Consider the following 144,179-nt stretch of genomic DNA (forward strand, 5'->3'; position numbering starts at 1 on the left):
ACAGTTCTCAAAATTTTTAATGTATTTGGTTGACATGGAAATCAGGATTAATCCCAGTAGGGAAGAGTTAGCATTTCACAGAAAGAATCTCTGTTTCAGGGCCTGGAATATTAGTAAGATCACAGGATCTCAAAGGGGTCATTGTATCGAGCAAGTCTGGATAGATAGTTACAAATTTATCATTAAAAACTGGCCAAAAATTTGGGCAAAATCATTGCATGTAGAGAACATCTGGTTATGCTCCAATTGTCTTAGCTGATTAATTCTCTTTCTTCTTTCACCCTGCGTTATGTCCTGGGAAGCTCACTCCTAGGGAGTGTCTCATCCAGTGTCTCTCCCTTGCTACTGCTTTCTGGTTGATTTAGATCAATGGGAAGCACCAGTAGATCAGAGTTTGGAAAGAGACTGTGTTGGGGTATTGCTTCTTGGCTCCCTGTCTTCTTGGTGGGTCTTTGACAGGGACTGTAGCCTCTAGTAGGTAACTGAGTTCAAGTAGTACTATTTCCCCTTTTGCCCTTCAGACCTAAGGACGGTATGATCTTCTCTGGGTGCCTCCACATCTCTTGTTTATTTGTTTAGCTTGTCCATACCTCTGTAAGTAGTCACTTATTAAACTGTCATCACTAGAAACTTCTGAGATGATTTCTGTTTCTTACCAGGATCCTGACTAATGTGTACAGCTACAAAAGAAATTTTATAAAGCCCATAAAGACCCTGGTATAGACTGTAAAATATTTTTCACATGAAAAGCAAAATATCCCTCAGCTTTGGAATCAACCTCTCCACAAGCTGTCCCTGAAATGTTTGAATTTCATTTCTTTGACTCTAGAAACACTCACACAGGGACATTAAAATCTTCTGATGAAACCATTTTTTAAGCTGAGAATTCATTGCAAGAATATCTCAGAAGGGGTGAGAAACCCCAGAGAATATTTTGCACATTGTCTTTTTCCTTGACGTGGTTGATGACGTGCATTTTAAGTCAGAAGAAAGGGAAACATTCAGTAATTCTGGCTTTTCTTAGGCAATAATGGGTTTTGCAGGTCTGGAGAGATGATTCTATCTAAGAAGTTAGAGTGTGGATGGATAGATGCTCTGAGCAACATGCAGAGAAAACAATGAATGCAATGAGGTGTCCACAATCTACAGTCTGGAGGATGCTTATTTGATCCAGAGTTGACCTTTTGTGACTCACTTTACCTCCCCTCTGTGCTATTAACAAACATATGACCAAGCGGGGAGCGGTAAATGAGTGCATTTCCTGCAAATAAGATTTTAATGAGACTCTCTAGCTGGTCACATACCAATGTATGATGATAAAATGTTGATTGTTGATCCCCTCCCTCCCAGGTCAATGTGCTGAAAACAAACCAAATTTAATTTTAGTTTACAAAATCATAACGAAACAGAAAATTAGGTCAAAATAAGTAAGTCTGTCTCTGGTGGCAGTAACAGGGACTTTTGCATAAAACCAAATGACCTCACAGTAGAAGCCATTCTTGCCTGACCTGGTGTTGTGGCAAACACAGCATTTTCTAACCAGCATGCTTCACTGGGTGTGATTTGGCTAACTAACTCTTCTTGGGCTTAAAAATGGGGCACTGAGCTAGGTTAGAGAAAGGGAAAGTTACGTTCCAACTCTCTCTCCAAGGGTATTGGGAGGTTTACATGGAAAAAAGATTTGTTTCCTCCCCATGATATGTTGCTGTTTTGTTTTTTGGTTTCTTTTTTTTTTTTTTTTTTAGTTTTATTTTTTGAGCGTGCCACACAGCATGTGGGATGTTAGCTCTCTGACTAGGGACCAAAACTCTGTCCCCTGCATTGGAAGCACAGAGTTTTAACTGCTGGACTGCCAAGGAAGTCCTTGTTCTTTATTTTTGACTATTAAGGGATAAGAGGGACACAAAGGGCACAGACATGATCAGGAGCTGATGCAGGGAGAAGAGATGGGAAAACAAGTATTTTTCCCCATTGTATCATCTATCATTCTCCAGGCAAATAATCCAAATTCTTATAGCCTTAACTATTAGGGACAACTTTAAAATTCCAAGTGATCCCACTTATTTGGAATTTATCCTGCTGCTTGCAATATCTCTTATTGCTCTCAAGGTTGAAGAAAATGGAAAAGGATGAAAAGAAATATGAAAAAGAAAAGATTGAACAATAATATTAGCTAATCTACTTTTAAAAATTTCTTATTTATTTTTTGACTGTGCTGGGTCTTTGTGGGCTACAGGGCTTTTCTCTAGTTGTGGCAAGTGGCGGCTACTCTCTAGTTGGGTGTGTAGGCTTCTCATTGTTGTGGCTTCTCTTGTTGCAGAGCATGGGTTCTAGAGCATTCAGGCTTCAGTAGTTGTAGTTCCCAGGTTCTAAAGCACAGGCTAGGTAGTCGTGGCACACGGGCTTACTTGCTCTGTGGTATGTGGTATCTTCCCAGAGCAGTGATTGAACTCGCATCTCCTGCATTGGCAGATGGATTCTTTACCACTGAGATGCCAGGGAAGCCCCTCATCTATTTTTTTGATGTTAAATTATTTGTTGATTTATTTATTCAACAAATGTGTACTAGACACTATTTTGAGCCTGTAGTAAGGCTGTGGATCCAAGCATGACATAATGTTAAACCCGTATCTTCCAATGCCTACTTCTGAGGGAAGCAAACAGTAGACTAAAAGACAAAATGATACATAATATAATATCTGATATCATAAATGCCAACATATGGGAGGCTCTGTACCAAGAAGCTACTTACCCCAAGAGCTCCTCCACTCCTCACAACAACTCATGGGGTAGATTTTGGGTCCCTATTTTATTCTGAGAAGACAGATTCAGAGTAGAAGGGACCTTGTCTCATGTAGTCCTAGGTGGGACTGAGCCCAAATCTGCCTGGTCTCATGATCAGCAGACAATTGGATACATTTGTTTGGCCTCCTCCTGGGTCTATCTATATACGCTGAAAGATGTTTTCCCAAGCTGGTCCTCTCTGAGGTCTCAGAGCACTTCCTGCTTATGCAATTCTCTTGGCCATTAACCATGGACAGCCTCATAAGAGCTACCATCTCTAGCATTTAGATCTGTTATTGAAATATTTTATTTCCATTTAGCTTAATTAAAAGCTTGATCATGGTTAAATTGTCCTCAGCCTTGCTGCAAACTCCCTGAGGGTCAGAAACAGTAAATGATTTTTACTCTTTATGGCCCTCGAAAACCACATCATGCCTCACACACATGAATTCATGCATGCTGAGTTGTCTCAGTTGTGTGCGACTCTTTGCAACCCTACCACTGGTAGCCTACCAGCCTCCTCTGTCCATGGGATTCTCCAGGCAAAAATACTGGAGTGACTTGTCATGCCCTTCTCCAGGGGATCTTCCCAACCCAGGGATCAAACCTGTGTCTCTTATCTCTCCTGTATTGGCAGGCGGGTTCTTTACCAGTAGTGCCACCTGGGAATGCCTCATACCCATGGACATTTAGTAAGGAGATTATTTAATTGAGTCTCTAGAAAACGTGGTCTTAGGAATTCACTAAAGTTAATGCATTGTTATCTCAGTTCATAGAGGAGATTCTTGTTCTTGATTCCTCAGGGCATCTCGGTAGAACATTTCTTCCTTTAAATGTGTAGACTGCCTTATAATACCTCTTTGGAAGGCAAAATAAACTGGTCCAAAATATTTAGTATAACTAGTACAGGAAGTGGAGAAGGCAATGGCACCCACTCCAGTACCCTTGCCTGGAAAACCCCATGGACGGAGGAGCCTGGTGGGCTGCAGTCCTTGGGGTCGCTAAGAGTCGGACACGACCGAGCGACTTCACTTTCACTTTTCACTTTCATGCATTGGAGAAGGAAATGGCACCCACTCCAGTGTTCTTGCCTGGAGAATCCAAGGGACAGGGGAGCCTGGTGGGCTGCCGTCTCTGGTGTTGCACAGAGTCGGACACGACTGAAGCGATTTAGCAGCAGCAGTGTAGTAAGGGTAAGGTACTCTGGACCCTTACACATCCACACTTATGGAGAATAGAATTGTTAAATTTATTCTCAGTTAAGCTGAGAATTAAAAAATAAAACATGCAAAACAAAACCGGACATAGGAATAAATGATTTGCCTTGACAAAATCTTGCTATGGGGGAAACACCCCTGCAAATATTAGATTCAGATAGTGTTTACTGCAAAGTTTTCTAACCAACATCCAGAGCAGCAGGTCATCCTGAGTCTATTTGCATCAGGTCAAGGCTGCTCTTTTACAAGAGGGTTCACCCTGCAGCCTCACTCATGTAAAATAACATTCCATTTCAACATAACGTTTCTTAAGCAAGAATGCAGTCAGGCAGCAAGTAAATATCTATTAAAAAAAAAAAAGGATAGCCTTTATGGATGTGTAAATACTCTGTCCAGCTCTTCCTTATTCAAAATTCACTGGGGCCCAGGAGATTTGAGCAGAGTGATTCTGAAAGGAAATGTTTTCAAAGTACAAACATTTCTTATTCAATAAATGTGATCTTTCTGAATTGTTATATATGGAGATATCTCATAATTGAGACTTTATTACTTTCTCCCTTGTATTTCCATTGTATTAGATAAATGTGAATGTATAATTGTATAAAATTTATACAGAGAGACATAAAGGAGTTTAATTGGAGTAATTACTTCAGGAAGTGGGGTAGCTCTCAACTCACTTCCCACACTTTTTGACATTTTACAAGGTCATTTACAATGACCTCCTCTCTTATTTTGATCACTTGAGAACAGGCAGTTGGAAGAGGTTGTTCTTAGGAGCAGTTTCAACCTCCTTAACATTGAGGTGGTAGCTTGGCTCTAGAAAAGACCCATGTTTACCATGCTTTTGCTATTTGTACTTCCTGGGCTGGGCATGTTGCCATGATGAGAAACCACAGCACCAAACTTCTCTGTGTATATCCAGTGTGGGAGGAGTGGTCCAGATATGGCTAATGTCTGCATGACATCTCTGAAGACTAAATAAATTTGACAGTGTTGAAGACTTACGTGCAAAACCAAGACACTTGTTCAAAGTAGTAGAATTAAGATGGTAGAAGATTAATAAAAATAAAAAAATAAGAGAGCCAATGATTGGATGCTCATGATAAAATTTCAGAGTCAGGAAATTCCTTCACTCATTCATTCAACAAACTTTTTTATATATGCCAGGCACTTTGCTAGTTTCATGGAATGATGAACAGCAATCCCTTCTAAGAGTGTTCACATCGGGCTTCCCTGATGGCTCACTGGTAAAGAATCTTCCTGCCAATTCAGGAAGCATGTGTTTGATCCCTGATCTGGGAAGATATCACATCCCACAGAGCAACTAAGCCCGTGCGCCACAGCTATTACGCCTGTGCCCTGGAGACTGGGAGCCACAATTACTGAGCCCACACGCCACAACCTCTTACATCCGCCTGCCCTAGGGCCTGTGCTCCACAAGAGAAGCCATGTCAATGAGAAACCACACACTGCAACTAGAGAGTAACTTCCACTCACCACAGCTAAAGAAAAGACCATGCAGCAACAAAGACCCAGTACAGTCAAAAATTTTTAAAAAAATTATATTTTTAAAAAAGTATTCATGGTAGAGAAGTAGAGGCAGATAAGCAACAATTTTTAGGAGCATATATTAGTTTCCAAGGGCTATAAGAGAAATACCATAAATTGGATGGCTTAAACAACAGAAATTTATTTTTCACAGTTCTAGAGACTGGGAACCCAAGATCAAGGTGTCTGCAGGTTTGGTTTCTCCGGAGGACCCTCTCCTTGGCTTGTGGTCGGTGTCTTCTTGCTGTGTCTTCACGTGGCCCTACTGTGTGCATGCATCCCTGATGTCTCTCCTCTTCTTATAAGGACACCAGTGATGCTGGAAGTGCCTCACCTTAATGGCTTCATTTTAAATTTATCACCTCTTTATAGACCTTATCCTTAAATATGGTTACATTGTGAGATACTGGAGGTAGGAACTTCATCATATAAATTTGGAGGGTAACACAACTTATCCCATAACAGTCTATTAAAAACTACGGTAAAGCCTGCCCAGGATGCTGGGGAAGCCCCAAGGAGGGTGACAGTCAAAGAGGCCTCATAGAGCATGTGAGAAATAACCAGGCCTTATAAGATACAGAGCAAATAGCCTGAATGCAAACAGTGGACTCTTTGAAACTGAGTATGAATTAAGAACTCCTGAATAAATGGTGATGTTATGTACTTTGAGAACCACATCTTATATTCAGTCTAAAAATTCAGCAATGGTGTATGTTCTTACAAAACAAAAACACAAAATAGGGATGTGTATAGATAGTAAAGATATCTAAAGGCATTTAAAGGGTGTTGGAATGGGATAGAAGCAGAGCATGGCCAATGCGAGGATAGATTGTTCACTGAACAGTGAAGAGACAGAGGTCAGGAGAGGCCCTACCCATCAACCATTTGACAGCTGCCCACTCTTGGGCACTCTGTGAGGGCTTCTTGGCCAGCAGCAATTCTATATTACAGGCTCTTCTTTTAGGTTCCTGCCACCAGGGACCCCTCCCTGAGGCTCAGACCAATGGGCTCCACACTCTTCTGTCTGATCTTTATTGTTTAGCAAATAGACATTTTTTCCTTAAAGAGGCATTTAGAAGCCAAAAGTTTCTGGATATGCGCAGTCTGTGGAACCATGCTGAATTGTCATTGAATTAACAAAGTGGCAGATTGTGGTAGAAAATCAAGGAAACGGGAACTTTCCTGGCTCGTGTTTGGGTACTGTCTCTGTGATGCATCGCAAAATGTCATCCTCCGTTTTCCCACCTCGGAAACAGTGACAGTAATAATGACCAGAATTTAAAGCTAAAATAGGATAATTTGGAGGCTTACAGAATATAAGGAAATTATGGATTGAATCAAACAGTTTATATTCCTCTGAGGAAGATTCAGGTGGATAAAACAATTCATTTGAGTTTGGTTTTGAGGATTAAAAGGGGAAATTCTTTTTTCAGAAACATTGAAAAATGTCAGCAGTGTGTAATTCAAAGATGTCCACCATATGGATTCTAATGGATCAGCTTTCAGAGAGCAGTGACATCAGAGAGAGTTTCTCAACTTCTGAAGCCCTGTGAGCCCAGGAAGCAGGGGAAGATTAAAATGCCCTGAAATTAATTTTCCTGCTTTTATGATTTTTTCCAGTGTTTTCTTTTTAATATTGATACCCAGTAGTTTCTCAAAGGACCTTTGGAAAAAAGCATCAAATAAGCAAATGACACTGTTCATTTTCTTGAATAGCTAGAATACAAATTTCAGTTATTGCAAAATTGTGTCAAGTTCAAATGACGAGGATCAAATTTACATATATTCAAGTCAATGAGGGTCTTTACCCAAAAGTATTATAACTTTGAAATGTTTGTTCAAATAAGCTATGAGGAAACAGTAGTAAAAACTAGAATTAAAAATATGTGCATATTTTACTTTTTGCCAATTTTGCCTCTGAATTTCTCTGAGCTTTTTGATAATTCTGATTTAGTTATCCTTTTGTAGCTATTATTATTATATTCATTAGCTTTTTCCACATTCAGTATAATACCACAAAAGTGCAAAGTTCAATTAACTTTTATTTATATGTGAGTTTCAATAACAGTCCCAACAGGAAATTATACATTATATAGTCCATTTAAGTTAGTTGACAAGAGGAAACCTCAGGCATGAAAAGGGAAGACGCATTTCCCAATGAAACAAAGTGACAGAGCAGCAGAGATGAGCCTCAATTATGACTCCTGGGCCCTACATTCTAGTACCTCCTCCCTCCCTGCTCTTTTCCCAGAAGATTAGTCCCTCTAGATATCTGGAACCTTCTCCTGGGCCCTGAGCAACTGAACAGAGGCTGACTTAAGGATGAATGGAAAAGAATCATGAGCAGCATTGAGGTGTGGAAGTCACCACAAACCAAAGCCAAATTCAGATGAGTTTTGTTTCAATTTTAAATTGTTTCTTAATTAATTGCATTTCCTTTCTAGTCATTAAAACAGATAATGAACAGTAAAACCTATCTTCCATCTAGATTTTCATACTAGGCTATGGGACAAGGACTATCTTCATTGCTTTCCATCATGTTTACAGATATTATGGGCTTTTGCTTGGTCAAAGTGCTATGAGAAAAAGGCTTTTCATGGCCAGAGGAAGGCAAGTTTCTTCACTTAAAAAAATCATTATCATCTCCAATTACCTGCATAAATAATACTGGATATTGTGAAGATACAAAGTTGTATGGTATGGTCTCTGCCCTCATAAAGCTTATGGTAGTAAAAATTTTAAGATTAAAAAAACACATAACTTTTCCACTTATAAAAACATTCCTAGACTGCCAGTTAGTGATAGTTGTGTGTTCTTCTTTTTGTATTTACTGGAAGGAGAAATCTTAATAGTTTAGTGGGAAAAGGCATCATTGGGGTTTTCCGCTGGCATTCTAGAAGGAAGCACGTACTATTTCAGACAATAACGTTCTTCCAGCAAAAAGGAACTAGTCCAGAGCCTAAAAGTGGTTCAAGGCAAAAGTTCCTGAGAGAAAGTAATCTTGGCGAGCCTTTCATGAAATCCTAAGGGACCAGCCTTCCTCGTTGTTTCATAATGCTAGTAAACAAGAGAAAAACAACAAAAGCTTTCTGCTTCCCGCTCTTTTCTGGACTTCCATTGTGGAGAGCCTATGACTGACAGCTGAAGGCAGCATTAACTCCAAGGCTCTACCCAGGCTTCTCTCTCTCTTTTTTTAGATTTTATTGAAGTATAGTTGATTTACAATGTTGTGTTAGTTTCTTCTATAGAGCAAAGTGGTTCAGTTATATTCTTTTTTTCATGTTCTTTTCCATTATGGTTTGTCAAAGGATATTGAATATAGTTCCATGTGCTGTACAGTAGAACCCACAAATGCCTGCCCACATTAGTTGCTGGGGAATCCAACCTACCCCCAGTCTCTGCTTCCCATCCCTCCATGGCATCCCCTCCAGCCCCTCTCCCCACTTTCCTCTGGGACACTGGAGGCTTTGGTGTCTCTCAACCAGATCATGCCAATGGAAACCCATCTCCTTCAGGGTTTAACAACCACCAGTCTCACCCTCACAGATGGCAATGGCACTCCACTCCAGTACTCTTGCCTGTAAAATCCCATGGACGGAGGAGCCTGGTAGGCGGCAGTCCATGAGGTCACTGAGAGTCAGACACGATTGAGTGACTTCACTTTCACTTTTCACTTTCATGCATTGGAGAAGGAAATGGCAACCCACTCCAGTGTTCTTGCCTGGAGAATCCCAGGAATGGGGGAGCCTTGTGGGCTGCCATCTATGGGATCACACAGAATTGGACATGACTATAGTGACTTAGCAATAGCAGTAGCAATCTCACCTTGGCTGAACAGAAACTTGATTTTCAGTCAGCTCAGCCTATTATAAAGGAATAGGAGCAATGAGTGAGAGACCTCTAGAGGTCTATGAGATTCCCTGTTCTATTTATTAACAGAAACAAGCTCAGGAAAATAAAGACAAAATTGAGGACATTCAAGAGTAGAGTGGCTTTAAAGAGGGCTTCAGTATGTCAATTTATTTGTTAAGCTTTGTGGCAGCTCTGTACAGAGTTGGTTATTTGTAACCCTGGAGTTTTAGCTTGATAATGGATAACTGCAGTTATTTTTAAATGAAAGAATTTGTTGGAATGCTTTGGTTACCTCCTCAAGATGATTTAGCATCTTTGTCTCTTTTAGAAAGAAAAGTTTAGATGTGTGCCTCTAACAAAGCCTTTATTTCACACACATAAAATATAAATAGAACCACTTCACTACAAGCTATCTGAGATCCAGTCTTACAGGGTTTTCTGAGTTTGAAGAAACTGCTTTTGCTTTGTACATATCTCATAATGAGTGAAGAGGGGAATTTCCTGGAAGCTACATTGTCAAGAGCTGACCCAATGCTGGCCTTCCCCACTCAGAGCATCCCCATCGCCCTGCCAGTAGGGCAACAGGAAGTACTGTCCACTCAAAACAGTGGCTTAAGTCCTGCCTGGAGAAACCATCCTGAGGGTTACAGTCGGTGGAGTCAGAGGCAGACTTGTGCGTGTCTTTCCTTTCCTTTGCAGGGTTGATCCCTCATGTTTAAAGTAAGAGACTCTCAAAGTCAGGAAACAAGTCAGACGTCTGAACTCCGTGGTGACGCGGAGGCCCCTGTGAACCGGAAACAGACATGGACAGTATTCCCTTCAAACTCAGTTGGTTCCAAAAGCCTATCTCTGCTGCAAAGGGGGACTGGGCGGTTGAACCAAAGTCTAACTTGGGCAGAGTCAACCTACAGTTCACCAAGGTCACCTTTAGTTTTCATTTTTACTGTTTAAAGAGAGAGTTGGGTGTGTAATGCTGGCACTTTTCCAAGCGGCTGGTAAAGGGAGAAGAAAGAGGAAAAAGTAAGACTGTTTTTAATTCATCAAACTGCTGCTGATTTCGGAATAATAAACACAAGGCTGTTTCCTTGATTATTTTATAAATAGCAAATATTTGGGTAAAGGAATTTGATAAGTGCGCAGACTATAGGAATTGTTTACCAAAATGATGCGTCAGTTAAAGAAAACAAACAACAATCCCCCAAAAAAACCCTTGAGTATGTCTGTGAGATTCTTCAGTCTGGTTCCCAAGGTCCTTAGTCATCCTTTCCCTCATCTTTTGAACTTGATCAAAGCAACACGGGGGCCTCTGAGGGGAAAGATTGGTTTCATTATGCAAAAAGCAATAAGGTAGTGCCCTTCCCAGCAGTTAATAGACAGGAATGTTGTAAAATACCGTGTGGTTTTCAAATACCAAGGCGGAAGTCTTCGGGTTTATAACCTTCCTAGTCATCTTGCCTGGCCTCCTGGCTTTCTCGTGTATTGCGACTAATTCCATGCTAATCCAGACTGGTTAGGCCAGACCTGCTGCCCCAAGTAGGCCAAACCTCTGCCTGGCACTAACTAGCATGGCCCCTGGGACCACCAATCCTGGGCTTTTCCTCCAGACCCCAGCCAAAGTTCTGGAATTTCCACTGTGCTAAATTACTGTAAGAGCTTCCCAACTTAAGTCACTGACCCAAACATACAGCAAATTGCATTTAAATGAGCAACCCAGGCCTTGAGGAAAATAGGAGGGAAAATATAAACTGTGGTCACTGCATTCTTCTGATATTTAAAAATTAAAATGGAAATATTTTGTCCATTTGGATTTCTGGGAACTTTAGGATGGGAAAATTCTTCTGAAGTTCTTGTAAGTGGGGTATCCACTTTTTAAAATGAATAATTACCAAGGAAAAAGTAATGAAATGATGTTTTATTTGTTTGTTGGTTGGTTCCACAAATATTTTTTTGAGCATCTATCATAGTCAAGGCTGAGACAGATGTTGAACAGGAAGATGAACAGGAAGTCTCTGGTTCAGTGGGCTTATCAAGAATGGAAAATATCCACCATTGGATCATGGTTCTTTCAAGGTGAAAATCCTTCTCACTGAGGAAAGGAGAGGAACACACAAAGGAGTCATCCACCTCCAAGCAGTATTATGAGACTCCCATTTTGAAGGTTAGTTCTTCAACCTTGAACCTCCAAAAGTTAGAGGTCATCAAAACCCACCCTTCAATCATGTGTGGGTTTTTTTTTTTTTTTTTTTTCTGGTGCTTCCAAAGTCCTTGCATCTCCAGGGACCAGTGCAGCATCGTTTGTAGATGGGAGGGGAGATTTTCCCTTCTTCTGAGACATAACATTCCTTATGAGGAAAGACGACTCCAGTCGAGGAGTAGGGATCCCATAGCCCTTCCAGACAGGATTAGATGGTTTTGGTGTGGTCAGCTTTCTCAGAATGTCTCCTTAATCAAGCTTGTGAAGTTTGTCCCCAATCCTAAATCAAAAAAATATCTGCTGTTAACCACATTTGTCTCAAGGTCTTTGAGTTACTTGATACCTCCTTAATCCAAATCATAGGTTGTTCTAGGAGACTCAAGGACTCAAACAGCTTAAATGTGGCCCTGGAAGGCAAAAGACTATCTGTCCGGTTAATCACCAGCCCAAGAGAATCAGGAGTTGCAGGCAGCCCAGAAGAGGACAGGTAATGACAGATGGGATATAAACAGAATGGAAGAGGCTCCCAGGCAATAGTTTTGTTTTCATAATGGAGTCTTTTAACATGATAGGGTCATGTTAAACACAAACTTAATTCATTCGCCCAAGAAAATAGATTGGATTTAGAAAATATTTTTCTTTTGAGTAGCTCAAAAAAACACACTACAGCATCTAGGAGTGCTTATATTGGAGATTCTTTATGTGAGCCTGACATCATGCTAACTATTTAAGTGGAGGTTAGGACAGATTTCAATCTTTGTAAAACCATGTGATACTTATACTATTCCTTTCATTTGAGCATTTGTTCTCCCAGGATTTCTGCAAGGGTGTAGATAATTTATGGCTTCTTTTATGAGTAGAGAAACTGAAATGACTAACCATTAACAGGTTGTATTTTCTCAAAGTTACCCTGTAGGGTAATGAATAGATTTAAGAAAACAATCCAAGACTGCAAATTCTTAGTTTCTTGGCCTTTCCCCTTAGACGTTTATACTTTAGATGATCCTAAATGCAATGCATCAAGAATATAAGAAGTCCTGTGTTAAGGATTCCAATGGACTATTACCTCATTACCATCATAGGACATTTTAAAGGGGAATGTGACAGTTACCAGGGCCTTCCCAGGTGGCTCTAGTGGTAAAGAACCTTACTCCCAGGGCAGGAGAGGTAAGAGACGAGGGTTCAATCCCTGGGTCAGGATGATCCCCTGGAGGAGGGCATGGCAACTGTCTAGTATCATTACAATGAGAATCCATTGACAGGGAAGCCTGGCGAGCTATAGTACATAGGGTCGCAAAGAGTCAGAAACGACTGAAATGACTTAGCACGCACGTGACAGTTACTGTGTTTGCATGCGTGCCAATTCTCTAGGCAAGGATACTGGAGTGAGTCGCCACGCCATCATCCAGAGGATCTTCCCAACCCAAGGATCAAACTCGTATCTCTTATGTCTCCTGCATCAGCAGGCGAGTTTTTTACCACTAGTGCCACCTGGGAAGCCCCTACTGTGTATTTCATTCATTCTAATTTAGTACTGCTCTTAAGGTGAGGCAAGAGGGACTCTTACCCTGATCTCTTGGCTTTAGAGGACACCACATGTCACAAACACTCATTTATAAACCAACACATGGGTGCTTAGTGCTATAACCAGCATAACCCAGCCATACCCCCAAACATCTGCCCTGATGATGAACCCTGCTCAGGTCCCAGGGAAACATGGTTACACTCCTCTTGCTCTGTGTCCTCAGGTCAAAAGGACTGTGACCAAATGCTATGAAGGCTTGTAGGCTGTGCCACCACTCATGTCAGAAATGGGCCTTGCTTTGGTAAGTAGAGAGTATTTGGTAGCAGGAGCTCTTGCTACCTGTGTGCATGCGAAGTTGCTTCAGTCATGTCCAAATCTTTGTAACCCTATGGACTGTAGCCTGCGAGGCAGCTCTGTCCATGGGATTCTCCAGGCAAGAATACTGGAGTGGGATGCCCTTCTCCAGGAGATCTTCCCAATCCAGGGATTGAACCCACATCTGTAGGTCTCCTGCATTGGCAGGAGGGTTCTTTACCACTAGTGCCACCTGGGAAATCCCAGGTTCTAGAGATATTCAGTACTAATACTCACCACAGTTGCAGATGGTGGCTGAGGAATATGTTGCAATACTGGAAGCTTTGTATTATTCTGAAACTCATGTGTCAGTAGGGCTAAATGTACCATCAGTGAATCATGATGCTGGTTTTATACTTGAACATAAATATTAAAGCATATATTATCCAGATCTCAATTAATATAGTATACTCTATGTGGACCTGTTTGAAGGTTATTATTACCTTATTGGGAGGTCTTGGACAGGTCATAACTTTTCAGGGTATCTATTTCCCCTTCTGGAAAATAAAGGTGTAGGACTAGATACCCACTAAAGTTTCCTTCAGCTCTAAAAATTTATTTTTAACTTCTACTTATTTATAAATACATATGCTTCTTATAAAACCTAATATAACTTTATGTAAAACCTACTATAAACTTCATATAACCTGCTAAAACCCTTACACCTTATATAAAAATGTGAACCCTTCTTGTCTTCATTTTACCTCTCCATCCCCATTCATTCATCAGGCATTTAGACGGTACTGGATATATGATAGACTTGATGCTCTACATGGAGTAAGAACAACGCAGCAATGACTAAGTCACAGTTTGTGTGCCCAAGCACCTCACGGGCCAGAAAACACATGATTAGATGAACAGACTACAATAAGGTCAGTGCAACGAGAGCTGGACCTGCAGAGCTCTGGGCCCTTTATCTGCCTTGAGGGATGACGGGCTAGAGAAGGATCTCGGGAGAAGGTAGTGTGTGAGTTGAATCTTAAAGGACAAGCAGTACTCAACCAGCCAAGAGATGGGGAAAACATTTTGGGTGGAGAGGGCAGCACAGCAGAGGCACAGGGGTGAGAGGAGCGTGGAACACAAGGACCGCAAATGTGTTAGCTGAGGACACAGGCTTAGACAGACAGGGCTGAGTCTGCAGCAGCAGGCAGGCACCGAGACTCTTGGATGGACTTCAGGTGATGGAAAACTCCAAAAGATGATAAATAAGAGGATGGCATAATAGATTTACATGGTAGTTGGATCATAACTTGACAATAGTCTGGAAGGATAAAGTAGTGGAGATCAGCTTAGAATCAGAGGAACAAGTTGGAAACTAGAGATGTAATCCCTGTGAGAGATCCTGAAGGCCCGGGGTGGGACAATGATAGGACTGATGGAGAAGAGGGGTGGGATTGGGGTCCTATTTTGAAGAATGACTTGGATCCATTTAGGTAACAACCAAATTCAGAGTATCCATTCCTGTATTGGTCCATTTGATTCTCCCCATATGAACCACAAGATGAAAATGTTACCTGCTCCGTGTTTACACATTTGCATCTTTGAGATCATACTTGCCACTTATTTTACAGGATGATGTGCATGTCGAAAGAGGGACACTGATGCCCCTCGTTCCAGGAGGCTCATTGACTGATGCTCATCAGCTTTGGAAGCTGTGAGCAAACCATTTCCAGTCTCACTCTGTCATCCCTTATGCATCTAAAAGTACTTTGTGGAGAGGAAGTATGCACCACTCCACAGGACTTGTGCCATCCTCCCTATAGATTTTCAGTTTTCAATAGAGAGAGTCTCTTCACAGTCAAGGACAGTAAGCAATCACTTCAGTTCAGGCATCTGCAAACTCTTGTGAAAATGAGGCAGAACCAGAGAGTTAGTTTTTCCTTAAAGGCAAAGGCCTTCCAAATTCAGGGGGCAAGTCCATGGCACAGCAAGTTGGGTGAGATTGCCCTAAACTCTCCAGAACTGAAGACAGTTGATAAGATGTTGCTAGCCAGCATGCAAGGGGTCCTCCAGGGAACTAGCAATTGCCCTAGGAAGCTCCAGGGAGGAATGAGGCTGCTATCCCAGCTAGATCTCTGAGATCCAAATGGCATTTCCAGGGGTCTGTGATTTATAGATTTATATAAAATGGAAAGCACTTTATGAAATCTGTTCCTGCAATTACATTTCCTAAGAATTATTAGGGATTAGAATGTCACTAGCCTCAGACACTTTGGCACATAGTTTTCTGTAAACAGTTTATACAGAAATAAAGGAGAGAGAATGATCTGTTGCCAGTTTGTGTTAGCTTTTTCACGGAGGCTCACTATGGCCGGTTCCTTCTGATTTATGTACCAATTGCCTGTAGTCAGCTACACAACAGTTATCCTGACTCCTTAGCACTTTTAAGGTGTTTTTAAAATCAGCCCTAATAAAAGGCTTCCTTTCTGTTATCCATGTCCTTCAGGATGATGAAAATTCCTCACAGAAATTGTACACATTTCTCAAAATCCGTAAATCCTTGTGTGACATTTTAATGTCCCAAAGTCAGTGCATAATTAATGTCTCTTGTTATAAGTTAAGGCCTTTCTGGAATGTGTTGACTTTTGAAGTCTCATCAGTGATAGATTTTCTCTCTTACTCAAGAACAGCTTATTATTGGTTTCAATTCCTATTAACCCCAAAATTATGATTAAAATTCTGAAATATTTGGCTTTTTTATAGCCTGAGATGATGCTCAAATTTAGTGATGCGAATCCCCTTTCCCCCCAATACTGAGGAATTAAAAACCAAATACCACATTTGAGGAAGAAGGTATATTATAGGGTGAATATGTTAGAGAATTTGTAATGGGCATAAGAGTTAAATAAACAAACATTATTTAATATTGTTACTTGACCATATCAGCCTATATATACATGCAGGAATGTTTTCTTTTATTTATTAAAATATTTCCCTAAGAATCTTACTAAAATTCATTATTTTACTAATTTTACTAATTACTAGGAATCTACTTCTGCTATCAAAGTTGGGTTTTCTCCCCCAGAAAGCCTTTGTATATTTCATGGATTGCTAGAAGCAAGGGAGAATTTCAGCACAGCCAAAGTCTGTGTGCCTCTTTGGCTTCCTTATTTCCTGTCCAGACAGCATGTGCTCCCCTGCCCACCTTAGAACATCAAATGGTTCCCAGATCCAGGAACAGATCAAGTCTCTCTGCAGGCTGACACCAAAAGAGGAAAGCCCTCTTCCATGGACATCCAGACCTTGAGTCCGTAGAAGAAAATTTCCTCTGGGTCTGTTGAGCATCTAGGACTGAGACAGATTTTGTTCCAGAGGTTTTCTGACTGGAATGGAATATACTCAGAGCTTCTGAGATGGATGCCAAGCAAAGTCCAAATAGCTGTGAGCCATACAGATGTGGTTGCCACTCTCCTGGAGTCCGCTTTTGTGTTTTCAGCTTTGGTCCAACTGAGACACTCTTGTACTAAATTTTAAAATGAAGATACAGAACTATCCAGTGCAATTCCATCTGTATGAAAAATCTCTCTATAAAAGTGAGTAAGTACTTGTGTGCATACACTTGTATATGCTTTAAAACATTTCAAGGACCAGAGTTAAAATACTGGAGGAGGAGGTGAGAAGGAAAACATTTTTATTTTCAGTATATTTCTCTCTGTATTCTTTGCTTTAATTCTGCATATAACTTACAATTTTAAAGAAATCTAGTCTTAAAAACCAAACAAAGAATTAAGGTTTATCTTTATAAGTAAATGTGGAAAAGTATATTATTGAAAGGCAGTTTATATATTTATCAAGGGAGATTCCATTCTTGTAAAAAAATACAGAAAAATAGATGATAGATAGACAGACATAGATAGATAGATAGATAATAGTGTATCAGTGGGGGAAAAATTGAAGATACAAAGCAAATTGCTATAAAAAATTACCTCTGGGGATGTACTGGAAGAGAAGCCCTCTCATTTTCTATGTTACACATTTCTCTAATATTTGAGTATTTTGCCAGTGAGAATGAATTGATAATCAGAAAAAAATTTTAACAAGAAAAACGTGATATGCTTTATGCCAAACAATTCAGCAAATTCTTCCTCATTTAAGTGATAAAATAACTTAGAGAATTTTTTCCCTTTCTGGTTAAGGTCCATAAGCATAATATTCACCCAGTACTAGTTCTCCCAAATCCCTTTTTTCCCTTCAAAGCCCTAAATCAGAGAGGATTCCCTAGAACTCTCCTCATTCAGTTTGAAGCCTGTTCCTCTGTGGGATCCAGATGTGGTCCAACAGGGGACATTTAGATCCTGTATGGGTTGCTTGACCTTGCTCAGGGTCACTTTCCCACAGCCAGGCCACTGGGAAAGGGTATTTAGTTAGTCTGAGAGGCCAACGCCTTTCTGTCCTTAACTTTTAGCTTGACCTTGTACCCCAAAACCTTTGCTTCTTATGGGCCTCATTGAGAGGTAGCAAGCAGATTCAGTTTTTGTTTTACTTTCGGAGCACTCATTTGAAGGTTTTCATTTTGAATTGGCATGAATCTGGGTCTCAGACCCACACACAGCCAGTGGCAAGTTGTTGCATGGTAGAGAAGGCCTAGGCAAGCTCGTCTGTACTTTCACTTCCCACCCGGATTCCTAAGCACAAACCAATGGGAGATTGCGTCAGATTCACCCAGGCAGACCAATTAGACAATCCTGAAATCCCCTGGATGACACAGCATGCATGAAACCCTGTTTGTACCATCTCACATGGCTAAATTTAGCTGTAGTCTGGCTATTTTATGGAAAAAAAAAAAAAACTCTTGAAAAGAGGCAAAGAGATCAATCTAAGGATACAAAAAACCTGCCTGGGCTGGTTAGTCTTCACTTATTTTGTAATGCAGACAGAGAAGGAGTTGATTCCAAGCTCAGCCAGTTGCAACAAGAGTCCTTGTTTCCATGAAGTTACTCTGGAGAAGAAAGCGCCTTCTAGGTACTAGGGTGCTGATGTCTGCCAAGCCCACACAAGAAGTAAGCTGGGAAGGGTAATTGGTATCCTGAAAAATAAGTCAGTTATCCAATACCGAGTTACTGGCAATGTCCTGTGAGTGTCTGTAAGAGGGCAAATAACAGGCATGTGAATAAAATCAAATATCTGCCAAAGGTACATGAATCAATAGCCAAAGCATTAATAATACCAAGGATATCATTCATGTTATGAACAAAGTCTTTGGAACACATGCATCAGATAGACCTTTTAATTCATATGAAAAAATTAGACATTTAGGGCATGTTGTGGTCTATAAACCATGGAGTTTTTAATATTTTTAGTAGTTGATACCAACAAAAGTAATATTACCCATTTATGATAAATACCACTAAATATCCATTAAATACCCCTTGGTATTTTGAAGGGTGTTATAGAATCTCTTTTTCATATAAAGATGCAACAAACTATCTGGATATTTTAACCATGCTTTTCTTTTAGAAGGAGTAATCTTCTCCGGGGTGTTTCCAAAGATTTTAATTTACAGAATAGTTTTTCCACACTTTCTGAAGATGAGTCTGGAGAGCTACAATCAAAAATGTACTTAAAACTTTTCACATGTTGTCACCTCACAGGGCTCCACCTGCTGAGAAGTTGATAGATAAAGTCTCAAAAGGGTGGAGAGAAGCATAGATAAGTATTAGGATACATGTGGCAGAATGTCACAGAATGAAGTCCAAAAAGCTTTGGAATACATGGAAATCCAAATTTCCCTGAGAGAAGATTGGTGAACAGAAATGTATACAAGGGGAAAAAAAAAAGCCCAGCAACAGAAAAATACCCCAGTGCTGTGCTAAGGATGTCAGTTACTGAGGTCCTCTTTCCCAGCTGTCAGTCAAGAAGGTGCTGGCCCCAACTGAATACATGTGCACTGAAAGAGAGGGTCTTACATTCTAGAACCCATAAAGTCATCTCTAATTTAATTGCAAACAAAGCACTGAAGAGAAAAACTTAAACAAGAAGAAAATGGTTACATAAACAAGAAGAAAATGAAGCCCAAAGAGAAGAAAAAGAAATGAGTTAAATAGGAAGTAAAAAACAGTCACACAGAGAATTATCATGATAAACTGGACATAATTGTACAGCTATGTGTGTACATTGTTTTATGTTAATAATAGTAGTATTTGATGTTGGTAACACATAGCACTTTTGTCAACATCTCATTCTTTAGTATACAACTCTAGTAAAGATCAGTTTATCATGAAGTACAGATTTTCAGAAATATACCTTTTGTGTCATTCTGATTTGTCTTCTATGCCCCAAAGTTTTAACAATCAATGCTTTAGGTTCCATTTGTAATTCAATTGCTTCAGCCATGTCTCTCACATAAGAAGAAATAGATGGAAACAATTTGAAAATGAATTTGCCAGTTTAAAAAATGCCATAATTCAAAATATGAGGTGACTCAAAGGGAGGTATTGCTCAGAAAGAAAAAAGACATACACACACCCTGAAAAGAAAACTATATCATTAGGCAAGTTCGTTCACTTTCCAACAACAAATGACTCATTCATCGGTTTGTATGCCACATGTGTTACGTGCCTTGAATACAAAATGGTATTTACCTTTCAACAAGAAAAGCCCCTAAGGTCTCACATTACTTCAGTTTTCTCCTAAGTTTCCCAGTGTGCTAGACCAGTCTATTACCCTTCAGAGTAGGTGATCTGCAGAACTTGCATAGACAAGGAAAAACAACCAATTATTTTTCTACCTTTTACAAATAACAGCTACTCCTCTTGCCCAAGGCACTTTCTCCTTTCCTTTCACTGGGAGCTAATACATGGATGGATGGATAAATTGATAGATAAACAACTTTAATGAAATAAAATTGTTTGAGCTTGTAGAGCTGAGTATGAACCAAGTGTTGCCTGAAATTTTAGAAGAAAGATTCTAGAAATATGGGGCAAATAATGACTCAACAGTTGCCTCAGAAAAAGACCAGCAGCATTATCTTTGGGGTCTGCTGGTTGTGTCTAATTAGGGGAGAGATTTGTTGATAACTTAAGCATTTTTCTGTCAGAGCTTTTTCCGCAGGAGTGGGGGAAGGGTTTTGTGTCTCCAAATGGTCTGTGTGACCTCACTCTCCCCAGCTTCTAGGCCAAACACCCTGGATTTTATGGTAAAATGAATAAATAAATTTTTTAACTTTTAAAACAAAGACAAATCAGTAAAAGAAGCTTCATGTTTATACAGAAATATATATTCACGAATCAATGAAATGAATATCCTGTGAATCAGTGAAATAAATATCCTAATGATTTTTACTAAGGAAATGCTTGCCATAAGCATTCCGTTTCAGAACCAAGGAGTCATTTGTTTGTTTGTTTTATAAAGTGTCTGCCGAATATTTACTGTTTGAGATTAGGAAATGTTAAAGTCTATTCAAAAGTACATAAAGAACATGGTATAGGAGGATTAAAACCTCAAATGAAAACTATCTACATGAGAAAAGAAATCTGGGTTTTTAGTTTAAGTTCCGCTGCGATTTAGCATTTGACCTCGGCAAATGTCAGCTTCATCTGGGTCTCAGTTTCCTTATTTAAAAGTGGAGATGATAAGACCTTTTGAAGTAAGCCCGTCGCATTTTGTGAGGGACGGATGTGTGAAACTGCTTTCAAAGAACAAAGCACTGTTTGAATGTTAGCTTCATGACAAAATATAGTACCTTCTTCTGATTTCCTTTCCTCACAACTGCCACTAATAAAATTATGGTTAGGGTGAAACTAGCATTACAATAACATTCCTGATCTGCTTCAACTGTGTTTTAAGTAAGGGGTGGTTAATGTCCACAATGCATATTCTACCTAATTTGAACACTTTTGAATTGAAAGTTGCCCTAACTACATTCCACTGTGTTCCCTTTGACTTATGACAAACTCATACTCATGTCTGGTTAATCAGTTGTTCAGTGAGCATCTCAATCACAGATGTAGTAGAGTACCCTAGTTCTCAGTTGAGTACAGCAGTCAGTTAAAACATCCTGGGAAAATAGTCAATTTAGCCTGTGATTCATGTTGGAATCATGCATTGCTTTCTAGTAAGAGATTCCTTGGAGTTGTGTGTACAGTTTAAAAGCAGACAACTTTTACAAGAACATGTTGCTGAACAAAAATTCCCTTCTTAACTTTCAGAAATTGAATTTGCCCAAGAGTGCTTGAATAGCATAGACATTACTGAAGAGTGGCCAAATCCAAGGCAGTCATCTCACATAATTTTTCAACTCTTCAAAGCTGAGATTGGAGATTCCACTACTCTCAAATGTGGTTTTTTGTTCTATGATGATTTATTTTCCTCCCTGCAGTTTATCACATTTTACATCCTGGGACTAGAATCACTGACCTCCCCTAAGAGAACATTTTTAATGTTCCTGAGATGCTTGATGTGTCATAAGTAAGCAACAGACTTGAAAACATAGGCACTACAGAGAGTCCCAGACCTTCCCTTAAGCTGTTACGAAAGTTTAGGCAAATCATCTGCTGTACTCACGCCTCAGTGTTCTCATCTGTAAAACAGGAAAACAGTAATGATCTGTAGCACAGGGCTGTCCTCTAACCTAAGAGGGGGAAAGCTTACCAATAGAAAGTACTACTAGATAATTCACTGAAATATTTGGTTTTGTGGGGTCAGTCCTAGCATTCTGGCACTTTCATTTAGGAGAAGAGTAGTTTTTAAAAAAAAAATTTATTGGAGTATAGTTGCTTTACAGTGTATAATATTGTGTTAGTTTCTACCGTACAGCAAAGTGCGTCAACTGTTCGTAAACATATATCCCCTCTTCTTTTCGATTTCCTTCCCGTTTAGGCCACCACACAGCACTGAATAGGGTTCCCTGTGCTATCCAGCCAGTTCTCATCAGTTATCTATTTTATACACAGTATCAATAGTGTATATGGGTCAACCCCAATCTCCCAATTCATGCCATCCCCACTTTCCTTGGTATCCATACCAAGGAAAGTTAGTTCTCTACGTCTGTGTCTATTTCTGCTTTGTAAATAAGATTGTCTGTACGGATTTTTTTCAGATTTTTCACAGATTCTACATATCTGTGTTATTATACAATATTTGTTTTTCTCAGAAAAGGAGTCTAAAATGGGAAAACATGTAATTTAAAAACTCATAGAGAAGAAAAGCAAGCCTTTTGGTTGTGTTGAGGTGACCAATAACTGTCAGGATTAGAAATCAGTCTGCCCATAGGAAATGGCTAACTTTAGGGAGCTGTCCTCTAACTGTTGTCCTTCACATCACTAATGCCAGCTCCATAGCACACAGATACTTTTGGTGATGTTCAGCACCTAAACAAAGTTAATGCATGTGGAGGTTTGGGGTTTTGCCTTAGTAGATGGTAAAACACGTAGGAAATAGAACCAGGACCGTATTCTGTTTTCCAGTGTCACAGACTTATACGGGTATTTCCTATCAGGTCTCCAAAAGGCAACTTCTGTAAACCTTAGGGGGGGAAAAAGTGTGAATATTTCCTTAGACATACATTATATGGACCAGCTCCATCATGTCACAAAATCACCACCTAAGGTGGTTAAATTTGTGATATACGACAAGGGATCATTGTATTTTACATAAAATTTTAACACACTAGTAAATGATCACTGTATAAAAGACAGGCAAAGCATGTGTAAGAGGAGCTCTAACAGGAGCGATAAGGCATGGACTCCTCCTGCCTCCCTTCATAAGGCTGGGTTAAGGAGCCTTTCCTCTGTGTGCCAGCATCCCCTATACCTTCCGCCACCATCTGTACTTACTGCATTGTTTGATAGTTTTACTTCCTTTCCTAAACTGGCAGACTCACCGTAAAGCCAGCACACAGTGGAGAGGCAAAGCTAGGTCTCCTTTTTCTTCTTTGCTCTTCTCTTTTATCCATTTAGTAATTTATGCTGTTATCCAAGAGATATTTTTCAGCACGTCCTATGTGCCAGTCACATGAATGGATTATCAGATTTAATCTTTACAACTTCACCATCACTTCCACTTCCACTCTGAAGATAAAGAAATTAGAAGTTAGGTCACTTGCCCAGTTCAGAGAGGGGAAAAAAAAAAAAAAGGAGGAAACCAGGATTTAAAATTAGATCTCTCTGGCATCAAAGTCAATGCTTTTTTTTTCTTCTCCATCATGCTATTTCCCAGGCTTACGTTGTTAGACCAGAAAAAAAAAAAACAAAAAACAAAAAACAATGGAAATGGAAATAATGTTTAAAGAAAGTATGTATGGGCTCTTTATCTGAAAAGAGTGGGATGGTAATCCGGAGATACTGTAGAAAGAAGGCTTTGGAACTTAAGGTGACCACTAAACACTAAATGACATATGACGTGGCACATTGTACAGTATCTTCCAAACCCTTAGATAACCAGGTTAGCAGGTCTGTTCTGTAAAATGAATAAATACAAAACAAGGCCTTCAAGGATGCAGAGCCTGGGGAGGGGGCACCTGTCAGGTCTAGAAACCAGGACACATTTTTGGGGAAAAGATTTCTGAGTTAAAAAAAAAAAAAAAGTACCCTTAAGGCTGATCTCTATAGCTGGGAAAGGAGAAGTCAAGACTTACAGGAACAGGTACCAATTAACATTTGGCAGGAAAGCAAAAAAAGCCTCAGGAAAATGCCAAGGATTTCATCAGAATAAACTCGTACAAGAATGTTAAGTTCCAGAGCACCAGATGGCATGTTCCAAGGTACTCAGTATTATAAACAGAGATGTCTGATATGGGCATTTCCTCAGAAACAAAGTCATCACAGATTTTTATTTTAGGGTGATAAGTAGGACCAACGGAAGCTCCACATGTGTGCCCATGCTTTGTGGAGACAAGGAGGGGTAAATCAGCCAAGGAGACCCACTCCTTTCCTTTGCCTGGACCTGTTTTCTTCGCTCTCCTAGAGGCTTACTGGTTAATAGCCAAGCTCAAAAGCATAAGTTTTGGTAACTCTTTTAGGAAACACCCTTTTCATGTTTCTTCCCGGAAACCATCCCTTTATGAGACTGGAAACTGCCTTCATTTTGTCTGTCAGAGAACAGAGGGTTAAGATTTTCTCTTGGCTAATGGATGGCATCTGTAGAAAGCTTTGGAAGCCTTTGGAGCCTTTTGGAAGAAAACATTAGAGAAATATACTTTCATTCTTGTTAGTAAATAGGCAACATTTTTCAAGATACTAAAAACAAGGCATTTGTTTCTCTCCTTTACACACACAAGTCTCCTGTATCCTTGTCCCTCCCCCAACCCGTTTCCTTTGCCTCTGCCTTTCCACCCACCCCTCAGCCTGTGCAAGCCAGGAACATCTTCCTATATTTTCTTTGTTCCCTTCCTTACTTCCACCCCTCGTATTCTTCCATATGGCTCCATATGCTTCAAATAAAAGCCAATTGTCCATCTGACAAGTCACTTAGCTCTGTCTTTCATATTCCTCCTATGAGTCACATCCCCTGGAAGTCCATCTTCCTTTCAGAGTGTCTTTCTTTCTGAAACACTTCAGATCCTGAAATGATGAAGGGAATCACAACAATACCCTGTTTTCCCAACTTCTTTGTTACGTAAACACTCTCAGAAAACTTCCTCCCGGAGATTTTCCATCCTTTTCCTTTCATGATGTCTTTGGAGGGACTGTTATACGTCTGAAAGAAAGAGATGCTTTGTGATTTTGCTTTGTGCATTTCCTAGCATGCTTGTTGGATTCTTTTCATGTCACTGAGGATATGATTGTGGCAACCATGATAGAAAAAAGTGAGAATATAATTTATGGGCAAAGGCACATTTATTTTTAAAAAGGCATTGAAAAGTTCAAGGGGAGACCATCAAATTTTAGAAAACACATGCAATGAGAAAAATCTAGACCAAGCTGTCTTCCACAAAGCAGACACAGACCCTGCTGTAGACTGGACCATTTTCCTCTGGCCATGGGGATTGGAATGGAGGAGACAGAAATAAGGCCAATCTAGGTTTGAAGCCCAGCTTCACCACTTACTAACAAGTTAACCTCTTAAACCCTCAGACTCCTGTTAAATGGAAATAACAATCTAACTCATGGCCTTGCTGTGAGGTTTAAGTGAGAGAGTGCATGTGAGTGATTCTGCATGCTGACTGCTATAATGTACATGTTCCATAAGTGAGAGCTGTGATTAGTAGATGCCAAGAGGGACATCTAGAGAGTATATGGATGTTTAGGGAGACAGACAGCAGCACACCATCCAATATAAATATAAAGTAGCAGTCATTAAAAACAGATAAAGATGTTTCTCCATTCTCTGGGAGGATAACCACCCAGCCGAGAGGAACTTGGGGAACAGCAGGTTACTGGGCGTGACCTGGGCTCTGAACCCAAGTCAGGGATCTGCAAGTGGCGACCTGGTCTTACAAAGCAGAAGCTCATATACCAGAACCCAGAGTTGAGATCTTGGCAGGACAAACCTTGAGGATGCTTCCAGGCTGAGTTCTCTGTCGAGCTCCTTAGGCCCCTCCTGCCTTAGACCAGGATTAATTTCAAGACCAGGGAGCCCAGGGGTCCATTAAACAGCACCTTTTCTTAAGAAGTCTGATGAAACACTCCACTTCTTTTCCTCAAATGGTAAATACGCAAACATAGAATTATCGTAAAATGAATCACTGAAAGAGGGCAGTTTGAATTTTTTCCAAGACAGCTGTGTTCGGAAAGCCTCTGTCCACGGAAGAAAGTTCTCAGGTTTCAATATTGCTTTCTACCCAAGTTCCAGAATGTTCTTTCCTTTATCTTTTTTGCCTGAGCTATCATTCTGCAAGTCCTCCCATGGGATCTGTGTGCTGGTATTAGCCCTGGCCCAAAAGAGTTTTAGGCTGCTGCCTTACATTATCTTTAGATTTAATTCATCAACATTATTCAAACAAATATAATTTGTTCCCTCAAGTATAGTTATGTTTATTAATGTGACAGAGAAACATAACATTTTAAAAATACATATATCTAGTATACCAAGCTTTTAAGAGCTTAGATTTGGTTAAAATGAACACTAAGTCTTAGTTATTTATTAATCTTTTTATGTTGATATGTGTATAGGTAAATCAAAACAACATTTTTTGAACTATTACACCCTGGAATATACACTGATTTGTATATTTTGAGTTAATACACTAATATGAAGTGTTGTAAGGATTTCTTTTGTCATATAGATGCTGTATTTGATGAGTATGTTCTGAAACCTACACAGACTCTTTCCATGAAGGTTCTGAATCCTACAGCAGGCACTCAATCTGTTGGCCCTTGTTACCATTGTTTTATTATCCCCAAAGACTATTTCCTACCAGGCCCTTCCTACACACGCTAGTCACTCAATAAATACTGTGGACAGATTGACAAAACCTGAATTGTATGTCCACAATGATTTACTTTTTATTTTGTGTGTCCTTACTGGCAATATTTGGGGGAACTGTCAAGGTGATTTTTCCCTCTTAAGGAGAAATAGCTGTTACTTGTAAACCCTGAAAAATGCAAGAAAAAGGCAGATGGTAGGTTAGGACAGGGAAGGAGTGAGGGATGATGTTGGGCAAAGAGGATTAGGTGTCTCTCCACAAGGATGAGCATTGATTGGAGTGGAGGAGTGGTCCTGGCACTCCACAGCTGTCCTTTGGAACATAAAGTAGAAGGTTTGTTTTCAGGAAGTGGCTAGTGGAATTTCCCAACTGCAGACAGATAATCTATTAGGTGGGGCAAGTAGAGAGTTACTAATTGCCTCTGGGTTATGACAGAGAGTATCCATAAATCAGGCCATTATTCTGAAGGGGGCAGGCCATCATGGAAGATTCATGTTCCTGAATAAGGCTGAAGAAGTCCAAAAAGAAACTTTAATCCTTAAAAACCCACAGCCTGTAGGGCTGGAATAAATGGAGAAAGAAATGATTCAAAGAGTACAATTCAAAAACAGGTCAATAGCATCTGTAATAATGGAAAGAAGAGAAAGTTCCCTCTAGCATGTCTTTCAGTTCAGTTCAGTCACTCAGTCATGTCCGACTCTTTGCGACCCCATAAATCACAGCACGCCAGGCTTCCCTGTCCATCACCCACTCCAGGAGCTCACTCAGACTCACATTCTTTGAGTCAGTGATGCCATCCAGCCATCTCATCCTCCGTCGTCCCCTTCTCCCCCTGCCCTCAATCCCTCCCAGCATCAGAGTCTTTTCCAATGAGTCAACTCTTTGCATGAGGTGGCCAAAGTAATAGAGTTTCAGCTTTAGCATCATTCCTTCCAAAGAAATCCCAGGGCTGATCTCCTTCAGAATGGACTGGTTGGATCTCCTTGCAGTCCAAGGGACTCTCAAGAGTCTTCTCCAACACCACAGTTCAAAAGCATCAATTCTTCGGCACTCAGCCTTCTTCACAGTCCAACTCTCACATCCATACATGACCACAGGAAAAACCATAGCCTTGACTAGACGGACCTTAGTCAGCAAAGCAGTGTCTCTATGCTATCTAGGTTGGTCATAACTTTCCTTCCAAGGAGTAAGCGTCTTTTAATTTCATGGCTGTAATCACCATCTGCAGTGATTTTGGAGCCCCCCCCCAAATGAAGTCTGACACTGTTTCCACTGTTTCCCCATCTATTTCCCATGAAGTGATGGGACCAGATGCCATGATCTTCGTTTTCTGAATGTTGAGCTTTAAGCCAACTTTTTCACTCTCCTCTTTCACTTTCATCAAGAGGCTTTTTAGTTCCTCTTCACTTTCTGCCATAAGGGTGGTGTCATCTTCATATCTGAGGTGACTGATATTTCTCCCGGCAATCTTCATTCCAGCTTGTGTTTCTTCCAGTCCAGTGTTCCTCATGATGTACTCTGCACATAAGTTAAATAAACAGTGTGACAATATACAGCCTTGACATACTCCTTTTCCTATTTGGAACCAGTCTGTTGTTCCATGTCCAGTTCTAACTGCTGCTTCCTGACCTGCATACAGATTTCTCAAGAGGCAGGTCAAGTGGTCTGGTATTCCCATCTCTTGAAGAATTTTCCACAGTTTATTGTGATCCACACAGCATGTCTTTACCACCGTCTATTTCTTATGTCTCTTCATGCTTGGTAGTGAAGGTGAGCAAATCTTAAACTCTTGTGTTAACAAACAAAATTCAGTTGAGTAAATTCGGAGATCTAATTGGCTTTATTAAATGATTCATGAATGGGACAGCAACCCGTCTAGCAAAGAGAAAGGTGCTCAGAGGACCTCAACAAAATGGAAGATTTTTAAGACAGAGGATGAAACATGGGAATTAAAAAAAAGAGAGATTTTTTTCAGGCAAAGCTACCTTTCTTTGTCAGAAAGGGAAGGGTCTATCATGTATTTTACCTCACCAGTGTTGATTAGGAAAGTCCAGATTGATTGGTTTAAAATTCCACTCCTGGGAGAGGCTGAAAGTACAGTTAGGTTAGTTAGTAGTACTTTGGTTTGCTGCCCTGGGACTTAGCACAAGTGACTCCATTTTGAACCTGTTGTTTCTATTTTTGCCCCTTGGTACACTCTATTCATTGAGTGGGAAGTGAAATAGGCTCTAAGTTTTATTTTATTAATAATTCCACATACTTGAAGAAGGGACTGCCTTTGGAGAACTTGCTGATGGTGCTCCAGGGCCCCAGATATCTATGGTACCAGCAGCTGGGGCTCTCCATGGCTTCTGCATGTAGTGCCAACACCAGGAACCCCAGTGTGCCTCGAGAAAACCTGTGGGAGACCCTCTCATTGGAAGAAAGTCCTCCCACTGGGGATAGACTTGGAGGGGTGTTTAAAATACCAAAATGCTGAAGTAGACATGATCAAATGATGCACTTTCTGAAAGAGAGAAGAAAATAAAATATAAAGGAAAATTTATTCTTCTCCAAATAAAGCCACAATAAAACCTGTTTTGGAGGCATCAGACTTTCATGCCACTGTCCTTTTCCTCAATCTGTTTTGTTTGTACAAGTCAAGGGGGAACAAGTCCATCCATAGAAGAAGCTTCACAGGGTAAAAAGATGTGTAATAAATTCCCTACAGTCACCTAAACCTGCTTTTGGAATCTAAATGACATGGAATGCAGAGATCTTTGAACACTGATCTCTAGTTCCTAAGTATATCAGCTTCTCCAGAATTTCCTCCCAGGTTATTCTTAGTGGACCCTATTCTGTGTGTGGCACTGAATTTTCACCTGATCCTTTCCTTTTCTCTCTGTGGAGATGAGAGGAATTTCCATCAAAGGAGGAATTATTTTACTCAAGAGCAAAGACCTAAAATAAGACTTTCTGGGGAACCCATTTGCAGATAGGAAGCCTCCTAGAATCCTGACCTTGCTCTCTCTGGCTCTAAAGCTTCCCTCTTCGCATCTTCTAGGAGGGCTTCCTGACTGTTCTTTTGACCCCAGTGAGATCAGGCCAGCATGTGTCTGAGAGAAATCTTGTACTTTCCATACCAAGGAACCCAACATAGTTTACTATTTTATGTTTTGCTCCTGAGTTTGCCTCATGTCTTCTTTCTTCTCTCTTCCATTATCTCCAGTCCCTTAACCTGTATTCTTGATACCCCAGGTTTCACATCTCTACCCTAAACACCCTCTCTCCATTCCATGCCATCAATAGAACTCTGTGTATAAATGTAACTCAGTAGCCAGTGATAATGAACCACTTTAGTCTTCTCCCCTCATTTTCCCCATGAGACAACTGAACTGATGAACACTGTGGGCTTTGCTTTATAAGAACCAGGAATCCCAAACTACCTCCTTAAAAAATGTTAATACTAGATTGAACTAAAGAATAAGAAAAAGGATCACTCTGTCTAGCTGAGACAAGTTATTCCCCTCAACACGCCCATTGAGGAGATTAAATATATCTGCTTTTTAAAAATCTGAAGCCATCTGACTACATGGCACACTCATATTTTACAAGGTATGTGAGAAACCCTATGTCCTCAAGGTTTATATCCTCAGTGTCTACCAAGCTAAAACAAAGAATCAAGTTTACTCAGTTTGCATCTGCTAGTCTCATGTGTTCAATCAAGTTCATCTGTGTGCTGTTATATATACTGAGTGAGGGGCTTTATTGCATCTCCCCTCTATTTAGTGATACATTCTATTTCCTATGAACATAACACTTTTGTTTCAATTATGACCCTTAATTTCAAACTTTCTACTTCCTGAATAGGATGGAAAAAATAACTGGGCAAATCTTGGCCAGTCTTATAAAAATCCACAGCTGCTTCTTTGAATAAAACAGTTCATAATAGTTTAAAAGAGGCTTTTCACTCTTAACTTTTATCTAACAGATGAGGTGGGTGGTGGGGGAGGGAGGAAGTGGATCAATGGCTACAATCAAATTTTGATCCCAGCTCTACCCCATGCTCCACCCACAAACACCATCTAAAGCAGGACCATTTGTCAGCACTTCAATCATGAGCACTGTAATTAAGATTCCACAGTTCACTTCTGGTATCAAACATTGGTTTCAATGGGAATAATTCATAGGGCATCTCCTCTGGGAAGAACGAAGAGGGTCCGTTTGGACTCTAGACGCTGTTCCGTGCTGCGGAGTGGAAAGCTTGCAGCAGCCCCCACTGAGAGGGACGGTACAGATGTCACCCAGAACCCAGTGCAGCGAAGAACTTGGGCAAGTTAAGAAAGAAAGTGAAGAGGAATGTTTTCCCTTCTGACGTTTCTCCAACAACTGTGTCTAACCTGAAAATGTGGCTCCAATCCTTTTCAGAACTATTATTTTCTTTACAGCAAAGTTCTAAAACCTTGGTTTCTTTTGATTTCTGCCCCCCTGGCAGGAAAATGACACATTTGGGGCCAAGGCATTAAAGCATGGTCTCTTGGGAGAAGGGGGAGGACTATTGCTTTCCAGCCCACAAACAGTTGCAGGTGCAAAAAATGTGCACACGAAAAGGGAGGTCTGCTCGAGGCCCCTTTTAAACTTCAGCCTTTTAAGTTCAATAAATCTCTTTGCTCTTCTCTTTGTGGGCCGGGTGCTCAAATGCACATCCCAGTCCTCAATGTGGCCTCCAGAAGGAATCTTCATGTTTGTTGTGAAGCTTTCCGTAATTACATAATCGGTGAAGTCTGTGAGTTTGTGTTGAGGTGGCTGAAAAATGCAAGGCTGGGGATTACGGTAACATAATTAGATGGCTTCCTGTAAGAGCCAAGTGATTTTTCCCTGCGCTAGACTCTGATTGGCTGCCTCAGAGGCCTTCCTGTTGATCAGTGATCACAGTTCAATGGACACTTCTGCTGGCCAACACCCTAAGGTGCTTCACGGTGCTTGGTGATATTGTGGATGAAGTCTGTGTACACACTGCTTCGATCTGATTAAGAAGGCAGGGGCCATGAAACCAGAAGGCTGTGGTTTTTTGCATGCCTTTGTGTCTGTGTGTGACAGAGCCAGTGCTTAGCTTGTCTGGGCCGTGGTACCTTGACTCATTCGGCGGTGTCTAGAAGCCTGGATTCCTTGCCTCTTGGGGTTTTAGGGGCAGGAAGAAAGAGAATTTTGAAAAGAAAGATCACAGCTGAGTTTTAGGTGTGTAATAGAATTTGGTACCTGATATGCATCATTTTTTGTGAATTTTTTCCAAGTCAGCTGGACGCTGACGATTACATGTTAAAAACCAAACAGAACCAGAAATAGACTTTTATTTATCCACAGTGTTAGTCTCTTAAATCCCCTTTCCAAAACCTAGCAGTCCTCTGAAATGATTATTCATGTGCTCTCTAAACCCTACCCTCTCTCTCTCTGGTGTTCAGTTCTTCTGTATATATGCCGTTTTAGTTTTGTTCTGGCAGATGCAGAGACTCTAGGAATTGTTTAAAAGCCCAAGCCAAGATGTGATAGAGGCTGTATTTTCTAAAGGAAACTTTTACATTGCTACCTTGTTATTTAGCTAGTATCCATGGAAACATCAACTATCAGTGGTCTCAAACCAAGGGATTAACTATGAAATAAGAAAAGATGACGATGATAGGAATCTCTCCCTTTATTTTGGTCTTTAATAAAGAACTAGACAATCAAATTCCATAATTGATGCCAGAATTTAACAGTTGATTTTTTAAAAAGACGAATGGAAAGACAGGTAAGTCTCAGGTGGAAAGTGTATACATTTAATTTCCAGGGGTGTCAGGACTGGTTCAATCACCAATAACTATATTCATCAGGCACAAAATTCTTCTCTGGGTGGACGATAGATCAGAATTTAGATCCTCAAGTGAAAATTTTCCTGAGGTCCCTTTTCAACCTATTGCTCTGAGAGATTCTCTGGCTCTGCTCTCCTGAACTTTCATTTCTGCTTATATCCTAGTACTCATTCTTTCTGCCCAGTTTGCTCTCAGAGTTATTCTAACTTCATAAATTTATACAGGGAAGCATAATCTCTCTTTTGCTATGTTCCCCAAGAGAAGAAATAGTATAAATCTATTTCTTAAATGTTTGAAACAGTCTCTCTGGAAGCAAACTAAGCCCTGTGGCTTTTTGAGAACTAACTCATAACACATCCTACTTTTTCAATACATGTGCTTCTTGATTTTGTCTTTGCCAAATTTGAACTCCAAAGAATAAAATCATTATGATGTCTTACATAAATACTTGCTCCTCTGCCTTGGAAAATGAAAGGTAAAAATGAGATTGATTTGGAATTCTTCAAATTTTAGTGATTACAAAATGATTGCAGTAGTCCTTATATTAGTCAAACATATGATAAAAGAAAAAGATGACGAATCAAACACAAAATCTAGCAATCCTGGGTTATGTTTAAGTAAAATGTGTTCTTGTAAATAAGATCCAAGTTTAAAAGAGATATACTTGTGGTCATGCACTGACTTGTATAGTGACTGTCAATAGAATAATGAGAGAAAGAATACTTTTTTCTAGAAGTTTAAATGTCCTCATCAACTGGTGATATTTATAATATACTTTATGAGTTAAATTAACAATTTGTCAGTGTTCTCACTGTTCATGATATACCCTTACTCTCAGGATAATCAGCGACCAAATTCCTATAAAACTGATTATGTATAAAGACTCAATAGGAGAGAAAAATCACCTTTCTAATATTGTTGTATAATATTATATAACATAAATATATATAATTATGTAATTTTTATTATAAAAATTAACCAAGGTAATTTAATCTTATTTTATCTACCTGTTACACAGTAATGTATGGCTATGTGACAAGTTACCCCCAAACTTCGTAACTTAAAACAAGAAACTTTTTATCACATAGCTTCTTTGTTTTCCAAAGCTTAGCATGGCTTTACTGAGTATCTCTGGCTCAAGGCCTCTCATAGGGCTGTAGTCAAGGTATTGCCTGGAGTCCCCAACTGGGAGATAATCTCCTCTGAGCTCACTCATTGGCCAAATTCAGCTTTTTGTGGACTGTTGGACTTGCTGGCTCTTGGCCAGAGACATCACTTCCTTCCTATGTGGGCCTCTCTAATGGGCAGCATACAACATAGCAGTTGGCTTCCCTATGCATGAGCCAGTGAGAGAGTGAGAGAGGCAAGTAAAATGTAAGCCTTGTGCTTTTGTATCCTAATCCTGGAAATAATTTTGCATCTATTTTGTCATAATTTATTACTTAGGGCTTCCCCTGTAGCTCAATTGGTAAGGAATCTGCCTGAATTTCAGGAGACCTGGGTTTGATTCCTGGGTCAGGATGATCCCCTGGAGAAGGAAATGGCAACCCACTCCAGTATTCTTGCCTGGAAAATTCTGTGGAGTAGTGGGCTACAGTCCATGGGGTTGCAGAGTTGGCCATGACTGAGAACAAGGGAGAACTATTAGAAGCAGCTCACTAGATACCGTCTGTGCTCAATGAGAAAAAAAAAGTACATAATAACATGAATATCAGGAATCAGGGATCATTCAGTTCAGTTCAGTCACTCAGTCGTGTCCGACTCTTTGCGACCCCATGAATCGCAACACGCCAGGCCTCTCTGTCCATCACCAACTCCCGGAGTTCACTCAGACTCATGTCCATCGAGTCTGTGATGCCATCCAGCCATCTCATCCTTGGTCGTCCCCTTCTCCTCCTGCCCCCAATCCCTCCCAGCATCAGAGTCTTTTCCAATGAGTCAACTCTTCGCATGAGGTGCTGGAGGTTCAGCTTTAGCATCATTCCTTCCAAAGAAATCCCAAGGCTGATCTCCTTCAGAATGGACTGGTTGGACCTCCTTGCAGTCCAAGGGACTCTCCAGAGTCTTCTCCAACACCACCGTTCAAAAGCATCAATTCTTCGGCACTCAGCCTTCTTCACAGTCCAACTCTCACATCCATACGTGACCACAGGAAAAACCATAGCCTTGACTAGCCGGACCTTAGTCGGCAAAGTAATGTCTGTGCTTTTGAATGTGCTATCTAGGTTGGTCATAACTTTTCTTCCAAGGAGTAAGCGTCATTTAATTTCATGGCTGCGGTCACTATCTGCAGTGATTTTGGAGCCCCCCAAAATTAAGTCTGACACTGTTTCCACTGTTTCCCCATCTATTTCCCATGAAGTGATGGGACCAGATGCCATGATCTTCGGTGGCCATCTTAAAGGTCAACTACCATACTTATCCACAGGGATTCCTTCTTCTTCCTTATAATTACCTAAAGATCCTAGCAATAAACAGAAATTGAGTCTTCTACATACAGATGGCTAATAAACACATGAAAAGTTGCTCAACATCACTCATTATTAGAGAAACACAAATCAAAACCACAATGAGGTTCCATCTCATGCCAGTCAAAATGGTTGCCATCAAAAAGTCTACAAACAATAAATGCTGGAGAGGGTATGGAGAAAAGGGAACCCTCTTACACTGTTGGTGGGAATGCAAACTACTACAGCCACTATAGAGAACAGTGTGGAGATTCCTTAAAAAACTGGAAACAGAACTGCCATACGATCCAACAATCCCACTCCTGGGCATACACACTGGGGAAACCAGAATTGAAAGAGACACATGTACTCCAGTGTTCATCACAGCACTGTTTATAATAGCCAGGATATGGAAGCAACCTAGATGTCCATCGACAGATGAATGGAAAAGGAAGCTGTGGTACATATACATAATGGAATATTACTCAGCTATTAAAAAAAAAGAATGCATTTGAGTCAGTTCTAATGAGGTGGATGAAACTGGAGCCTATTATCCAGAGTGAAGTAAGTCAGAAAGAGAAATACCAATACTGTGTATTAACGCATATATGTGGAATTTAGAAAGATGGTAACGACGACCCTATATGCGAGACAGCAAAAGAGACACATATGTAAAGAGACACATATGTTGGATTATGGGAGAAGGCGAGGGTGGGATGATTTGAGAGAATAGCATAGAAACATGTATGTTACCATATGAGAAATAGATCACCAGTCCAAGTTTGATGCGTGAAGCAGGGCATTCAAAGCCAGTGCTCCAGGACAACCCAGAGGTGGGAGGGGGGTTCAGGGTGAGGGGACACATGTGCACCCATGCTGATTCATGTTGATATATGGCAAAAACTGCCACAATATTTGTAAAGCAATTAGCCTCCAATTAAAATAAATTAATTAATTTTTAAAAATTCAAAAAATGAAAAAAGAAAATAAACCAAGTCTTCTAGAAGAAATAATACAAAATCTCAGTAAAGGGCAGTACTTTAGCTTTTTGCTGGTTCAGGAGTCTGAATTGTTAGTAGACAATCCTGTCCAGTGGTATTTCTAAAACCATTGCCCTTAACAATAATTACCTGATATGGGATTAATCTTACAGACACTGGCAAAGATAAGTCATCTGTGTCCAAATTAAATGCAAAGGCCATTTGATATTAGTTATCATTGTACTCATTGTCTGTCTTCATACTAGTTACCTATCACTATAAAAACACATTGCCCCAAACTTAATGACTTATATAAAACATTTATTTCCTTTTGCACAGAGTTCTGTGGACTAAGAATTTGGGAGTGGTTTGGCTAGGTTTGGCTAGCGGGCTAAGAATTTGGAAGTGGTTCTGACCGGTGTCTCTCAGGAGGTTGCGATCAAGATGTCAGACAAGGCTGTAATTGCCTAAAAGTTTGACTAGAGGATCCATTTCCAAGGTGGCCATTTCTATGACTGGCAAGTTAATGAATGACAGCTGTTGGCAGGAGGTCCCAGTTCCTCACCTCATGGGCCTCCACAGGGCTGCGTGAGTATCTCCATGATGTGAAGCTGACTCCTGAGAGAGAGAAGTCCAGATTGATTATGGGACATATGAAATATGTTTCAAATTTGAGTAATGGTCCTTGTCTTAGTGTTTTTCCTTGTTGCAGGAGAAATATATAGATGATCCCCAGAGTATTATAGTCTATTACACAGAACCTACCTTTTCAAAAGGCTCAAAAAATGTTCATCTCCCCAAAAAGGACCAGAATCCCTGTTAGTTATAGAGGTCAAAAAAATTCCCATGATACTGTGATATTTGATCACCAACTGCCAAAGCACGGTGAAAATTGGTTGGACCTATGCCCATCTCCTGCTCTCTTTCAGGTCCCCTTCACTGCCTCCAGCTTTAAAAAAAAAAAAATTGTCATAGAGAATGTGGAGAGGAGAGAGTGACAGTTCTAGGGGTCCAGAAAGTATCTGGACTCAGATCCTGTCTGCAAGGCACAATTCCAAAGAAATGGACAACTTTCAAAGAGGAATAGATACAAGGTACATTTAGTGCAATGGTAAACATTTTAAGTCCCCCATCAATGTGTGATACCTTCTTGGCCTTTGGGACAAGGTGGCTGAGGATACTAGAAAGATGGAAACACGGGGCTTGGAATCAGAAATTAAGGTGCTGTAATCCATAGAGAGGAGAAGGTATGCATGTAAATTCCCGCATACCCAGCTGTGTGAGAAGAGCATATTCTCTATGTACTGCTGCTGCTGCTGCTGCTGCTAAGCCACTTCAGTCATGTCCGACTCTGTGCGACCCCAGAGACGGCAGCCCACCGCCCACCGGGCTCCCCCGTCCCTGGGATTCTCCAGGCAAGAACATGGAGTGGGTTGCCATTTCCTTCTCCAATGCATAAAAGTGAAAAGTCAAAGTGAAGTCACTCAGTCATGTCGACCCTCAGCGACCCCATGGACTGCAGCCTTCCAGGCTCCTCCATCCATGGGATTTTCCAGGCAAGAGTACTGGAGTGGGGTGCCATTGCCTTCTCCGATGCCTCCTGTATTATGGTACAAATTCTTTGTAAATGCAAATAATTTATTGCTTTTTTTTTTTTTTTTTTTACAAAATTTAAATATTTACAGCAACCCTGCAAGGACCAATTCTATTGGTGCCATTTTTCCAAGAGTATTCGGTCACTTCCTATCTCTGTATCACATTTTGATAATTCTCACAATATTTCAAACATTTTCATCATTAGTAATACTTGTTCTAGCAATCTGTGATCATGATCTTTGATATTACTACCACGACTTGCTGAAGGCTCAAATGATGGTTAGCATTTTTTAGTAATGGGTGTTTTTCAATTAAGACATGTGCATTATCAATAGACTAAAGATAACTTTTATATGCACTGAGAAACCAAACATTCATGTGACTTGTTTTATTGCAATATTTACTTTATTGTAGTGTTCTGGAACCAAATCTACAATATCTCTGGGGTTTGTCTGTATATCTTATGTGTTTGTTTAGTTGATTGTTAGTTACATAAATTTGGCAAAATGATTGCCTATCACATCCTAGAAGGGGAAAAGAGTTCATGTCTCATTATATTACAGGTGAGTGTATTATATAATTTTGGATCCTAGGTCTGTCACTAAATTAGCTGTGTAACTTTGAGAAAATTATTTCATTTTTTTAAAGTCTAAGGTGCATCATATATTTGTAAAAAAATATCCACCTTGTTGGGGTGATGTGACGATAAACTGAGATAGTATCTATGAAGTGTTGAGCAAAGGACCTGCAATGATGGCTATCATATATTAAAGTACAGACATGTTTTAGGACTGAAGAAACTCAATATTCATGTAGACCTGTTATAATATTCAGATTTTGTGAACAATAAACAAGATCCTTTTCCTTCTGTATATGTATTTCTCTTTCAAAAATAATATTTTAGGAAAATTCAGCAATATTTATTATAGAAATGGAAAAAAGTAATTCCTCAATTTAAAAATTCTCAATAAAAAATATAGAATAGGAATAAAGTTATGCACCAGAGACTTTTGAACATTGAAAAAGTGTAGATAAGATGAAAACACAAATAAATTATTTGACACTGCATATTTTAATTAAGGATTGAACTAAGTTGTATATACTCATACATTATATACCCATGCCAGAAAAAGGAGTCTTTTTTTTTTTCCTAGGTGAATTTACAACCAATATGTCAATGAAATCTAACTTTTTGCTGATAGATGGAAAGTCATACATAATGATGAGGAATGTGTTAAAATCAAGAGCAGTAAATGGCAATCTCCCAATTTACTGTATGTGTCCACTGGGAAGAGTGATTATTTCTCACAAGTAGAGGTGAAGCCAGGAACTATTATCATCCATATTTAAGTGGTTTTGCTGTTTTCTTCCACAGCCACCAACTTGATTAAATAATGATTTGGCTCACAAGAGACTTGAGCTTGGTGGCTCCAAGTTCATTCCAATCAAGTCTGTAAATGTCCCTGGTGTTCAGCATAGAAGCGCAGAGATAAGGAAAGGCTCCACGAAGTCCACACCAGAGAGAGATGTGGGGCAGGCATCAGCCTCAAGGAGAGGCAGCAAGTCGCCAGACAGAGGAAGAGTCAGAATGCCTGAACGACAACTACAAGCCAGCCTTCCCCAACATATTGCATAGCTGCAGGAAAATTCTAGGCTGTAGAGGAGGAGGAAGGGGCTATAGAAGCCACCCCTGGCTTCTAAGGAAGAATGCTTTGAACTCTCTGACTGCTCAAGGAAAATCTAGGGCTTGCTGGAAGATCCCAGCTGTTTTACGTGATAATCAAGGGCAGCAGTTCTCTGGTAGGGGCGGAGTTTAGATCTTCAGTGCGAGCCAGGTAAAAAGTATTAAGATCACAAATGGGTTCCAGCATTTCAATGAATACCAGTGGGTTAGTCTCTCAGTGGGTGTGATCTCAATGGGTGTTTTAATTGATATTGCTGCTGCTGCTGCTGCTGCTAAGTCACTTCAGTCGCATCTGACTCTGTGTGACCCCATAGACGGCAAATTGATACTACTAGTGGGCAGGATATAGACAGCTTTTTACCAGGAGCAGAAATTCTCGTCGTAGCCTAATATTAAAGAACTCAGAAAAGGTATGTGATAATGTGATTTAAAAGAAATATGTGTATTTGATCTTCGTCCATGGTTCTTGGCTCTCAGCTCCCCAAACCCCTGGAATTTCCTGAGTGATAAGAGAAACGGGAGCATCTTTTATTGTAACATTTGGTTTTGACATCAGTTCCTGAAAATGCTCCAGAGATACAGAGGTGAAATGGGTGTCTTGTTATTTACAACAAGCCCCTTTCCACTACATTTGGATGTATGTTACTTTTGGAAATGCCCTAAGGATGAAGACTGGTTGCCAGAAGAACCAACCACAAATGGAGGGTTGGAACTTTCAGAACCACCCTCTGATTTCCGGGTGGAGGATGAATCAATTACCAATGGCCTATGAGTTAATCAGTCTTGCCTAAGTAATGAAGCCTCCATTAAACCCCAAAGAGGTGATTGTTCAGAGAACGGCTGGGCTGGTGAACACGGGGAGTACAAGGAGAGTGGCGTGACATGCCTGGAGAGGGCATGGAAGCTCTGCACCCTTTCCCCATGTGCGTCTCTTCCATCTGGCTGGTCCTGAGTCACATCCTTTTACAGTAAACCAGGGATCCAGTAAGTAGAATGTTTTCCCGAGTTTTATGAGCCACTCTTGCAAATTAATTGAACCCAAAGAGTGGGTTGTGGGAACCTCTGATTTATAGCCAGTGGGTCAAGAAGCACAGGTGACAACCTGGTTTTGCTATTTGGCATTTGAAGTGGAAGAAGAGGGTGGACAGTCTTGTGGGATTAAACTCTTAACCTATGGAATCTGATGCCATCTCTGAGTAGTGTTGCAATTGAGTTGAATCGTAAACACCCAGCTGGTATCAGAGAATTGCTTCATTGTGTGTGGGAACCCCTCCCCCAACACACAGAAATGTTGGATAAATGTCTTCTTAATTTTTGGTTTTTAATTTAGCACTGTAAGTCACCGTTACTGAACTTCTGTATTCAGAAGAATGCACTCACAATGTTTAATGTCAGGTATTTGTTCAGCATTGTAACCTAATCTCCTCTTGTTTCTAAATCAATCTCTGGTATATTTGCTATGAGCATTTTCTTTTCTGAGAAACAGCTCTGTGTCAATCACTAAAGTAATTCTTATTTTTAATGTGTTGGCTCATGAAATCACTGTGAAGGAGCCATGTGGTGGGCATGTGCCCCATTTTCAGATGAAGAAACTGAAACTCAGAATTTGTCCAAATTCCATAGCCTAGTAAATTAAAGAGAAGAAATTTATAGCAGATCTCTCTAATTCCCATAAATCCTACTCATATCTCCACAATTGCTGCCTGTCTTAGAATAAAAGAAACAAAAGCCTTTGTGTTGAAGAAAATCTATGTTCTCATTTAGAAAAACATTTTGGAGTCACTTCTCATTTTGCCTACTTTTACTTACATCTTGATTAATAAGTAAAAACAGAAATCTCTCCCCTATCATTAACATACTATGGTTTAACAACACAATGATTTAGGTGCTTCATTTACAACCCATGCCAGTGCCCATGCCATGCTATAAATATTTAAAAAGTGAATTCTTAAGTTAACCTTAGAACTAATTTCTTAGAAAATAGTTACTCATGGAGAGTTAGTCTCTCACCAGCTTTTCCTATTCGTTTCAATTTCGTTTCAACCTAAAATACACTTAGGAAAGAATACAGCTTTCCTTTGTTAGTTGGCATTCTGATGCACTGAGAAGAGGAGAGAAGGTATCTGAAGCAGCTGAGGCACTGCAAAATATATTTTTTAAAATGTACCATTCATCTGTTGATGGATGCTGAGTTTGCCTCCATATCATAGTCATTTTTTAATAACTTTGGAGTTATTACAGTCATAACCTATAAACATTTAGAAATACTATGTTTACATCTAAAGCTAATATAATAGTGTAAGTCAACCATACTTCAATTAAAAAATGTACCATGTTTGTTTAGAACATTTCTAAACGTTTGACTCATGTGTGAGTACAAATTATTTTTCTATCTAAAATTTGTTTGACACACATTATTAAGTGTAATCTATAGCTGATATTCAGCATCTCTAACCTGGTACCAAATAAAATTTTGAAGACAGTCTTGGGTGAAGTAGAAAAGAATAAGTTTATTGCTTTGTGGGGCAAATAGCGTCACAGAACACTAATGCCCTCAAAACTGTGTGTCCCAAACTGGAAAGCTGTGAGGAGTTTTAGTATAATGGTTCAGAAAGGGAGGCCATGATTGACTCATGGACGATCTTCTGATTGACTGCTGGTGAGGTAATTGGGAATCAGAATCATCAACCTTCTGATTCCAACAGGTCTGGGGTCTACATGCTTACAGGTATCATACAGTTCATTTCTACCACCTGTTGGGGATTTCAGTACCTGTATCTGCAAAGCAGGTCAAAGATACTGTTAAGTAGTCCTTGAGAAGGAACCAAGACCCTCCCCAAGCATACACTATTGGTTTCTTGGTTTTGTAACTGCTCCCCCCTCTATACATGGACATCACGAGATGGTCAATACTGAAATCAGATTGATTTTATTCTCTGCAGCCAAAGATGGAGAAGTGCTATACAGTCAGCAAAAGCAAGACCAGGAGCTGACTGTGGCTCAGACTATGAACTCCTTATTGGCAAATTCAGACTTAAATTGAAGAAAGTAGGGAAAACCACCAGACCATTCAGATATGACCTAAATCAAATTCCTTATGATTCTACAGTGGATGCGACAAACAGATTCAAGGGATTAGATATGATAGACAGAGTGCCTGGTGAACTATGGATGGAGATTCGTAACATTGTACAGGAGGCAGAGATCAAGACCATCCCCAAGGAAGAGAAATGCAAAAAGGCAAAATGGTTGTCTGAGGAGGCCTTACAAATAGCTGTGAATAGAAGAGATGTGAAAGGCAAAGGAGAAAAGGAAAGATACACCCATTTGAATGTAGAGTTCCAAAGAATAGCAAGGAGAGAAAAGAAAGCCTTCCTCAGTGATCAATGCAAAGAAATAGAGGAAAACAATAGAATGGGAAAGACTAGAGATCACTTCAAGAAAATTAGAGATAGCAAGGGAACGTTTTAAGCAAAGATGGGCACAATAAAAGATAGAAATGGTATGGACCTAACAGAAGCAGTTCAGTTCCATTCAGTCGCTCAGTCATGTCTGACTGTTTGCGACTTCATGAACTGCAGCATGCCAGGCCTCCCTGTCCATCACCAACACCCGGAGTTAATCCAAACTCATGTCCATTGAGTTGGTAATGCCATCCAACCATCTCATCCTCTGTCATCCCCTTCTCCTCCTGCCCTTAATCTTTCCCACCATCAGGGTCTCTTCCAATGAAACAGAAGCAGAAGATATTAAGAAAAGGAGCCAAGAATACACAGAAGACCTATACAGAAAAGATCTTTACAACTCAGATAATCACGATTGTAATCACTCACCTAGAGCCAGACATCCTGGAATGTGAAGTCAAGGGGGCCTTAGAAAGCATCACTACAAACAAAGCTAATGGAGGCGATGGAATTCCAGTTGAGCTATTTCAAATCCTGAAATGATGCTCTGAAAGTGCTGCATTCAATGTGCCATGCAAATTTGGAAAACTCAACACTGGCCACAGGACTGGAAAAGGTCAGTTTGCATTTCAATCCCAAAGAAAGGCAATGCCAAAGAATGTTCAAACTACCACACAGTTGCACTCATCTCACACACTAGCAAAGTAATGCTCAAAATTCTCCAAGCTAGGCTTCAACAGTACATGAACCTAGAACTTCTAGATGTTAAAGCTGGATTTAGAAAAGGCAGAGGAACCAGAGATCAAGTTGCCAGTATCCGCTGGATCATATAAAAAGCAAAAGAGTTCCAGAATATCATCTACTTCTGCTTTATTTGCTATGCAAAAGCCTTTGACTGTGTGGACCACAACAAACTCTGGAAAATTGTAAAAGAGATGTGAATACCAGACCACCTGACCTGTCTCTTGAGAAATCTGTATGCAGGTCAGGAAGCAACAATTAGAACTGGACATGGAACAACAGACTGGTTCCAAATAGGGAAAGGAGTATGTCAAGGCTATATATTGTCACCCTGCTTATTTAACTTATATGCAGAGTACATCATGAGAAACTCTGAGCTGGATGAAGTACATGCTGGAATCAAGATTGCCAAGAGAAATATCAATAACCTCAGATGTGCAGATGACACCACCCTTATGGCAGAAAGCAAAAAAGACTAAAGAGCCTCTTGATGAAAGTGAAAGAGGAGAGTGAAAAAGTTGGCTTAAAGCTCAAATTCAGGAAACTAAGATCATGGCATCCGGTCCCATCACTTCATGGCAAATAGATGGGGAAACAGAGGAAAGAGGGAGAGACTATTTTGGGGGGGCTCCAAAATCACTGCAGATGGTGACTGTAGCCATGAAATTAAAGGACACTTGCTCCTTGGGAAAAAAGTTATGACCAACCTAGACAGCTTGTTAAAAAGCAGTGACATTAGTCAACAAAGGTCCATCTAGTCAAAGCTATAGTTTTTCCAGTAGTCATGTATGGATGTGAGAGTTGGACTATAAAGAAAGCTGAGTGCCAAAGAATTGATGCTTTTGAACTGTGGTGTTGGAGAAGACTCTTGAGAGTCCCTTGGACTGCAAGGAGATCCAACCAGTCCATCCTAAAGGAAATCAGTCCTGAATATTCACTGGAAGGACTGATGCTGAAGCTGAAATTCCAATACTTTGGCCACCTGATGCAAAGAGCTGACTCATTTGAAAAGACCCTGATGCTGGGAAAGATTGAAGGTGGGAGGAGAAGGGGATGACAGAGGATGAGATGGTTGGATGGCATCACCGACTCAATGGACATGAGTTTGGGTAAACTCCGGGGGTCGGTGATGGACAGGGAGGCCTGGCGTGCTGCAGTCCATGGGGTCACGAAGAGTCAGATAGGACTGAGTGACTGAACTGAACTGTTCTCCCCCTAGTCTCCACATCCCCTCCCTTCCCTGATTAGTAATTGCTGGAACCTGCTCTTTACAACTCAAGGAAGGTCATGTAGACTGAACAAAACCTGTTTCCTGCTAACAGGAAAAAGGGGGACATAGACTTTTGTGCCCAGAAGCTTCACAGTGTCCCACTTAGTTTCAATCCCAGTTTATACACTTGTTTTCTATTATGAAAGAGATCTACTTTTTATTATTTAAAAGTTACTTATTGCTGATATATATGTATATAGTGGGAGGCATTGGGGGCAGGAGGAGAAGGGGACGACAGAGGATGAGATGGCTGGATGGCATCACGGACTCGATGGACGTGAGTCTGAGTGAACTCCGGGAGTTGGTGATGGACAGGGAGGCCTGGCGTGCTGCGGTTCATGGGGTCACAGAGTCAGACACGACTGAGCGACTGAACTGAACTGAATGTGTATATATCATCTTCCATACAAATATTACTGAATAATATACTCTTGATAAATATTAAGGTAATTTTTGTTACAGTGGTTTCTGTACATATACGAATATAGTTTGCAAGTCATGAAAATTATCTTGGAGAAGCAGTCCCTGACATCAGAAGCTGGCCTGATCATGTTAGGCAGGCCTTGGGTTTTTGCACTAGATATACATAATTTCACAGAACATCTACATCAGACAAGGCCACACTGTGACCACTATGTATCCAGGCAAAAATAAGACCACTCTGTAATCATATCTGAGCACAGACAAATCATGAACAATAGCCAAACCACAAAAATACCAGATATCTCCCTGTTTTGACCAATATGTGTATTGTTGCACTGTTACTAGCTATAGCTTTAGCCTTGATCTAGTCTCCCATACCTTTGGAAAATATATATTAAGGTTTTCATAATTTATTAAGACACTCAGAGTTATCCCCACTTCCTGACTGCATCCTCTCCAGAGATAAGCCTTGCTTCCTTAAACCCTCCAAAATCACTTAACACAAGCCAAATTATAAGTCCTTCCCAATACTTTGTTACAAAGATACTGAACAAAGCTCTGTTGGCTTAATTCCCCAGCAAGCCTTCTCTCCCTGCAAGAAGTAATAAGCCCACATTGTTTAAAAGTGAATTCCTGGTGGTCTTTGTCTGGAGGACGTTGACAGTGTGAAATACAATATTTTTCGTCATATCAATAAACAAGGATATCACAGCCGTCCATGAGTCTGGCCCTCCAAATATGAATTTCTGAGCCCAGAGGGCACCCAGGAAGAACAATGTTGGCTATCCAGCAGCCACAGTGGGATGAGGAGGGGGGTGAGAAGTCCAGGCAGCAGCCACCCACCACTCCTTACGGTGACCAAAGGACTAAGAATGTGAAAACCCAAATTGTAGGATGTTGGCCTCAGATAGCATGGAGAAGGAAATGGCAACCCACTCCAGTGTTCTTGCCTGGAGAATCCGAGGGATGGGGGAGCCTGGTGGGCTGCCGTCTATGGGGTCTCACAGAGTTGGACACGAATGAAGCGACTTAGCAGCAGCAGCAGCGGCTGAGATACATATGAAAGAAATGATTTCAGCAAGCCCAGACTCTTGTATTTTTCCATACATAGAAAATGGCTAAATTTCTTTACTTGAGATATCTGTTTTTCCTTAATTAACAATAATATTTTCATTTTTAGACTACCTATCTCTTGTTGTGAGTTTCTATATAATCTAACTCCTCCCCACCACCTCCTCAGAATGGTTCTTTCAGGGTCCCCTGAGATGCTGTCTCCTGGGCTTGAAGTCCTAAAAATTCCCACCAAATAACACATAACTCTCAACTTCTAGGTTGTGACTCTTTTTTAAGTCGATGATAGTCTCTCATGTCAAGATTTCTTTAACTTTTCTTTTTCGTGCCTTGTTACATTGACCAAATTGTAAAATAACATAGAGTAATAATGAGGACAACAAAGGGGCTAATGTGTTTTACTGTGGAATTAACACTTGCTTTTCTTTTAACGTGGGTTCCTTTATCAAATAAGAATAGTTCTGTACTTTGAAAAGAAAGTTTATTTTGAAACTGACACAAAACTTTAAGAATATTTGTCTATTACTCAGTTTCAGTTCAGTCACTCAGTCGTGTCCAGCTCTTTGTGACCCCATGAATCACAGCACACCAGGCCTCCCTATCCATCACCAACTCCCAGAGTCTACCCAAACCCATGTCCATTGAGTTGGTGGACTCAACCATCTCATCCTCTGTCGTCCCCTTCTCCTCCTGCCCTCCATCTTTCCCAGTATCAGAGTCTTCTCAAACGAGTCAGCTCTTCACATCAGGTGGCCAAAGTATTGGAGTTTTAGCTTCAACATCAGTCCTTCCAATGAACACCCAGGACTAATCTCCCTTAGGATGAACTGGTTGGATCTCCTTGCAGACCAAAGGACTCTCAAGAGTCTTCTCCAACACCACAGTTCAAAAGCATCAATTCTTTGGCACTCAGCTTTCTTTATAGTCCAAATCTCACATCCATACATGACTACTGGAAAAACCATAGCCTTGACTACATGGACCTTTGTTGACAAAGTAATGTCTCTGCTTTTTAATATGCTGTCTAGGTTGGTCATAACTTTCCTTCCAAGGAGTAAGTGTCTTTTAATTTCATGGCTGCAATCACTATCTGTGGAGATTTTGGAGCCCCCCAAAATAAAATCAGCCACTGTTTCCACTGTTTCCCCATCTATTTGCTATGAAGTGATGGGACCAATGCCATGATCTTAGTTTTCTGAATGTTAAGCTTTAAGCCAACTTTTTCACTCTCCTCTTTCACTTTCATTAAGAGGCTTTTTAGTTCCTCTTCAGTTTCTGCCATAAGGGTGGTGTCATCTGCTTATCTGAGGTTATTGATATTTCTCCCAGCAATCTTGATTCCAGCTTGTGTTTTCCTCCAACCCAGTGTTTCTCATGAGGTACTCTGCATATAAGTTATTACTAGCTTTTTATTTCTGAATTTTGTAATGGAACATTACTTTGTTAGGTTTTTCTCCCACAAATTTCTAGGATAAATCCTTTATAGTTGTGGAAGATTACTTTAATGAATTCCATCTTTAATAAATTATTTAATTTACTTTATCCATGTGACAATATTCTTTAAATACTTACAATACAAAGTTCTATCTTAAGTCATGGAGATATTCCAATTAAAAAAAAAAATCACAGAAAGGGAGGTGGCTGTGGCTATAAAAGTGTAACACAAGAGATACTTAGAAATTTTCTGCACCTTGACTATGGTGGTGATCATGAATCTCCATGTGATAAAATTGCATGGAATGACACACATACACGTGTTGAACACATGTAAAACTCATGAACTCTGAGTCAGGTTAACAGATTCTATTGATGTCAGTTTTCTGGTTGTGATATTGTACTATGATTATTCAAGATGTTGTCATTGGGGGAAAGTACATGAGATATACACAGAATTCTTCTACATTATTTCTTTTTTTTAAATTTTATTTTTACTTTATTTTACTTACAATACTATATTGGTTTTGCCATACATTGACATGAATCCACCACGGGTGTATACAAGCTCCCAATCCTGAATCCCCCTCCCACCTCCCACCCCATATCATCTCTCTGAATCATCCCCATGCACCAGCCCCAAGCATCCTGTATCCTGTATCGAACATAGACTGGCACTTCATTTCTTACATGATAGTATATATGTTTCAATGCCATTCTCCCAAATCATCCCACCCTCACCCTCTCCCTCAGAGTCCAAAAGTCCGTTCTATACATCTGTGTCTCTTTTGCTGTCTCGCATCCAGGGTCATCATTACCATCTTTCTAAATTCCGTATATATGTGTCAGTACACTGTATTGGTGTTTTTCTTTCTGGCTTACTTCACTCTGTATAATCAGCTCCAGTTTCATCCATCTCATTAGAACTGATTCAAATGTATTCTTTTTAATGGCTGAGTAATACTCCATTGTGTATATGTACCACAGCTTTCTTATCCATTCATCTGCTGATGGACATCTAGGTTGTTTCCATGTCCTGGATATTATAAACAGTGCTGGGATGAACATTGGGGTACATGTGTCTCTTTCAATTCTGGTTTCCTCAGTGTGTATGCCCAGCAGTGGGATTGCTGGGTCATAAGGCAGCTCTATTTGCAATTTTTTAAGGAATCTCCACACTGTTTTCCATAGCGGCTGTACTAGTTTGCATTCCCACCAACAGTGTAGGAGGGTTCCCTTTTCTCCACACCCTCTCCAGCATTTATTGCTTGCAGATTTTTGGATTGCAGACATTCTGACTGGTGTGAAGTGGTACCTCATTGTGGTCTTGATTTGCATTTCTCTGATAATGAGTGATATTGAGCATCTTTTCATGTGTTTGTTAGCCATCGTATGTCTTCTTTGGAGAACAGCCTATTTAGTTCTTTGGCCCATTTTTTGATTGGGTCATTTATTTTTCTGGAGTTGAGCTGCATAAGTTGCTTGTATATTTTTGAGATTAGTTGTTTGTCAGTTGCTTCATTTGCTATTGTTTTCTCCCATTCAGAAGGCTGTCTTTTCACCTTACTTATAGTTTCCTTTGTTGTGCAGAAGCTTTTAATTTTAATTAGACCCCATTTGTTTATTTTTGCTTTTATTTCCAGTATTCTGGGAGGTGGATCATAGAGGATCCTGCTGTGATTTATGTCGGGGAGTGTTTTGCCTACGTTCTCCTCTAGGAGTTTTATAGTTTCTGGTCTTACATTTAGATCTTTAATCCACTTTGAGTTTATTTTTGTGTGTGGTGTTAGAAAGTGATCTAGTTTCATTCTTTTACAAGTGGTTGACCAGTTTTCCCAGCACCACTTGTTAAAGAGATTGTCTTTACTCCATTGTATATTCTTGCCTCCTTTGTCGAAGATAAGGTGTCCATATGTGTGTGGATTTATCTCTGGGCTTTCTATTTTGTTCCATTGATCTATATTTCTGTCTTTGTGCCAGTACCATACTGTCTTGATGACTGTGGCTTTGTAGTAGAGCCTGAAGTCAGGTAAGTTGATTCCTCCAGTTCCATTCTTCTTTCTCAAGATAGCTTTGGCTATTCGAGGTTTTTTGTATTTCCATACAAATCTTGAAATTATTTGTTCTAGTTCTGTGAAAAATACCGCTGGTAGCTTGATAGGGATTGCATTGAATCTTACATTATTTCTTGCAACAGAATGTGGCTTTATTATTTTAAATGAAAAGGTTTAAAAATTATGTAATCTCTGATATGTAGAATACAATCTAATAATATTAACAGAAATAGATTATAAAGAAATAAACACACACAAAAAACTATATAGGAATTACTATGATGTAGTTAGAGAAAAGTATTGGCACCCATAGGTACATATGATATTGGAATCTAACCTGTACTCAAGGGTCAAGAAAGACCCCCTTGAAGATGTAACACTCAAAGCCTGTTATGAAGCTCCAATACTTTGGCCACCTGATGCAAAGTACCAACTTATTAGAAAAGACCCTGATGCTTAGAAAAGATTGAAGACAAAAGGATAAGAGGGCAGCAGAGGATGAGATAGATAGCATCAGTGACTCAATGGACATGAATTTGAGCAAACCCTGAGAGAGAGTGGAGGACAAAGGAGCCTGGTGTGCTGCAGTCCATGGAGTTGCAAGTAATCAGACACGACTTAGTGACGGAACAACAACGATAAAGAGAATGAGTAGAAATGTAGATTTTCACCTTTGAGGGAATGGGGTCTCAGCAGAGAATAGTGGTCATAAGGAAGACTGACAGAAGGTAATGCTGAAGATTAGTTTGGGACAGGTCATTTATACTTGCGGATTATAGTAATTTTATCATGTTAATAACACAAAGCCATAAAAATGCTTTAAGCAAGGCAGTAATAATTTCAAATTTACATTTTTACCCATTATTTTGATTTTTAGGTAGAGCAGAGTTTGGTTGGAAAGGATCTTCACAAATAAGCAGAAAAAAGAAGGTTGTGGAAATCCAGGTTAGTGATGGGGTTTTTGGAATTGAGGGAGGAGAGGACTCTGTGAAGCTGGTGATATGTAAATGGATTCAAGAGATCAAGAGATAACTGGACAGATTTAGTAATGATTTGAATGTGAGATATTGACATCATAGATTATACCCAGATTTTGACATGTATGATCGGGTGATGGAGAAGCAATGTTCCCAGGCAGGTTGAGTGAGAGGAAATGAAGATATGAAGTGGGGTAGGGGATAGGTTGGTTCAATTTTACATCTAAAATAAGATGCCACCAAGACTTCCAAATGGAGCTTTCAAGAAGGCAAGTAGATCTTTCCATCTGGAACACAGAAAAAGAAGTACATACCAGGGATAAAAGCTTTTTAAGTCTTTGGCATATAGTTAGTATTTAAAGTTAAGATTGATAGTTATGAGCAGTGAGAGAGTGAAAAGAGAAAGGAAAAAGTGGCCCAGAGGAAATTCCTGATGAATCTGAACATTTAAAAATCAAGGAGGCTTATTTGATCAAGTGCAGTAGAAAAGGTTTTGTATATATATGGGCTTCCCAGGTGGCCCAGTGGTAAAGAATCCACCTGCCAATGCAGATGACACAAGAGACACAGGTTCAATCCCTGGGTCGGGAAAATCCCCTGGAGTAGGAAATGTCAACCAACTCCAGTATTCTTACTGGGAAAATTCCATGGACAGAGGAGCCTGGTGGGCTGCAGTCTATGGAGTGGCAAGGAATCAGAAATGACTGATCAGCTAACACAGCAGTATTACTGCTAAAAGTCTAGAAAGCTAATTAGTGATCTTTTAAAAACTAAATTGAATGAAGCTTGAAACTTCTAATTCAATTCTTAGAATATAAACAAATATGATGTTATTTTTTAAAAAAGGAAATTCACACATGATACAGTGTTAGTAACTAAAGTACAGAATTTGTTCAAATTTCACAAAACTTTGTGCTAGTGTCCATTATTTATCTTTGTATCTTATTCAAGATTCTGCATTGTATTTAGTTATACTAAGCAGCTTCAGCTGATGCAACAAATTCTGATAAATTCTCTTTTCATTTTTATTCTGGTACAAATACTTTCAAATTTTCCTTTTAGAAAGGAAAATTATGGCTTCTTGGATACACCCATCACTTAAAAGTGGACTTAGTTTCCAAATACATGGGATTTTAAAAGTATCTTTATTAATTTCTTGTGTCAATATTAATTTCTCATTTAAGTGTTTTCTTCTCTGCAATCACCCTCTGTGTGTTTTCAGTCTCCTAATTTTATTGAGGCTTTGAATGGCTAAGTCAAAGATCTCTCTTGGTAAATGCACTCGAAAATATGTGAGTTATTTTCAAATATCTTTTGATATTTATTTCTAACATAATTCCACAATGATAAGAGAATAGATTCTGCATGATTTCAATATCTTTAGACCATGAAATTTTTGCACCTAGTTTTATGTCTCTGGATATGTTCCAATGTCTCCTGGTTTATAATCTATGGGAACTTGAATAGAATTTGTCTCCTGCTCTTGGGTGAAAATTGTATATATCTTAGTTATGTTGAATTGGTTCATAGTGCTTTTCAGATCTACTATATCCTACTTTTCTGTCCATATTAATTTTTGAGATTTTGATATTGAAACTCCAACTGTCTTAATTTATTCACTTAAAAAATTGTAACATATAGTAGAACTATGTGTAAGTTTGTTCTGTATTTTCCAACTCTCTTATAAATGTGTTACCATACTTTCATAATTTAAAAACAAAAATTTAAAGAAAAAAAAATGTCAGGAGGCTTAGAAGATACAGTCAGAGAGATGGTGAAAATCCAAGAGTAATGTGGGGGAAGCAGAGGGAAGAGAGTATTTCCAGAAAGGAATGGTAAAGCCTGTTTTAAATGCTCTGCTGAGAAATCAAGTCCAATGAGGCATGGAAATTGGCCATTGGATTTAGCAACATGAGGATCATTTGTAACTGGAGTGGAGGAGGGGAGAAGGAACACCAAGGGAAGACCCTTGCAAATTTCCCTAGAGAAAATAAAGTGGCTGAAACCTCATGACAATGATTTTTTCCTACAAAGGTATAGATACTGGAAAGGACTTGAGGAAGAAGAAGGTCTAAGTTGTTGCAAGAGAATGACAATGAGTAGAAAAACATTTCAAGTTCTGGGGTAAATTTTTTTTAAGTTTAAGTGGAAATTATCCAAATTTTCCATTGAATAAAAAGACTCAATATTGCAAAGATGTTAAACCTCTTCATCTCTATCATTATTTTTGATCTAAACTTGAAAGTGAAAGTCACTCAGTTGTGTCCAACTCTTTGTGACCCCATGAACTATGGGAATTCTCCAGGCCAGGATACGGGGGTGGGTTGCCTTTCCCTTCTCCAGGGAATCTTCCCAACCCAGGGATCAAACCCAGGTCTCCCACATTGCAGGCGGATTCTTTACCAGCTGAGCCACAAGGTGGGTGGTGGACGGTGGGGGGGGGGGGGGCGGGTAGAGGTGGAGGGTGGGATCTAAACTTAATTATTACTAAAATTACAATTATACTACACATTTGCAGAGGGCTTACTGTGTGTCCAGCACTGGCTTAAATGTTCATCAAACTCTAATCAAAATTACAAGTTCAGGGAAACTTGCAAAATGACTAAAGTTTATCTGGAAAATAAACACACAAGAATAGCAAAGAAAATTCTGGGAAAGAAAGTAAAGAGTACAGATTAACCAACTGTAATTGTGGTTTGTAACAATGGAGAGCTCCATGGAAAGAATTGAGAAATAAACACAAGTTTATGCAGAGTGACTTCGATAAAGCTGGGATTTCCAATCAATGGAAAAATAGATTTACAATAAGAAGTTTGGGACACCTAGATAGCCATTTGGAAAATGATAAGGCTAGATTTCTACATAATTCCTTAACCCCAAATTACATGGATCGAAGGTGTGAATGGAAAAAAAATCAGCTATAAAAGAACTAAACATAACCTTTTAAAATATAGGACAGTATTCATCATTGACTTGGCCAAAACACACACTCACGCACACACACACAATGCCAGAAGTCAAATGTTAACTGGAGGAAACATTGTCAATTTCTAAGACAAAACATTGAGCTTTCATAGATCAATTGAAAATATGACAAGCCCATTAAAATAAGGACAAGAGGCAGACAGTTCAGGGTAAAAGAAATACACACAGTTAATAAACCATGTAAAAAGATGCCAAAGTTTTGCCACAAATTTAAAACAGAAAAATTTAAACAACAAACTGATAGGACATTTTGCTTATCACATGAATTCAGTTAACATTATTTTTGAGCACTTCCTAGATGCCAGGTGTTTTTAGTATTTTTAAGTATATTTCACATACTTTTTGTGAGCATATTTTCCATTATCTGCCAATTTTTCATAATATGATCAGTAGTTTGAATGGAAACATGCTTCTGAAGAGCTTGATAATACGTGAAAGGTGATTTTTTTACATAAGTCAGACTTTTAGCAATCTTGTTTATATGCTTAATTTGATTAACACACTCTTTTTTGCAGAATGCACAGTCTTCAAAAGCAATCTATTTTTTTTAACGCTCACAAAATTGTTTCCCTCCCACATGATTATATTTTATAGAATTGACAATATTTCTGAGCATTCAAACATAACATTGGAATTCTGAAAGCAAACCAAACTTGAATCATAACCACTGACTCATCTATCACAGAAGGTAAGAGGAGCAGTTGTTGATGTAGCTAGCATTCTTTCATCTCTTCATTTTTTCATTCAACAAACATTTCTTGTATCTCTACTCTGTGCAGCCACAGAAATAGGTGGACGGGATACCATAATGGACAAGAGAGAATTCTTACCCTCAGATTTTACCATCTAACTAGGGTTACATAAAAGTTAACCTGCAATGATAACACTCTGTTGTAAGAACTTGCATTTAAGTACCTGAAATCTCCCCTCTCTTCCATTCCTTCAATCCAGGAACAGTGTTGTGTTACTGAGGGTGATAAGTTACTTTTGTGACTATAAGAGATATACTCATTTGGGGATGCTTGAGGCACCATATTTAAAGTATCTTTTTAAATAATGTGTGACACCTAAATGTAGTTAAATCACAAACTTCCTCTAAATTAATAAAACTAAGCTTTTTTGGCAACATGGAAGAGCTATTCCAGATCTAAATGAATCATTAGAAATGAGTAAATCATAGACATAACAAATGCTTGGGGTTGCCATTTCCTTCTCCAATGCATGAAAGTGAAAAGTCAAAGTGAAGTCCCTCAGTCCTGTCAGACCCTCAGCGACCTGGACTGCAGCCTTCCAGGCTCCTCCACCCATGGGATTTTCCAGGCAAGAGTACTGAAGTGGGGTGCCATTGCCTTCTCTGATAATTAAGATAAAATGTATGTTTAAAAGATGTATTATAAATCTCAGAACAACCCCCAAGTATGTCCATTTGTCTTTGTCAAAAATTACTGGAAAGAACCAAAAGAAATAATCAACTGTAATTCCAAATAGTCTATGCTTAAAAAAAAACCCACTAAGCTAATATATACTTTCTTGGGTAGTGAGGACGGGAACCTCATAGTATAAACTAGAGAATTAAATTCGTTTCACAAGATATTTTACAGAATTCCTGAATTATATTAGATTGAATCATTTGAAATTGCCAATATTTAATTTTTTTACCTAAAAAATTGACAATTTCATGTGGTTCACCCTAATAGCAAGACATTATTTCAATTCCTAAGAAGAAACCTTTGAATAATGCACAATTTATAGAGCTCTCCCAGCAGGTGACTTGCTGTTCTAAGCCCTGTCTGTCATCAGTCCAAGTTCTTTACCTGGGGCCCATAGACTCCTCCCAAACAGTCCAGACTAGAATTGATGATCTTTGAGCTCAGATGAAAAAAATTGACATATTTGTTTTCCATAAAGCTTTAACTGGAGCTTAGCATTTCTTTCAACTGTAGATGCAAACAGCAAACTTTGGTGATGTTAGCAGCATCTTTGTTTTTATCACAAGTAGAAACCACAGATATTTTCATATTATATTACAATTATTACAGCTGTCTCAAAATAACACATATACTTATCATAAACTTGAAATTTCCTATTGATATTAAACCTGCTTTTAGATATTATTTAATGTATGTATTACTAATCATATATTTATTTTTTAAAATATTGAAAAACTCTCAGATTGGTTTGCTTTATAGTATTGTATATTTTATTTTATGTATTTAAAATATATTATTCTGAAAACAGTTTTGAAGGGCTCTCCCAGGTTGTCAAAGGGGTCCATGACACAAAAAGTTAAAAAGCTTTTTAAAGCATTTTATTGTTGTAGCCACTCATACCAGTAGTAGGAGATATTGCCACCGCCTGTGTACAGAGAGGAAAGGCTGGGTCACTTGCTGAAGGCACACAGCTAACAGCACAGCCAGTTTCCACTGTGAGTCTGGCTCCAAAGCCTAGGGTTTTAACTAGGACCTTCAGCTCCTCCGGAAATTTCCAGGTGACCAATGGAGATCATAACAGTTGAGATGTTGATGGTGAGCATCAAATAATGCTTGTGTGAACCTGAAAATATTTCTCTAGTGCTGCAGCAAGGGCTATTCAATAACCCACCTGAAAAGTGTTGTCCAAGGCAGTCATAGCTTTACAACATGGACTAGAAAGTGTTAACTAAATAATGAGCATGGGCTCTGAGCATTGCAGTGCCGAGAGGGGTGAAGGCCTGAGACTCAGAGAAGGATATGTCAGAGAGGGGCACACCTGGCACATAGAAGGGTGACAGGGTTTGCGTGAAATTTATTTTTTACTCAGCTGGTGACCACTGTCTTCTTTTCCTACTTCTATTTCTCTTTCTCTCTTCTGCCTCCTTTCAGTTTCTCTTTTAGATTTCTACCCTACTTCTCCATATACTAGCCAACACTCAGCTTGAAATAGAGGGAAACAGGCGAGGTTAGAGGAGATGAAGTTCAGTCCAGTTCAGTCGCTCAGTCGTGTCTGACTCTTTGCGACCCCATGAATTGCAGCACACAAGGCCTCCCTGTCCATCACCAGCTCCCGGAGTTCAGGATGGTACATTTATACATTTATTTCGGATTCTGTTTTCTTGTTTGCTTTTGAGGTGTAATTGATGTATAACATGTTTATTTCAAGTATACAGCATGATGATTTGATATTTACATATATTGTGAAATGATTTCCAAGTGCCTTTCAGTTTTACCAGGATGAATAGATATTGACAAATATCACCATCCCAAATTCCACTCTTTATTTATGTAATAACAAATGTAAACATGAAGACATTTTCACTTAGAAAACAGTGAGGATCCTCAGTGAACGTCAGCACTATAGGGACCTCCCTGCTGGGGAGAGGCCCACTGGATTAGCGTGTTGGTGAGCACTCTCCTGTAGCTGTTCCTTCTCTTGATTCCCTGCTGTCAGGTTCCCAACAGGGTGCTGGTCTGTAGACCACAGTTCTGCATTTAGATGACCTATATTTAAATTCCCTCCTTAGCATCTCGAGAGAGATAGTCTTGGACAAATTTTTAATAATTAACCTCTTTGTGCCTTAGTTTTTTCATCTGTAAGTGAAGCTGATAATATTTCTTAGCAACAATGTTATAGGGATTAACAGAAATGTTTGCAAAGTAGTTGCCATATAGCTTAATACATGTAAGCCATGTTCATCACTACTGATAGAAATACCACGAATTTCTCAGCGCATTTGCTTTTCCTCTGCAATCTCCGTGACACAAATGAATTCCACTTCAATGAGGAAAGGGAAGGTTCAGAGACTGAGGAAGCTGATATTTCTCCTGTCAATTATAGGTTTGCTGTGATTCAAGAGATTATGAAGCAAATATCCCCAGCTATTTGGTTAGACAGAAACAAAGGGCTAGAAAGGCTGATGCTCTCAGCAATAGAAGCATGCTTCCAGAAAGTGTCATCTAAGGTGGTATGAAACCAATGCCTTGGTTTCGAAGACATTATAAGTTTTCACAGTCATTGCTAACATGAATAATTAGTCCATTTTGAAGCTATGGAAATTTGAGTTTGAGTTTTACTTCCATGCTGTACTTGAAGCTTTTGTGCCAACATCAGAGAATAGTTGAAACCATATAATAACTATGAACATGTAACAATTGAAGCCCCTTTTGAGGACACAAGATGGAGAGATTGGAAAATCGGTCATTGAAACGAGCATTTACTATGTCTCAGGTTCTATGTTGTTTTTCATACATTAACTCACCGGTCATCAGGATTAACTGCATGTGTGAAAAGTGCCTACCCTGCCCCCAGATCTCAAAGTTGTTCATACAGTTGACCCTTGAACAACATGGGTTTAAACCTCCCAAGTCCACTTATATGTGGATTTTAAAAAATATAGTTCTATGCCATCCTTGTATGTTGAATCTGCTGGTGCAGAACTACAGATACAGGGGAATTGAGTACATGTCCAGCCAAGCCTGACATGCTGCAGTCCATGGAGTCGCAAATGGTCAGACTTGACTTAGTAACTGAACAACAAGTTACACCTGATATTCAACTGCACAGATAGTTGACACCATTAATCCCCTCCAACTCCCATGTAGTTCAAGGGTCAGTGGTATTCATTGTTATTGAATTTCACAAAACCACACAAGGTTAAAATCATTATTAATTTTAACTTTATTAATAATGCCATAATCTTTGCTGAAACTGCCAATGGCCACATAACACAGTGCTATAACAAAAATTAAGCAAAGATTAGAGAGGGACTAATTTAACTAAAAAGAACATGCTGATTCTTAGATTTCTTTGGATAAGAATACATGGTTTCAGTAGACTCAGAACTTGAATTTGTCAAAGTCCACAGGAGGGAAGGTGTTATCTTTTTGTGCCAAACTCTAGGCTCACCAGACAAGGCACACTGCAGAAAAAGAAAGTCAAGAGGTTATCTCCCACAAACATTAAAAGACTCTCAATAGGCAGGGAATGGTGCTTTGGATGAAATTCTTAACGATCTTATCATTGGGCTAATGGTTTTAAAAGTGAACTTTTTCCACGTTCATGAATCATTCTATAAATGATTGCCCAGATTGTAGTTAGCTGGGTATTAACTATTTCATAGCTCTGTGTCTATGTTTCCCCAAGAATCACCTCTTCTCAGAAAATAATTTTCTACATTAAATACTCCATACTGACTCTCAAAATTCAGCTGAGCTTTGAAAGGTGCTTTGGCTCATTTTCAATAAAGCTAATTCCAAAAGAAGTCAAGCATGGGTGAAAATGCATGACCTACGTTGTTCATTTTCATTGCTGATACATCGTGTTTTCAATCCTAGATGTTATACCAAAAGGTACTTTGCTTCTAAGAAAGAAGGTTCTACAAAGACATTTATTTTTCACTCAATCAGTAGTCTGTTGTTCCCTGGCAAAGTCAGAGAGGGTTTGCCTACTGGAGTGGTAGGGGTGAAACATCACTGAGAGTGCTCATGGGCAGCTCCCATGGTGATCACCATGCTGACAAATATCCCTCAAAGTAAGCTTAACAGGTGAATGAAGTTGCCACAAAATGGTTCAGTTGTGATGTTGAAAATTCTGGGCAGCTTTCTTTTGAAAGAGAAGTGTAAGCAGATATAGTAAATCACCACATTAATTAAAAAGTAACCAAATATGCAAAATAATGCCTTCCCAGCATAGATACCCAAAGAAAGGCCAACTTACTTACCTCTCTAGGGTGAGCTTGCCTCAGTAAAACTTAGGACTGGAACAGTACATCTCTGTGAGGCCCCAGGGGCTAGAGTTGATTCCAGGGCTAATCTAATCCCACAGCACTTTGGAGACCTCACAGGTAGGTAAAATAGGAAAGGGGAATTGTTAAAGTTTTGAAAAGTTCGAATTCAATTCCATCTCTAGATCTTTTAGAGGACTGTTCACTCTTTGCCCTCCAACTGAGATTTGAAATAGCGTTAAGAACCATTTTCTAAATAAAGAGCTGGGGAGAAAGGTCATGTTAACAAATGAGTATCTTGCAGCTGACTTGACATTCATAAAAACTGACCTTATATAATTTCACTTATGTAATATGGCTGAGCACCAAAGAATTGATGCTTTCAATTGTGGTGCTTGAGAAGACTCTTGAGAGTCCCTTGAACTGTAAGGAAATCAAGCCAATCAGTCCTAAAGGAAATCCATCCTGAATATTCATTGAAAGGACTGCTGCTGAAACTCCAATATTTGGCCACCTGCTGTGAGAAACTAGTTCACTGGAAAAGACCTTGATGCTGGGAAAGATTGAAGGCAAAAGTAGAAGAGTGCAGCAGAAGATGAGATGGTTAGATAGCATCACCAACTCAATGGGCATAAATTTCAGCAAGCTCCAGGAGCTAATAAAGGACAGGGAAGCCTTATGTGCTACAGTCCACAGGGTTGCAGAGAACTGAACATGATTTAGTGACAGAACAGCAAATATTTACCAATACCTTTTATCCAGTGGACTCTGTGTGCATAGAAATAGTTTGTCAAATCATGGTTTTTTTAAAAAAATACCCAATTTGGTCTAATAAAAGGCAAAAATAACAGGATTTCTCTGATGTGTATCATCACCCTATCATCATTCCACTTTTAACATTTTTTGACGTTGTGCAGATCAGAGAACACAAATAACAAATTATTCCTCAAGGGAACTCTGAAGCAAGAAGAGATCATAGTCTATAATTCAGTCATGTGATGATCAACATAAAATAACTCTTTAACCATTATTTCAAAGTCTTCAGCCAGTTTCGAAATCCTAAAGAGTCACATTCATCCTTGGCCCAGGCATACCATTCACATTAGAATGGGTGGGATATTTTCAGGCAAATGGTAGTTTGTAGCTCCAGTTCGATGGGTTCTCTCTAGGCTTCCCTGGTGGCTCAGACGGTAAAGCGTCTCCCTGCAGTGCGGGAGACCCAGGTTCGTTTCCTGGGTAGGGAAGATCCCCTGGAGAAGGAAATGGCAAACCTGATTTGCATTGACATCTTAGGACTTGGTTTCCCATGTGCAAACTTATCTATCATACACCTTGACAAGTTTTCTGTCGCTACCACTCTGACTATGTAAGGCTTTGTCTAAAACTCTGCAATGATAAGGGCTTTCATTTACATATGCTTTTTTTTAAACCTTAATTATCAGGTAAATCCAGAAGGAGCATTGTTAGAAAATGGTTGAACAGAGACTGGGAGTGTTTGTGGAGTACCCATTTCAGGAAAATAACTATCTGTGCTCACATAAATCAGGAAGCTGCAACCCTAATTCACCTTGTGGCCGGGGGCGGAGGGGGGGGTTCACTTATATTAGTGCTTCCCTAAATTCTCCATTCAAGAGCACCCACCAACTGACTAAAATTGATGCTATGGAGAAAAGAGGAGTAAATGGTACAGGGGAGAGGTTGTTTTGAAAAGATTATCCTGACTCCTAATGATAAAGTGGAGGGAAAAAAGAGAAAGAGCCACAGATCCCAGCAAGTATGGTAACTTGTCTGCTCTAAGAATGTCTAAGTTAGGAAGTACAGTTTGCAATGTGAGTTTAAGTCTGTTCATAGGAGATAGAAGAAATGTCAAGGAAGAGAAGAGGACAGAATTCCTAGGCAAGGAAGCACCAATGGCAGCTCCCAGGGAGGAGGGGTCAGAGTGAAGCCAAGGCTGCCAGTTTGTAGAGAGCGATAATAGCAACTATTATTAGTGATAATAGTAATTATGTCAGACTCTCTAGAGGTCATATGAACTTCTACAACATTGTTTGAACACCCAATACAAGATGAAGGATGAATTAGAAGCTATTTGTTTCCCTCTTATTGATGAAAATCCTGGGAAAGGAAAATTCAGTAACTAGCTCATAGCATAGCTAGTACATAACAGAACTGTGTCTCAAACCCATCTCTTGGGTCCTATGCTTTTCCCAGGGGACCACACTTGTTGCAGTGACCTATTTTGTGATCCGTTCTGAGATAGAGCATTGATGTGTAAATCAAGTGGAATTGTGAATCTAACATCTAGACTAGTTAAGGAGAGAAATTAGACATTAGACAAGATTTCCAGTCTTATAATGGCATGAATGTGGTACTCTTATTATAGAGGTAAGCTAGTGGAGGACAAGCTACTCACAGCCCTAATACCAGGCATCTGTCTGGCCCATTTCCCAATGAGAACACAGAAGGATTGAATATGGAGCTAGAAGGAATCAAAATATGTAGGGTGGGTGTCTATGTATAAGAGAGAGACAGAGAGCAACACTAAGAGGAAATGGTAGGGGAGAGTATATTTGCGTATTTTCTGCTTGCTAGTTTCTTCAGTGTGCTCCAAGAGCAGACAGACAGACTCAGGAATGGATCGCTCTTATATATTCACATTACACCTCGACTAATAAAACTGTTCTCTGGAGATGTCTTGAGTTTTACTAAATCTTGGTCTCCTCTTCTTCCACAGCTTTTCTCATACTCTACACAGAGACTGAAAGCATAGCAGTGAATCCTGACTGACCACATGCTGACTGCCTCTGTATTTCAGTGCGCTCATCTTTTCTGTGTTTGGGGAAATGTCCAGATAGATTAGCTGAGGTTGCGCCCAGCAGCAGGCCATTGGGAAAGGGTAATGATTGTGGCCCTGCAGCTCGCGTCAGCTGACTTGTAAAATGTCCTGACAGCACACTATTGCATGTTGTAAAACTCTTGGACATGAGCTTAGGGAAAGCTTTTTCAGCCACAATGACACTCTGTGTGCCCGAAAGTTCTTTCCAGCCAAGTCAGTGGCATCAGTGGTAGAATGGATTTGCTTCTCAGGAAAATATGAAGTCAATGCCAGTAAAATCTAGTGTATACTGAAGAACCACATTTTAAAAAATAATGTTCACACCAATAACACTGCTCACTGTTATCAAAATTACCTCTTCTAGGTCTCCCCAGAAGTGATTTTTCCAGCAACAGGGAGAGGCTTGGATATTTAGAGGAATCCTCTATGCTGGTGTTTAGAGGAATGGTCTGCACGTGCTGCCTCCATCTCCTTCCTTTTCATTTCTACTTTAAACTGGCTCTCTTGTGCTTTTCACCTCCTCCCCTCCACTCCACTGAAAAGGCATCTCAGAGATGAGCAGGACTCTTCCCTTACTAAGTACAGCATCATTCTTTCAGTTCATGTTATACACTGTTTTTCCCTCTGCGTTGCAGACTCTATTCTTAAACTCTTCTCTAATCTTCTCAATGTGCTTTTCTGACCTCTCTTCATTCTCTAAGCTCATAATTTGATGATTCTTCACCTTCAAGTTCACAAACCTTAAGAATCTGATGGAGTTACAGACCCTTTTCCCAAACAGACACAAAAAATTGACTGCAGTGAGATACAGCCCACACCTAAAGGATGATAAATAACAACAACACAAAGTACTGCCAAGAATGAAGAGCAGTAGAATTCTCAGTTACTCCCATGTGTGCAAAGTCGCTTTAGTCATGTCCGCCTCTTTGCGACCCTATGGACTGAAGCCTGCCAGGCTTCTGTGTCCATGGAATATTCCAGGCAAGAACACTGGAGTGGGTTGCCATGCCCTCCTCTTCCTTCAGGGGACCTTCCCAACCCAGGGATCGAACCCATGTCTCTTATGTTTCCTGCACTGGCACGCATGTTCTTTACCACTAGAGCCACCTGGGAAGACCAGTCACTGCCAAGAAGAATGCAAAACAGAGTAACTTCTCAGGAAAACAGTTTGGCAGTTTCTCATAAAATTAAATTTAGACTTGCCATACCATCCAGCAATCCCACTCTTAAGATTTACCCCTAAAAAAGAAAACTGTTTCCACAAAAGTCTGTATGCAAATGTTTATAGGACCTTTATTTATAATCAGCAAAAACTGGAAGCAACCCAATTGTATGTCAAGTGGCGAATGGATAAACTGTGGTGTCTCCACACAGGGAATACTGCTCACCATAAAGAGAGATGGACTACTGATACTTGCAACAACTTGGATAAATCTCAAGTTCAGTTCAGTTGCTCAGTCGTGTCTATCTCTTTGCAACCCCATGGACTGCAGCACACCAGGCTGCCCTGTCCATCACCAACTCCCACAGCTTGCTCAAATTCATGTCCATCGAGTTGGTGATGCCATCCAACCATCTCATCTTCTGTCGTCCCCTTCTCCTCCTGCCTTCAATTAAATACAGGAAGCCAAACTCAAAAAATCGCATGTTGCTACGATTCCATTCATAAGACATTCTGAAAAAAATAAAAATATTGGGTTAGAAAAATAACTAGCTGTTACCCAGAAGCTAGTGTGAGGAGATAATTAACTACTAAAAGGCATACAGGAATTTTTGGACGGAAATAGGAATGCTCTAGGTCTTGATTCTGGTCATGGTTATACAACTGTTTGTAGCCATCAAACTCATAGAACTGTACATGTTCAAGGATGAATTTTACTGTATAAATTTATACTCTAAAAACCTGACTAAAAAAATTTTTTTTGGGGGGGAGCTCTGAATTTCAGGAGCATTCAGGGATGCCAAGGTAAATTGACTACAGTGAAATCCTCCCCTTCTTTCTTTCCTTTCCTCTCACTCTGTACCTTGTTCCTGGGTTCTCACTCTCTCTGGTGGCTTCACATTCTCCACACTGATGACTGCAAATTTTATGTCTACTGAGCTCCAATTCAAAATATTTACTGGTAATTCAAAATTACCATGTCCTGAACTTACACTCTGGAAGAGTTTCCTTCCAGAACCGTACCTTCTTCTCTGTTTCCTACGTGCTTCATCTAATCACACTGTTCTCAGGACACTTTTATTGGACTTATCTCTCACTCAAGTCTATGCTCTAATCTCATCAGTCACTAAGACCTGTTGATTCTACTTGTTAATTATCTCTCAGACAACTTTATCTCTTTCATTATATCTCTCAAGCTCCTTTTCAAATCTATGCTGTTTAATCTCTTCATTAAATCTATATAATATCTCCCTTCACAATTAAATCCTTATATCTTCAACCCACACCTCAGTTCAGTTCAGTTCAGTCGCTCAGTCACGTCCAACTCTTTGCAACCCCATGAATCGCAGCACGCCAGGCCTCCATGTCCATCACTAACTCCCGGAGTTCACTCAGACTCATGTCCATCGAGTCCGTGATGCCATCCAGCCATCTCATCCTGGGTCGTCCCCTTCTCCTCCTGCCCCCAATCCCTCCCAGCATCAGAGTCTTTTCCAGTGAGTCAACTCTTCGCATGAGGTGGCCAAAGTACTGGAGCTTCATCTTGAGCATCATCCCTTCCAAAGAAATCCCAGGGCTGATCTCCTTCAGAATGGACTGGTTGGATCTCCTTGCAGTCCAAGGGACTCTCAAGAGTCTTCTCCAACACCGCAGTTCAAACACATCAATTCTTTGGCGCTCAACCTTCTTCACAGTCCAACTCTCACATCCATATATGACCACTGGAAAAACCATAGCCTTCACTAGATGGACCTTAGTCGGCAAAGTAATGTCTCTGCTTTTGAATATGCTATCTAGGTTGGTCATAACTTTTCTTCCCAGGAGTAAGCATCTTTTAATTCCATGGCTGCAGTCACCATCTGCAGTGATTTTGGAGCCCAAAAAAATAAAGTCTGACACTGTTTCTACTGTTTCCTCATCTATTTCCCATGAAGTGATGGGACCAGATGCCATCACATTTTCTGAATGTTGAGCTTTAAGCCAACTTTTTCACTCTCCTCTTTCATTTTCATCAAGAGGCTTTTTAGTTCCTCTTCACTTTCTGCCATAAGGGTGGTGTCATCTGCATATCTGAGGTTATTGATATTTCTCCCAGCAATCTTGATTCCAGCTTCTGTTTCTTCCACTCCAGTGTTTCTCCTGATGTACTCTGCATAGAAATTAAATAAGTAGGGTGACAATATACAGCCTTAATGTACTCCTTTTCCTATTTGGAACCAGTCTGTTGTTCCATGTCCAGTTCTAACTGTTGCTTCCTGACCTGCATACAGATTTCTCAGGAGGCAGGTCAGGTGGTCTGCTATTCCCATCTCTTTCAGAATTTTCCACAGTGTATTGTGATCCACACAGTCAAAGGCTTTGGCATAGTCAATAAAGCAGAAATAGATGTTTTTCTGGAACTCTCTTGCTTTTTCCATGATCCAGTGGATGTTGGCAATTTGATCTCTGGTTCCTCTGCCTTTTCTAAAACCAGCTTGAACAGCTGGAAGTTCACGGTTCATGTATTACTGAAGCTTGGCTTGAAGATTTTTGAACATTACTTTACTAGTGTGTGAGATGAGTGCAATTGTGCAGTAGTTTGAGCATTCTTTGGCATTGCCTTTCTTTGGGATTGGGATGAAAACTGACCTTTCCCAGTCCTGTGGCCACTGCTGAGTTTTCCAAATGTGCTGGCATATTGAGTACAGCACTTTCACAGCATCATCTTTCAGGATTTAAAATAGCTCAACTGGAATTCCATCACTTCCACTAGCTTTGTTCGTAGTGATGCTTTCTAAGGCCCACTTGACTTCACATTCCAGGATGTCTGGCTCTAGGTGAGTGATCACAGCATTGTGATTATCTTGGTCGTGAAGATCTTTTTTGTATAGTTCTTCCATGTATTCTTGCCACCTCTTCTTAATATCTTCTGTTTCTGTTAGGTCCATGCCATTTCTGTCCTTTATAGAGCCCATCTTTGCATGAAATGTTCCCTTGGTATCTCTAATTTTCTTGAAGAGATCTCTACTCTTTCCCATTCTGTTTCCCTCTATTTCTTTGCATTGATCACTGAGGAAGGCTTTCTTATCTCTTCTTGCTATTCTTTGGAACTCTGAATTCAGATGCTTATATCTTTCCTTTTCTTTGCTTTTCACTTCTGTTTTTTTCACAGCTATTTGTAACCCTAACCATAACCCTAATTTGTAAGGCCTCCTCAGACAGCCATTTTGCTTTTTTGCATTTGTTTTCCATGGGGATGGTCTTAATCCCTGTTTCCTGTACAGTGTCACAAATCTCCATCCATATTTTTTCAGGCACTCTGTCTATCTCAGGCACTCTGTTTATCGGATCTAATCCCTTGAATTTATTTGTCATTTCCACTGTATAATCATAAGGGATTTGATTTAGGTCTTACCTGAATCGTAAGTGGTTTTCCCTACTTTCTTAAATTTAAGTTTGAATTTGCCAATAAGGAGTTCATGATCTGAGCCATTTTGTATTGGGTATAGCCAATTAATAGTGTTGTGATAGTTTCAGGTGAACTCTAAAGGACTCAGTTGTACATATACAGGTATCTATTCACTCCCACTCTCCCCTCCATCCAGGCAGCCATATAACATTTAGCAGAGTTCCCTGTGCTATACAGTTAAGTCCTTGTTGGTTATCCATTTGATATATAGCAGTGTATACATATATCAAATGGATAACCAACAAGGACTTAGCGGTGTATACATGGAGAAGGCAATGGCAACCCACTCCAGTACTCTTGCCTGGAAAATCCCATGGATGGAGGAGCCTGGAAGGCTGCAGTCCATGGGGCTGCTAAGAGTAGGACATGACTGAGCATCTTCACTTTCACTTTTCACTTTCTTGCATTGGAGAAGGAAATGGCAACCCACTCCAGTGTTCTTGCCTGGACAATCCCAGGGACGGGGGAGCCTGGTGGGCTGCCGTCTATGGGGTTGCACAGAGTCAGACACGACTGAAGCGACTTAGCAGCAGCAGCAGTGTATACATGTTGATCCCAAACTCCCTAACTATGCCTTCCCCGACTCTTCCACCCCCGACCCACAGCAAGTGTAACTTCGTTCTCTGAGTCTGTGAGTCTCTTGCTGTTTTGTGAATGAGTTCATTTGTATCATTTCTTTTTAAATCTCACGTATAACGGATGTTACATAATATTTCTCCTCTTTGGTCTGACTTATTACACTCAATATGACAATCTCTTGTTGCTGTTGTTCAGTCACTAAGTCATGCTCGACTTGGTGACACCATGAATTGCAACAAGTCAGGCTTCCCTGTCCTCCACTGTCTTCCAGAGTTTGCTCAAACTCACATCCATTGAGTCAGTGATGCCATCCAATCATCACATCCTCTGTTGCCCCCTTCTCCTCCAGCCCTCAATCTTTCCCAGCATCAGGATTGTATCCAATGAGTCAGCCTGCATCAGGTAGGTAAATTATTGGTGCTTCAGCATCAACCCTTCCAATAATATTCAGGTAGATTTTCCTTCAGATTGACTGGCTTGGTCTCCCTGCAGTCCAAAGGACTCTCAAGAATCTTCTCCAGCACCTCAGTTCAAAAGCATAAGTTCTTTGATGCTCAGCTTTCTTTATGGTCTAACTCTCACATCTGTACATGACTACTAGAAAAACCACAACTTTGACTATACGGACCTTTGTTGGCAAAACGATGTCTCTGCTTTTTAATATGCTATCTAGGATTGTCATAGCATTTCTTCTAAATAGCATGTGTCTGAATTTCATGGCTGCAGTCACCATCTGCAATGATTTTGGAGCCCAAGAAGATAAACTCTGTCACTATTTCCATTGTTTGCCCCTCTATTTGCCATGAAATGATGGGACTGAATGCCATGATCTTAGTTTTTTGAATGTTGAGTTTTAAGCCAGCTTTTCCACTCTCCTCTTTCACTTTTATCAAGAGTTCTTCTTCCCTTTCTGCCATTAGAGTGGTATCATCAGCATATCTGAAGTTGATATTTCTCCTGGCAATCTTGATTCCAGCATGTGCTTCATCCAGCCCAGCACTTCCCATGATTTACTCTGTACATAAATTAAATACCAGGATGACAGCAGAGAGCTTTGATGTACTCTGTTCCCAATTTGGAACCAGCCCATTGTTCCACATCTAATTCTAACTGCTGCTGCTCGTCCTGCATACAAGTTTCTCAGAAGACAGGTAAGGTGGTTTGGTATTCCTATCTTAACAACTTCCCAGAGTTTGTTGTGATCCACGTAGTCAAAGGCTTTCACGTAGTCACTGAAGAACATGTAGATGTCATCTGAGCTGCAGTCAGCTCCAGGTCTTGTTTTTGCTGATTATACAGAGCTTTTCAACCTTGGCTGCAAAAAACATAATCAATCTGATTTCAGTATTGACCATCTGGTGATGTCCTTCTGTAGAGTCATCTCTTGCATTGTTGGAGGAGAGTGTTTGCTATGACCAGTGTATTTTTTAGCAAAACTCTGTTAACCTTCACCCTGCTTCATTTTGTACTCCAAAACCAAACTTGCCTGTTATACTAGGTATCTTTTGACTTCCTTCTTTTGCATTCTAATCCCATATGATGAAAAGGACAAGATGGTCAGGTCATGGTGGATAGTTTTAATGAAATGTGGTTCACTGGAGAAGGGAATTGCAAAACACTCCAGTATTCTGCCTCAAGAACCCCATGATAAGAAAGCTGTGGTACATATACACAATGGAGTATTACTCAGCCGTTAAAAAGAATTCATTTGAATCAGTTCTGATGAGATGGATGAAACTGGAGCCGATTATACAGAGTGAAGTAAGCCAGAAAGAAAAACACCAATACAGTATACTAACACATATATATGGAATTTAGAAAGATGGCAATGATGACCCTGTATGCAAGACAGGAAAAAAGACACAGCTGTGTATAACGGACTTTTGGACTCTGAGGGAGAGGGAGAAGAAGAGGGTGGGATGATTTGGGAGAATGGCATTCTATCATGTATACTATCATGTAAGAATTGAATCGCCAGTCTATGTCTGACACAGGATACAGCATGCTTGGGGTTGGTGCATGGGGATGACCCACTGAGATGTTATGGGGAGGGAGGTGGGAGGGGGGTTCATGTTTGGGAACACATGTAAGAATTAAAGATTTTAAAATTTAAAAAAAAAAGTTACTTAGAGAAAAAATAATAAAATAAAATAATTTAAACAATCATATACAAAAAAAAAAAAAAAAAGAACCCCATGAACAGTATGAAAAGGCAGAAAGGTATGATACTGGAAGATGAGGTCAAATAGTTGTCCAATATTTTATTGGGGAAGAGTGGAGAAATAGCTCCAGAAAGAAAGAAGAGGCTGGGCCAAAGTGGAAACAACACGCAGTTTTGGTTGTGTCTGGTGGCAAAAGTAAAGTCCAGTGCTATAAATAGCAATATTATATAGGAACCTGGAATGTTAGGTCCATGAAACAAGGTAAATTTCACATGGTCAAGCAGGAGATGGCAAGAGTGAACATTGACATTTTAGGAATCAGTGAACTAAAATGGATGAGAATGGGCGAATTTAATTCAGATGACCATTATATCTACCACCATGGGCAAGAATCCCTCAGAAGAAACAGAGTAGACCTTATAGTCAACAAGAATCCAAAATCCAATACTTGCTTGCAATCTCGAAAATGACAGAATGATCTCGGTTTGTTTCTAAGGCAAACCATTCAACATCACAATAATTCAGGTCTCTGCCCAACCACTAATGCCAAAGGAGCTGAAGTTGAATAGTCCTGTTAAGACCTACAACACCATCTAGAACTAACACCAAAAATAAAGAAGTCCTTTTCATCATAAGGGATTGGAATGCAAAAGTAGGAAGTCAAAAGATATCTGTAGTAACCAGCAAGTTTGACCTTGGAGCACAAAATGAAGCAGGGTGAAGACTAACAGAGTTTTGCCAAGGAACCCACTGATCATAGCAAACATCCTCTTCCAGCAACATGTGACAATCTCTAGGTCCATCCAAGTTGCTGCAAATGGCAATATTTCATTCCTTTCAATGGCTGAATAATACTCCGCTGTGTATATCTACCATATCTTCATTATCCTTTCCTTAGTTGATGGACATTCCCTAGTGGCTCAGTGGTAAAGAATCTGCCTGCAGTGCAGAAGCTGCAGGAGACACAGTTTCAATCCCTGGGTTGAGAAGATCCTCTGGAGAAAGGAATGGCTACCCACCCCAGTATTCTTGCCTGGAGAATCATATGGACAGAGGAACCTGGTGGGCTACAGTCCATAGAGTTGCAAAGAGTCAGACATGACTAAATCAACTTAGCAGCAGCAACAGCAAATGACTAGAAAAATATTTTGTAGTTTACAGAGTCAAACACTAATTAAACATCGAGGTTTACATATTATTCAGTGTGAAGTTAATGGATCTTGTTATTTTCATTAAATTGCTACAGGATCATTTCCTAAATGCTCTGTTTGAAAAAAACAGAATGAACAATTTAAGAATGAAAAAAAAAAAACTAAACTAAACCCTTTGAAATCTTCCCACAGCCTAGAATTGAAATAGTGAAATTGTTGTTACAAGGATTTATAGAACATTCTTTGGAAAACTTTAATCATTGTGGCTATGATCCTCCCCATGATTTTTAACACTGAAAATGGTGTAACTAGGCCATGCCATTTTGAGAAGTCACCTCCGTTTGGAAGAGGAAGACCGCTGATTGTGGTTTTATCTTATTCACGTTATGTAACATGTTTGGTTCTGGTTCAGCAAAAGAACAAGTTTATTCAAGAGACACATATTTTGGGCTCTTCACACTCTTTTTAAAATGATTTCTTTTTAAAAGATGTTTTTAATATAATAAAGCGTGTAGGTTTGATGCCAATAATAATGTCAAAAATCTACAGTATTTGTCAAACTTGAATACTTTTGCACTTAAAAAACTCTAGAGGTTTTCCTTTTTATATTCGCTTCTTTTGGGATTATTTTCACAAAAGATCCAAGATCTAATAGTTACCTCATTTATAGGACAAAGACGACAAAAACATGATTTCACTGGTCACCAGAGGGTTTGTGGTTTTAGCTACAGACTCTATGACAAAAGGAAACCCTGATACCTGGGTGGGATGAGGACTGAAATACGAGTGGATCTAAAGTGAATTGTTCCATTACTCTCCCCCAAATGTATGGACTCGGGAAACATTTCAAACATCCCCACACCAGCTTGCAGATTTTATGAGCAAAGAGAAAGTGGGATTCTTAAAAACACAAAGTAATGCAGACATATCTTTGGCTGCCAAAACAATACTTCAGACGAAAGGTTAAATGCAGTGAGAAAGCAAGCAGCAGGGTTCCCAGAGAACCAGATGCTGTGATGAAAACGCATCTTGTGTGGATTTTGCTCCAGACATCAATGTACTCACTGAACCTTTGGGGAGGTGAGAGAAAAATAGAAATTAATAATTTCCAGATTCAAGGCTCCAGGGCACACGCTGGTCCACTGGTGATTAGTCAGTCTTTATTTTCTCTTCCTGTTCGGTGTCTGTGCTAAATTGTATTTGTAAGATTTGTTTAAAGCAGCTGTTGTTCTTTCCCATTATTCTTTCGAGATCAGCTCCTTCTCTGTGGTGGTAAATTGAGCATTGCTTCTGAATTGGGGCTGAACTGGGGGATAACAATTTGAAGAGCATTGGGTTGAATTTGGAGTCAACACTATAGAAAACAAACACCATGTCTAATGATTGCTAGTAAGTACACAGAGCAAGAATCTGCACACAAGAGCCCTCGAACAATTAGTTTGTAATAAAAAAATAAACAATAATATAATCATAAGAGTTCTTAGGAATTCAACATGCCATATGGCTCTGGTAGATCAGTCTGGTAATGACAATTGCTTCTCAGTTAATAGTAGTTTTATTATTTTAGCTAACAGCACTCTCATCAGAAAACATTTTAGAGTACTTATTTTTGCCATAGTCAAGAGTAAACAAACAACTGACCACAAATCTTTGTATTGGTGTTTTAAAAGGGAGAGATCTGTATTGTCTTATTATTGTCTAAACAGTAAGAAAGAGAAAATCAAAATCCACAGACCCAAAAAACTCAACGCTGTGCTCTCCTGGGCTAGCATCATGTTCTTAAACAAATTTAAGTGACTTTAGGCAGAGCATGTATTCCCCAATTTGCCAACCACTCCATGTTACTTTTTAATTTCACATGTTCTGTCACCTTCTTGGCCAGTAAATATATTTGAGTTTTTTTTTAATTTTTATTGGAGAATAGTTGATTTACACTGTTGTGTTAGTTTCCGCTGTACATACAGCAAAGTGATTCAGTTATACATAAACATATATCCAGGTGTCTCAAGTGGTAAAGAATCAGCCTGCCAGTGCAGGAGCTGCTGGAGATGTGGGTTTGATCCCTGGGAGGAGGACATGACAACCCACTGCAGTATTCTTGCTGGGATAATCCCATGGAAAGAGAAGCTTGGTGGGCTATATAGTCCATGGGGTCGCAAAGAGTCAGACACAACTGAAACTACTGAGCACATACATATACTGTTCTTGTTCCAATTCTTCTCCCATGCAGCTCATTCCAGAGTATTAAGTAGAGTTCCCTGTGCTATGTATATGTCAATCTCAATCTCCAAATTTATCCCCCCACCTTTCTACCCTGGTAACCATAAGTTTGTTTTTTACATCTGTGACTCTTCGTTTTGTGAGTAAATTCATTTATACCCCTCTTTTTTTTTTTTTAGATACCACGTATGAGTGATATCAAATATTTGTCTTTCTCTGTCTTGTTTCACCCAGGATGACAGTCTCTAGGTAAATCCATGTTGTGACAAATGCCACCATTCCATTCTTCTTTTTCACAGCTGAGTGATGTTCCGTTGTGTATACGCACTACATCTGCTTTACCCATTCTTCTTTTGATGAACATTTAGGTTGCTTTGCATTTGAGTTTATTACCCCTACCCAGAGCATCATGAGACTTACTAACATGAAAGTGATTAGTATACACTTGTGAGGGTACCGATGGGTTCATTGATTAAAGGCTACTGTAGTAACATAGACAGGACATCTATGCAACGAGACTGATGAATGAAAGGTTTTTAGAATAGGAGAATAATCGCAGATACTATACAAGGGAAACAGGACACCTTCCTAAAAATGAAGTAGAAAATTATTCTAGAAGCCTAGGAGCTGGGTCTGAGGTAAAATATGAATAAAAATTATACACCAGAGATGTATAAGAATATCTTTTGAAAATCTTTCTTATTGGGCATGTACCTAATAGAATGCCGTATCCATACCCTGATTTAGGATAATAAAATGATAGGTAAGTTCAGTTGGTATACTTCTGATTATCACTGACCATTCAAATACACTTGCTCTGTGCTGAGAAGTGTCTATAAATTTTTAATTTGTAATATCAGGTCACTTGCATCTGAATCAAAAATTATAAACAAGGATAGAAGAGAAGTATCAATGTAATAATGAAAAGAGTAATTTAACACTTTATTAGCACCTCCAAAGAGGTTCAGTTTTTACATTGGAAGAGAAAGTCTTTAGACTAGTTCCTGTTACAAATAGGGGAGGGGGGCTCAGGAGTATTAGGGATTTTTCAGAAAGCCCTAAAACCATTTTTATTTTCCTTCAAGTTTTATTTTTGAAACTTCAAGTTTTCCAAAACATTTTACCCTTAACTTAAGCCTTTGTTTTTCAAAGGAAATTTAATTTAAAAAACATGTTTTTTCTAACTAAGTTCAAGCTTGTATTGTACAAGACAGATTTTTGTTTAAAATTAATTCTTGTTTGCTTCTAGTACTACAAGGGAAACCAAATTCAAAAGGCTGAGCTAGTGCATTTTCAGAGTTGAATACAACATAAGCTAAAACATTTCAAATTCTCTTCTCACTTCAGGTTTTAAATCATTTTATTTCTTTTTGGGTTATTATTTATATGATTTCCAGGATATAAGTTTAAAAACATACGAGTAAGTAAGAACCTAGAAAAGATATAATGGAAATGTTGTTAAAGATCACCTTAGGAAGGTGTAAATTGGCAAAATCTGTTGGCAGAATTTCTGCTGAAGGTTTAATTTGGCAAAATCTGTTGACAAATCTCTGCTAGTGTCTAGGGTGTCTCACTGGAGCAGGGGTAGAAGTAGCACTAAGCCCCCAGTGTTAGAAACCTCTGCTGAGATGTGAACACAGTGCCAAGCAAACGTCATATATCTGGGAGAGGAAATATACATCCTAACATCTCTGTTTGTTTCCCATTATTTTACCACATACCCTGGTTGTGATGAAAATAAGGCATAGTCATGGATCATGGTAGAATTGCTCTGAGAAAATGTTCTTAAACTGAGAGCCTTTTAACATTGTTTAATAACTTCTATCCCTGCCTCATCCTCAAAGTCAATACACACACAACCTTTCTGATCCATCCATTTACTCAAACATCTGACATTTGTTGGGCATCGGAAGTGTGTCAGGTCCATCCCCAAAACTCTATGATAGATGAGCCTCTCTAGCCCCTAGAAAGTTACAACCCTATAAGGGAGGTAGACACACAAGTCATCACAAGGAGATGAATCAAAGCTGTATTAGAATGAAAAAATTATCCCATCATTGGGTATCTCAGATATACAGGCTTCTTAGCACTATTTCAAAAGCACACGGGGGATTTCCTCGGTAGTCCAGTGGTTAAGACTCCACGCTTCCAAAGCAAGGGGCCCAGGTTCAGTTCCTGGTTGGGGAACTAAAATCTCACATGTAGAAGGTGCAGGTAAAAAAAGAAAAAAGCACATGGATCAGCTGTAGATTTGGGGCCAATCAACACGTCCCATGAGTTTGCCAGTTTGGAGGTACCAGGACAGCTCTCTATGGACTCTGTGGCACCATCCAGCAGAGGTCCTCACTCCTGAGCATCACTTGACTGAGCTCTGCTCAGCATAAAAGAACCCACCCAACACAGCTTCTTTGTGACCACAGATAGAGGAAGATGAACTGAATCGCCACAAAGACAAAATGCAGAAGTTTGTCTTTGACTTTGCAACCTACCATTTCTGCTTCCTCTTCACGCTGTCAGAATCACATTCCCTCCCCACTTCAGAACACAGTGTGTGCCTTGCCCCAACCCTCTCCTTAAACAAATCAGAAAAGAATCCATCTTTGGCAACATGGTAGTATGTTGGCTGCCTCCTGTAGAATACAGTTTTCTTTTTTGGCCTCCGAATAACTAAAGACTTTGCTGTGTTGCGAGAACATCACAATTTGTGAATCTTTGGGGAGGAAAGGGTGAGGAGAAGGAGCCAGATGCTCTCTCCCCACACCGCGATGTCAAGGAGCTGGCATGAAGCAGGGACCGTGAGGCAGGACCAGCTTCAGGGGCGGCCAGAGCCAGCAGAAATGGCATCAAGTATCCAGTGACTGAGATGTATACCTTGCCACTTGATTGCCATGGTGTAAGTTGATCCTTACACTGTTATCTGTTGAATCAGATGCTCTAAAAGCTGTTGAAGCCTAACCCCCATACCTGTGAATGGGAACTTATTAATAAATTGTCTTTGTTGATGGTCAAGTTAACATAAAGTCATTAGTATGGGCCCTATTGCCTTTACAGTTCAATATGACTGTATCTTTATAAAAAAAGGGAATTTGGACACAGAGACAGACGGGCACACACACAACAGCATTATGTGAGTATGAAGGCAGAGACTGGATGATGTGTCTACTAGCCGAGGAATTCCAAAGACTGACGGTAACTACCAGAAGCTAGGAAGGAAGCAAGGAAAAGACCTTCACTCAGCCTCAGAAGGAACGAACCCTGCTTACACCTTCCTCTCAGACTTCTAGCCTTAAGAACTTCGAGATAATAAGGGTGTTTGTTTAAGCCCCAAGTTTATGGCATTTTGTTGAGGCAGCCTTAACAAACTAGTGCATAGGCTTTTACCCTACCTGGTTTACCAGCCTTTCTGATAGTTCGTTGAGCTACTCAGTGTATGTAATCATTTCCTTTTTTAAAAAATAATTTGTGCACAGGCTCAATAGTTGCAGTTCCTGGGCGCGAGAGCACAGGCTCAGTAGCTGTAGTGCATGGGCTTAGTTGCTCCGCAACACATGCGATCTTCCTAGACCAGGGATCCAATCCATGTCACCTCCTTTGACAGGCAGATTCTTAACCACTGTGCTACCAGGGAAGCCCCTAGTCCTTTCCTTTCCTTAACTGGAGTTGGTTTCTTCTCAGTGCCTTAAGACCATGATCGCTATCTTTCAGTATCCATTCTTTCCTTCCTCCTTCCCAACAGCTCCATTTCTCATTTTAGAATTCATGTGGTTCTGGGGAAACAGATGTTACCTCTTAGCCAGTCAACAATGTGATTGGTTCCTGAGTGGACAAGACCTGGAGATGATCTGCTCACAGTGACGTGCCAGACATTTTCTAGAATGCTGAGGCAAAGATATTCTCTTCCCTGCTGTACATAAATAAAGATGTTCGTAGCCTAGCAACTCTGGCAAGCCTGTCTCAGAGGCAGCCAACTTCAGAAGGCCAGAAAAAAGGGAAGAAAGAAATCCTATTCCTTGGTGACATCATTGAGCTGCTGGACCAAGGCACACCTGGAGTTAGCACTCCCTATGGCTTTCTCATCTGGGAGCCAAACAATTCCCCTTATTTGTAAAGCCAGTTGGAGATAAATTTTTCTCCTATCTCTAGACAAAAGCATCTTACCTGACCCACCCCATTTATACTTTAAATATTATTCACAGAATTTCAGTAAGCCTCTAAGTTATATGCTATTTAAAATAATTGTGCTTAATTTTATGGTGAAACCCCTTTAAAAACAATGTCCATCCATTGTGAGGAGTTGAATAGCATTTAAAGTGACCTGAGGGAGAAATATCAATAACCTCAGATATGCAGATGACACCACCCTTATGGCAGAAAGTGAAGAGGAACTAAAAAGCCTCTTGATGAAAGTGAAAATGGAGAGTGAAAAAGTTGGCTTAAAGCTCAACATTCAGAAAACAAAGATCATGGCATCCGGTCCCATCACTTCATGGGAAATAGATGGGGAAACAGTGGAAACAGTGTCAGACTTTATTTTTTGGGGCTCCAAAATCACTGCAGATGGTGACTGCAGCCATGAAATTAAAAGACTCTTGGAAGAAAAGTTATGACCAACTTAGATAGCATATTGAAAATCAGAGACATTACTTTGCCAACAAAGGTCCGTCTAGTCAAGGCTATGATTTTTCCTTTGGTCATGTATGGATGTGAGAGTTGGACTGTGAAGAAAGCTGAGCACCGAAGAATTGATGCTTTTGAACTGTAGTGTTGGAGAAGACTCTTGAGAGTCCCTTGGACTGCAAGGAGATCCAACCAGTCCATTCTGAAGGAGATCAGCCCTGGGATTTCTTTGGAAGGAATGATGCTAAAGCTGAAGCTCCAGTACTTTGGCCACCTCATGCGAAGAGTTGACTCATTGGAAAAGACTCTGATGCTGGGAGGGATTGGGGGCAGGAGGAGAAGGGGACGACAGAGGATGAGATGGCTGGAGGGCATCACGGACTCAATGGACGTGAGTCTGAGTGAACTCCGGGAGATGGTGATGGACAGGGAGGCCTGGCATGCTGCGATTCATGAGGTCACAAAGAGTAGGACACGACTGAGCAACTGAACTGAACTGAACTGAGGGTTATCATGTAACTGCTAAGCTGATTAACCCCAATGGAAATAATAATAGTAATGACGATAATGTCAGTGGTAGCCGTGGTGGGTAGTGATGGCTATTTCTTCTCAAGTGCATGGGGATTTGAGGAAAGCTTCTGTAAAGCGGAAACAGTGGACCCTGAACTCAAACAATACACTGGAGTTTGACAGGCACTTCTGTTTCTCAAGGACAATAGGAGAGTCTCAGGCCTAGATCAAACTCCTACCTTCCCTTCCAGTGTTTATACGTACCTATTCCTGAGTCATACAACACAGGTACAAATGGTCCTGTAATCATAGCCCTGCTCTTGAACTGGAACAAAAGAACAAATTCAGGACTCCATCTGCCCAAAGTGGGATGGAGCTGGCACCCATTTCCTGTTCCTGGTAGAGTTTATGGTTACTGTGGCTACGCTTGTGCATGGAGCCACAGTGTTCTCTCATTTCCTAACACCCTCCCATAGTTTGTGTGATTAGAGTTGCATTCTGGTTTCAAATTTGCACTCCAGTCCTTTATGGTGATCTCTAAACCTTTGGCCACTCAGTGGACTTCTTTTCAGCACAGAAAGATTTTGAATCTGGCTATATCACCTGCTGGGAAATAAGCACAGTTCCTACCCAGATGTGCCTGCATTACTTTCAACCATTGATGACAGCCTGCTGAGGATCTGAGTTTATCCCATGGCTACTGCCATAGGCTCTGCTGACCACCCGTCTCAGGTGGCAGGCTCTTTCTCCCAGCACCTGCTCCTGTGACTGTGCTTTAGTTCTTTTTCCAGTTAGAACTCCAGCAAATATAATAGCTGAAAGCATACAGATTGTGACACTTCTTCCTCTAACAAGACTCTTATAATTTTAGCTAATATTTTACCAGATCTTGGAGATCGAGGATTCATTTTATTGAATCTTCTCTATTTCCCTTTCTTTGTAGCCACTAACCTGGGTCTCCTATTTCAAGATGATAATCAAGCAGTCCCTTTCACCCCCTCTATCATTCAAAGGCCCCAGTTTCTTTTGCTTTAAGTTCCTTAAAACCCAGGTATTTACCACTGAATTAAAGCACAGGAGTCCTGAGGTATTTGGAATCAAAGAACAAACCACATATAAAAATGAAGCTTGAATAAAATACCTAAAGGAGTGACAGCAGAGGAATTTGAAAAAAGGGAACCCCACCCAGACGTTCTGGGGAAGATACTAAGCTTACATAAGAATAACGATGTACAAAAATGACCATTATAGTCAAACAGTACATAGCAGCAGGAAAAATCATCTATAATAAATGCTATTATAGACACTAGAAATCAACAAGGTAAAAAAGAAAAAATTGTGCCTTTCTCATAAATTATCTTCATTTATGCAAATCACCTCACATGAAAGATATTACTAAATGTTTCTTTATTTAACATAAATTTCATTTTTATAGCAATTTAGTGTGATTTATACCTTATAATATGATCAGATGCTCACAAATTTAAAAATTTAAGGGATGATTATTCCAGAAATTTACATTAGATTTTATTGTGATAAAGAATGTTTCTGGATGCTGCAGAGATAAATAAGGCCTACATGGACCCCAAAGTATAAGTACACATGTGACAGTCATACTAGGCAGAATGTGGGTATGTTTCTGGGGGTATGAGGTGCTGGAAGTGACAACTAGTTAAGACAGAGAGGAGATGACTCTTGAAATTAGACAACAGAATTAGGAAAAAGGGACAGCATGACATAAATCACACAGTAAGTTGTGCAGATATATAGGCTATTCTAGTTTGCCCTCACTTTTTTCTGTGTCTGCCTACTATTAATCCATTTGGGAATAGAATAGAAAAACGTTAGAGAACATTTTTAACACAAGATTCAGTAACTTTGCAGAGACTAATACTGACCATGTTTGGCCAACTTTCAATGACCAATATGGTCTTTTCCCATATTAAACACACAGAATAACGTAAATGTTTATTATTGACAGTGCCCTCCCCCCTTTTCACTGGATTTGTTTTATAAACAGCTATCTAACTTGTTTTCTTCCTGCGTTTGGAAAGCCAGAAAGTCCAAGCTTTTCATCATTGAAAGCATCTTGGTTAGGAAGTCTTTCCAGCTTTATTACAAAACTGAGTGATATTTCCCAGCAAGATGAAATCTGTTCTGATCATTCCGAGCAGTGCTACCTTAGCAGAATATCTCATTCTGTTTTTGCAGTACCCATATCTAGATCAGGACTTTGACTCTAGGGTCTCATGCCGGGGAAACAGGTCTTGCTGATTCTGGCTTTCCTTGTGCTGAATCAGAAAACAAAAATGTCACTTCTTGTAACTTGGGGTTTATCCTGTTCTCTCGTAACCAGACGCATATACTAAAAAAGATTCTCCTCTTTTTTTAATAACCTTGAATGTGAAGACAATGGCTTGCCTAAATGATATTAAGTGGAGAATATTGAGTCTATTATGAGTATCCCTTGATGTGGCATGACTTCCTGATGATTGATCACCTATGAAGAAACTGCAGAAGGAAAACTTACAATCCTGGGAAAGTTTATCACTGAAAATCTATGTGGATAAATGGATATTTCTGAATCCAATGTTTGTTTTCTTATAGGTGGAGTGGTTCTTGAAAAGTTTGTCTTTGCCTCCCTGTCTTAGCTATAATAGAAATAGGGATCCACTTTGCTGTGCCTTGCTTCCCATAGCAATAACTTGCCAAGTTTAATCAGTACTAAATTTATCCCAGATTCATTTAGAGGGCTGGCTATGACTGACCAAAAGCTTACTTTGAATTGTAAAACTTTCAACAAGCTGTGCATGAGAGTCAAGCTCAGAATGATTTTTTGGCATTTCATGATAAAGAGTTGATCCAGTACAATTTTTGTGACCTTGTGTGACATTTGTCTCATCTTTGGCAGATAACATTGTCTTTTATGTGTGTAAAAATCAGGCTTTTATAAAACAAAACCTAGATATTTCAACTTTTGCTAAAAAATGTTTTTAAGGGCCAACTATGGTGTAAGGCTTGGTGCTGTAGATGTGTGTCGAAAAGATAGACATGGCCCCTCCCTTGTGGACCTCGCAGATAAAGGGGGAGCCAGGCAAGCCAGTGAGCAGAAACAATCAAGTGTGCTAAGTTTTGTTCATTATCTGTAAACTAAATCGAGGAGCAATTTAGTTACTAAGAAAAGCAGAAGAATTCTAAACATGAATACTCTTGGAATAAAATCTTCACAAAGACTTTTCATCGTATTTGATAATTTAAAATTTGTCTTTCTCTTTGATAGCAAGCAGTTAAATTTTTATACTATGGTCAGAATCATAAAGAAAAAAGTCTGAACAATATATGAATACTGGTTTGGATCTTCTCCAAGAAATTATAGATGATCATTTGAAGGGGACAATTTAGGCATGTTTGCTAGGAATTAGACCGGGAATAAAATAATAATAATAATTTCTTTCTGTCAAGAATTTGCAAAACTAAGAGCAGAAAAGGAAATAAAGCATGCTTTATTCAATAGCTATTTCGAAATAACTTCTACAAGCAAGGTGAAATTGAAAAACTAAATCTCAGCTCATGTATTAAGTTTTGTATTAAGTTCAGAACTGTTGGGAGCATTGGAGTAAAAGGAGTAAGACCAAGACCTCATCTTCATCAGTTCCATGTCAGATAGGTAGAGGACAAGTAGGCAACCCCAATACACCCTGCCAAGTTGGAGAGAGGATGCCCCACAGTCAGTCAAGAATATTTGTTAAACTTGTTGAAAGGGCATGGCTGATTCATGAGACTGCAATAAATACAAGTTGGAGGAGCAGAGGGTATGTGCTGGAAGACAAATTGGAGAGATGGATAAAAGGGAGGGCAAGAAGTACTAGGAAATCATTACAAAGAGTTCAGATTTTAACATGAAACAGAAAGCTTTAAGCAGAAAGCTTTCCAGCACTTGGAAGAAGTGGGTAGGATGACAGTGTTAGATAATGTTTTAAAAAAAACCTTTCCGGTTGCATTTTGGAAAATTGATCACAGAAAGAAAAGGCTGGAATAGGTCCTTGCAGTAATTCAAGTGAGAAATGACCAAGTCTTGAACCTTGCTAATGGAAACAGAAACGGATAGGCTGGGTAATTGATCAGAAGTGAGGAACGAGAGGATGCTTCCAGATTAGGTTGGATGATGGGGTGGATGGTGGGGCATTTACTGAGACAGAAATTATGGGAAGAGAAGTAGATTTAGATGGAAGATAAAGAGTTGGATTTTAAATGTTTGCGTATAAGATGCCTGTGGGTGGAGAATTCTGGAAGGCAGCTGGAAACATTGGCCTGGAGCTCCAGAGAAGAGATCTAGACTTGAGATAAAAGTTATGAGAGGGAAATCACCCAGCAAGAGCATATAAGGGGGGAAAAGTTCAAGGACACAAGCCTGGTAAACACAGACATTTAAGGGCTGTACAGACAAAGAGGAATTCTAATAGAGGACCAAGAAGTAGAGAAAATAAAAAACAGGAAAGATTGGTGTCATGGGATCTTAGGGTGGAGAGACTTTTCAGGAAGGAAAACATGGTGTTAAGTGCTGCAGAGAGTGAATGAGGTTTGTCCATTGGCAAGAACAGTTTCATTGTAGGGCAGGATCAGAAGTCAGCTTGCAGGTAGGGTGACGAGTTAGAAGCAAGGAGGAATAAGAAAGTACAGACTTGTATGAGGCCTTTAGGGAAAGAAAGAGAGTTTAGCAAGCATACAGGTCTAGGTGTTTACGTTTTAGACTAAAGTAGCATCACTCCCACACAGACCCCAAAAGAAAAACTGTCATTTGCTTTACTTTGTTGATTTAGCTTAAGAGTGATAGAATAATGGCCTGGAAAATATTAACAGACATCCTAAAATTTTCAATCCTTTCTTCTATAATCCAAGAAGAGACAAGAACTTATCTTTAATGAGTAGGAAGAAAGATAGTAATGCAAAGGAATTAGGTAATAAGTTCAAAATTTTAACAACAGAACATCAGATAACAACAATGATACCAATTGGTAATCCCAAATCCACGTGCTTCTGTTTACTTCATTTTGAGAAATTTGTCTCTTAAATGGAAATCTGAAAGAAAATATACAGAGGTTAAAGTAACTCAGAAGAGTGAATGAATAGTAATGTTCATATGAAGAAAGGTCCAAAAGGCTATTCTAAAGAGTAGTCTTATGTTGATTATTCCAGCAACAGAAGGAATTTGAGAATCCATTAACTCATTTTGCAGATGGGAAATCTAAGGCCCAGAGAGGTCAGATGACTTGTCTAACAGTAGGATCAGGATAAAAATCTTTATCTCTTAAACATCCATCCAACCACTTGCAAAAGATTTCTTCTTTCTAAACCAAAGTAAGTTGCTATTGGTTATCAAAGGAATACAATAATTCTGTCCATTTAACTCCCAAAGTTTTCTTGCCCATAACCAAAAGGGTTTACAAAGTACATTGAGCTCTAGAAAGATAAACTATTCATTGAAGGCATTTTTCTTCTACTAATTCTACACTTTTTTCTATTTTCATATTATTTATATTTTCTTGGTTGCTCTCTGTATTATTATTCTACATCTATCATCTACTTTCCAGTTATTCTCCTTCCTAATTTTACCCACATAGAAATACATACTTTGTTATAGAAGCTTACTCCCCTTTTCATAAAGCTTTCCTTGCCTCTGCTGGTTGAGCTTTTGGGGTCTACCTGGTCAACATGTGGTATATATTTTCATACACACAGATGGCCTGAGCCTCTTCATTGAGGGACAGTCCCTGGCCCTAAGCCTTGTTCCCACAATTCTTACAAAGGCCAGCCTCAAAGGACCACCACTTATGTGTCCTCTGTGGGATTAGAAACAGGAGGTTTTACCACATGTTTTCTGTACTGGTTCCATTTCTGAGAGTGAGTCGCACATGGCATTAGAATTGGAGATACTTAAGAAAAAGAAATTAAAAAAAAAAAGATCACCCTTAAAGCTAATCCTGCTGTTGACACAAAGCAGAATTAGACTTTGGAAAATGTCCATCCCTTAATATCTCATATTGCTCTCATTTGTAGTGTAAAATGATGCAACTCACATTGTACTTTGTCCAGTAATGCTCTTAATCCCCATGAAAGAAAGAAATGAATCACTACAGCAAGACTCCTGTCTTCCAAACGACTCTTTCTCAAATTAGAAATGAGTAATTATTATAGGGATAAATAACTATGAGTTTCTCAGAATAGATAAATTTCCTCAAGTCATGAGACAGCACTCACAGGATTCCCCCATCCCAAATCCTGGAAATGCTAAGCTTCTGACACCCCCTTTCTTGCGTTCAGGAACTGAGACATTTAAATGGGCATAAGTGGAAAAATCCACATTGGCTCACAGGATATGAATACGGTTTCCTTACTTCAAGTGGCATGTTAGTGGGAATTGTGTTTTGCACTGCATTTAAGAGGCCAAGCCCAGGAGAAAGCCTCTAACTTTCAATAGCTGTATACAAATAGAGTGAGCTAACAATGACCTCCTGCTTTCCCAGGCCAGCCATCAAGGGCATGGGACTCCAGAATCAATCGCATGAGAAATATCACTCATGCGTATTGCCATGGTGGTTTCCATCTTAAAAGCTGGTATTTACCGTTCAGTCAAGAGTGTATTACAATCAAAAAAGAAGAATTGTTATTCATTGAGATAAAGTGAGTCCAAGGCAAATACCTGCTTTTCAGAGAAAACAGAGACTCTAAAGCAATTCAGATGTCTTCAAGACAAAAGTAAATTATCTTGCCTCTTTGTTGTTACACAAGTTCATTGTCTCTCTTTCAAGCTTCAGGTGTTTCTAGTCTCTAGAAAATGTCTTGAAAATTAGGCTAACGTCAGTAAACAAACTAGCTAATGTCAAACAGATTGATTCCTCAAGCTCTGATCGTGATTTATGAGCCGGAATGAAGAACCTATCTATCTGTCATGCATTGTTCTCTTTAGTCCCAGCTTGATGAGTAAGAAGCTGAGTTATGGTTTCTTGGCTGAGATTAGCTGTCTCCAGGAACTTGGGTAACTGTCTCCGATAATCCAGTATGTGTATGAAAAGTAGAAAAGCCTTAGGTAGCCCAGAAATTTAGCAAAACACAAGACTGTCCAACTAGACAGAAGCAAAACTACAACTGAAAATGAGCCAAAACCTCTCCTCCAAGTAAAAAACATTAAAATTTAAAAATAAAATCAATACCAAGCTGAACCAGAATGTTTTCTGGGAGGTGCAGTTACACTATCATAGGACTTCTCTGGTGGCTCAGATGGTAAAGCATCTGTCTACAATGCAGGAGACCCGGGTTCAATCCCTGGGTTGGGAAGATCCCCTGGAGACGGAAATGGCAACCCACTCCAGTACTATTGCCTGGAAAATCCCATGGACAGAGGAGCCTGATTTTTTATAGGTTTTAGAGATCCCTTTTTGATCTCATTTTTGCAAACTAAAAAACTCATTGGAAAAGACCCTCATGCTGGGAAAGATTGAAGGCAGAAGGAGAAGGGGATGCCAGAGGATGAGATGGTTGGATGGTATCACCGACTTGACGGATGTGAGTTTGAGCATAAAAAGTATTTTTTATTTTGTTTTGTTTTTCAGCAATTTCACTAGAAATATCAAGTAACCATAAACATCAAAATCTCGGAAGTAGGGCACAGGTTTTTCTTTGCTCACTTCCTAACGAGTAATGCTTGCGGTGAACCTGGAGAACATAGTCTAGAAAAATAAAATACATTTTATTGCTGCATTGCTTCTGAGGAACATTTCCAGGGATCACAGCTATTTCAGACTTACCAGTTTTACAAAAAGTTTCTCAAATTATCACTCCCTCTACACTAACCCCCTTTTTGCTGCAGGTAAATAAAATAGTTATTGAGTGATTGGTTATAACCATGTCAGAACATTATCTCTTTACATATATTGTCTTTTTTCATCATTACTACACCTCTGAGAAACAGGCATGATTATCTCTATCCTACAAATAAGCAAGTGATGCTTCAAGAAAGGCTAAGAAACTTGTAGAAAGTCACATAGCTAGTAAGTGAGTCCTAGCAAGACTAGGGGAGAAGGCAATGGCAACCCACTCCAGTGTTCTTGCCTGGAGAATCCCAGGGACGGGGGAGGCTGGTGGGCTGCCATCTATGGGGTCGCACAGAGTCGGACACGACTGAAGCGACTTAGCAGCAGCAGCAGCAGCAAGACTAGGATTCAAACCTGGGACTGAGTGCCCAGTTGTGTAACTATAACATTTCTATTCCTGAGGTTCTTATTCCTTTAGGTGCAACCATTTTTAGGATCCAAGTGTATCCTTATATTCATGGTGCCTTTACACCAGTTAGGGATTTCAGTTATTTTAAGTAAAAACCATAACCACTGGAACGTATCTACCACATCTGTGTCTGCAGCCTTTTCTCTATTTGGAATGAGATTATAACACATTGGCTAGCATCAATCCCATATGAGTTGATGTGAATGGCAGCCCTGTTATTAATTAAAAATGTGAGATGCTACCAGTTTTCAATTTGGATGGTTGAAATTATATATATGGCTATTTCCCACTTGTAAATCAAGTCTTTTATCCCCATGAAGCATCTGAAATGAGAGAAATAAAAATACTGTTGCTAAATATTTAGGGGATTATTTTGTAAGCCAGTGAAAACAGAATCTATCATTTGTTTCACCAATGGTGGGAAGGTTTTCTTTTTAATTTTCCTCTATAGGTCCCCTGGGGATGAGTGCACATAACACAAAATAATATTCCTTTAATTTTTTTTCCAAAAACACTATTATTTCCACATGGTAACATCCATCCCTCTTTTCCAAAATGCCCCCAAAAGCTCCCTAAACAGACTCAATACAACTCAAAAACATAAGAGATGGCTTATTTTAACTTCTGTACTAAAGTCTAAAGCAAGACAACTTTCAAAGTGATGCACATATTCAAAACTCTAGCTTATTTGCTCCACATTATAACACTTTTAAAGGTAAAACAAATTTCTTCACTTTGGGAAGACTTTGACTGTGAAAGTATGAACCCTTCAGGATGCCTGGACCAAAAGGTCAGTGCCCCTCTCCACTATCAGGGAGACTTTTGGGTAGAATATGGTAACTGGCTTCAGAGAAGAAAGCCAGGGCTAAATCAGAATTTGAACTAATAAATATCCAACAAAACATCTATGTTCTCCAATAAGCATAATATAAGGCAGTTTCCCGTGAAAGTGTTCATCTTGTCTGTCTAGTAGACAATCCTGGTTAAATATGTTTCAGGGATATGGTACATTCACCTTCTTATTTCCTATTGACAACACACACTGCTTTATTGACAGGGCAGTAAACAGTTGAATTTTCTTTACTCCAACAGTTTCTATCTTCTTTGACCCTGCGAATTCTTTACGTGTGTCATCACGTGAAGATAATGCTTGGTAGAACATACTTCAGTAATTATTGTTCATCAGAGGAAAGGGCTCAAACTCAAACTAAGATGGGTTTCAAGCTAAAGTTTTATCTCTTAAATCTTACAGCTCTCACTGGGACAAATTATAAGACCTCATCTAGAACAATTGGGGTTGGAATAATCTTTGTTCTGCCTATCTCAGAGGGAGATGGGGAAAGGAAGTCAAATGATGGGCATAAAAGCATGTCTTCAGTAGTAAACTTGCATGTGATGTACTGGTTATTTGCTTTTTTTTTTTTTTTAAGAAAAAAGTAAGAGAAAAATAGGTGACTTTTTTGTTACAACACAATGGATTCACAAACAAGTCAGTGCTTGATCTGGCACCCCAGCGTTGGGTCTTCGGACATTACATTTTACAATCTTGAGCTTAACCTCCTGAGAATCTCAAGTGACCTTCGGATGTGGTCTTTGTGTTTCTTTTAATGTGTCTGAGGCAGAGTGACCAAGTTTCTGTTTATTTAACCTAAGCGCTTTTGTGAGCCAAGATTCAGAACCACCAGAAACACAGGAGGTAGCAATATGACCTCTATTTATTAGCTAAAATAAGAAAAAGAAAATTCCTAGGATTATTGGTTAAAGCAAAGCAAATTGTATTCCCAATAGGACAAACAATATAACTTTGATGTCAAGGGAGTTACTGATATATTATTTTGGGGCAAGAAAACTAAAGTCTATCTTTTCAATAATTTTGAAAAGCACTATTAAATGCAGCTTTCCTTTAATTTGTAATGATAAGTTATCCATGTCCCAAGAAAAAGAATGAATAGTAAATAAACCCATAATGACAGCTTGGTCCCTTCCCTGGACTTCTGTCATTGCCAATTATCATCTTCTATTCTGAGTTTGAAGAATGTTTTTCATGTTAATCCTTAATATTATTATATACTGATATGACACCCTCTTCACTTTAAGTTTTATAACAGTCCTTCTAATCAGATGTGTGTAATTTTAACTTTACTTCTCATACTGAGATTCAAAAGAGGATTTAAAATATGTCCCTGAATCCCTAAAAGTAATCAACAGGACAAGTAGGCTGAAGTAAAATAACAATAAATAATATTTGTTGAAGATATACCATCTATCAAGCCCTGTACATATTTTGGTGGGAGTGTTTTTGTGGGTTTGTTTTTTTTTTTTTTGCTTTGTAAGATAGGCATTATTTTCTCCACTTTACAGAAGAAATTAAGGATTTTTAATAAAGAATTTAATACCTATTCATTAGTTCAAGCAACTAAAGGGTGGAGCTAGGATATGAACTCAGAATGGTTTGCCTCAAAGACTGATCTTTTTTCAGTGACTAGTACTGCCTCTCCAAATCGCCAGTAGTGTAATTCTACATCATGTCATAGCACATTTTCCTTTTAGGATTATTTCCTACAAGGTTTGTTTATGAGAAAATAGCAGATTTTTTAGTATTCAGATTTAACGCTACCCCAGGGAATATTTTTCCGTGACTTCAGTTCAGTTCAGTCGCTCAGTCGTGTCCGACTCTTTGTGACCCCATGAATCGCAGCATGCCAGGCCTCCCTGTCCATCACCAACTCCCAGAGTTCACTCAGATTCACGTCCATCGAGTCAGTGATGCCATCCAGCCATCTCACCCTCTGTCGTCCCCTTCTCCTCCTGCCCCCAATCCCTCCCAGCATCAGGGTCTTTTCCAATGAGTCAACTCTTCACATGAGGTGGCCAAAGTACTGGAGCTTCAGCTTTAGCATCATTCCTTCCAAAGAAATCCCAGGGCTGATCTCCTTCAGAATGGACTGGTTGGATCTCCTTGAAGTCCAAGGGACTCTCAAGAGTCTTCTCCAACACCACAGTTCAAAAGCATCAATTCTTTGGTGCTCAGCCTTCTTCACAGTCCAAGTCTCACATCCATACATGACCACAGGCAAAACCATAGCCTTGACTAGATGGACCTTAGTCGGCAAAGTAATGTCTCTGCTTTTGAATATGCTATCTAGGTTGGTCATAACTTTTCTTCCCAGGAGTAAGCATCTTTTAATTCCATGGCTGCAGTCACCATCTGCAGTGATTTTGGAACCCAAAAAAATAAAGTCTGACACTGTTTCCACTGTTTCCCCATCTATTTCCCATGAAGTGATGGGACCGGATGCCATGATCTTTGTTTTCTGAATGTTGAGCTTTAAGCCAACTTTTTCACGCTCCATTTTCACTTTCATCAAGAGGCTTTTTAGTTCCTCTTCACTTTCTGCCATAAGGGTGGTATCATCTGCATATCTGAGGTGATTGATATTTCTCCTGGCAATCTTGATTCCAGCTTGTGTTTCTTCCAGTCCAGCATTTCTCATGACGTACTCTGCATAGAAGTTAAATAAGCAGGGTGACAATATACAGCCTTGATGTACACCTTTTCCTATTTGGAACCAGTCTGTTGTTCCATGTCCACTTCTAACTATTGCTTCCTGACCTGCATACAGATTTCTCAAGAGGCAGGTCAGGTGGTCTGGTATTCCCATCTCTTGAAGAATTTTCCACAGTTTGTTGTGATCCGCACAGTCAAAGGCTTTGGCATAGTCAATAAAGCAGAAATAGATGTTTTTCTGGAACTCTCTTGCTTTTTCGATGATCCAGAGGATGTTGGCAATTTGTTCTCTGGTTCCTCTGCCTTTTCTAAAACCAGCTTGAATCCTCTAATTGGGCACTTCATCTTCTCTTGGCAAAATTCTGCTCAGTTCATGGACTAATACAGCCATTTAAAGCATATCTTCCTTCTGCATACTCATGGAGAGAGCAAATCTCTTCTTTCTAAGAACATGAGTTCACACTATTTTTTTCATAAAAAGAATCTTACAAAATATCTGGATAAAACTTTGCTTTCCTTGAAGTTTTCTAAGCTTTTTAAAAAATAATGTCACATGTTTTTTTGTTGTTGTTCTAACTTTTCAGCATTCAAAATCATGTTTTAGGTTATTAATTTTAAAAATATCCTTAATAACAAATGATAACACCCAACTTCATGGTTTTCAGAATTCATCCATCTATATATTTTGAGACTCCCTCCAAGTTCCAAGCTTCTTGGGAGCAAGAGAAAGTGATTAACAGTAGAAATTGCTGTCCTGAGTAAATGTATTTGTTGTTGTTGTTTATTCATTAAGTCATGTCCACCTCTTTGTGACCCTATGGATGGCAGCATGCCAGGTTTCTGTCCTTCACTCTTACCCGGAGTTTGCTCAAACTCACATCCATTGAGTTGCTGATGCCATCCAACCATCTCATCCTCTGCTGCCCTCTTCTCCTCCTGCCCTCAATCTTTCCCAGCATCAGGGTCTTTTCCAATGAGTTGACTCTTCACATCAGGTGGCCAAAGTATTGGAGCTTCAGCATCAGTCCTTCCAATGAACATTCAGGGTTGATTTCCTTTAGGATTGACTGGTTTGATTTCCTTTCTGCCCAAGGCAGTAAACATATGAAAGTTGCTCAGCCATGTCTGACTCTTTGTGACCCCATGGACTGTACAGTCCATGAAATTCTCTAGGCCAGAATACTGGAGTGGGTAGCCTTTCGCTTCTCCAGGGGATCTTCCTGACCCAGGAATTGAACTGACATCTCCTGCATTGCAGATGGATTCTGTACCAACTGAGCTATCAGGGAAGCCCAGTAAACATATAGAAGTAGGCAATAAATTACAACCACAATACAGACAAACTGTGTGTATGTTTTAGTCATTCAGTCATGCCCAACTCTTGTGATCCCATGGACTACAGCCTGCCTGGCTCCTCTATCCGTGGAATTCTCCAGCAAAAATACTGGAGTGGGTTGCTATTTCCTCCTCCAGGGGATCTTCCCAATCCAGGGATCAAACCTGGGTCTCCTGCGTTTTGGGCAGATTCTTTACCATCTGAGCCACGAGAGAAGTTCACAGACAAACTAGAGTGCTATTTTAAAGTAAAGAGTAGAAGGCGTAGTTAACCAAATTGGGGATATTAGGAAAGAATTACTCAAGCATTTGATATCTAAGTTGAATATTGAATATTGTGGGTTAAAGATTGAAGCAAACCCATGTAACCATTAATTTATGTATGACATAGAGGATGAGTGAAAAAGGCTCTGCGCTTGAAAATACTTTTAAAATATATTTAAAATATATATCCATCAAATGTAAACAATTTTCTCAGTTGCAGGTTTGGGGGCAATATGTCAATATATCAATGAGCCTCACCATTTTTCAGAGTCTTTTTAAAGTTAAACATAAGAAATTAGTGGATTTAGTGGAGGCAGGGTGGGTTGTGGATGTTGCTAAACAGCTGGTGTAATAAGATATTTTCCTAGAATCAAATTCCAGTGACAGAATTGCTAACATCAGCACACTCAGCTTCAAGAAGTAGTAGTACCATTTACAAAATCAGTCTGATAGCCTTTGGGGACTGTAAGGTTTTTAACTTTCTGCAATATTTTGAATTTCCATTCTATTTTCCTCTTTTGTGTATTTGTATTGTTAAATTACCTGCTCTTTTTTCTATTGAGAACACACCCTGCATCACTTGTTTTTTTAGGAAAAAGGAATTTTTTTGTGTTGCTCTACGCTTTTAATAGAGAAGTTAGAGCAAGAGAGTGTTCAAATGTGACAATTTATGAATTCAAAATCTTTATGCTTATATAGCTCTCTCTGTACTGTTCATGTTTGCAAAAATTACTGCTCATGTTTGCAAAAATTGGTTCAGAATAACATCAATTATCAATAAATAATAATGTAATTTCTGCCATTATTTACCATTACCAAATATGGAGGTATTCAGTCTTTTTACAAAGACTTAAAATATAACTTGATAGGAACAAACGTTGAGAGGTTTTTCTTGCTGCTGTTGTTTAAATTCCAAAAGTATGTTGCCACTAATATTTTTTATTATTTTAATAAAGCATTGAAAAGAGTGTGATTGGGTAGACCTTCAGAGAAAGCATTCAGGTCATCTGCTGAAAGCCTCAGTCTTGTTCTGTTGTCAAGAAGCCACGTAATTCTTACTTGGAAACTCTGATGACAGTGCATGCCAGTTGTGACATGGTTTGCTTCCTTTGATTTTAATTCTAGATGAGTTTCCCAGGAAGAACTGGCTTGTGATCCATCAACAGAGCGCCACTCCCTGTGCTGAGTGGATTCAGTCATTGTAATTCTTTGGAATAGCCCTTTGCAGTTAAATATTCTGGGTGAATTGGAATGATCTTATTGCTGCTTTGCGTGTGTGTGTGTTTGTGTTAGTCACTGAGTTGTATCCGACTCTTTGCAACCTCATGGACTATAGACCACCAGGTTCTTCTGTCCATGGAATTCTCCAGGCAAGAATACTGGAGTGCGTAGCCATTCCCTTCTCTAGGGAATCTTCCTGATCCAGGGATTGAACCCAGGTCTTCTGCACTGCAGGTGGATTCTTTACAGTCAGCCAGTAGGGAAGCCCTGGTTTACTGTAGTCTAAAACAATATCCTGTCAATCACCTTTGTCATTCTGGAGAAAACATATTGCTATAGATTTTGCCTTGAAATGTTATCCAAAGAACTATTAGATGACCATATTTCGTTGAATTTTAACTCCTTGGAAAATTCAACCCATTCTCACTTAAAGTTTCAGCCAACACATCTAGGTACAAATTTTGCCCAAGAAACTAAGATCTATTAGTTAATTAATTCAGTTCACAGTATTAATTCTGTCACCAACTTGCTGAGAAATTACATAGTATAATCAAGAGAAATAGAAAAAACAGTCTTAGAGATTCAGAAATAAAAATATAAAGAGTTATGTGTGAGTGATTTCATATTAGTAATCCTAGTACAGACTAATAAGTTGTTTGAAGGCAATGACTAATAAGGATGAATGCCACAAAAGAAAAAGTTGTTAATAATTAGGGTTCTGGTGTAGATATATTGTGGAAGACAATAATTTCTTAATTATAAGATAAATCCTTTACCATGATCATAGTAGGTAAGTATGAACATGTTGAATGAGTTCCTGCTAGGGACTGCCATCAAATGAAATTCACTCACACTTGTGAAATTGAAGCACATTGTTGAGGATGGTAATGAATTTAACATTTCAGTTAAAACCAGCAGATGATTACAATGAACCAAGAAGCATAAACATTATCTTGATAAGTGAATCTGCCATTTTCTCATCTGTAAAAGGCATTTGCTGATAGTCAGTCTTCAGATAGAATACATACTCATGATGATAAAAATAATTATAATGATTACTATTGCTGTTATTATTGTTATGCTTAACATTTTATATCACTTAATTCTCAAAGTAATTTTATGGAGCCATATAAAAATAGTATATTATATAGTCATATCTATAACTACATTTATATACATATATAATATTAGAAACAATTTTATAGTCACAGAACAACTAAATGTAAGTCCAACAAAATATTTTATATTTTATTGGCTTGGGTTGTATGTTCGGTTTTGTTTTCTCCCCCTAATCTAATTCAGAAAAATTCACTAAGCTGTGTCAAATTAATTCCAAAGCAAGTTGCTTAAGATTAAAAATAAAATGTCAAGCTGATTGTGGTAAAAAAGTGAAATGGCTAGTTTAGACTTGGTTCAGTTCAGTTCAGTCGCTCAGTCATGTCCAACTCTTTGCAACCCCATAAATCATAGCACGCCAGGCTTCCCTGTCCATTATCAATTCCCGGAGTCTACCCAAACCCATGTCCATCGAGTCCGTGATGCCATCCAGCCATCTCATCCTGGGTCGTCCCCTTCTCCTTCTGCCCCCAATCCCTCCAGCATCAGAGTCTTTTCCAATGAGTCAACTCTTCACATGAGGTGGCCAAAGTGTTGCAGTTTCAGCTTCAGCATCAGTCCTTCCAATGAACACCCAGGACTGGTCTCCTTTAGGATGGACTGGTTGGATCTCCTTGCAGTCCAAGGGACTCTCAAGAGTCTTCTCCAGCACCACAGTTCAAAAGCATCAATTCTTTGGTGCTCAACTTTCTTCACAGTCCAACTCTCACATCCATACATGACTACTGGACAAACCATAGCCTTGACTAGATGGACCTTAGTCGGCAAAGTAATATCTCTGCTTTTTAGTATGCTATCTAGGTTGGTCAAAACTTTCCTTCTAAGGAGTAAGCGTCTTTTAATTTCATGGCTGCAGTCACCATCTGCAGTGATTTTGGAGCCCCCAAAAATGTTTCCACTGTTTCCCCATCTATTTGTCATGAAGTGATGGGACCAGATACCATGATCTTCATTTTCTGAATGTTGAGCTTTAAGCCAACTTTTTCACTCTCCTCTTTCACTTTCATCAAGAGGCTTTTTAGTTCCTCTTCACTTTCGCCATAAGAGTGGTGTTATCTGCATATCTCAGTGTTTCTCATGATGTACTCTGCATATAAGTTAAATAAGCAGGGTGACAATATACAGCCTTGATGTACTCCATTTCCTATTTGGAACCAGTCTGTTGTTCCATGTCCAGTTCTAACTGTTGCTTCCTGACCTGCATATAGGTTTCTCAAGAGGCAGGTCATGGTCTAGTATTCCCATCTCTTTCAGTATTTTCCACAGTTTGTTGTGATCCACACAGTCAAAGGCTTTGGCATAGTCAATAAAGCAGAAATAGATTTTTTTTTGGAACTCTCTTGCTTTTTCGATGATCCAGCAGATGTTGGCAATTTGATCTCTGGTTCCTCTGCCTTTTCTAAAACCAGCTTGGACATCTGGAATTTGGTATGAACATTTACATTCATTTTATTTGTAGTAGTAAAGCTAAACATATGACTTACATTGTTCTTTAGATGGTAAACATTTGCAAAGTTCCTTTAGCAATTTAGGGGAAAAACACTGGCTTCAAGAAAAGCTAACTATTTTAATCATCTTAATGGATAATATTTCCCATGATAATATATTTCATCTAAACTGTTTTCTTTGCTAAATAAGGTACAAAGGAAACTGTCACACTGTTCAATAAGAACTTAGCAAATACTCAACTTTAAATACTTTATATTTGACAAGAGAAATTTAATTTCATATAATATATTTCTGTAATATTATAATCCAGGTAATTCATTTGGGCCAACATTGTTGAAACCACAAAGTGGTTGTCTTAATACCCTGAAGAAATCCTGGTTGGCCTCATGTTTTGTTTTACTTTGCTCTTTAAAGCCAGTATGTTATTTGCATACAGATCCTGTGGGAGCCAGACACAGTGATTCATACAGTGAAATGTGAAATTAGCATACACTTCCTGAAATTCCACCTTTTTCATGAAGTCTTTTATATTAACTAATTAGGAGTGACAGATTTCCTAGCTAAGAAAGCGCTGTCATTTCCTCTACGTTCACTTTTCCCCTTAGCGTGCTATGACACATTTATATGGAGTTTGCACAATGTTATTCCTGATAACTACACAGGGGCAAATGGACATTCTGAGGGATTTTTTTTTTTCTTGCCTTTTGTCAGAAACACAACCATCTCTGTTCATCTCCTGTTTTTGACTCAACCTTGCTTTTCCGATGTCATTCATACTTTCAGAATGAGGAGGATGATAGTAAGGAGATGACAAGAATGTCTGTGTAAGTAGAGAACAATAAGGCTCATATTCACAGTCCTTTTGCTGAAGAGCTTAAGGTATGGACAAAACAGGCAAATAATTTTAGCTAGAGTGGTGAAGGGCTTCCTTTGACCTGCCTACTGAGGATTTACATTTGAGAGGTTATAGGATGGAATGAGATCATCATTTCTTTAGACTCCATGTGTCAGGTTTATGACTTTTGGCAAGTTATTTAACCTTTATGAGACTCAAGTTATATATGATAAATAAGAACAAACTTATAACATTGATAGAAGGCTGAAAACCTCAATCATTAGGCTGACAAACAAAATAATGATTGTAACAGTCCTGGTATTGAATCTGGTCCTAGATATTGGCACCTCAATAAGTGACATATACTGTTATAGGGAATCAAAAAACATATTTAATGCCTTACAAGATAATATGCAATTCAGAGTTAGATTCTAATGATATCTTCCCTCAATTTGGTGTTTATCTTGTGTCGAACTATATTATCATAAGTATTATCTTATTGTTTACATGAATGTCCATTAAGTATTTATTAAGCAGGTTACATAGTTAATGAAGATGAAAGACAAAGCATAAACCCCAAGCCCTGTGTCACCATCCTCTGTTAACTTTCTCCCAAAGAGCTTTCACATCTGACAGAAATTTAAAATCTTCTTTTTCTTGATTAAAAAACATGGCATTATTTTTCTAACATCATCTTGCTCTTCAAAATCTTACCAGTAATTTGGGATTATTAAACACATACTTCCACTTTGCATCCTGATCAGGTGCATTTTTAAAAACATTATAGTCAAAAACATATTTATAGATTTTTTTAAAAATTGGGAGTTGAAATAATTTGTTTACTTCAACTTTAGGGAAAATCTCTAATACTTAAAATAGTGCCTGGCACATAATTGGCATTCAGTAAATATTTGTTCCCTGGTAGTTCAGATGGTAAAGCTGGAATGTGGGAGACCTAGGTTCAATCCCTGGGCTGGGAAGATCCCTTGGAGGAGGGCATGGCAACCCACTCCAGTATTCTTGCCTGGAGAATCCCCATGGACAGAGGAGCCTGGTGGGCTACAGTCCATGGGGTCACAAAAAGTCACACACAACTAAGCGACACAGCACAGCACAAATATTTGTGCAGATTGTTCCTTAGAGGTCTAAGCAGTCTGCCATATTTTTTATTGAAATATTGTCTGTATATAACATTATGCTAGTTTTAGGTGTACAATGTAATATTTTTATAAATGTTTATATTGAGAAACAGTCACTGCAATAATTCTAGTTAACATCCATCACCAAACATAGTTACAAATACAAATGTTTTTCTTATGATAAGAACTTTTAAAATCTCCTTAGTAACTTTCAAATATACAATAGAATATTATTAACCATAGTCACCACATTATAGATTACATTCCCAAAAGTTATTTATCTTATAATGGAAAGTTTGTATACTTCAGCCCTTTCATCTCTTTCACCTACCCTCCACCTCTGGCAAACAAACACCAACCTGTATTCTGTATCTTCTTTTTTCTTCTACATAATCTTCCCAATTCATTCACCCTTATAACAACCATGATAATTTCATGAACTCTTTGAACCTCAGTTTCCTCTCCCATAAAATAAGGACAATAATGTCCTTCATAAAATTTTCTTAGGATGATTAAGTGAGACAATGAAACATTAGGTATATGCAGAAAAATGAATGCCAAATACATGGTCAGTTCAGTTCAATTCAGCCGCTCAGTCCTGTCCGACTCTTTGTGACCCCATGGACTGCAGAACGCCAGGCCTCCCTGTCCATCACCAACTCCCGGAGTCCACTCAAACTCACGTCCATTGAGTCGGTGAAGCCATCCAACCATCTCATCCTTTGTCATCCTCTTCTCCTCCTGCCTTCAATCTTTCTCAGCATCAGGGTCTTTTCAAATGAATCAGTTCTTTGCATCAGGTGGCCAAAGTATTAGAGTTTCAGCTTCTGCATCAGTCCTTCCAATAAATATTCAGGACTGATTTCCTTTAGGATGAACTGGTTGGATGTCCTTGCTGTCTAAGGGACTCTCAAGAGTCTTCTCCAATACCACAGTTCAAAAACATCAATTCTTTGGCGCTCGGCTTTCTTTATATTCCAACTCTCACGTCCATACATGACTACTGGAATAACATAGCTTTGACTAGATGGACCTTTGTTAACAAAGTGATGTCTCTGGTTTTTAATATGCTGTCTAGGTTGGTCATAACTTTTTTTCCAAGGAGCAAGCATCTTTTAATTTCATGGCTTCAGTCACCATCTGCAATGATTTGGGGACCCAAAAAAATACATGGTCAACCAATATTTGGAAGTATTATTATTGTTAAGCACTAGTAATGCATTGCAGACTTCTAAATTTCTATCACCAGTCCAGACTACTTTCTGCCTCCCAACACATCTAACTTCCTATGACACATCTCCCCTTATATTTTCAAGAGCCATCTCAAACACAGCATATACAACATACTCTAACATTCTCACAGTATCCCTCCTTTGTCCCATCTCCATATTTTCTACTTCCACTAAATTCCATAGTTGTTCAAGTCAGAAATCTGGAAATCATTCTAGATATCTTCTTTTCCTTTCATGCAGAGAATCCCAAAGTCCTGATGATTTCACCTTTTATTTACTCTTGAGTTCATCTACGCTTCCATGCATCTTGAGCCCATCTACATCCCCATGCAATGCTTTCTCTCATAGCTATTACAAGAAGCCACCTCTCTACCTGGTGTCTGAATCTCTAGTCGTAGTCCCCTCCAATTCATCTTCTAGACTGCTTCCTAAGTGTGGCTATTGAAATGCAAATCTGAGATGATTGCTCCTTTCCTTCAAGCTCCTGTCCCAGTTCCTTACCCTGGACCATCAGATCTTCCGGCTCATCTTTTTACCTCGTGGTTTCTCCAGGTCAGACATCACATACCTCCCCAATGCTATGTTCTCTAAGCCTGCAAATCTTTACACAAACTTTCTCCTTTTGCTATCTCCTCCTTAAAATTCAACTCATGCGCTGCTTCTCAAGTAAATCTTTCTTTCCACACCAGTCACAAACCAGTGTCTCTTCCCACTCCAGACTGACCAGGTCCTTTCCTAGTACTCATCTAGTTTCTATACCAATAAGATGATAGCCCCTCTCATTCTATCACTCTTTTTTTTTTTTTTCAGTCTCCAAAGTGATGAGTACCTTAAAGGCAGAGACTTTCTTTTAAATTAGTACCCAGGGTGTTGCCAAACTCATAACCTGTGCTTTGTAAATGATTATCACATTAAAAATAGATGCTTTTTAAATTTCTTCTCTGAATTAAATCTCTTTTCATCTAGTGGAAAACATACAGAATTTGGAGTTTGAAGACCTATAATCAAGTTCCAAATGTGCTACCTACTAGTTGAAGACCTTGAACAAATTAGTTAACCGCTTCAAATTTATTACATCATGGTGAGGATCAGATATGACCATGAACGTAAACTTCGTGAATAGTAAAGTATTTTAAAAATATAACAAATGATAAGTAAGAGGCAGAGATGAAACATAATGTAGCTCATGATGAAATCTGACATTGAGATCAAACTTTAATAATTGGAGCTTTATATTCGGAAGGTGTCCTTCTTGGGAAATGTGTAGCACAAGTACATAGACACCTATGAACAAACCTCGTTTCTACCATTAATTTTTATTGCTTGTGTGCATTTTGTAAGTTACTTAGATGTGTTGAGTCTTAATATTCTCATCTGTAAAATGGCAATAGAATTTCCTCATAGAATTGCTGTGAAGATTTAGATGCATTAAGACCTACATAGTAGTAGTAGTGTTAGTCACTCAGTCGTGTCCAACTCTTTGCAACCCCATCTGTCCACAGAATTCTCCAGGCAAGAATATTGGAGTGGGTTGCCATTCCCTTCTCCAAGAGATTTTCCTGACCCAGGGATTGAACCTGGGTCTCCTGCATTTCAGGCAAATTCTTTACTGTCTGAGCCACCAGGGATGCCCTTATTAAGACCTATAAGATACTGTAAAAAGAACATTATAAGTCCAGAAAAAAATGTATCTTTCTATTATAAAAAGTCCTTCTTTCTCCTATGAACACAAGAAAATTTTTTTGTTTAAAATGTTTAAGTTGTAAGTTCTTACAACTTAAATGTTGCTAAACAACGTAAATGTTGTTAAATAACGTAAATGTTGCTAAAACAATAATCACTGGGTGTAGAAGCAGATTGAAATGTTAATGGATGCAACACCAAGACCCAAAAAACACAGATAGCAGGAACTGTTAGGAGGAATAATGGGTAAGTGTACTTAAAATGTCGAGAAGGTGATGGCACCCCCTCCAGTACTCTTGCCTGGAAAATCCCATGGACGGAGGAGCCTCAGTCCATGGGGTTGGGAAGAGTTGGACACCACTGAGCGACTTCACTTTCACTTTTCACTTTCATGCATTGGATAAGGAAATGGTAACCCACTGCAGTGTTCTTGCCTGGAGAATCCCAGGGACAGAGGAGCCTGGTAGGCTGCAGTCCATGGGATCGAGAAGAGTCAGACACAACGGAGCAACTTCACTTTCACTTTTCACTTTTCACTCTCACGCATTGGAGCAGGAAATGGCAACCCACTCCAGTGATCTTGCCTGGAGAATCCGAGGGATTGGGGAGCCTGGTGGGCTGCCATCTGTGGGCTTGCACAGAGTCAGACATGACTGAAGCAATTTAGCAGCAGCAGTACTTAAAATGACTAACAGATATTAATCAATGATTTTACTTATATCAATTTTCCCATGTTTTTTTCAAAGAATTTGATAACTTACAGTTAAACCTAATTCATTCCTCTGCTGAAGTTCATCCTAAATTCTGCCACATTATAAACCCCCTATTACAAACACACATCTAGTCTCACATTCTAAAAGCACCACTCTTACCTTGCCATTTGATTTAAATATTTTTATTGTTTCCCACAATGTACAAGATAAAAGTCAAATCTGACTTGACATTCAAGGACCTCCATCCCCGGGCCATCACTCCTTCTACATTTTATCACTCCTAATCTGAATCAACTGCTCCTGAATCAACCCTATGAACACGCTCTGTGATTTCCTGCTTCCTAATCTGTTTACGTCTGTCTCCCTACTAAACCTCTCCAGAGGTCCTTCCTTTCTCTTTCTACGTGTCTAAATTCTACTCTTCCTTTTCTGACTCCAATAGCCGTTGGTTATAGCTGATCTACTCTATTGCAGTTTATGTGGTCACAGAGTCGGACACAACTAAGCCACTGAACTGAACTGATCTCTATTATTGATGATGGTGATATTAGTAACTCACATTCACTGAGTGCTTTCTCTGTGCCAAGCACCAAGCCAAAAGGTTTATATATGTTATCTCAATTAAGCCTTGTAACAACTCTATAGAGTTAGCACTGCTATTTGCATCTGAATGAAGCTGAGACACAGGAAGTTTCCATAACTTGAAGAAGTCATACAGTCATGATGGGTTTTAGAAAATTCCTGCCAACCTCCAAGGCCATGCTCCTAACTAATAGGCTGTGCTCTGTCCTACTGTCTTTGTCTCTGTAGTTTTGATGTTTGCCATTTACTGCTTTGTATCATTAGTTAGCTCTTTTGTATATGTTTGCTCTCCCATTAAGATATTTAATCTCCATTTACCTCCCCCAAAATTCTCTGATGTTCTTTCTGGTTGCATTGCCCTCCTTATTCATTCAGGCCCAGTGGTAGCCATAACTTCTGGCTGTTCCTAGTCATCTTGGTGTTTCACTATTCCTTGTTGGTTTCCTCAATCTTGAGCATACCACTCTAAATAATCCTTTCTTCAAATCAGTTTCAGTCAACTATTTTAAAATATGCTATCTGATTCCTTACTGAAACCCTTATGGATCCATCACCACCTCAAATTTTAAAAGAAAGTTTTATATGGATAAGTCTTAAGTCAATAAATATTGCTGATCATTCTTATTAGTAAAGGAGTATGTGAATCACTCTTATTAGTGAAGGAGTATATAATGAAATGAACTTATGAATATGCATCTATAGTGATAACTCTCTTTCTTCTGAATATTTTTATGGATCATTATCAACTGTGCCTAGATATTGTAATCACTTCTAAGTATCATGTCACCATAAAAGAGGAAGGTATAGAAAATACTTGGGGAGTTTTAATTTGACATTTTGTAAGTACTTCCTGAAAGCTCCCTTTTTTCATGATATAGTATCCAGATTACTTCTTGATATAGGATCTTCCTGAGAGGTAAAATAGGCATTTTAGATGTAGATCAGTCTATCAGAGCACAGGGCAGCCTTTGCCCATGCATCCTCCAAGCATCGATATATGTATAGATCTGAGTTTGTGCCTGTTTGTTCCTAGGAGTGCTTTCCCTTGGGGTTATGAACCACCCCTTCTCTGAAGGATTGTTCTAAATGCTAGTTATTCCTGAGCCAGTCCTTCCTGTCAGACACAGCTTCATGCTTCTTATGATGACCTAAGGAGTGTCTCTTTTTCCAACTCCATACATGAAGAGACATTTAAGAACAGTTTGTTGAAACTAAGCCTTACCTTTTTTCCATCAAAAAGATAACCTGAATTTGAAAAAATCAACAATGGCAGTAAACAAATGCAGTGTTTATCTTTGGAATGAAGGAAGGATTTCCAGTTGGCTGATTTTCCACTATAACATCATTGACTGCATTCTTGTATATAGACAGAGTTATTACCATACAAAGAAAGCACACCTATGAAAAGAGAAACATTTTCTGATATTTGTGGCAGTAAAACTTTATTTTTTTAAACTTTAGGCAAATATATTTATATTGATCAATGGGAAAATAAAAGTGAAAGTTTTCAATAGAAAAAAAAAATCTTTGCTTCAGACGACTCTTAGCTGTTTAGAGTGTCTGGTACTCAAAGATAAAGAAAATATTGACTACTAGGTGGGCAATGACACAGGTCAATAGTTTTTCCTGCTTGGTCCCCCATTATCAATCTTTCCAAGATGGTAGATAGAGCCATGTTTTAATTGGAGCAAATAGTTCACAAAGGATGTGACAACAGGTCTGCTTCCCTAACCACAGCCTTGTCTGGTTTAGGCGTCCCTGCCTATCACTCCTCCTCATGGGCAATGGTAGCTTTAAATTTGGGGGCGAGGAGTTTACTGAAGGATTATTTTTGAATAACTGAGACAGGTGAAGCTTGTTTCGTTGCTATTTTCTTTTCCTGTGAGAATGAGGCTAGAATCTAAACATTGAGCTTAATCATCAGGGATATTGCAATAAATTAAAGCACTTATAACTTTATAAACAATTAATAGGTGCTTATATGTTATACAAAATGTTTCTAGAGAACTTCATTTGTTCTAACATTAATAGTTGCAGGGGAGCTAGAAATCGGTTTCTTTTGAGGGGAAAAACGGCAGGAACTTAAGAACTCATTCCAGATTAGCATTGCTGGGGAAGGATAGTTAAGCTTGGTGCAATCAGTAATTCCTCAAACATAATAACTAGTCAAGAACCAACTCAGCTTTCTACCCCCATTTACTAGGTAGCTTCAGTCAGTTCAGTTCAGTTCAGTCACTCAGTTGTGTCCGACTCTTTGCGACCCCATGAATCGCAGCATGCCAGGCCTCCCTGTCCATCACCATCTCCCGGAGCTCAGACTCACGTCCATCGAGTCTGTGATGCCATCCAGCCATCTCATCCTGGGTCGTCCCCTTCTCCTCCTGCCCCCAATCTCTCCTAGCATCAAAGTCTTTTCCAATGAGTCAACTCTTCGCATGAGGTGGCCAAAGTACTGGAACTTCAGCTTGAGCATCATTCCTTCCAGAGAAATCCCAGGGTTGATCTCCTTCAGAATAGACTGGTTGGATCTCCTTGCAGTCCAAGGGACCTTAAGGTTATGTATTGTGAGCAAGGTACAGTTAACCTATGACTTTCCACAGTCAAGACAACTAGACCCAGAAAATTAATTAGGGGAACTCCATGGTGTTCTACCTCATAATGATACTCTGGGTTCAAGACCCAACCTCTCACTTCTACAGGCCTGGAACTTCACTAATTAACATATCCAGGATCTAACAGATCTGAAGATAGCAATTCCTAACGCAGGTTGTACAACAGAATCTATCAACAGCAGAGGTTTAAAAATCGACACAAAGCCTGATGTCACCTCCTGAAATTCTGAGTCAGTAGATCCAGAGCGGAGCCTTTTTGAGTCTCTATTTTAAGCGTTTGAGTGATTCAGGCACAAAGTTAAGAATCGCTATCCTAGAACATACCACTTACACTGCCCAAAGTCTTGAAAAACATTCATTTAACCTTTCCTTCCCATCCTTTCTACATCCTTCTTTTCAGACCTTAATTTTTGTTGCGCACATACTATGTGCCAGATACATCAGAGCCACATCCCTGCACCAGTTATACATTCATGTTCAACAGTCAATTTTTTCTCTTTCCCAAAGGAGAATTTACTTGGAAAGGCAAATGAAAATTCAAAAAATTGCTTGGTAAGCCATGAAGTCATTGATTAATTTAACAAGAATTGGTTAAGTCTTTGCTGTGTATTCATCAGAATAAATATGATTTTAACAGACTTTTATTTCACTACAGTTGATGCTTTTGTCTGTCTTTACTATCCCAAGATATTCCCTACTTGCCAACTTCAATGATGCATTGTGTTGGCAAGACAGTGTCGCTGTATTTAGGACAGTAACTAGAGAAATACAGACATTTTTTATACCTCTTTTATCAGACTGTGAAGATTTTTTTCACATTTATTATATACCACATCTTTTCTTCCATTCAAAATCATTTCATAACTTCTTATCTTAGTTTGTAAGGCTTATTGTCATTACTTAGAGAGGAAAGCACCTTATTCATTAAACTACAAGTTATACTCTCAAGTTGCACATTCAGGATGGTTTCTTGCCTCCAGACACTCCTGTTTTCAGGATAGCAAGTACCTAATGGGCTCAGTCTGAGAGGCTGGACCTCCCCATGCTGTACAAATTGTTCTCAGTCACACAGGTTGGAGAAATTGAAATCCACTTTATTTGGGGAACTGTAGCATTCTGTCCAGTTACGATACTCCAAGAATAGACTCCACCACAGCAGTGACCCGTGAATCCCTTCTCTTAGGAGTCAGCCATGAGTTTCACTCTCATTTTCTCTACTTTTTAAAGGTATTTCCTTGATTTTAACTATCATCTACTTGATGATGCTTCTCAGTACTAATCCCTAACCCAGATTTCTTTCCTGAAACCTAGTCTCAAATCCAGCTACTTACTGTCATCTCCACCTGAAAGACTCCCTTGACACTTATAACCAAGATAGAATTAATCTTTCCCCCAAATGTGCTCTTCCTCCTATATGCCCTACCTTGGCAGGTCAAGTGCTGAACACCCAATGTCTCAAGGCAGAAATCTAAGGGGCATCTTAAAGTCCCTTCATGTCATTCTATTTCTTCTTTTCCCTATTCATCCCACTCAAGAAATCATCATGATGACCCTTAAATCCACTTTTTTTTTTTAATTGGAGGATAACTGCTTTACAATGTTCTGTTGGTTTCTCCCGTCACTTTTTTTTTGACTGAAGTATAGTTGACTTATAAGGTTGCGCCAATATCCACTGTACAGCAAAGTAACTCAGTTTTACACATATATGGTTTTACATTCTTTCCCTATTTTCCATTATCACAGGATATTGGATATAGTTCCCTGCACTATACAGTAGGACCTTGGCGTTTATCCATTCTCAGTGCAATAGTGTGCACCTGCCAACCCCACGTCCCCAGTCCATCTCTCTCCCTCTCCCCTCCCCCTTGGCAACCGTAAGTCTGATCTCTATGTTTGTGAACCATTTCTGTTTTGTAGACAGTTCATTTGTTTGATATTTTAGATCCCATATGTGGGATTTGTCTTTCTCTTTCTGACTTCATTAGTATAATATTCTCAAATTGCATCCATGTTTCTACAAATGGCATTATTTTGTTCTTTTTATGACTGAGTAGTATTCCGTTTTATATATATATATATATATACATACCATATTGTCTTTATCCATCAAATCTACCTTTTTAACATCTTATATATTCATCCTGTCTTTTCCATGACAATTGCTTTAGTTTAATCTTATTAGCACTTACAGTAGTATTGTAATTGATTTCTCTACTTATAGTCTTTCCATCCCTAGGTTCAGCCTCAACAGAACCACAGTAATAATGTCTCTAAAATAAAGTTTGATCATGTTTATCCCTTGCTCAAAAATCTTCCCTACCTATCATCACTTCCAGGAAAAAGGAGGAAATACAACAGCACGTGCAAAAGTAAAACGTCATAAAACCACATGGGACTGGACAGGGGAAACAAGCATTTTGACAGTGTCTGAGTCGTGAGTATGAGGTGGAGGATGGAGAAGTTAGGAGGGGCCAGGTCATCCACAGCAGGCCAGACATCTACTGTTACTTCTTCCTGGAATGCCTTGACCTACTTCCTTTACTGCCAACTGAAAAGTGACTTCTGGAAAGCATTCTCCAGCATCCCAACCCAGAGTTTAATGACTCCTTCCTCAACACTAATACTGTCTTCTACTGTTGCTATTGTTTTCTAATCACTTGTTTGCATGTCCATCTCCTCTTTAGATTGTGAGCCCCTTTATAAAAAGAACCATGTGTGATTCATTCCTAAATCCTCATGTGACAAACTTCCTAGCACAGAGTGAGTCCCCAGTAACTGATCTCTTTTCCTCTGCCTTCTTTAATTTCATAAGAATGCAGGTAAGAAATAATGAAATCTTAACCAAGAGTGATGGTAGGAATACAGAGGTAGAAATAAACTTTTAAAATTATTTAAGAAGCTGAATAGACTTTGTCATTAATTAAAAAGACTAAGAAATGATTGTCAAATCTCTTCGTAAAGAAAGAAAGGAAGAAAAGCTCGTCTTCCTTATCTTCAGTTATATCATATAACTTTCAGGTATTTGGAATTTTAACTATTTTGTTCATTTATTTCTTCGAGTTAGTGGTGAATCTAATATTGTGTACTCTGAATTGCATTAAATTTAATTATAAACATTTTGACACTTTTTAACATTTTAGTATAATTTTTAGAGATAGCTTTTTAAAAAAGAGGTGGGATTTAAGATAAACTTTAACAAAGTACAGGTGAATTTCAAGGCAACAATATATATAAGTCAGAAAAGATAATTCTACAAGAATATTAGTAGGATTTGGACAGGTTATAGTAAAAGTCAACAGAGATAGCAATTGAACACAGAGAAAAGAATCCAGATGAGGGCAAGAGAACTCTTCAGATGGGGAAAAACTTGCTCCAGGCCACCTCAGTGGTCAAACAGGACACAAACCACATGAATCAAGTATCAGACTCCCTTGCAATAAAGACAGTAGTTGGTCCAGAAAGAACATGTGCCTTTCTGAGGAAGTGGGCTCCCATACTTGGCAGGGCTACTGGAGTGAAAGTCCTCTAAGTGGTAGAGGGCAGGGAGCCAGGAGCAGTTTTCTATTGCAGGCAAGAGGCTCAGTTTAGTGATATCCAGCATGCCTCCAAGTTTGAGTCTTTGGAAATCTGACCAGTTAGTTATTCTGGAAGTTATTCATCCTGACTCAAGAATGAGAGCAGTATGAAATATATGGGCTAAAATGATACATTCTTACCTGTCTCTCCTCTCAGCACACAACCAGTTGAGTCCATGCCAAAAAGAAAACTCTTTTCCTTCCCATCATATCCTTCTACCACTTGAAATAGTTTTAGAAACTCTTTCAGTCCTCAACCACTGGGTCAGTCATGACTACAAGATGGAGGCCCTCAATGAGTCAGCAGAATGGATAATGACGGCACACCCATTGGATCATGATAATGCCTCCATGTCAGTGTCTGTCTTTAGGCACTTGCTGGCCTTCCAACACCCACTATGGCTGTGGATTGGAGATATAACAATCCTTCATTCCACCACTCACTTGACTGTCCTTTATATCCATGGAAAATCACTGCCCTAAGATGGAGACTATGGTGACCAACAGGGCATTCTTAGGGTTGCTTTAGTGTCTCAGCCCTTACTCTAATGCCCTCTGCTCTCTCTCTAGGTGCCAGTATTTTTTCACATAGGCATAAATAAGAAACGTTCTTTAGTTCTGGCTTTCTTCTCCCTCTACCAAACTTGTAGAATTACTTAAAAGTTTTACTGAAGCCAGGTCTCTGCAACAGGTGCAAAGAATCAAACAACATATGACATAGATGATCAAAGTGCTACATAAAAGTTGCATTAGAGTCATGTGCACTGAAAAAATAAAACTTGTGGCAAAACAATTTCCCCCTATATCTTTTGTTTTGTATTCTAATTAATAATATACATTTACAAGTAATGAATGTGTGCTAAATTATTTCAGTTGTGTGCAACTGTTTGCAACCTTATAGATCATAGCCCACCAGACTCCTCTATCTGTGGGATTCTCCAGGCAAGAATACAAGGGTAGGTTGCCATGCTCTCCTCCAGGGGATCTTCTTGACTCAGAGATCGAATCCGTGTCTCTTATGTCTTCTGCACTGGGAAACTGGTTCTTTACCACTAGCACCACCTGGGAAGCCCCTTACAAGGAATAAAATTAAGTTTGAATGTAATTAGAAGTGATTTTAGCCTGTTTAAACAAAAGATTATACAAAGATTATCATGTCATATATTCAGATGTGCTGAGAAATTGTAGCTCTGTAATTTCGTCTGTAACTAACATAGTTTTCGGAGAAGGCAATGGCACCCCACTCCAGTTCTCTTGCCTGGAAAATCCCATGGACGGAGGAGCCTGGTAGGCTGTAGTCCATGGGGTTGGGAAGAGTCACACACGACTGAGCGACTTCCGTTTCACTTTTCACTTTCTTGATTGGAGAAGGAAATGGCAACCCACTCCAGTGTTCTTGCCTGGAGAATTCCAGGGACAGGGGAGCCTGGTGGGCTGCCGTCTATGGGGTCACACAGAGTCGGACACGATTGAAGTAGCAGCAGCACCAGCAGCAGCAGCAATAGCAGAAGCAGCAGCGGCAGCAGTAGCAACATAGTTTTACTTACAAACCCAACTGCTTTGCAGATAAAAATTAACTCAAATTTCAGTCTAATTTCATATTATTGAAATTCGATAATTAAAAAATATTTAGTAATAGTGTGTTATTTTCATTAAAATGCTTGAATTCTCAAAGAACCCATGCCCCTTAAGGGTATGTCCAAGTGTATGGAAGGAGATGTGTGACTTATGTGTCCTTGTGGGATTAAGGCAAGAGGGCATCCTGGCCTCACACTAGTCCTTTGGTGAATGCTGCTAGATCTACTACTTTTCAGTGCTACCTATTATCTGGAACCTGTTGGTCCTGATGGCTGCCATGCTTAGCCTGCTGTGGGGGCAGCTTAAATAAACATTTATAGGGTTATGATTTTGTATCCTGGAGCTTTGGAACCAGGCAAATCTAGGTTAGAATTTCAGTTCTTTGACCTACTACTATAACTGTACTTCCTTCATATGCTACATGGAGGTTATAATACCCTTAGCTATGAGGTTAATATAAGAATTAAAAATAAAATATTTGTAAAGCACTTAGCAAACTGCCTGGAACCTATTTAATGATTAATAGCAATTTTGATTATTAACTTTATTTTATAAATTTGCTCCATGCATTTAAGTTTTTCATAAAATATTTTTTCTCAATTAACTAAACAAATATTTATCTGATGACAACATGTTCTAAACTCTAGCATTCAAATCATAAATAAGATGAACTTCCTACCCTTTGATATTTATATTCTAGTAGGAAAGACATACTAAATGAACAATAAAATAAACATAATATGTAATATAAAGTACTAATACTGGTCAGTTAGGAGTATTAGGCAAGTTAGGAGATATAAGGTCTTCCCTAGTGGCTCACTGGTAAAGAATCTACCTGTAATGTAGGAGAACTTGTGTTCAATCCCCGAACTGGAAATATCTCCCAGAGAAGGAAATGGCAACCCACTCCACTGTTCTTGCTTGAGAAATCCATGGACAAAGGAGCCTAGAGGGCTACAGTCCATGGGATCAAGAGTTGGATACAACTAAACTACCACAGTTCAGTTAGTTCAGTCTCTCAGTCGTGTCCGACTCTTTGCAACCCCATGAATCACAGCACGCCAGGCCTCCCTGTCCATTATCAACTCCCGGAGTTCACTCAGACTCACGTCCATCGAGTCCGTGATGCCATCCAGCCATCTCATCCTCGGTCGTCCCCTTCTCCTCCTGCCCACAATCCCTCCCAGCATCAGAGTCTTTTCCACAGGAGGTATAAAATGATTGGATAGGGTGCAGATACAATGTTATTTTAAATAATATGGTAAGATAAGCCCTCTTTGAAGAAAGCATAATTTGAAAAAAAGGCTTGAATGAAATAAGAGAATAAGCCATGTAGATAACAAAAGAGAAAAGCCTCCTGGGTAGAGAGAAGGAAAAGTACAAGACTTTGAATTAGAAACACACTTGTCCTGGTGGTGTCCATCAGAATCCTGAGGATGACTGGAACAGAATGATGGAAATGAGGTTGGAGAGATTGTTAAGGGGCCAGGTCATGCAGGACAGATACTTCAGATTTGATTCTGAGTATAATGGAAAGTCTGTAGAGTATTTTGTACGGGGGAAGGAGGTGATTGATTCATGTCTCCATAGGGTCATTCATTATGTGTGGGGAATAAACAATGGAAATAGCGCAAGTTAGGCTAATGGAAAACCAATCAGGAAATTTATTGCCTACCTCAGTTCAGTTCAGTCACTCAGTCGTGTCTGACTCTTTGTGACCCCATGAATCGCAGCACGCCAGGCCTCCCTGTTCATCACCAACTCCTGGAGTTCACTCAGACTCACGTCCATTGAGTCAGTGATGCCATCCAGCCATCTCATCCTCTGTTGTCCCCTTCTCCTCCTGCCCCCAATCCCTCCCAGCATCAAAGTCTTTTCCAGTGAGTTAACTCTTCACATGAGGTGGCCAAAGTACTGGAGTTTCAGCTTTAGCATCATTCCTTCCAAAGAAATCCCAGGGCTGATCTCCTTTAGAATGGACTGGTTGGATCTCCTTGAAGTCCAAGGGACTCTCAAGAGTCTTCTCCAACACCACAGTTCAAAAGCATCAATTCTTCAGCGCTCAGCTTTCTTCACAGTCCAACTCACACATCCATACATGACCAAAGGAAAAACCATAGCCTTGACTAGACGGACCTTAGTCAGCAAAGTAATGTCTCTGCTTTTGAATATAATATCTAGGTTGGTCATAACTTTTTTTCCAAGGAGTAAGCGTCTTTTAATTTCATGGCTGCAGTCACCATCTGCCGTGATTTTGGAGCCCCAAAAAATAAAGTCTGACACTGTTTCCACTGTTTCCCCATCTATTTCCCATGAAGAGATGGGACCGGACGCCATGATCTTCATTTTCTGAATGTTGAGCTTTAAGCCAATGTTTTCACTCTCCTCTTTCACTTTTATCAAGAGGCTTTTTAGTTCCTCTTCACTTTCTGCCATAAGGGTGCTGTCATCTGCATACCTGAGGTTATTGATATTTCTCCCGGCAATCTTGATTCCAGCTTGTGTTTCCTCCAGTCCAGCGTTTCTCATGATGTACTCTGCATATAAGTTAAATAAGCAGGGTGACAATATACAGCCTTGACGTACTCCTTTCCCTATTTGGAACCAGTCTGTTGTTCCATGTCCAGTTCTAACTGTTGCTTCCTGACCTGCATACAGATTTCTCAAGAGTCAGGTATTCCCTTCTCCTTCAGAATTTTCCACAGTTTATTGTGATCTGCACAGTCAAAGGCTGTGGCATAGTCAATAAAGCAGAAATAGATGTTTTTCTGGAACTCTCTTGCTTTTTCCATGATCCAGCGGATGTTGGCAATTTGATCTCTGGTTCCTCTGTCTTTTCTAAAACCAGCTTGAACATCTGGAATTTCACGGTTCATGTATTGCTGAAGCCTGGCTTGGAGAATTTTGAGCATTACTTTACTAGCATGTGAGATGAGTGCAATTGTGCAGTAGTTTGAGCATTCTTTGGCATTGCCTTTCTTTGGGATTGGGATGAAAACTGACCTTTTCCAGTCCTGTGGCCACTGCTGAGTTTTCCAAATTTGCTGGTATATTGAGTGCAGCACTTTCACAGCATCATCTTCCAGGATTTGAAATAGCTCAACTGGAATTCCATCACCTCCACTAGCTTTGTTTGTAGTGATGCTTTCTAAGGCCCCCTTGACTTCACATTCCAGGATGTCTGGCTCTAGATGAGTGAGCACACCATCGTGATTATCTTGATCGTGAAGATCTTTTTTGTACAGTTCTTCCATGTATTCCTGCTACCTCTTCTTAATATCTTCTGCTTCTGTTAGGTCCATACCATTTCTGACCTTTATTGAGCCCATCTTTGCATGAAATGTTCCCTTGGTATCTCTACTTTTCTTGAAGAGATCTCTAGTATTTCCCATTCTGTTCTTTTCCTCTATTTCTTTGCACTGATTGCTGAGGAAGGCTTTCTTATCTATTCTTGCTGTTCTTTGGAATTCTGCATTCAGATGCTTATATCTTTCCTTTTCTCCTTTGCTTTTCACTTCTCTTCTTTTCACAGCTATTTGTAAGGCCTCCCCAGACAGCCATTTTGCTTTTCTGCATTTCTTTTCCATGGGGATGGTCTTGATCCTTGTCTCCTGTACAATGTCACAAACCTCATTCCATAGTTCATCAGGCACTCTATCTATCAGATCTAGGCCCTTAAATCTATTTCTCACTTCCACTGTATAATCATAAGGGATTTGATTTAGGTCATACCTGAATGGCCTAGCAGTTTTCCCTACTTTCTTCAATTTAAGTCTGAATTTGGTAATAAGGAGTTCATGATCTGAGCCACAGTCAGCTCCTGGTCTTGTTTTTGTTGACTATATAGAGCTTCTCCATCTTTGGCTGTAAGATATAATCAATCTGATTTCAGTGTTGACCATCTGGTGATATCCATGTGTAGAGTCTTCTCTTGTGTTGTTGGAAGAGGATGTTTGCTATGACCAGTGCATTTTCTTGGCAAAACCCTATTAGTCTTTGCCCTGCTTCATTCCATATTCCAAGGCCAAATTTGCCTGTTACTCCAGGTGTTCCTTGACTTCCTACTTTTGCATTCCCATCCCCTATAATGAAAAGGACATCTTTTTTAGGTATTAATTCTAAAAGGTCTTGTAGGTCTTCATAGAACTGTTCAACTTCAGCTTCTTCAGTGTTACTGGTTGGGGCATAGACTTGGATTACCGTGATATTGAATGGTTTGCCTTGGAAATGAACAGAGATCATTCTGTCGTTTTTGAGATTGCATCCAAGTACTGCATTTTGGACTCTTTTGTTGACCATGATGGCTACTCCATTTCTTCTGAGGGATTCCTGCCCGCAATAGTAGATATAATGGTCATCTGAGTTAAATTCACCCATTCCAGTCCATTTTAGTTCACTGATTCCTAGAATGTCGACATTCATACTTGCCATCTCTTGTTTGACCACTTTCAATTTGCCTCGATTCATGGACCTGACATTCCAGGTTCCTACGCAATATTGCTGTTTATAGCATCAGAGCTTGCTTCTATCACCAGTCACATCCATAGCTGGGTATTGTTTTTGCTTTGGCTCCATCCCTTCATTCTTTCTAGAGTTATTTCTCCCCTGATCTCCAGTAGCACATTGGGTACCTACTGACCTGGGGAGTTCCTCTTTCAGTATCCTATCTTTTTGCCTTTTCATACTGTTCATGGTGTTCTCAAGGCAAGAATACTGCAGTGGTTTGCCATTCCCTTCTCCAGTGGACCACATTCTGTCAGACCTCTCCACCATGACCCGCCCATCTTGGGTTGCCCCACGGGCATGGCCTAGTTTCACTGAGTTAGACAACGCTGTGGTCCTAGTGTGATTAGATTGGCTAGTTTTCTGTGAGTATGGTTTCAGTGTGTCTGCCCTCTGATGCCCTCATGCAACACCTACCATCTTACTTGGGTTTCTCTTACCTTGCACGTGGGGTATCTCTTCACGGCTGCTCCAGCAAAGCACAGCCGCTGCTCCTTACCTTGGATGAGGGGTATCTCCTCACCACCGCCCTTCCTGACCTTCAACGTGGAATGGCTCCTCTAGGCCCTCCTGTGCCCGTGTGGACTATGTTTTGTCAGAACTCTCCAACATGACCCGTCCATCTTTGGTGGCCCTACGTGGCATGGCTCATAGTTTCATTGAGTTAGACAAGGCTGTGGTCCATGTGATCAGTTTGATTAATTTTCTGTGATTGTGGTTTTCTTTCTGTCTGCCATCTGATGGATAAGGATAAGAGGCTTATGGAAGCTTCCTGATGGAAGAGACTGACTGAGGGGGAAAGTGGGTCTTGTTCTGATGGGTGGGGCCATGTTCAGTAAGTCTTTAATCCAACTTTCTGTTGTTTGGCGGGGCTGTATTTCCTCCCTGTTGTTTGACCTGGGGCCAAACTATGGTGGAGGTAATGAAGATAATGGGGACCTCCTTCAAAAGGTCCTCTGCATGCTCTGCCCCACTCAGTGCCCCCAACCCTGCAGCAGGCCACTGCTGACCCATGCCTCTTTTGGAGATTCCTGGACACTCACAGGCAAGTCTGGGTCAGTTCCTTGTGGGGCTACTGCTCCATTCTACTGAGTCCTGGTGAGCACAAGGTTTTGTTTATGCCCTCCAAGAGTCTGTTTCCCCAGTCCTGTAAGTTCTGGTGGCTCTATGGTGGGGTTAATGGTAACCTCCTCCAAGAGGGCTTATGCCATACCCAGGTCTCCTGCATCCAGAGCCCCTGCCCCTGAGACAGGCCACTACTGACCCATACCCCCGCAGGAGACACGCAAACGCTCAAAAGCAGGTATGGCTCAATCTCTGTGGGGTCCCTGGTGTGCACAGGTTTTGTTTGAGCCGTCTGAGCAGCTCTGGCAGGTATGGGGTTTGCTTCTAAATGTGATTTTGCCCCTCCTGCCATCTTGCTGGGGCTTCTCCTTTGCCCTTGGGTGTGGGGTATTTTTTTGATGGGATCCAACATTCTCCTGTCAACAGTTCTTCAGCCACAAGTTGTAATTTTGGACTTCTCACAGAAGAAGAGTGCACGTCCTTATACTCCACCATCTTGAGATCAGACTATACTGTACAATTGCACTCATCTCACACGCTAGCAAAGTAATGCTCAAAATTCTCCAGGCTGGGCTTCAACAGTACGTTAACCATGAACTTCTAAATGTTCAAGCTGAATTTAGAAAAGGAAGAGGAACCATAGGTCAAATTGCCAACGTCCATTGGATCTTAGAAAAAGCAAGAGAGTTCCAGAAGAACATCTACTTCTGCTTTATTGACCATGCCAAAGCCTTTGACTGTGTGTATCACAACAAACTGGAAAATTCTTCAAGAGATGGGAATACCAGATCACCTGACCTGCCTCCTGAGATCTGTATGCAGGTCAAGAAGCAACAGTTAGAACTGGACATGAAACAATAGACTGGTTACAAATTGGGAAATACATACATCAAGGCTGCATATTGCCACCCTGCTTATTTAACTTATATGCAGAGAACATCATGCGAAATTCTGGGTTGGATGAAGCTCAAGCTGGAATCAAGATTGCTGGGAGAAATATCAATAAACTCAGATATATAAATGACACCACCCTTACAGCAGAAAGCAAAGAAGAACTGAAGAGCCTCTTGATGAACGTGCAAGAGGAAAGTGAAAAATTTGACTTAAAATTCAACATTCAGAAAACTACGATCAAGGCCTCTGGTCCCATCACTTCATGGCAAATAGACAGAGAAACAATGGAAACAGTGAGAGACTTTATTGGGGGGAGCTCTAAAATCACTGCAGATAGTGACTGTAGCCATGAAATTAAAAGACGCTTGTTCCTTGGAAGAAAAGCTATGACCAACCTAGATAGCATATTAAAAAGCAGAGATATTATTTTGCCAACAAAGGTCCAAAAGCTGTGGTTTTTCCAGTGGTCATGTATGGATGTGAGAGTTGGACTATAAAGAAAGCTGAGTGCTGAAGAATTAATGCTTTTGAACTGTGGTATTGGAGAAGACTCTTCAGAATCTCTTGGACTGCAAGAAGATCAAACCAGTCAATCCTAAAGAAAATCAGTCCTGAAAATTCAATGGAAGGACCGGATACTGAAGCTGAAGCTCCAGTCCTTTGGCCACCTGATACGAAGAACTGACTCGTTTGAAAAGACCCTGATTTGGGGAAAGAGTGAAGGCAGCAGAAGAAGGGGACAAGAATGAGATGGTTGGATGGCATCACTGACTCAATGGACATGAGTTTGAGTAAACTCTGATAGTCGGTGTTGGACAGGGAAGCCTGCTGTGCTGCAGTCCATGGGGTAGTAAGGAGTCAGACACGACTGAGTGAATGAACTGAACTGAGAGAGAAAGCAGAGGTTTGGGCTTAGGATGACAGCAGTAGATATGCTGAAAGAAAGGCATGACTTGAAAGCAGTGCTCACGGGCCTTGGTGCTAGATTTGAATATAGAAAGACACAAAGGAGTTTAGGATAATGAAAATCTAACATTTGGGGCTGAGCCATTATGGTTAAGTGAGATGGGGAAAGTGGGAAAGCATTGAACTTGTTAGTAAAGGAAATCAAGTTTGGTTTTATACACATTAAATTCAGTATGCCAATTAGCAGAAATCTTGAGTAGGAAATTAGATACTCATGAGTTTGGTGCTCTGATAGCCTGGAGAAAAAATCTGAGTCAGCAGTGTATGGATGGGTTTTAAAGCAGGGAGGCAAGAAGACATTGCCTCACACAGCAGCATAGGTGCAGAGGCAGAGAGTTCTGAGGACTCAACCCTGGGACGTGCCAACATTTAGATGTTTAGACATTGACCAGGAGAGTCCGATGAAGGTAGAGAAAGGCGTGGAGATTGAAGTGTCTGAGACATCTACCGAAGGAAATGTTTTTTAAAATAGGGTTTGTAATCAACTCTCAAATGCTATGAAAAAAACAAATAAGATTAGGGTTAAAAATGGACTTTGCAATTGGCATGATAGAAATTGTTGATAGGAATGAAAAAATATTGGAGTGACTTGAGGTGAATTGGTTAATATTGAAACTCTTTGGGGGAGTTTTTTTTTTAACCAAAGAAGGGCTTCTCTGGCGGCTCAGCTGGTAAAGAATCTGCCTGCCATGTGGGAGACCTGGGTTCATTCCTGGGTTGGGAAGATCCCCTAGAGAAAGGAACAGCTACCCACTCCAGTATTTTGGCCTGGACAGTTCCATGGATTGTATAGTCTGTAGGGTCACAAAGAATAGGACACAACTGAGCAACTTTCACTTTTGCTATGCCAAAGAAGACCAAAGTAATGGGGATGTGGATTCCAGGAGCATTTTTTTTTTTTTAAGATGGCAGATATTTTACCATGTTTGTAGTTTGATGAACATGACCGACTCGATGGACATGAGTTTGAGTGAACTCCGGGAGTTGGTGATGGACAGGGAGGCCTCGCATGCTGCGATCCATGGGGTCACAAAGAGTCGGACACGACTGAGCGGCTGAACTGAACTGAACATGACCGAGTAAAGAAGGAGAGATTCGTAATGCAAAATTTGGGTGCAAATTGTAGGAAAAAGGTCTACTTGTCCTCAATAGGACAAGAGGGATGGGATCCAGAACAGAGATTGTTAGTCTTGGAAGGAAGCACAGACAGTTCATCCATCCCTCACTTTATTCAGATCTCTGCTCAGACATATCAGGGATATCTTTCCTGAACATCCTTCCTAAAATTGTACCCTGCCTATGGATCACAGCTTTACTTTTCTTTGTAATCCCTTTTCTGTCTAATATTACTTTGAATATACATATTTTTATTAAGTTATTGTTTGTCTTTTATCCATGAATATGATCATCAGAAGAGAAGAGACTTTGCTCTCTCCAGATGTCATAACGTTGCCTGGGGAGAGTACCCTTCATAAATACTTGTGTATTAAATGAGTGAAACAGGAAGAAAAAAATAGAGAAAGAGGTGTACAAATGCAGGTAGGTTTGTAGTGGACAGAAGAATTCTTTCTCTTCTCATTACTTCTATTTTCTTGGTGTCATGAGAGGCAAGTCACCAATTTGGAACTAAAAAGAAATGGAAATATTTGCCCCAGAGAATAGGAGGAATGTACTACAAAACGCGGCTGAATTACCAGAAAATGTCAAGAGACATTTGATTGGTGGTCAAAGTTGCAAAATTAGACCAGTTAGTAAATTTGTGAGTTTTCTTTCACCTGAAATCTGCCAGTGAGGTGCAGGGACAGAAAGTGAAAGTTGCTCACTCATGTCTGACTCTTTGCAACCCCGTGGACTATACATACAGTCCGTGGAATTCTCCAGGCCAGAATACTGGAGTGGGTAGCCTTGCCTTCTCCAGGGGATCTTCCCAACCCAGGGATCGAACCCAGGTCTCCCACATTGTGGGTGGATTCTTTACCAGCTGAGCCACAAGGGAAGCCCAAGAATGATGCGAAGAGCTGACTCATTGGAAAAGACCCTGATGCTGGGAAAGATTGAGGGCAGGAGGAGAAGGGGGTGACAGAGGATGAGATGGTTGGATGGGATTGCTGACTCAGTGGACATGAGTTTGGGTGGACTCCGGGAGTTGGTGATGGACAGGGAGGCCTGGCATGCTGTGGCCCATGGGGTCACAAAGAGTCGGACACGACTGAGCAACTGAACTGAACTGAAAGTCTATCCCTTCTCCAGTGGATCTTCTCAACCCAGGAATCAAACTGGGGTCTCCTGCATTGAGGGCAGATTCTTTACCAGTTGAGCTGTTAGGGAAGCAGGGACAGAGAAAGTAGAGAATGAGGTTTAATCATTATCAAGATTTTTGCTATAAGAGTATAATAGAGGTTAAGAGAGTTATATTAGTTTCCTGCAACTGCCATAAAAATGCTATCACAAACTTGGTGGCTTAAAATAACAAAAATTTGTTCTCTCACAGTTGAGACACCAGAAATCTGAAATCAAGGTATCAGGAGGATTGATTCCTTCTTGAGGCTCTGGGGAAGGAACTGTCCCAGTTCCTCTCCTTCCTTCTCGTGGTTTCCTTCATTCCTTGCCTTGTGGCAACATGACTCCCTTCCCTGCTTCCATCTTCATAGGGCCTTGCTGCCTGTGTCTGTGCCTCTGTGTGTTCTTCTCTAAGAGCACGCATCTTGAATTTAGGACTCAGACTAATCTAGTGTGTCCCATCTTCACCAATTACATCTGCAAAGACTCTATTTCCAAATAAAGTCATATGCTAAGGTTCTGAGTGGACACGAACATTGGGGAGATACTGTCCATCCAACTCACAACAGGGGCTGAGCGTATTTGCGAAGAAGTGATTATAGCCATGAACCATAGATTCTAGAAGGGAAAGTGCTCCCAGGATGTGTAGTGAGGTGGATCATGGGCATTGAAAAATGATATATTCAGTGGATTAGTGGACTCTATATGGACAAAGTAATAGAGGAAGGATACTACAATAACTGACTTTGAAAAGTAGCTGGTGATGAACAGAGAGTGGGAAGCTTGAAATTTAGGAGGCAGTGTATGAATTGATAATGTTAAATTCTAGGGCATAACCATGGAAGAGGTTAGAAGGGGTGTTATAAAGGAAAGAGGGTGTTATAAAGGAAAAGGCCATCAGAACTGATGAAATCAAGGAACCGTGGACAAGGTCAAGGACAGTACATTTAGCTAAATCTTTGATGGGAGGTGGTAAAATCCACAAGGATGGGAAAGCAGTAAGTGATGTGCTGAGATCCTTAAAGACTGAGGAAGAATGATCAGGTTGTCAGTGTTACCTCGGTGAGGATAGACAGCAGCTGATACCTTATGGCATAAAAGAATGAAAAGAACTAGTGAATTGGAGGGAAGAGCAAGGCGACTCTCATCCCAGGTGCTGTGGGATTTAGGGCATGAGAACATATCAGCTACCCTCTAGGAGTGGGGTGTACCCTCGTCAGAAAATATTCAGGCTTCAAGTACAACAAAAATGTTCAGAGTATAAGCTGAAGATGCAGAAGATGCGGAGGATTCTGCTGACAACAGCAAGATGGAGCGGTCTGGGAGTGATCAGAAGAGTGGGAGACTGCATCAGACTACAGAAGGTACACCACCATGGCCAGAGGCTGGAGAGGCGGTGTGGCTGGGGAGATTTCTGGTGGTGATGGCAGCAAACAGGGCAGCATAGCCCTCCACTGTAGGGACAGACTTTAATTTAATGAATCCTTCTCTTAATTTGAGGAAGGTGCTGTCCCTACCTCCACAGTGTTATTTATAATAACTCTATAAGGAGTATTTGTACCCCCATCCCAAGTGGTACACCCACTTCGCCTGCAGGTTGTTTGTGGGTTCCCTGTGTTTATTAATGCCTGCCTTTCACTGGAATGGGAGGGTCTTGAGTGTTGGGCTCTTGAACTAGCCAACTTCTTTACTCATAGCACTTTGCACATAGTGGGAGTTTCAAAATGGCGGCACGGATTGTGGTAAGTTGAAAAACTAAAATTAAGAAAACATTCAGTTCTCTGTCTCTGCTTTCCTTTGTCTTTTATAGAACTAGGGGAAGAGCAGTGTGTTATGCTAAAAAACTTTTCTCCCTATGATAGTCTTACAGCCTGTTTACTTGTTCAGGGCACATCGTCACCATGTGACAGGACGTGTGTGCTCTAAAATGACAAAGTGTGTGGATCCTGGCCAGGAGAGTCAAGAAATTGCTTCATAAACAAAGCTGTAAATAACATCTGGGCTGTCCAGATACAGAAGGACCTGGTGGCTTTTCCTTTTGGCTGTTTTGTTTGGTCGTGGCCATCTCCCTGTAGACACAAATGAATCAGGGAGCCGCCGTCTCAGCCCCCAAGTTACTCCAGGCTAATTTTGTTGCTGAGAAGTCATGGCAGGCTCCCCCAATAGGAAAACCAGACCCTGCAGGGTGAAATGACAGGAAACCAGTGAATCACAGCATTGAGGAGGGAAGCCGAAAGATCCAAATCATCAAGATAAAGGGGAACTGTGAAGGGGAAATAAAGCTTATAAACATTTTTTGTCTCAGGTTACAGAAAAATTTGATGAGAATAATAATAGTAATTTAAAACTGATAGAATTATTTTGATCTGACTATACCTCAAACCACAACTTTCTATGTAGACATTAGTCAACTTAGCTATCTAATATTTAAATCATTTTCTTTCTACTGCAGTTGATTTGTAGACTATTGTAATAACAGTCTATAATGAATGGAAGTTACACCAAATGAAAGATAAAAGTGATATTAATGTGCTGAAAGGAAACTTCATTATAGATATTAGTATGTACTACAGAAAATTCTATAGCAACCTACAAGTGCAAACTTCTCTGCTTCCTTGATGACTCATGATGTTTGTGCCTTTTCTGGAAGGTGTAACCTGTTTGAATAGGGTGTGAGTTCTGCTAATGCAAACATTACAGATAAAGGCAAATTTGAGGGAAAAAAAGCAGTGGAACCTTAGAAGGTGGCTTTTCCCCTTTCTCTACATGTCAACAAGTAGAGCTCGGAAAAGATCTGGTGTTTTGCCAGTAGCATACTGCACCTCAGTCATTGCTAGAATCATAGAGTTGAGAAGAAGAAAGGCTTGATGAAGGACTGGGTGAGGCTCCAGTGCCCGCATCATGGCCTGCAGACGTCACCTGGCTGTGTCTGTGTCACTCGTGTGCCTCAGTGCCAAATTCTGGGCTCCAGCCCCAGGGAAACGTGCCAGAGGGCAGCATTCTTCACCAATGCTCATGACAAAACTAACAGAATTGCAGAGATAAATAGGTGAATCCACTATCACAGCTGGGGACTTCAGCACTCTGGAAACACTGCTTTGTCTCTGATACAATTCCGCTCAGCAGATACTGACTGAATAACTACCATATGCCCCGTAAGACTGCATGAACATAATCCAGACTTTGGGGTTGGGAGATCTGAGTCTAGAACCAGGGACTACCATTTACCACTTAAGACCTCAGGTCAGTCATTGATCTTTTTCTCAGTGTGTGTCCACATCTGTGAAATGAGTGGCAGTGAGAATTAAAGGCCACAAGTGGGTGCTGTTATGTGCTCAGTGGTTATTTTTCTTTCTCTCTTGTGGATCTGAACATCAGTTTAAGTTAAGATTTTAACTCAAAGAGTTGACTGTCTCAACTGGGAGACACTGACCTACGTCCTGGGAGAATTTTGTACATGTACCTGGAGGTGACATGAGGGGTTGAGCCCAGTCCAGTGGATCTGGGTCTCTGAGGTCCAAGTAAGAATCTTTACATACAACAGGCTCGCAGGTGATATGAAGCATTCTAACAAAAAGCTAGCCTCAATCCTCCTCAAATCCATGAATGCTGACATTTCCACAGAGACTCCTGAGACAAAAGACCTCAAAGGCATTTCAGGATTTATGTTTTATCATACCCTGTAGAGCTGGAGGGCTGGCCATAGGGAGGGAAAGAGAGAGAATCTTCCCCACAAACTTCTCTTCCATAATATGAGATAGAAGCTCTGACCACCAAGCTCCTATAGCAATTTTTTGTTCTTCTTTAATGCTGCTAATCACTTTCAACTTTGCATTAGAAATTATATCGAATTTATTCTCCTCATGGTTCCTTTTCTATCTCTTGGCACATGGCCATGAGAAATACATACTAAGATAAATTGATTAGCAAATAAGTTCAACAATGTATTCATTCTTCCTGACTTCCATAACTGGGAAGACCCAAAAGGAAAGCTGGGCTGGGATAGGAAGGGGAAACGTGGTATCTCTGAAGCTGCTTGGGAGGGGCCATTTCCCCAAGGATGGGAGCAAATGTACATTTCCCTGTCTCTCCAGGAAAGGATTGGATGTTGAAATCTTGAAAATGCCTTGCTGTATTCTGCCAGACTTACAAACACATGTGAGATGCTGGTGGAGGTTGATTTACCAAAATAATTTTCAAGAGAGGAAAATCTACAATCAAAATGGGCTGTCCTCCAGTGAGATTCAGTGACCTTAAAAATTCAAGCTGCCAAGGTCTCCAGACTGCCAACTGGCACCTTAATGCCCCTGTCTTTTGCAGGTAATTCTGTCCAGTAGAGAGCCCAACAGCCTGATAAGCTAGGTTTGTAGTGGGGAGAGAAACCAAGAGACTGTATAGACACAGACTAAAAGAGGAAGAATCAGTGGAACCAAGAGATTAATCATAACATCTTATGTGGCACTTGAGATGTTTTCCAGGTTTGAATATTTGAAAAAATATTCTTGTTTGGAATATTGTTGGCATCTTGCCAAGGGGAGATATTAAGTCAGGTTCCCCGAATCCCTTTGGAGGTCATCCATTCTAAAGCCACACTGTCTAGGTTCTCTTAGGATTTCATGATGGAACATGTTCTTTGACAGGCAAGAATGCAAAGTAGAATCTCCTGTGATAGTATAGAGAGGTCAATCCATTCAAAGTAAAGCCTTGGAGGTGTCAACCCAGATCTGCTGTTGTTAAGGAAATAGCTTCAAGAAAAACAGGTAACAGCCACCGAACCTGAGTGTTAGTTGAGCTGTTCAGATGAGTGGTTCTCAAGATTCACTACCAACCCGAATTACATGAGTACATCCAAACTGATATCAGCATCACTTGTATAAATATACATACTCATCTATGCCAGTTCCACTCCAGAGTGCCTGATTGAGTAGGTTTGTGAATATGTACTTTTCTTAAAGCTATCCAGGATTCAAGGCCCAGTAAGTCTTGGGAACTTCTGGAGACCATAACTAACATTGTCCGGGAGGAGCCCAAATGTGGAACAACTCAGAGACAGCATTACAATTCTCCAGTGAATTTTTGACCTTGAGAAATACTTCAGGTAGTAAGTTAAATTCTGTAGATGTATTCATGTGCTTTACACACACACACACACACACACACACACACACACACACAGACCAGTGATAGAAAAACTCTAGATTTGATTCACCCAGTTGCTAGTCAAATTCTTTCCATCCACTGAACTTCCTCAGAGCTCTTTGAAGTCAGCAATTACTTTGTTCTCAGAAGAGTCATTCTGTGGCAAGGAAAATGTTGAAAGCTTGGCAATGTATTAGGACTTTCCAAATCTGGGTCATTTCAAAATATTTATCTGTATGTTGTTTATCCTTTTTCAGTATTTAGACTTCATTCTTTCTAATAACCAGAGGACAGTCTATTGCTGTTAGTCACCTGGAATGCATAATAAAGATAGTAAATTTGCCAGTGGTTCTAACATAAGGCAGCTATCTTTAATAATTTCCTTAATAACCCCCTGTCCTCCTTCAGAAGCACAGATTTAGCAACTGAATAGAGGCCTTTATACAGTGCCTGACACAGAATCACTCCTCAGTAAATATGAGCTATGATTTTCAGTATTCTATTTTCATTAACTCAGTATCCAGCCCCACTTTTCCAGACAGGTTACCATCAGTGTTCTAAACGACTATTTTACACACATCCTCTTCCAAGCTTCTAAAATTACTATTCTCGACCTCCTGTTATATCCCATATGTTTGTCCCTGACACTTAGAGAGTGAGAAATCTTTGGGTAACATCTCTGCTGATAGTTGAAACATGTGGCCTCTTTTTAATGTTCTCTTAGATTCCCCATTTGCAGGAAACCACAAATCCTAATGTTGATTTCCTGTATTGCTGTAGAATCTTAAGATGCAGGAATTTCACTTTTTAATGGCCCATTTCTCTATGCAAAAGACTGTCCATACTGAGAAGCTCACTGTTTTCTGTGAAAGTGCACTGACTCATAACTCCACGCACAGATACCTCCCACCTCTACTCTGTCTCTGATCTGTGGTACTAGCTCAACCTGACCCTCCAACTCCAAAGGGTATTGAATCACTGGCTCTCACCCAGTCCAGGTCCCAATTAGTATCCTCTCTATTTTTTTTTAAACCATGTAATGGATTAGGTATTGATGTTTATAGCAGCCTCATTGATAACACTGAGGATAAGATAGCTTTGGTGTCTCTCAAACCATTTAAGTTCCTTCAGTGACTGCTTCCACTGGATTTCCTCTATACAGCACATTATCAGTCAAGCACTGCCTATCACAGGGAAACCCACAAAGCCAGAGCATGTGTATATCAGAGCCTATGGAAGACAGGAAGACTACAAAAAAGGGACATTTTTAATGTTTTCGTTTTAGAGTCCTTCTACCCCATCCTCTCTCCCTCCCTCCCTGTCCCCCTCCCCCTCTCCTCTCACTTGCTCTCTCTCTCTCCACACACACACACACACACACACACACACACACACAGAGCTTCTGTTTCCCAGGAGCTTTTGAAATGTTACTTGGCTCATATTCCTGAGGCCAATGGATAGGAAATAAAAATTGGATAGGAAAGGAGCTGACAACATCTTCTATAAATTTTTCGTTGCATGGGGTATGATAGTTTTCCCATCTAAACTATTTTAAAAATAGATTTACCAGGAAATATTGCTTTATATAGAAGGACTGCCATGCTATATGGTTATTAATATCATTACCAATTAAAATCACCATATTAATAGCTCTCTTGAATAATGACTTTCATTTGACTGTATGAAAAGTTTAGAAAATATTGAGATAAATTTCCCTGCATTGTAATTCTAGGGATGACGTTCTAGGGAAAGTCCTATCCTGTTGAAGCAATGTGTCCCGTAGAATTACAGTACTTGAGGGGGGAAAACTTTCTGAAGTCTTCTTAGTTCCTCTTTTAACTTCGCTTACTATGAAGGAATAGTTTCCAATGATTTAACCTAAACACAGAAAATAATCATTCTAATTCTATGTAAGATTTTAAGATTCCCTAGTTCCTTGTCTTCTTTATCACATATGCTTTTGCTTCCCAATCTATATTAAAATAGAAAAAGTAAAAACAATGTAGTGAGGTGGCTTTTTTTCTTCATAAAGATCTGCTCTTTAGTTTGAGATTATTTCCTATTTATTATTTTGGTGTTCAAACACCCTTCCCTTTTTGAAGTTATGGGTGCAATAGATGGAAGGGTTTTGTTTATTGCCCTCACTTGACAAAATGAAAAACTGACTCTCCCATATTGGGCCAAAAATTTAAGTGTAAAATTTTACTTTTTAAGGAAACTCAAAACTCCTGAAATCAGCACTATGCCTTTAGACTTCACAACAGAGCACTGCTAAATGCCTCAATTTGGGGCTGCAATAAGCCAGACCACGAAGGGATGGCTGCTGGAGACTTAGCTGTTATAACTTTAGAAATAGATTAGGTGACTGTTGCTGGTATCCCAGAGGTCATAATTCTTCCTCAGATATTTCAAAAGGATAAGGTAATTAAGTTAATAATCCCTGTTGTTACAAATACTAGTTGTGGCATTGTTCATTTATTGCCTTCTAACAGCCATGATATCGATTTACACAAGAATTACTTGGGGGAAGTCCTGGTATTGAAGACTCCAGAAAGAAACTAGGATCAAAGACTCCTAGATTAAAGGGTTGATTTAGGATAAATGTTAAAAGGCATAATGTGAACAACACACTTATTACAAACAAGAAATCCCAGTCTTACCTACTGTTCTATATGGTGACAGGCAGTTCACTTCCTGTGAAAACAAAACAAAAATGGAAACATAAATGAGTGAAGTAAATTGTTACTTGAGCAATTAACATAAAAGCACTTTTATTTAGATATCTTTAATTTGCATTTCAAATGAAGTTTAATAGTTAAAGTAGGTAAGGCCACATAGGAAGAAAAATTTGATTTCTAAATATGTACATATTTGAATAGTATGTACAACAGATGTGTACATAGGTTTTTTACAAGCCCAAAAAGTTCATTTATCTGTCTGTTGTATTTTGAGATCATAAGATTTAGAGATTTATCTGGCCTCTTTTAAGAAACTCAGAATGCACAATTTAAATGGCTAGATGATCCCACTTCATAAACCACAGACATCCAAATTAACATAGTCTCATAGGCTCAAAGAGATAAATCAGAGTGTGGTAAAAGAAGGATTTTAGTAAAACATGAAAATACAACCTATACCAACTATTCAGAATTTCTGCAGACTACTGCTTCTCAGTATCATCTCCTGCATGACAACTGCTCTGGCCAAGGGCTGGTGAAAAAGCTTTGGGGGAAAAACTCAAAACCTATGCAAAATGGTAGCATTTCAAATCTATCTGCCAAGTTGACAAGAAAGACCATTTCATAGAACATTTGTGTAAATTGTTTCCATTTTCCCACTTACATTGTACTCCTGGGCAATCTGCCAGGCTACTATCTGTTTTCAGAAGCCCTGGGTGGGATTTTTTGTTCAGCATCTGGCGGTCAGGAAGGATCTATCCTCATACCTCTGTGGTTCACCTTGCCCTCTTAAGCAAATACACTCTCTTCTTTTCCACATTCAACTTTTTTTTTCCTGGCCATTTGTTTCACATATGATATTTTACATGTTTCAATGCCATTCTCCCATATCATCCCACCCTCGCCTCTCCCATAGAGTCCAAAAGACTGTTCAATACATCTGTGTCTCTTTTGCTGTCTTGCATACAGGGTTATCATTACCTTCTTTCTAAATTCCATATATATGCGTTAGTATACTGTATTGGTGTTTTTCTTTCTGGCTTACTTCACTCTGTATAATAGGCTCCAGTTTCATCCACCTCTTTAGAACTGATTCAAATGTATTCTTTTTAATGGCTGAGTAATATTCTATTGTGTATATGTACCCAGCTTTCTTATCCATTCATCTGCTGATGGACACCTAGGTTGCTTCCATGTCCTGGCTGTTATAAACAGTGCTGTGATGAACACTGGGGTACATGTGTCTCTTTCGATTCTGGTTTCCTCAGTGTGTACGCCCAGCAGTGGGATTGCTGGGTCATAAGGCAGTTCTATTTCCAGTTTTTTTAAGGAATCTCCACACTGTTCTCCATAGTGGCTATACTAGTTTGCATTCCTACCAACAGTGTAAGAGGGTTCCCTTTTCTCCACACCCTCTCCAGAATTTATTTCTTGTAGACTTTTGGATAGCAGCCATTCTGACTGGCATGAAATGGTACCTCATTGTGGTTTTGATCTGCATTTCTCTGATAATGAGTGATGTTGAGCATCTTTTCATGTGTTTGTTAGCCATCTGTATGTCTTCTTTGGAGAAATGTCTATTTAGTTCTTTGGCCCACTTTTTGATTGGGTCGTTTATTTTTCTGGAATTGAGCTGCATGAGTTGCTTGTATATTTTTGAGGTTAATTGTCAGTTGCTTCATTTGCTATTATTTTCTCCCATTCTGAAGGCTGTCTTTTACTTTGCTTATAGTTTTCTTTGTTGTGCAGAAGCTCTTAATTTTAATTAGGTCCCATTTGTTTATTTTTGCTTTTATTTCCAGTATTCTGGGAGGTGGGTCATAGAGGATCCTGCTGTGATTTATATTGGAGAGTGTTTTGCCTGTCTTTTCCTCTAGGAGTTTTATAGTTTCTGGTCTTATGTTTATATCTTTAATCTATTTTGAGTTTATTTTTGTGTACGGTGTTAGAAAGTGTTCTAGTTTCATTCTTTTACAAGTGGTTGACCAGTTTTCCCAGCACCATTTGTTAAAGAGATTGTCTTTTCTCCATTGTATATTCTTGCGTCCTTTGTCAAAGACAAAGGTGTCCATAGGTGTGTGGATTTATCTCTGGGCTTTCTATTTTGTTCCATTGATCTATATTTCTGTCTTTGTGCCAGTACCATACTGTCTTGATGACTGCAGCTTTGTAGTAGAGCCTGAAGTCAGGCAGGGTGATTCCTTCAGTTCCATTCTTCTTTCTCAAGATTGCTTTGGCTATTCAAGTGTTTTTATATTTACATAAAAATTGTGAAATTATTTGTTCTAGTTTTCTGAAAAATACCTTGGTAGCTTGATAGGGATTGCATTGAATCTATAGATTGCTTTGGGTAGTATACTCATTTTCAGTATATTGATTCTTCTGACCCATGAACATGGTAGATTTCTCAACTTCTATTTTTGATTCAGTAACATGTAAGGTTTTGTCCAAACAGGGTCACAGATTTGGCTCATGGGCCAAATCAGTCTCTCACTTGATTTAATATATAAGGTTTTATGAGGCCACATCCACGGCCATTTGTTTTGCACTGTCTATGGATGCCACAACAGTTGAATACCTGCTACAGATATGGCATGGACCACAAAGCTTAAAATATTTACTATCTGGCCCTTTCATAGAAAATGTTTGCTGACTCTGGTCTTGTATGAGGGGATTATCAATCCACATGGGTTTGGGTGCTAATTCTCTATCATAAAAATGTTGCAAAAGTTTTTTTATTTAAAGTCATTGCTTTTCAACTTACTAAGAAAAAAAATTCTCTGCAAAGATAATTTGCAGATATCTTTAAGGTTTATCAGATATACCTGCCCATTTTTCCTACCATTTCAGTTTTTATTTTGGTTTTCATATAGATTCATAATATTTGCTGAGAGAAAGGAAACTATTTGAGGGCAAGTGTGATCAATATTGAAACAGGTAGGCTTTGGCAAAATTTAAGGAAGGAGAAGCTAGCCTTGCCTTTCCACCATCCCTTCTCTCTGGCCCTGTCCTCTATTTCTTCTCTTCCTTGCTCTGCTTTAGGTCATTCCCAGATTCCTGCTTTATTTGAGTCAGCCCACAAGTAATTTCTTCTGGGCTCTGTTTTTTAAAATTTATTTATATTTATTTATTTATCTGTCCAGGCTGGGTCTTATTAATAGTTGCAGCACAAGGGATCCTTTAGTTTTGGCATGCAGGATCTATTTCCCTGATCTGGGGTTGAACCCAGGTCCTCTGCATTGGGAGCTTAACCACTGGACCACCAGGGAAGTCCCCTCCACTTGACTTTTAACTGATAGTGACATTAGTGATACTTTTCCAAATATAAACATCTTCACCATTTATATTTTAAAATGAATCTCTGAAGCTGAGAAATTATAGTAAAGTCAGAGCTTGCCAATCAGGGGCCTGAGTGTATGGATTACTTTCATGTAAAGGTTTGGGTCTCCATTCCAAACATTCTGGGCCAGTTTCTTTCCAATGGTCAGTAGCAACTCAAAAGGCAAGAAGCTTCCCCTAGGGTGATATACCAACATTGTGTTTTTCTATTATGTCATGAATTGAAATAGATTGGAAATCACTCAACCCTAGGAACAAATCAGTATGTGTTTCACTTATCCCAAAAAGGGAACAAATCTTGGGAAATCAGAGTTAATGATGATCACTTTATGGCTCCTGGAGAGTTACGAGTTATAAGACTCTGCTTGTAAGTGAATTAGTAATCTTACTTAGATGAAATTATATGGAGTCCAACTTTAGATCAATCTCAAACAAGCACAAAATCAAGCTTTACTAATTAGCTAATTAGGATTGTATTCCTGGTTACAAGGATGTAAAATATATCTCTGTCCTCTTCCTCTGCCTCCTTATTACTTCTCCCAATGCCTGGTCCATAGGAGCCCAAAATTCTACAGTTGTGCTACCTCTAGTGTGATCCATAGACCTGTAGTATTGTCATAACCTGAGAACTTGTTAGATGTGCAGAATCTCAGCCTACACCAATCTACTGAACCAGACTGTGCTCTTTAACAAAATTCACCAAATGATTCATATGCACTAAAGTTTGAGAAGCACTGGGTAAGATACCAAGGGAGATGAGAAATCTGGTTATGCCATCGAAATTTTGGAAGATATGAAGTTAAAAATAAGTATTTCAGGAAAGATGGAAAATAATATAATGCAAAGGAAAAATGTATTTTCTCTTAAATAAAAATCCACGAGTGGAGAATGCCATTTTATAAACTCAGTCAGTCCTGGGACTGGACTTTCTTTACCACAAAACAGTCCAGCCCACAGAGGATTAAGCAGAAGTCCTGATGTGTGGTCCCCAACTTCTACCATTTCCTTTAACCTGCTGTGGAGGGGTGAAACTCTGATGTGTTAAGCTTAGTCTAGGCTCCATTTTTCCTGGAAGGAAATCCCATCAGCTTCTTGTTCACATGGAGATCTCTGGGTTCATAGAGGAAAGGCTCAACAGGACACAGAGCTGATTTAATGGGCTGTGCAAATCTCCAAACTGGAGCCTATTCCCAGAATAGAAACAAGCACCTGGGATTCTTGGAGTGCATTGTCATGGAGTGAGAAAGAAGGAGACTCCTCTCTGTGGTTTAGTTAATTTGGGGATGCTCTGTTGGGCCACTCTGACTTCTAGAAGAAGCAATCCAAAAAGCCATATCACAGCCAAAATGGAAAGTGGAATTGCCTAATATTTGGAAGAAAAGAATCATATCTGCAAATCTATATAGAACAGGAGATATAATGACATGCTTGGCTTTCAGTTCTCAGTTTAGTCACTCAGTCGTGTCCTACTCTTTGTGACCCCATAGACTGCAACACTCCAGGCTTCCCTGTCCATCACCAACTCCTGGAGTTTTCTCAAACTCATGTCCATTGAGTTGATGATGCCATCCAACCATCTCATCCTCTGTCGTCCCCTTCTCCTCCTGCCTTCAATATTTCCCAGCATCAGAATCTTTTCCAATGAGTCAGTTCTTCACATCAGATGGCCAAAATATTGGACCTTCAGCTTCAGCAACATTCCTTCCAATGAATATTCAGGACTGATTTCCCTTGGGATTGACTGATTTGATCACCTTGTAGTCCAAGGGACTCTCAAGAGTCTTCTCCAACACCAGAGTTCAAAAGCATCAATTCTTCAGCACTCAGCTTTCTTTATAGTCTAACTCTCACATCCATACGTGACTACTCGAAAAACCATCACTTTGACTAGATGGACCTTTGTTGGCAAGGTAATGTCTCTGCTTTTTAATGTGCTGTCTAGGTTTGTCATGGCTTTTCTTCTAAGGAGCAAGTGTCTTTTAATTTCATGGCTGCAGTCACCATCTGCAGTGATTTTGGAGCCCCTCAAAATAAAGTCTCTCATTGTTTCCATTGTTTCCACGTCTATTTGCCATGAAGTGATGGGACCAGAAGCCATGATCTTAGTTTTCTGAATGTTGAATTTTAAGCCAACTTTTTCACTCTCCTCTTTCACTTTAGTTCTTCTTCACTTTCTGCCATGAGAGTGGTGTCATTTGCATATCTGAGGTTGATATTTCTCCCAGCAATCTTGATTCCAACATGTGCTTCATCTAGACTAGCATTTTGCATTATGTACTCGGCATATAAGTTAAATAACCTGTGTGCTACGACCAGTGTGTTCTCTTGGCAAAACTCTGTTAGCCTTTGCCCTGCTTCATTCTGTACTCCAAGGCCAGATTTGCCTGTTACTCCAGGTATCTCTTGACTTCCTACTTTTTCATTCCAGTCCCCTATAATGAAAAGGACATCTTTTTTGGACATCTTATCCACCTTAGCAAGGCACTTCACAGCCTGGCCTTAACCTTCCTGTCCAGCATGGATGTGTACTGTGTTCTTTCTGGATACAAATCTTCCTCTTGCAATTTCCTCTCTGATACTTTCTCTTCCCAGTACAGGGAACAAAAGGTCATCTTTCAAAACTCAGCTTTCACAATTTTTCCTAACAGATATCTTCCCACTCCTGTCATGGCCAAAAAGGTGGTTTTCAACACCTGTCCACTGGGTTCTTATAGCACTTATTATATATTTCTGTTTTAGAATTTACTGCATAGTTTTTAATTTCTTATTTATAACCCAAACACACCATTGTGGTGCTCTGAAGGGGACACTGTGTCTTTTTCATTAGTTTCACATCCTTTATTCTTGGCAGTAAAACATGGCACAAAGCAGGCAGTCAGTATCTGTCAAATTTAAACAGAATTCTCATTTCATTCTCTCAGCCTTTCTGAATTTTTTTTGGTTTTGTTTTTTGGTAAGATGAGAGTGATATATCTAGTGTAGAATTATTTGAAAAACTCATTTGGAAAAGCATGAAGTGAATTAATGGGCAAAGTCCATCTCAAGTCTTTCCTTTTCTGTAAGTTTTTTGCTTACCCTGGTTGGTCCCTAGTGCAATCTCCTTTATCCATAGGCCAGTTGATATGATATAGAGACACCAAAGTGTATTGTCTTTTATTGCTCTTTAATTGTTTCATATCTATAAATCTTATCTCCCCAGATACACTGTAGTCCAACTCAAACAGCTTCAAATCAGCAAATGGTTATTGGGTGACCAATGCATGCGAGGATCTGTGCTACTTGAACACTGGCACCAGTTCTGGCTTTAAGTTTACTTGTTTTTATTCTTTCAACACATTTATTGAGCATCTACTTACACATATGATCATTGCTCTGAGACAGATTATATTTCCTTCTAGAACTCTGTGTTTCCAAGAAAATTACCAGTACCGCACAAAGTCGAGGGCAAACTGACCAGGCTGTGGTAAGTGATCCTGGATGAAGCAGCCAATGGTCCCAAGCTCAGAGTAATCCACATTCTTGTTCACATGAGATTCAGGGAACCCTTGGCATCAGAGATCTCACACAGGGAATAAAACCTGGCAGAAAGGAACTCTGAACTTCAGTCCAAGTCAGGAGTCACATGTCCATCAGTTATAGGACTCCTGCTCTGGAGGAAGGGAATAAAGTGGCCTTAATCTTGAAGAACACCTAGAAAGTACTAAGGAGGGTAACTTAGTCAACACTTGGGACTTTTAGCTAAACCCTCAGAGACTCTATGAACCTCTGATGAAACTGCTGGCAACAAGCCGCCTCATACCTAAAACTCCAGTATCCCAGAACCCCAGAAATTATACCTCCTAGGCTACAAAGGAGGCTTAGGAGCCCAGGCATAACAACTGAGTCACTGAGTTTCAGATCTGGGGAATAGAACTCAATTATAAACTCTTGCAGATGGTGACCTGAGGCTGCTGACCTCCCATCCTCCCTTCTGGCTTCACTCAGGGTGGGAGTGAGCCTGCTAGCAAAAGACTCAGAGGACCCAGTGTCAGCTCAACAGGGGAGAGACAAAGGGGACCAGCTGGGGGCAGTAGCAGGAAGTATTGAAAAGGCTCTGGATCATGAATTTAACTACCAGGTATTACATACAGATCTTTGTGTCACTGCACTGATTACCCGGCATTGAAATTGACTTTTTGTTTGTTCATCTCCTCCACTAGGCACCAAGGGAAGAGCCTGGGTCTTGTCTTGTTCACTGTTTTATTCTTAGCACAAAACACAATGCCTGCCATAAAGTGGGTTCTCAATCTATTTGTCTAATAAAGGAAAAAGTGAATTTGTGTCAGCCTTAGGGTCAAGTAAAGTCATTCAAGTGAAGAAAAGTCAGCATGCTGAAGGCAAAGATGGACTGTGGGCTAGGCAAGCAAGGGGGTCAAGTTGAGAATCCAAATGAAGCAATATTGAAGAGCAGCTACATGTCTGGGCTTTGGGGTCAATCCTGGCTTTGAATTCTGGCTCTGTCTCTGCTAGTTTCTTCTTTGTGAGCTTGGACAAGTTGTTAAACTGCTCTGAACCTCAGTTTCTACTCCATGTAATAGCAACTTATGAAAGTGAAAGTTGCTCAGTCACGTCTGACTCTTTGCAACCTCATGGACTATACAGTCCATGGAATTCTCTAGGCCAAGATATTGAAGTGGATAGCCTTTCCCTTCTCCAAGGGATCTTCCCAACCCAGAGATCAAACCCAGGTCTCCCACACTGCAAGAGGATTCTTTACCAGCTGAGTCACAAGGGAAGCCCAAGAATACTGGAGTCGTAGCCTATCCCTTCTCCAGTGGATCTTCCCAACCCAGGAATCAAATCAAGGTCTCCTGCACTGCAGGGAGATGCTTTACCAACTGAGCTATCAGGGAAGCCCTATAGCAACTTACACTACACGTTAAATGTGAGGATTTAATAAAGGATACCCTGTTTCAATTCCAGGGTTGGGAAGATCCCCTGGAGAGGGCATAGGCTACCCATTCCAATATTCTTGGGCTTCCCCAGTGGCTCAGAAGGTAAAGAATCAACCTGCAGTGCAGGACCTGGGTTCAATTCCTGGGTTGGGAAGATCCCCTGGAGGAGGGCATGGAAACCCACTCCAGTATTCTTGCCTGGAGAATCCCCATGGACAGAGGATTCTAGCAGGCTACAATCCATGGGATCATAAAGAGTCAGACATGACTGAGTGACTAAGCACAGCACACAGATTAAAAAGATCAACTCAGTGCTAGATCCTGTACTCAACAGACAGGAGGAAGCAAATCTTGTCCTTCCAGTAGCTAATAAGCCTCACCCAGAGTTTGGTGTTGGAGCCCAGAGATAAAGACTCTAGTTTCTGAGATTAAAAAAATAAACACTGAGGGACTCAAATGGAGACTAAACACACAGGCTGGAGATTGAGGTAATAAGTAACAAGATCCAGGCAAGGGATTTTTTTTTTCTTTTTTATATTGCAGGAATATGAGTTATTTTAATGTTAATTAATCCATTAATGGTTTCCTAGGTGGCACTAGTGGTAAAGAATGTGCCCACCAATGCAGGAGATACAAGAGGTGTGGGTTTGATCTTTGGGTGGGGAAGATCCCCTGGAGGAGGAAGTGGCAACCCATTCCAGTATTCTTGCCTGGAGAATCCCATGGACAGGAAAGCCTGGTAGGCTACATACCATAGGGTTTCAAAGAGTCAGACACAACTGAAGTGACTTAGCATGTACACATTAATCCCTTAGTATCATATACCATATTAATAAGTGTAGAAGAAAAGGTCATATGGCTGTATTTAGAGATACTTAACAAGTCTTTGACCAAATTCAATACCCATTATGATCAAAATATTCAAGAAAATTGGACATGGGGAACGTGAGAAATACTTAACATGGTAGCTAGTGTATCAGTTCAGTTCAGTCACTCAGTCGTGTCTGACTCTGCAACCCCATGGACTGCAGAACGCCAGGCCTCCCTGTCCATCACCAACTCCCAGAGTTTACTCAAACTCTTGTCCATTGAGACAGTGATGCCATCCAACCATCTCATCCTCTGTCATCCCCTTCTTCTCCTGCCTTCAATCTTTCCCAGGATCAGGGTCTTTTCAAATGAGTCAGCTCTTCCCATTAGGTGGCCAAACTATTGGAGTTTCAGCTTCAACATCACTCCTTCCAATGAACACTCAGGACTGATCTCCTTTAGGATGGACTGGTTGGATTTCCTTGCAGTCCAAGGGACTCTCAAGAGTCTTCTGTAACACCACAATTCAAAAGCATGAATTCTTCAGCACTCAGCTTTCTTTATAGTCCAACTCTCACATCCATACCTGACTACTGGAAAAACCATAGCGTTGACCAGAGAGACCTTTTTTGCCAAGTAGTCTCTGCTTTCTAATATGCTGTCTAGGATGGTCATAACTTTCCTTCCAAGGAGTAAGCGTCTGTTAATTTCATGGCTAAAGTCACCATCTGCAGTGATTTTTGGAGCCCCAAAAAATAAAGTCTGACACTGTTCCTGCTGTTTCCCCATCTGTTTGCCATGAAATGATGGGATCAGATGCCATGATCTTAGTTTTGTGAATGTTGAGCTCTAAGCCAACTTTTTCACTCTCCTCTTTCACTTTCATCAAGAGGCTCTTTAGTTCTTCTTCACTTTCTGCCAGAAGGGTAGTGTCATCTGATTGTCTGATGTTTTTGATATTTCACATGGAAATCTTGATTCCAGCTGTGTTTCATCCAGCTCAGCATTTCTCATGGTGTACTCTGCATATAACTTAAATAATCAGGGCAACAATCTATAGCCTGGACATACTCCTTTTCCTATTTGGAACCAGTCTGTTGTTCCATGTTCAGTTCTAACTGTTGCTTCCTGACCTGCATACAGATTTCTCAAGAGGCAGGTCAGGTGGTCTGGTATTCCCATCTCTTGAAGACTTGTCCACAGTTTATTGTGATCCACACAGTCAAAGGCTTTGGCATAGTCAATAAAGCAGAAATAGATGTTTTTCTGGAACTCTCTTGCTTTTCTGATGATCTAGCAGATGTTGGCAATTTGATCTCTGGTTCCTCTGCCTTTTCTAAAACCAGCTTGAACATCTGGAAGTTCACGGCTTCACATGCTGAAGCCTGGCTTGGAGAATTTTGAGCACTACTTTGCTAGCATGTGAGATGAGTGCAATTGTGCAGTAGTTTGAGCATTCTTTGGCATTGCCTTTCTTTGCAGTTGAAATGAAAACTGACCTTTTCCAGTCCTGTGGCCACTGCTGAGTTTTCCAAATTTGCTGGCACATTGAGTGCAGCATTTTCACAGCATCATCTTTTAGGACTTGAAATAGCTCAACTGGAATTCCATCACCTCCACTAGCTTTGTTTGCAGTGATGCTTCTTCTGAAGGCCCACTTGACTTAACATTCCAGGATGTCTGGCTCTAGGTGAGTGATCACACCATCATTATTATCTGGGTCATGAACATCTTTTTTGTACAGTTCTTCTGTGTATTCTTGCCACCTCTTCTTAATATCTTCTGCTTCTGTCATGTCCATACCATTTCTGTCCTTTATCGAGCCCATCTTTGCATGAAATGTTCCCTTGGTATCTCTAATTTTCTTGATGAGATCTCTATTCTTTCCCATTCTGTTGTTTTCTTCTATTTCTTTGCACTGATCACTGTCCATAAGTGCATAAGCTTCTTTATAAGGATATTAAGTGCATAAGCTAGTGTATATTAAGCTAGTATATAAGTGTATATATATATATAAGAAGAAATGCAGGTAGCTTCTTAATTAATTGTAAAACACCGGAAGCATCAGGCAAAGGATCTTGTTTGTCAGGTGTTGAGGGAGGAGAGGAAAGGGTGTAGCTTGAACCTGCTCTAACAGCGTTCTAAGGCCAGGGATCCTTCTATGTCTTAGAGCAGGGCTGGTCACAGCAAGTGGGCAGGTATGAGCTCATCAGAGAAGCTCATGAGTATATTTGGCAAGAGCAGGGGTGACAAAGGGCATGAAGTCAGGCAGTTCATGACAGCCAGGTACAGAGAAGATGGTCACTGTATGGTTGCTGATCGTTTACTTTCATCATTAGCACAACTATTCCCAAGGCGGGGTGCATAAGTCCTCATTTTGACTGTGAAACTGCCAAATTAGGCCAAGTGGAGAATCTTATTTGCAAAAATTCTGGTGAAAATGATGTTTTCTAAATCCCCACTGTTTCATTTGTGAAATTTCTGGTGTATTTTATGGAATGTTTGGCCATTTGTCAGTTATCTACATCTAACGATAGAGGAAGCATCACCTCTGCCAGCAAGGAAACAAGATTTCTTGGCTGAAATGTGAGTGAAACAAAATGAGGGCTGTTAGAAGGGATCTGGCACGTTTACCACTCTCTCTCCAGCCACCCTCTCTGGCTAAAGTTGTTATGATTTTGCTTAGAGAGACAGTTGTGATTTTGAAATTCTCCAGCTTCTTCAAGCTCTTCCTCAAGCATGTGGCCTTTGGGGGTTGGTTAGGGCCATTTTTTTCTGCATAATGAATCTGTTGCTGAGCATAAGAGCAACAAGCATCACACAGAATGCAAAGTTTTCTTGTAAAAATGTCAGTTATAATCAAAGGAATCTGGAGCCAGCCTGGCAGCCTGGGAGTTGTTACAAGATGAAGTTAGAGCTTCAGCTTGTGTCTACATGACACCAAACATCTAGTGAAAAAGTGAAAAACTTAAGCAGTCATCCAGATGTTTTGTCTGCTTGATGCCAAACATCCTGATGTTTTGAGCTATACAGATGTTTGGAATCAGGCAGACTTACATCAAAATCTGGATATAGCTAGGTATTTGCTTTCTTATATACATAGCCTTGGACCACTATGCAAGGAAAACTCAAGAACTTGAGTGTCATTTATCCTGACAGTTAGTAGGAACTGGGAATCTTGTAAGACCTTCACGAGGTTAAGGCGATTCAGTTTAAAAAGTGAAAAGAGCCTGAATCAAACAGAGTTTTAATAGGGCTTTGCCAGAGGAATTGCTTCAAAGAAAAACACAATACAGCTCACTGCTGTTCAAGTGACTCTGCAGGCTCTTACCCAGTCAGTGGACCTTGTTATATGGGAATGGGTTGCAGGGAGCTGAGTTCTGAAGGAAGTCAATGTTTGAATCTAATCTTATATTGATATCAGACATTGTCCGTTAAACTGACTCTCTCCTTCCCAAAAGTGAACCTGATCTTCTAGACTGACTTCAGAACTTTCTATGACCAGCTTGTCATGCTGAAGTTATTTAACATTTCAGTTCAGTTCAGTCACTCAGTTGTGCCCAACTCTTTGCAACCCCATGAATCACAGCATGCCAAGCTTCCCTGTCTATCACCAACTCCTGGAGTTTACCCAAACTCATGTCCATCAAGTCAGTGATGCCATCCAGCCATCTCATCCTCTGTTGTCCCCTTCTCCTCCTGCCCCCAATCCCTCCCAGCATCAGGATCTTTTCCAGTGAGTCAACTCTTCACATAAGGTGGCCAAAGTATTGGAGTTTCATCTTCAGCATCAGTCCTTCCAATGAACACCCAGGACTTGTCTCATTTAACATTTAAGCTCACCTGTATCTAAATATCCCCTTAATATGAATCTAAATATGGACGGAATTAGCTTCTAAGGAGACAGAATCAACTGGGCGTTGGCAGGACATCATCCATCCTCTTTTTAGACAGCCACTCTTGACTACACCCTCCTCCTCTTGACTCCAGCTCATAGTCTATGCCTCACTCTCCTCTCCCTCCTTTCCCAATAATCCTGATAAGAGAAAAGCAGAAGAAAAGAAGAAAGAGAAGAGGGCAGGGAGAAGAATGAAGGAAAGGAAGAAAGAGAGAAAGAAAGGAATCTAAAAGTCCTGAGGACAACATGTGCAGGGGAGTTTAAAAACAACAACATAAAAGGAACAATAAGAGCAACCTAATAAAAGGATGAAACATAGTCATGCGGCAGAGAAGAGGATCTGAACATCTGCACTTTTTCTTATTTATAACCATGTCAGGAAAACAGGAAAAACAATGTGCAAAACCTCAAGCGGAATTTTCTCCCACTCCCAGTTTTGCTAGTATAACCCACTAGGAAGAAAGTAACCATTTTGATTGTCCTCTATAGGTTTGAAATATACAATTCATCATTGTCTCATGCATCCTATGATTGTGAGTTAGCCGTTATTACTCATTGTTCTGTGGGGGAATTCCTCTCCTACCCACATCTGGACTTTTGCTGTAACAGCAAAGGCTGGAAGCAGAGTCCATCTGACCCTTTCTCATTTTTGGATGTGAGGCATCCTCTTCTCCTTTAGGGTGGCTCCTTGGCTATTGTTTCGTTGTCTCTGTCATTTGTTACTAGTTGGTTGAATCAGTTTTTAAATTTTATTGTGACAATGGTAACAGCAATGATTGTACTCAGCCCAAATTAGTTCATCAATACCATCATTGTTAAGTCAATCGGGAGATTAGCAATTGCTAATATACACACAATTTGGGTTCTATAAAAGAGACAGACATCTGTTTTCCTTGGCAGCAGTCTGTTTCCAGGCCCTTACTTGATACCATGTGCGTGCCTAACTCCTGTTCACAACAATAGCTTTTATCCTTGGGGTTTGGTAATATACTTAATTGATGCCTTTATCTTTTCATGAGAGATGCCAGCTCACATCAAAAAAAAAAAGAGAGAGAGAGAGAGAGAGAGAGAAAGGAAAGAAAAAAAACAAAAACACACGACAAAGGCTTGGCTTTATATCTGGTGGAAATAGTGAACCTCAAAGCCGGACTGAGAAAAATAAAGATTGCTTTCATCCATGTTGCTGAAAATTTTGCCTGTATCCTCTAATTTGTCCTGCCCTTATTGAGAATTCAATGAGTATTCAGGTCTGAATATTAAAATCTGATTTTTGCCTCTGAGAATCACAAGTGTCAATCAAAGTAGAACAGAGGAGGCATAAGGTATGTGTTTTCTGGTTGGAAGCCAGTGATGCTAAACAACATGGTGGGACCATTTCTCCTTGTGCTGGGAGGGTGACTAGGAGGCAGCTGGAAGTGTGCATTTTTAGAAACTCTGGAATAAATGATCAGGTTGTTTGGTTGGTTCATCGTAGTGTTCTCCTGGGATACCTGTGTATTGGGAAAAGAATAGTGTCCTATCCTACTCCCTAGAGAAAAATCCAATTTTTCAGTAGGTAATTAATTCTGCTGTGCTCTGAGGAGTTCCTAGGCTTCTTACACAAGAGAAATCAATACATTAAAGTTATAATTATATATTCATCACCTCAAGAATCAGTTATTGAGTAAGGAAAGGAGAGTGCTGTTGACTGGAAGAATTCAGGCTGAAATTTAGATGATCAGGGTTTAGTTCAGTTCTGTTAGGAGGATAAGCATATGAACATTTAAAAGAAAATAAAAAATAGTACACAGTTGTCTTAATAGATATTCAATAAACTAAAGTTTATCTAAAGGAAAATAATGCTTTACGCTTCCATGATGTAAGAGTAAAAAATGCTTTCCAAAATGTGTCATCTTAATTATTTTGAGTACTATCCATTACAAGTGGTGATACTTAGTCTCAAAATCTAATCCAGGTGTTTTTCTTATGTGAACACAAAGACAAGCAGCAAGACTTCGGTTTTGAGAGAGAACTCTATTTGGAAAATGTGCATGCACCCCAATATTCATAGCAGTACTATTTACAATAGCCAAGACATGAAAGTAGCCTAAGTGTCCCTCAGCAGATGGGTGGACAAAGAAGATGTGGTGTATATATGTATGTGTATCTATAGACATACACGTACACACAACGGAATACTACTCAGCCATAAAAGAGAATGAGCTAATGCTGTTTGCAGCAACATGGATGGACCTGGAGATGGTCGTACTGAGCAAAATAAGAATGAGAAAGACAAAAGCCGTACGATATCACTTTTCTGTGGAACCTAAAATATGATACAAATAAATTTATTTACAAAATAGAAGCAGAATCACAAACATAGAAAACAAATGAACTTATTTACGACACAGAAACAGACTCCCTGACATAGAAAACAAGCCGATGGTTACCAAAGGGGAAAGGGGTGGGAAAGGGATAAACTAGCAGTTTTGGATTAACAGATACAAACTACTATATATAGAATACATAAACACCAGAGTCCTGCTATATAGCACAGGGAACTATATTCAATATCTTGTAATAAATGAAATAAAAAAGATATATATACATGTATACATGAATATATGTATTTGCATATATATGTATAAAACAATCACTTTGCTATACACTAGAAACTAACACAATTCTAGTTGAGTTAAAAAAAAATTTTTTTTAAGATAGATTTTAGCCAGTTCACTAGTAAGCTTAAATTTCCGGAGAAGGCAATGGCGCCACACTCCAGTACCCTTACCTGGCAAATCCCATGGGCGGAGGAGCCTGGTGGGCTGCAGTCCATGGGGTCACTAAGAGTCGGACACGACTGAGTGACTTCACTTTCACTTTTCACTTTCATGCATTGGAGAAGGAAATGGCAACCCACTCCAGTGTTCTTGTCTGGAGGATCCCAGGGACGGGGGAGCCTGGTGGGCTGCTGTTTATGGGGTTGCACAGAGTTGGACACGACTGAAGTGACTTAGCAGCAGCAGCAGTAACTTAAATTATCTGCTTTCTTCAAATCCAGCTATTAATATTTACAGGTATATTTTAATAGTCGTGTTTTATTTTCTTATTAATTAATACAAGCATACAAAAAAATAGTCTGTTAATAAGCACTGGTGTATATATCCAGCTTTGTTAAATCTTAATATTTTGCCTGTTTTCTTTCAAATCCTTTGTAAGGAAAAAAAAAGACATTCTATATTCAGTTCAAGGTCCTTATATACTCGTCTCCTAATTCCACTCCCTTCCCTTCACCCCTCCTAGAGTTAACCACTATTCTGAATTCAATATTTCCCATGCATGTTGTTATATGTTTACATTATATGTTCATACCAATAACCTATATATTACATGTTTTAACTTTATCTTACAGGTATTATACTATATTATGATTATATAATTTGTTTTCACTGAATATAATGTTTTTAAGATTTTTCCATGTTGCTATTTGTATAGTTGTAGCTCACTAATCTTAATGGTTGTATACAAATATACTATATTTATTTATTCCTTCTATTCATAGACACGTGTGTTGCTTCAAGTTTTGTTATGAGAAGCAATGTTCCCATGAATATTCTTGAATAAGCCTCTTAGTACATATTTGTTTAGAGTTCAGAATTTCTGGATCATACAATATGTGCATTTTTACTTTCCTAGCTCTTTTCTAATCATTCTCCAAAGAGGCTGTCCTGATGAATACACCTATGACACGTACAGGAGAATTTCTGTGTAACCACATCCTTGACAATGCTTGGTATTTCTGGTGTACGTGTGAAGAAAGTATTACCACTCTTTCTACAGTCAAAATGCTTGAAATATTACCAAGAATAAATACACAACTGCTGCAAATAACATACCACTGATGCCATAAAAGAATCTCCAATGTGTACAAGGTTTCCCACTGGGGAAAAACTAGCAATAGCCAAAGACTCTGTCTCTTCCTGAGATTTTTCAGTGTCTTCATCCAAGTCATGATCAAATTTTAGAACTAGGAAACACTTTAGAAATCATTTTATCCAGCAGCTTCATTTAAATTTAAAGAGTTATGCCCAAAATCACACCACTGTGATAATGATCATTTTATTACAGTTTGTTTAGAACCTACTTTGTGTCAGGTACTACTGGGTGCTTCACACATACTCTTGATTCTCATGACAGTAGCCAGATGGTATTACAAAGAGTTTATTCTCCAAACACAGCTATTCTTACATGGCAACCGAGAGCAGGACACCATGCTGTTTAATCTGAGTGGAACAAAATTGAACCAGACGGTCTGGCATTCAATCTGGGAGGAAAGGTAAAACCTCAGTATAGACTAGGAGGAGAGCTAGGTGAAGGCTCAGACCAAGACAGCCTACTGCAAAAGAATCGTTTTCCAACCAGAATCATTCAGGAATACATCCTAAAGTCACTGGTATGGGAATCAGGCTTTGGAGAACACGTAGACCTTGGTTGGGCACCATCTCACCTTGAATGTGC

The sequence above is a fragment of the Capricornis sumatraensis genome, chromosome 13, assembly GCF_032405125.1.
Source record: "Capricornis sumatraensis isolate serow.1 chromosome 13, serow.2, whole genome shotgun sequence".
NCBI lineage: Eukaryota > Metazoa > Chordata > Mammalia > Artiodactyla > Bovidae > Capricornis > Capricornis sumatraensis.